This window comes from Rhinolophus ferrumequinum, chromosome 11, assembly GCF_004115265.2.
Source record: "Rhinolophus ferrumequinum isolate MPI-CBG mRhiFer1 chromosome 11, mRhiFer1_v1.p, whole genome shotgun sequence".
NCBI lineage: Eukaryota > Metazoa > Chordata > Mammalia > Chiroptera > Rhinolophidae > Rhinolophus > Rhinolophus ferrumequinum.
The window spans coordinates 65,894,164-66,038,342 of record NC_046294.1 but is presented as its reverse complement, the minus strand read 5'-3'; the positions used below and the strand labels follow the sequence as shown (position 1 = coordinate 66,038,342).

Here is a 144,179-nt window from a genome sequence, read left to right as displayed (position 1 = left end):
TGTCTCTTCCTGTTTTCCCTTTCTCAGAGCAGGAAACCCTCCCTGTAAGCCCTTGGCAAAGGTCCCCTCTCATCCCATTGGCCAGAAATCAGGGCTACATGCCCGTTACTAAACCATTCACTGCAAGCATAGTTTTACCATAATTGCCCGAGTTTAATTATTTGCGGATAATATAGCGTTCACTACGCATTGTAAATAGGACCATAAAAGAAACACAAGTATTATATCAAAAACTTGCCTCAGTACTTTTTAGAGCAGAACGACGACATTCCCTCTGACCCCTGTCACCCTCCACCTCCATCTCACCTCAGTTACAGTGCTATAAGTTCTCAGCATTAAAATCACTCGTCTGGGAGAGACGGGGAGAAGGATTTTGTGGTCAGGTATGAAGGGGAAATGTACGCTCACCGTCTCAGAGATTTGTGGCTTTCATTAGGACATTTATTAAAAGCTCTGTGGAGTCCTGCAGATTGCTTAATCTATCATTTCCCAAATTTATATGACCAGCTGTGCTTTTTTTCCCCCCAGTGATTTAAAATTAACATCCTACGGAATTAATGCACCTCGAACTTGAAGAAATCTCAATTAAGACCTGGTCTTTCTTGGAAACAGGTAATAATTTGTTCCTTTGTCCCTTAAATCTCAGTTGAAACAGCAACTCTTCCTGGAAGCCCTGTGCCCACCCAGCAGGAGGAACCAAAGCACTGATCCCACTGCACTGCAATGGCCTATTCTTTGAGTTTTCTCACCCACAGTCTGTGAGCTCTTTGCGGTCAAGCATCATGTCTTGTTCATGGCTATATATGTCCAACACCAAGCATGGTGGTTAGCACAGACAAGAAAGAGACTGAACATTCTTGAAAGAACCCAATGATCTACCTGTGGTTTTGCTCAAAGGTGAAGAAATAAACTAGAATGAGGTCGAGATAGACAACTGCTGACTTCAGCCTTTCTAATCCACTCTGCCTCTACATGATCACTGAGCACCTCTCCAACATTGCTGGGGCGCTACCTTTTCCCGGAAACTCCAGTCAGCACAAAGGAAGCCTTTGTTAATAAACCCCACCTCTGCCCCCAGAGCCTTTTGCAGAGAGTCTCAGCCCTTCCATACCTGTCACTCCTGTTGGAGAACCGAGGCTCTGCCTCCAGATCGAACTTTTTGGACTGCCTCATGATCTTCAAACCACCTCCATCAGTGGAAGATAATATTCTCTGGGCAGAGTCTGTAAAAGTGCCTGGAATGTGTTGAAATAAATGCCTTTCCTAAGTACAACTGAGGTTATAACCAGCATAAAAAAGAAAAAAATAAATAAAAACGGACCTCTAGCAGGCACATTCCAAATGTGTCAAATGTGGGGGCCTCAGGATATGGCTGAGTAAAGAAAGAAACATGGGTGAGTTGCTTCCCCTCTCTAGAGGTACAGATAACACTGAACCTGTGGGAGTTAGATGGAGAGCTGCTGAGGAGAACGTTCTTGGTTGCCTATCTGAGACCATTCCCACCCACCTGTCTTCTTCCTTCCAAATAAAAATGAGTTTGGGTTCAGGTATCCACCCTCTTTCACATCGCCATATGCTTCAGGGGTTGCTGTTGCCAATCCCAGCTCCAGGGGGTGACTCTGGTTTGTCCGTAAGGCAATAATGGTAGCCACCATGGTAACCCCACTCCATTTGGCAAGGCTTTGTTTAGGAATGGGTATGTGACTCAGTTGTAACCAATTGAAATAAGGGAGAAATCTGCTAGGAGGCTCCTGGAAAAGTTTCCTTGTTTCTACAAAACACAAAGGTAGAGGGAGGAAAGGAAAATCTTTCTTCTTCCGTTAGTCATTACTAGCCCAGGATTGATGGCTGGGACTGCAGTAGCCATTTTGTCAGCAGTCTAAGGACGAAGCCAACATCAAGGTGGCAGAATGGAAAAAAGGAAACATCCGAGGTCTTTGATGATGTTGTCAGGCCTGGGTCCTACTATAACTGTAGTCCACTCCAGAATTCTTATTGTGTGAGCAAACAGTTTATCATTGTTTCACTTGTGGTTTTCTATGTATTATGGCCAAAATCTCCCTAAGTTAAATGTGTAAGGCCTCAAGACCAGGTCTTGTGCATTCTATGTCCAAGTGGTTTGCCTTTGCTCCCCAGTGTTGGGCAGGGGACACCACCAACCAGTGTGAACTGAGTCTATCACTCTAGAAGACACTGGCTGCAATTTGTTATGTCACAGGTGAAACCCTCAGACCAGTTCCCTGAGGCCTGCACAGTGCACAGTGGTGCGTCTTCCTGCCCAAGAGACAAAAAGCTCATCTAGTCCCATTCTGCTCGAGAGAAGACAAAACTTCCACACAAATATGTGAAAACCGTTCTATTCTTCTCAGCTGACGTGAAGAAGGGGTGCGGGGAAGTGAAAAAAAAAAAAAATTTAAACAAATAAGCTAGACCAGAGCACAGAGGCTGGTCCCGGCTCAAGGGTGGGCAAGAATGATGCATTTGGACTTAGTTTACCGTTGATGTTATGTTGGTTAATTCCAAAGGCAGCTAGTTAGTGCAAAATATATAAACTACGCAGGTAAAGTTTGAGGTGGAAGGACATGGCTCTCCACTGATCTCCTTACTTCTTATAGACTCTTCAGTGAAATTTGGTTTCTTGTTAATTTGCTGCAATTAACCAGGAATGAGACGCATGCCTGACCAGAGCTTCGTGGAACTGTGAGTGCTCTGCTGATATCTCCCTGGTCATGGAAGCACCCAGAAACTACATGCACTCCAGATCATTCAATACTTCTGTCACTCAAGAAGCCGTCTATCCTGTCCTCATATCTCGGTTTTGGGTTTTAGAATTCTTATGTGCCAGCACGGGCAATCTTTCCTCTTCTGTGCCTGCCCCGCAAGGGAGTTTTCCACTGATATCTACTTGAGGGGACCCGTAGGCCTGACCACGGCCAACCACAGGAGGCCCAGCGCTGCCGGCCTCTCACACCCGTGCTCACAATCTATGTGAACAGGTAAGTTATCTCTTCTCACTAAGTTCTATTTTCCTCATTTTATTTTCCCCACTAAAGTGTGAAGTCCACACGGCAGGGTTTTTTTTTTTCTCCTGTTTTATTCACTGATACATGCTAGGGTCCTAAAATAGTGCCTGGCACATAGTAGTCAATAAATATGTGATGAATGAAATAATCTCTCAAGTCAGGATAAAAGTGGTATCTATCTCATATGATTGTTCAAATATTGAATGAGATAGTGTGTGAAATCTTGGCTCAGCGCTTGGCACATAGTAAGTGCTAAATAAATGGTGGTGGTTATTATTATTATTATTATTATTATTATTATTATTATTATAACCTTTGTCTTTATCTTACTGAATAGATGACTCATTCCACCTGAACCAATAACTGGTAATTCAAGATCCATAAAAAAAGAATTTATTGAGTCACTACTGTAGTCCAGTAGTCACACCATCAGATTTGCTCTTCCTCCTCCTCTTCCAAATCTCCTTATCTAAATCAATGCTATGCTTTTTACCCAATAATCTCCTCTCACCCATCTGATTCCTCTTGTGCCCTCACTGGTCACATCCTTGTTATCACCACATTTTAAATCTCCCTGAGTAATGTCTCCTCTCCATCCTCAGTCAGTTCAGACCCTATGTATCTCTCACCGGGGCTGGTACTACAGCCTCTGATCTTCTATCCTCACTCTCCTTTTCCATTCCAATCTCTATACTCCTACCAGGTTCTTCTTCATATCACTTTCCTCTTCCCAAGCTTCATGCTCTTCTGATTACCTGCAAAATCAAGTCCAATGTATTAGCAATGTTATTAGCAAGGTTTTTAACATGGCCCTGAACTATGTTTCTAGCCTCTTCTCCTACTTCCATCCCTCTTTTTAGCATATTGTGGCCACATTACCCAACATACTTAGGCAGAGTCACGCCTCTGTATATTCATTCAAAGGGATCCTTTCGCCTGAAGCGCACTGTCCACTAACCTCTAGCTGTGCCAGTGGTTGTCAACTGGGGGCAAGTTTGCTCCCAAGGGAACGTTTGGCAACGTCTGGAGACATTTTTGGTTACCACAACTGGGGTAAAGCATGCTATTGGCATCTAGTGGGTAGAGACCAGGGATGCTGCCAAACACCCTACCGTGCACAGGACAGCCACCCCACACACACAACAAAGAACTAACTGGCCCCAAAAGGCAATAGTGTTGAGGGTGAAAAAATCCTGGTCATGAGAATGTTACCCATGCTTCAGGACCTACCCAAATGCCAGGAAGCTTCTCTGTAAGAGTCAAAAGTGGGAGCGTAGGGCCTTCTCCTCTAACTTTATTCCAGCTTTGGCAACCCCATCAGTCCTCTCTTGTCTTTCCAAAAAAACCACAGGCCCATTCACTGGCTGTCAGAGTTTTTCTTCTGGCCTAGAGGAACTATCCCAAATTTACTCACTTCAAATCACAGCCAAATAGCAGTCACTATGGAAAACAGTAGAGAGTCCTCAAAAAATTCAAAATAGAACTACCATATGATCCAGGAATTCCACTTGTGGGTATTTATCTAAAGAAAATAAAACACTAACTCAAAAAGACATATGCACCCTCATGTTTATTGCAGCATTATTTATAATATCTAAGATATGGAAATAGCCTAAGTGTCTATTGATGGATGAGTGGATAAAGAAAATGTGATACACACACACACACACACACATACACACACACACAGTGGAATATTATTCAGTCATAAAAAGACTGAAATCTTGCCATTTGTAACATGCATGGACCGTGAGGGCATTATGCTAAGTGAAATAAATCAGAGAACAACAAATAATGTATCATCTCATTTATACATGGAATCTTTAAAAAAAAAAAAAAACCAAGGAGTTCATAGAGAAGAGATTGGTGGTTGCCAGAGGTAGGGTGTGGGGTGGGAAGTGGGCGAAATGGTGGTGGGGGTCAAAAGGTACAAACTTCCAGTTATAAAATATATGTTATGGGATATAATGTACAGAATGGTGACAATACTTAATAATACTGTGTTGCATGTTTGAAAGTTGCTAAGAGAGTAGACCTTAAAAGTTCTCATCACGAGAAAAAAAATTTTGTAACTACATATAATGGCAATGTTAACTATACTTATTGTGCATATTATTTTGGAATATATACAAATATCAAATCATTATGCTGTACACCAGAAACTAATCTAATGTTATATGTCAATTATACCTCAATTTTAAAAAAGGAACTCACAATATGGACACCTGTTAAAATATTTTGTGAGACCAGCCAGTAGCATACGAGAAGAAAGCTCTGTTAAAATTTTAAAAAAAGGAAAGAAAAATCTCAGTTAGATAAGACAGTCTCTGATTGCTAGGGGCCAAAATTCTTTGTAACTCCAGTTTTACTTCCCAAACCCATTATTACCATTTATTTGATTCTGCTTCATACTAGTGGTTAACAAGTTTGTCTCTACATAAGAAAGAAACTGTCTGTCCCTCACCCTATGTACCAAGCACAAGGACCAAAGTGGGTGTTTTATGGGTGTTTAGTGAATGTTAAGTGTCATTGAACAAATCATGACTGTATGGTCTGTACTTTTGCAGAAAAGGTTCTGACTGAGTAACTTTTGTTTATATCTTTTCTTTGTCTAAATCTGGCTGCCAGTCTTTCAGGATGTAGCATGAGGACAAATGAGTAATTTCTTGGGTGCTTTTCTTTATTTTCAAAAAGAGAATGTAGGACAATCCAGCCAATTCCACTCCTATTTCAGGTTAAGTCCTTCTTCAGAGTTATAACATTTACTTCCCTGACTCCCAATCTTTGCAAGACCAGATGGCTCGGATACCTTTGAGAAAAACACCCAAAATGGTAAAGAACAGAGTGTTTCTAAAAGAGCCACTTACCTTTATACTGATACAAAGCTGTAACCTCTAATTTGCTGTAAAGGCCACCTGACAGATATGAAGTTGAAATCTGACACTCCAGTAATTCCCTCTAGATGACATTGAACAGGACCAGCCTCAGTAAGACAACTTTAGACTCTGGGGACCAAATCCCTGAGCATGCCCTCAGCCTTCACTCCCCTCCTGACAGCTGGTACAATCTGCTTCTCTCTTTGGAGGTGTTGTGTAGGTGTGGGAGCTTGGCACCCTCCCTGCCCCTGTCCTCCTGCAGCTGTGAATCAGTGAGCAGAATGCTCTGGAGAAGCCATTAAGAGACGATTTACTTGACTACAAAATGGGCATTTCAGAATACATCATGTTCATTGATAAGCAAATTATAGTGTTCCCAGCTTAGTCACCAATTCCCACCTGGCTGGCTCCTGGCCCAGCCTGCTTCCCCAAGGCTGGCTGGCCCTCTCAGCCTTGGCTTTTGGGGCTTCAGGTTCTTTTTAACTGGGTTCTCATTGCACATGTCCCTTCCAAACCCACATTATAGACCCTGTAACAACAGTCCCTTGCTCAGCCAGATTTCATTCCATCTACCCTTAAACAGCCCCAATTTCTGCTGCTTCACTGACAGTCTGAGATTAATGATTCTTTAAGTCTTCTTTGCCTTCCCTCTAGGCCAAGAGAGCTTAACCTGGGTTTCAGGTTAGGAAAATGGTGGAGTGTGTATATTTAGTTATTGAGTCTCTTACTGTCATTGGACTCTCAAAGCCACTCTCTGCTCTAGGTCTCCTAGATTCTATCAAGTGCTATGCTTTTGACCATTCAACGTGTCTCCAATCCTTGCATTTAGTCAGCCCGTCTTCTTTCAAAAGTTTTTTTTTTTTCTTTATCAGACTTTCCAGCCTATTGGACTCCTCCCCACCTTACCCTGCCTTCTCCTAGTCCTTTTATTGTGTGATCTGACAACCCACTTCCAGTTCATTACAAAATCATCATCCCCCAAATCACGTTCACATGTCATGTCCATAAAGCAAACTCTGTCTGCAGTAGGAAGGGACACAATTACACCGCACAGAATTAAGGCAAAAGAGTATTCCTTACTATCTTACATCTCTACAGAAAAACAAACTCTGAACCTTATATCAGTTTCCTATTGTAGACCATCCACCCATCTAAGTCAGGATAGCAAAAGGATTTTTCTCTGTTTCCAGGTTGAGTCTCCCATATCCAGAAAGGTGGCATAGAAAGAGCCCTGGACCCCGGGCCAGGAGACTTGTATTCAGATGCAAACTCTGACACTTACCAGCTGTATGACCCTTGGGAAAGAGGTTTAAACCCTCTAAAGCTTAGTTTACCCATGTGTAAAATGTAAAATGGGGATGACAACACCTAATTGCTCAGTTACAGCGAGGTTTGGATGCCCTGCATTTCCTGCAAGTATCCAGCCCTGAGCTTACTCAGTAATAGCTTCATAAGTCTCCTTGAGCAAACTCAAATAAGGAAAAGCACTGGATCTGGAGATTTCCCCTCGCCACGGAGTAGCTGAGTAACCATGGACAAATAAATACCTTAATCTCTCAGGGATTTGATTTCTTCATTTATAAAATGAAGAGAATATCCCCTACTATGCTTACCTTATAGAGGACATTTTAATCTGAAATTGCTTTGTGAACTGAAACACATCATAAGGTGTTATGATGGTGCATTTCCTTCTCAGGAAACACTGAACTGGAGAATTTTAACCAGATTCTTCCATCTTCCCCACCCCCCTGGCCCCCAGCTTTCCTGTGGTTAGTATATTCCCCAGGAGAAGATCAAATAAGGAGATCTTTTCTGGCTCCTGTCCCTGAGAAAGTAGGGCAGATTCTAGCAGCCTAGAGGGAACTGAGCCTGAAATTAAGCCCTGAGGCAATCCTAGGACTTGGAAATGCCAAATCATCAACCTGCCATTGCTTGGCCTAAGTGACAACTAAGCTCCTTAAAATCTCCTAGAGAAATTCAGCAAGAATAAGGCTTATTCATATTATCATTTCAATCCAGCATTTGTGGAAAACTGGTGTGCTTAAGTTTATTCACTGATGTGTTTAAGCTTAGTCCCTCCATGCAAGTGTTTTGCATCAGTGCAGGGAGTGTTGGTCTGTTCCACCCCAATTAGACACTGGGGCTCTCAGGGAGTGTTTCACCCAAAAAGCTGAGGGGAGCACAATTAGTGTCAGCCCTGTCCCAAAAGACAAGCAACTAGGTTAAATAATAAGGTGTAATCACCACCTTCAGGAATGCTTTCTTCTGAGGAAGAAAACAAAAAGGCCTGTAACTCTCTAGGACTCCTCCCAGGCCCTGGACGCTGATCTGGCCCTGCAAATGTCCAATTCCCAAAAAGTTCCGGAACTGTCTATTGGCATGTTCTCTGAGGAAAACAGCCCGACTTCCTCCCTCCCTTTATTAGGTCCACATAGACAAAGCCTTAGATGTCACTGGAAAGTGCAGGAAGGGGTGGGAGAAGGAAGGGATCACGTTTTGTTTTCTGATAACTGTGAATTTTCCTTGTTTCATCTGGCTTTCAACTTTCATCAAAACAAGTTGTTTACCAAGATTCATGTCGGGTATAATAAAGGCCCCAGATAGTTCTACCTGTGGGTACTGAGACTCAATAACGCTGTGCTCAAATTACACTCTCTGCTTCTGTGGAGGCAGCTTCAGGGTGTTGTCGTGAGCAGCTTTCTGTTGACTTAAAGTGAGACGACACAGAGACAGATTAGTGCAAACCACAGACATTATAAATTGCAATTTGGCCTCAAAAGATGAATGAAGAAGAAATGCTTTGATCTGGGATTCAGTGCTGAGCTGCAGTGTTTACAGAAAAACATGTCGTCCGGGAAAGAGAAAGAGGAGGCGAGACAGAAAGACAGAGATTGAGGTGTAGAAAAGAGCTTTTGGGTATTGAAAAGAATATTTTCTCAAATTGCTGATGACTGAAATGAATAGAGGGTTCAGGCAGAGAGTGCAGGGTTTTCTTGTAATTTTGTTCATCCTGTAAGGGTTGATACTGAGAGGATTTATACAATAGGACATCTGGTCTGATACAAAAACATTGCAGCACCTAATCCAATTCATAGCTGACAATCCGGTAAAGCAGGGCTACAGAGAGACAAAAGGCTCCAAGGTGCCTGGATGTCCTCCTGCAGTTCTTTTTCCTTGCCCTGTTTCCGAGTGGATGTTTCACAGATGCTGGATGGCCTGGGCAGTTTCCCTCTGGGCCAACCACCTCTCTGCCCTGTTCCACGTGCAGGGTACGTAGCTGTCCTGGGGACTCTTGGAGACCCTGAGACTGAAGACCATGACTCACAGCTCCTCAACCTCAAACCATCAAAAGATAGGGGATGACCTCAGTCCATCAGCTTGGTCTTCTCCTCACACTCTGGTGTGCCCACCTCTTCCCCCACTCCCATCTCAGCCCGGGACGAATTTAGAATTAGCAGCATCATGGAACGTTAACGTTGGAAGGGCTATTAGAGATCAGAGAATCAATCCTTCCAAACTTACAGATGGGTAAACTGAGGCTCAGAGAGGGAACCTCACTCCAGGTTCACAGAGCTGGCTATTGTGCTGTCCTTTGGGGAACAATAAAACTGCCTAAAAGACTGGACATATGACAGGACATTCTAATGAGAAGACTGCTTAGGAAATGTCTAATTCTCCCCCATCCAACTTCTTGCTTTTGCGACCTATGGAGTAAGAAATGCTCAGAGGTCCTTTTAGCATTGCCCTCCCTTAGATGGAAGGATGCAGAAATACATGAAATCAGCTAGTAAAATGTTGAATTATGTATTGTATATAATTGTTATTGCTGATATTATTGAGTATTTACTGTGTGCCGGGCACTGCTTGTATACAATCAACTCACTGAAATCTCACCCCTCCCACCAAGAAGTAGGTATATTTATTATCGCCATTTTACATGTAAGGAAACTGGGTTTAGATCTGTCCCCAGGTCACACACCTAGTAAATGACAAGAGGCAGGACTTCACCCCAAACAGCCCTATGTGAGTGCAAGTTCCCCAGTTCTTGAACCATTACCAGCAGATTTCAAACCTTGGTGTGTATGCACCACCTGGGGTGTTTGTGAGCAATGCAAACAGCTGAGCCTCACCCCCTGGATTCCTGTCAGCACCTCTTGGTCCAGTCCTCCACCTCCCAGTTTCCTCCCCATTTTTCTCTCACCCTTAAAGCATTCCCTTGCCATTCATGGGGCTTATCTAACAGCTGATCTCGCTCCTCCCAAACCACGCCCTCTTGACTTCTCATTTCTTTTATGACCTCTCTTTGAAGGCTGCTATAGATCCTTTTCATCATCGTCTCCTCCACCTTCCCCTGAATTCTCACACCTGGGCCTCCGATCTCTTCCCTCCACCACCTCCAACAAGTCTCACTTGACCTTAAATCTGGTGAGCATTGCCTGCCCTGCCCATACTTTTACTAACATAGACATTGTTGTTTTATAAACACCAGTGTACACTAACACTTGTCCTCGCAATGTTCTTACTCTATTTATTTAGGGGTGGGGTGTTGGAATGAGGGGAATTCATGCCAAAGTGTATCTGCTTTCAATTGTCTCCTATCCACCTAGCAAATACTCAAGAAACAACTTCTGTCTGCGGAGCACCAAGCTGGGTGCTGCCAGCATGAAGCTAAGACATAGTAAGACCATAGTTCCCGGCCTCAAGAGCTCACAGTCAAGCTCTTCTATCCAGAGGAGGGGGATAATACCACCTCCTCTTCTTCACAGGACTATCTCTTGTTCATTTACTCACTTACTCAAGAGATACGTCTTCAGCACCTTCCATTCTGCAAGCAACTTTTAGGAGCTGAGAATAGGGACTTTGCTCTCCAGGACCTTGCAGGGGGAGAGATTCAGCAGAGGATGATCCTGCCATGTAACTGTGGGAGCCAGAGGAAGACTTACCACCTAAACGCGTCAGAAAAAGGCTCCGCGATGCATCTTGGACTGGGACCCTGAAGGACTAAATGGCTGGGTAAAGAATGGAGAAGGGAATGACAGGGCAAAGGTAGAGAGACATAAAAAGTAGACTGTGTGCAAAGAAGCATATTGACTTCTGTGGCTCTAGGTGGGGCATGTGAAGGGGAGGAGAGGAGATGAAAGTGGAGGGTAGGCTGGGGCCAAAAACACGGAGGCTCTCCCTCTCTGCTGGGCCTCAGAGGACTGCTTCTCGGCCTTCCCTCACTAATGCCGTATAGGAAGCTAATGCTGTCTGTTATATGCTTGGGGTGGGGGAGGTCTGGGGCTTTCTCCCTATTCATCTCTTCCCCTGTTTGTCGCTCTCCTAGGCGTTGACCACATACCTAGCTGTCCCTTAAGAATTCTTCTGTTTAGACAGTGACCTTGGCACCACCTTGCCCCAGGACCTCTGTATGAGTCATCAGCCCACCACACAGACTGTCAACCATTACAAAAGAAAGAAATCTCAGGGCCCAAATGTTCTACAAGTATTTAATTATGGGTGCATAGCTTAATTACTTAGTCCTGCTTTATATGCTTAATTTATAAATATAATTTACAGTTCCCTGGTTTCTTTCTCAAGCCACTTAGCTCATTAATAGTGCTGACTATAAGAGCTCTTCGGTTCTTTCTTGCTGAGCTCCAGGCCAGTGGTATACTAAGATAAGGGAGGCAGGTAACAGTGGTAGGAGACATCCACCTGTGCCAGAAGCATTGTATCACTCGTGTTGTTAAGTTCCAGTGTGTGGTCATAATAAACAAAACAAAAAAAAGAGCCACTTATAGTTGGGTTTATTATTGCTTTTAAATCCTGTAAAGCCAGTGCCCTCCTGCCCTCCTCCCCCACTGCCTGCACCCAGGACAGACCACAAACCCCTCTGCCTTCTCTATGCCTCTACTACAGGGACAGCCTTCAGTTCCACACTGAAACCAGCACTCTGCAACAAGCTGCTGGAAATTTCCCCTATGCCACCCCAAGTGGCATTTACTCATTCAACCAGCATTTATTCAGTACCTACTATGTGCAAGACATTGTTGGCAATGAAGTGAAAAGCCAGGGTAAAAGTATAATACAATAATTAACAGTTACTGCATACTCAAGATGAACCAGGCACGGTGCCAAGCTTTCAAAAACATTGCATTTACTGTTCAGCACAGCCCTATAAATAAGGCTCAGTTTGTTTAAAATGGTGGTCCTGGACTCTGACGGCATGTTGGAGTTACCTGGGGAGCTCTGATGCTGGATCCCACTCTCTACTTTCTGGTTTCACTGATTGGTGGTATGGACTGGGCATTAGGATATTAAATAAAACAAACAAAGCAAAACAAAAAAACTTTTCAGACAATCATAATGTGCAGCCATGTTTAAGAACCACTCATTTAACCAATTTTCCCAAGAGTCTACAAATAGAGCAGGGAAGGCAGGCAGGCTGAGCCCTACTATGTGCCAGACCAGCACGAGGTCCTTTCACTACTAAGGACGTAATAGATGGCGTGTGCCATAAAAAAGATAAAACACTATTACAGTTCAAAGGACAATGAATGCAGGGAATTCTTCATGAAAGGGATAGCTTATGGGTTATTCTTTTAAAGAATTTGTAGACTATGCAGAAGTGGTCAAAACAGTAGGGCAGGACTTCCATGCAGAAAGCACCACATGAGCAAATGTGTAGGTTGGAAAACGTGGTGGATGTGTAAGGAACAGGGAGCAGACACAGTGTGTGTTGGAACAGTTGAGGGAAATTAGTCAGGAAAGGTAAGTCAGGGACAGGTTGTAAAGGACAATACTTCCAGCACCATTTCAGCTGAGGTACATGTAGAATACTGATCATATGTATAGATGTAACAGAGGAAATGGACAAGGCTGCTTATGGCAGGATCACCATCTGCCTTAGTCTGTTCGAGCTGCTGTAACAAAATACCATAGACTGGGTGGCGTATAAACAACAGAAATTTAATTCTCGCAGTTCTGGAGGCTGGAAGTCCAAGATCATGGCTCTGGTAAGTTCAGTATCTGGAGAGGTCCTTCCTCATTAAACAGCCATCTTCTCACTATAACGTCACATGGCTGAATGGGCCAGCGATCTTACGAGGGTCTTTTTTATAAGGGCACTAACCCCACTTAGGAGGGCTCCACCCTCGTGACCTAATCGCTTCTTAAAGGCCCCACGTCCAAACACCATCACACTGAGGATTAGGTTTCCCATATGAATTTGACGGGGTTCCAAACATTCAGTCCATGGCAATATCTCAGCGTATGTGGCACACCCACTGGGGAGCTGTAACATAAGGCCTTGAATATGTATGGTTCAAAAAGTTTGAACTTCTGTCATTAATAGGAAGCCAATGAAGATTTTATACTGGAGATGGGAGATTGTGATAGGATCGAGGTTGTGCTTTTAAAACAAATCTAGGCATGGTCACAATGACGTCCTAAAGACAAAGCCTTGACTTAAGGAGTTTTCCACCAAGCACCACTAATAGAATACTTTCATAGTATATTATGATAACTACGTTGGTGGTGTCTTTCCTACTAAGCTCTTCCATAAGAGGAAGTATGTCAGCCTCTTTTTTTTGGAATTCCAATGTCTAGCACAGGGCTTGGCACATAGTAGGTGTACGATAAGGAACAGTCTTTGAATCACTCATTCCATTCCATTCAGCAGGTAGCCATCTCTTTTGGGGTCAAGGGGCAAAAAATGATGCAAATGCATGTACATTAGAAAAAGAATGGATGTCAGAGTTAGAAGCCCATGAATGTAGCCAAGAAGCCCGCACAACATGGAGGCCCTGGCAGACACAGCTGGTTTCCAGGGGTAGTTCCCTTCCCCTGGACTCTGCTGCTCTTCTGTAACAGGAACAATTTCCTACCTAACAGGAGTGTTGTGAAATCACACCTCAGCAGTACATGGCAAGTTCTGGCATGCAGCTGGCACGCAGAAACATCCATTGGCCCCAGTTCCCTTGACCACATTTAATTTTCAAATGTTTCCAATCAAATAATGAGGGTCACATTAATAGTTCCAATTTGTATGAGGCATATTATCCTTCTATCTGTTCTATTGGATGCGTGTGTGGCAGGGGAGCTGGCATATTATTGCCAGCTGAAGCTTCTGCTATTATTTGCCTTTAATTAGCCTTCTACACAATCACCAGGTGGGAATCATCATACCTACTGTTTATTGAGAATTGACTATGTTGTTGGTCCAATGCAAACCATTTTATATATGTTACCTCATTTAATCTTCATAATAAACCTAACTACCGTAAGCCAAATCTGGCCCTGGGTCTGTTTTTCTATAGCCCTCAAGCTAAGAATAGTTTGTACATTTTTAAAGGTTTGTAAGAAATAAAAAAGAATATGCAAGAAAGACTGTGCTACAAAGCTGAAAGTATTTACTACCTGGTCCTTTACAGAAAAAGTTTGTCCATCCCCGGTCTATTACATAGGTATTATCATGATGCCCACTTTATAGATGAGAAAACTGAGTTTTCAAAAGGTGAGGTAATTACCCAAAGCCACACAGATAGTAGCAAGTGGCAAGTCTTGGCTCCAGGCCTAATTCCATACCCATGGTTTTAAAACCAGCTTTATTGTTTTGAATTATATTTAAAAGTGTACTTTCCCTTTAACTTAGACACAAACTTGGTCTATCCATAGCTTATTCCTAAAGGTTCTGTGACATGCCTTCTCTGTTGTCTACATCCCTGTACATGCTCAATCTCACCTCCCCTTATGTTTCAAAAGGAGGGGGGCGGGCAGGCAAACTCTCTATCAGGTTCCTCTCTCACACTCCCCACAGAGTTTTCAAAGTAGCAGAGGGTTACCGGCTGTAAGGAGAGTTACAATCCACAGGAGAGCCTGCTGAGAAGGAAACACAGTTCTTTGTCTTTAGGGAGTCTGGTTTCCAGCTGTGGGGGAAGGGAGAGAACTAGTGCTTTCCTTCCAAAGGAAAGCATGGCCAGAGGTTTCCGCGTAAGCACACATCTGAGCAGCCTCATTGTTGCTCTGTCTGGACTTTGGGGGGAAAGACACCTGAAAACCACCCTGCTTCAAGCTCTAGCAGCTCACCAGCTGAGAAGAGCAGCTGCTCCCGTTTCATCTGTTCCATATTCAGCAGGGGGATTTGTTTAAGGTTCTGACCCCGAGAGAATAGTGCCTACAGTAAACGCTCTGTTATCCTGTCCAGCTGGGGAGTGAGGTGTCCTGCTTTGTCAAATACGCTGGTTCATGGACAGTTAGTTGCCATCTACACCATCAGCGGGTGACTGGTATTCAAAGACCCAGGATGCATAAAATACACTTTGCGCTAAAACTATCCCGAACATAATTTCATCTTTCTTAGATGTTTCAGCAGGCATGGTGCCTCAGGGACACTGTCATAGAAGGAAGAGTGTGAAGGAAATGAAATTCACATGTATTGAATTCTATGCTGCTAACAGTGAGCTGGATGCCACAAATAAATATGGCATTGGATGCTGATCATTGTCCAATGTCTATGAGTATCTCCATTTCACAGAAGAAACAACTGAGGCTCCAGATGGGTTCATTCATTGACTATGTATTGAGTGCCTTCTATTACCCTCAGCACTGGGCCTACCTGTCCCTGCCCTATTCTTGTAGGCGAGTGTCAATGAAAGAACTATAAGTAATGAATCAATTATGATGGGGATAAGAGCCACGAAGGGCAAGTGAGGCTGTCATGAGAACATATCACAGAGGGAGCTGACTCAGTCCGAGCGTCCAAAAAGACTTGCCGGAGGAAGCAAAATCGAAGCTGAGACCTGAATGGTTGCCTAGGAGAGGAGCATGCGAGCTTTCCCAGCACCATGGAGCCCCCACAGTGGAAAGAAGCATGGCTCTTCCAAGACATGCAAACACCCAGGGGTGTCTAGAGCAGAGAGCGGGGACTGAGGATGAGCAGAAGGGGAAGCTGGTTACATTAGTACAGCCAGGCCACTGGGACCAGCCTCTCAGACCAAGCAAAGATGTTGGACTTTATTCCAGGAAATCACAGAGGGATGCAAACCAAGGGGAGAGATGGCAGTGCTGCAGAAGATCAAACTCTTAGAAGTAAGAAGCAAGAAGTAAGTAAGCAAGTAAGAAGCAAGTAAGAAGTCAGAAGCAAGTAAGAAGTAAGAAGCACTTGAACTCTTAGAAGCAAGAGTTCAAGTGCAGGTTCACCTCTAAAGTTCATGCTTTTCCCACTATCCCCAGCACTTAAAAAAAAAAAAAATTTTTTTTTAAAGCCTTCAAGTATGATCAAGTGATAGTATCTTCCAGTTGAGAGAAAAGAAGTCTGACAAAGGAAAGTCCTGTATTAGGCGTCAGAAGACATGGGTTCTGCTTCTGCCTTTCCCCTTTCCTAGTCATGCAGTTGGACCAAGTCTTCTAAACCCACAAGCCTCAGTTTCCTCATCTCTAAGAGAGAGGGTGAGACTGGGTGCTCAATGGGTCACCCCGTGTAAAACACTTACAGCCATGCACAACCCATGATAAATGCTCAGGAAGTCTTAGCTGTGGTTTTCATCAGCCTCTTTGAGCTCTAATATTTTACAACTCTTGAATAAATTCTGTGACAATGAATGCACTTTCTCAGAGCTCTCCCTGCTCTGGCACAATAACCAATCTTGGGTATTTCTAGAGAAAGTTTGTAAAATTATTCTTTTGACATAATTCTAGAATTCTCCAATAACACGTAGGAACTCTTGTCTTCCTGGGTTTTACAGCTCACTTAAATGTTCGTATAAATGACTCTCCCCCTCACAGGATTTACCCACATAAGCCACAGGCAGAAATTTAATTACAGTTCTGAAGGGACTTACTGTTATAATACTGGCAGAGCTTTCATAGGTTAAGTGATAATTAAAGTTTAAATTCCACTGGGGTCAAGCAACTTTTAAATGGGTCCTGCCCCACTCCCATCCCATATTGCAACAAAGGTAATTTGGCTTTTGAAATACAGGATGGTCCTAAGCAAGAAATTATTGTGTGCACCATATATAAAGTGGTACCTGCTTTTATTCGGTTCCTTGATGTCGTGATAATAAATTTTCACATGCATGTTTTGTCCCAACAGCAAATTTATGACAGTAGGGAGGAGACAGGGTGGAGGCTATTCTTCATTATTATAGAAAATATTGAGTCCTGGGCTACTTCCCTTACAACTGCCCTTGCCCCTTCACTCAGCAAGATTTTGGTCCTCTGCTTTCTTTGCCAGCTAGTGTGTGCTTTGTCTGGGAAACTCATTTGAATATTAGCTTATGTAAGGCATGATTAGGAACGCAAATCTGCCACAAGAAAACAATGCCATTCATTCAAAAGCCAAGATTCGATGACTTTTGAATTATTTGTTGTGAGACTTTTTTTTTTAACATCCTCATTGCACCCCATTCCAATAATTGAATGCTGTCTGTATATTAAGTATGCGGCTGTAGTTGGCCTGCTAATATACTCTCCCCAGGCAAGCTCTGTTGTTTTGCAAGAACAAGAAATAGGATAGCTCAGTTCCCCTCTGCAAACTTAGTAGAGGAGGAGGAGGTTCTTTCTAGATTCCTCCTGTGACAGATGCAAAAAGAGAACTCACTCTACACTGGAGTTGAGTGACACAGCAAGGGTATTTTTTACACTAGGTACTGTTTCTTCTTTTCCTCAATAATCTTTTCTGCAGCTTTGTCTTCATGCTTAACCATCTGCCCTATCCTTCAATAGATTCATTTTGTCTTGAGACCAGGTTGCTTTACCCTTTGTCAGCATTGCAATGCTAAAATAAAAATAACCACCCACCCGTGAATTGTCAACTTTTTGTCATTGGAAGAGTGCATAACCTACACAACAGGAATCATGTCAAGTGCTCTTTTATATAACTGAATGTGTGTTTGTGTGGGTGTGTGTAAATGTGTATGTTAGCAAAACCTAAAATCAAAAATGAGTTTATGACATATCACAGTCAGAGAGTCACCACGTGACCAGGCATTATTTCAGACCCACTCCTCATTGTATAACAGTATCATGGTAGGAAGGTTCACAAAATCCTGCGTGATTTAGCGCCTCTCTTTCCGGCCTCACCTCACACCACTCCCCACTGCGTTCTCTATGCTCCCGCCATACTAGCAGCATAAGTGCCTTGAAATTCATGCGCCTTGCCTCTTTCAACTTCCACATGTGTTTTCCCTCTACCTGGCATCTTCTTCTTCCCCATCACTGAACTATTTATTCCTTATCCTTCAGGTCTCAAGTTTGTTGTCACTTCCTGTTAAATTTGGCTGTGGATCTGGATCAACATACAGTTGCCTAGATTTTCAACAACAGCAAACATTTTTTGAAACTATTTCTTCCCGAATCTGTATATTAGACACTGGGGGAAGAGGGAGAAGAGGAAGAGAGCTTTAAGGGATCATCCGAACACTCCAATGTCCCCATCTCTGGCACTTGCAAACAAACTGATCCCTAAGACTCTGGACTACTAATATTCTTGTATTGTGAAATACCTAATTTGCTGACTCTATGCCATTTTATACAGGACTCTAATAATTTTAAGTTCTAAATTCCTTACGGACAAAGTCTATCTTATTTTTAAACTACCTCCAAAGCCTAATACTTGAGTGAATGCATAAGAAATACCCAACAAATACCATTAATTAATTACCTGTTGACATGCCCTTGGAGTGACTTCCATGAGTCTTTTTGCAACATGGTTATATGCCCAGGAGATTGTCAGCTGCATGAGGACAAGGATCCTGTGTATCCTATTCAGCATTTTCCCAAGTCCTTACACAACGTCTGACAAACCATAGGCACTCAAAAATATTTATGGAGTAAATAGATGAATGAATGATGATACAAAGGCGTAGGAACACAAGTCTTGCCCTAAAGGAACTTCTAGACAATGGAAAGAGAACTGTACTTACATTCTCCTCTTCCCACCCCAACTCTTGTCTCCATCAAACATTACATTCTCTTGCTCATTTGTGCTAAGAGTTCTCTTGAATTGGAGACTTTTTTCTTAAGTGGACCTTGTAGGGAAAAATAATAATCCTAGCAGAAACACATACACAGGCCCCTTCTTCTAAATAGCTGTAAAAAACAACAAGAACGGTGATTGAGATGATTGGTCTACTCCATAAGGCTTCACAAAGCTAAGGTTAAAGACAATCCTTTCAGTTTACAACCTCCTTTTCATCACATGCAGTCAATGACAATCATTACAAATCATCAGAGCAAATACAATTCAATATAAGTCAACAAGCACTCATTCTGTGTTGAGTATTTGAGATAAAAAATAAAAAGATAGATAAGACTAAAGTTGAGTGAGAGGGAATGTAAACACCTACCATACAATGTGGTAATTGCTATGTTAGAGGGATAACCAGAGTGCTCAGGAAATAATGAAGATGGAGCGATTAAACCTGTCTCAAGCATAGAGAAATTTATCATTTGGTCCTTCAAGAAGGTAGGATTTTGCAGGTAGAAGAAATAAGATGAGCATTCCAAGTAGAGAGAGCAATGTGATGGCATCAAGTATGCATCATGTCCCAGCTGATTAAGACAGCTTGACTGAGATAGAGGCTCCCAACAATTTTATTACCAAAGAGCTTCATTCACCCCTACGTGGAAATGGTTGTAGCTTTAGCATCAACTGATTGAGAAAGCACATCCCACAAAATCTACCATGCATTAAATAACGCTCTTGAACAGTGTTTTATTAATCTCTACAACATCTGGATACAGTCCAAAAATACTAGCACATGATACCAAATTTCAAGTTCACATTTACCTTCCCTTTCTCCAAATGTCCCATTGAAACTAAGACAGATGATTGCTGTCTAAGGAAAACATGTGATCTTTCTAAAAAATGTCCCTGGTGAGGGTATCAGAGCTTGAGAGAGAAGAAGATTAAGGCTTTATGTAGTTCTTGAACCCCACACAGACATGCAATAATGTGTCTGGGGTGGGGGTAAGGGGGCAAGTTGAGAAGGAATGGCACCTCGGCCCAGGAGTGAAATGCTGTCTGCCCAAGTTTTCTATTACCAAAATAAAGCCATCCTCCTTTGCAAGTATAGGGGTCCCCAAGCTGCCTTCTGGAGGAAATCCTACTTACAAAGAGCTCACAGGCAGCTTTTTATCCAGGGATCTCTACAGCTACAGAAAAAATTATATCCAACACCTAACCCTCACTCACAAATATACACCGGAAATTATCATCAGACAGTGGAAAAAAACCAACTGACCACAGAGGATAATCCAGGGAACAGAAAAGAGCTTTAAAAACCTTTTTAAAATTAGAATCCTCAGAGCTTCAAGATTTTGTATCAGTTAAACAAGAACAGGATGCTATATAAAAAGGGATAATCGGCACAAAACAGGAAATAGTTCTTAGGAATTAAAAATGACAAGAAATTCAACAAGTGTACTGAATAAAATCCTAAATACAGTACATGATCAAATTAGATACTTAGAAAATGAAGTCAAGGAAAGCTCCCAAAATTTATATCAAAAAAGTAAAATATATACAAAACATGAAAGAAAAAGTAGGAGACAATGAGAAAGGCGAGTATGAGTGGGCAGTAGTACAGTGTTCATTTCCTGATCTTTCATAACAAAAGGTCAACAATTCTCTCCCGCTGGTAATAACAAGAAATAGAAGCTTAAGTCTCTTACTTAATAAGGTCATATGGTTACCAGAAGAATTAAATACACAGACCCTAGGACGTGAAACTGGGCTGAGGAAACTGCCTCTGGAATGAGAGGGTTCCTTTTATGGACTCCTGTTTTCTTTGGGGGAAAAAATTACTATATAGGGATAACATTTCTTTTACTATTTTTCATAAAGTTATCCTTAAAATGTATGACCCATTGGCAGAACTGAGATACCATTCCCATTTCTTCCAAATCTATTCTCCACCAATGTAGGGGTCCTTTGTAACAAAAGGAAGCCCCAGAAAGAAAAGCATTTTCCATTTATTTATTCATTCAATCATTCAACAAACATGATGTGATTGCCTGCTATGTGTCAGGGACTGTTCCAGTGCTCCACATAAAGCAGTTAACAAACAACACTCTTGCTCTCACAGAGCTTACGTTCTTCTCTTGGCAGAATAATGCCAGGGTTATTACTTTACAATTAATAGGCTCAGTGTTATTCTCAACCAAGAACGCATTCTTGGTAGAGAGACACCATATTATCTTCAGAAGAAAAAAAATTAAGTCTTTCACAAGGATGAGGTGTGTTTTCTGTTAGATAAATTCAGGTGGAAACCACTGTCCATTCAACTCCACCCCAAGAAGAGATTTTCCCAAGGGAGAGTGAGGTGGGCCACCAGATGTGAAAGATTTAAAGAGGGGAGATTCAGGAAATGGACAAGATAAAGAAGACCAAGGCATAGAATGAGGGAGCTACCCTGTGGACTAGAAAGAGAGGCACCTTTGTGTTGTGCATGGGAACAAGTTAGCGAAAAAATCCCAACTCCCAGTCATCAGGCTCTGTGCTATTTGAGGATGCTTAATTGAATCCTTGAATAAAAGAAATGTTTGCCCCTCCCTCAGATTTCACTGAGGATTTGTTCTGGGGAAGATTGACAGGGGGATACTTAAAAGCAAGCATGTTCCCAGATCAGAGGCCACTTGGTAGGTTAACAGAAAGAACAATAGCCCAAGCTTGAGACTTAAGAGCATGTCAGTGACAGGACAACTCCCTGATCTGTCCCTCAGTGGGTCTCCCAGGACTGACCACCCCCAGCTCCCCCCACCCCCGAAACATGACCATGAAAGGAAGGGCACTTCCTACATGACCTAATAGTTATGCCTGCTACCATCAAGTGAGGAAGACAGTAGAGGGAATGATCATAAAAGAAACTAGATTAGATCTAGACAAAATTAAGAAATTCCATTTTCTCTACAGATCCAAGGGGAAGTGTGAGTTAAGTTTTGCAAACCTACAACATATGTTTAAGTCACATTACTTATTCAAGCTACAGATTTCTTGATGAACATATGGTTTTTCTGATCTTTTGAAATAATTCCAGAGGACACAAGTTGGAAACATCAGGGCCAGCGCGAAGGGTGCTCGTTGGGAGGAAGTGAGAAATGAGGCCAGAGAGGCAAATTCGGAACACTACTTCTTGTGCCATACCAAAAATTCAGGGGACAGCCAAGAAGTATACAAAGGAATGAAATGTGCATAGAAGAAAGGAGTAAAAGAAGAGAAGGTTTCTAAGGAAGAGAAGGGAGTGATATAATCAGATCTGGGTTTTGGAAAGATGATTCTGGCAGTATCTGAATAGTGAATTTGAAGAGAGACATTCGCAGACAGGGAGCTCAGTTAGGAAGCTACTGTAATTATTCAAGCAAGAGATGTCCTAAACCAGGCAGTGGCAGTGGGGAAAAGTTATCTTTTGTGCACTACTTCACGTCTTTCTGACCCTACCCATTAGCCCAACCACTGCTGTGGTCACCATTTCTGCACACTTCGTCTAGCTCTGGGCAGGTATGAACTGAGAGTGTATTCTCCCAGTCGCAGGTCATGGACTCCATGCTTCTCAACCAGAGTCTTCTCTGATGTTGCAGCATAGAATGCCCCAAGAACCCACATTGCAGTCTTACGTGCACAACCCAAAAGCACGAGGGTGTTGACACCCATGGGGCCCTGCTTGAATGATGGTGGATGGAGTCTTCTAGGTGTACAGTTCTGAGATGCATTTCAAAAGGCTCCTCAAAAGATCCTGCAAGATCAAGGATTGGCAGCAGTGGTCAACTCAGTAACGCAACCTTGATTTGGCTCCCACGCCTTCCCTTTTCACTCCGCCATTCCTCTTGCTACTCCTTGTATCATCAGAGGCCTTGCTCCCCGTGCAGTATTGTATTGGGGTGGGGGCAGGGGCTGCGGCAGTGTGCGATTCTGTCAGTTAGTGAGTCATGTTGCAATGAAGCTCTATTTCACATTATAAAGTCACAGTGAAAAAATGTGAGTATGGACACGTGATCTTTCAACAAATATTTACGGAACAACACTTCCTTACAATACCTAACTAGACTCATTGGAATAAAATCCTAGGCATTCTTGGTTATGTGGAGAACCTGTTTCTTTACAACTCATACCCCAGAGCTTGAAGTAAGACAATGAAAATAGAAGCCAGTGTCCTCTGTCTGTCTGCCTTTACAAATGGCAACTCACCTCCACCACCCCTCCCTCCCAGCCTCCCTGCCACAAACCCACACCTTACCCTCTCTTGTTCTGGTTACAGAAATCCAGTTCCTTTTTTATAATCTACAAAGTACATACCCAAAGAAATGACTATGTTAAGAATCATACTTTAAAAAAAAAAGAAAAGTGTTTTGTCTTTGTAGCAAACTCTTATTTTTCATTTACTTCTAAGTCAGACACCAGCTCTGCAATGTGCCCCTTTTCGTTGATGTCAGCAGGAACTGATCTCCTGTGGAACTGTCCCGAATCCCTACCGTCAGTTCATCTTTGACTACATGTATCTCTACAAGCAGAGAGGGAATGAGGGCATTTATCACTTTTAACCATTCCATGTTCTGTGTTCAAGGTCAGTTTCCCAAAGATCCACTTGGGGAGTGGAGGGGGTGGGTGTTGGGGCAACCTGCCAAATGGAGCTGGGGAGAAAGCAGCCCGATGAGATGCCACTTTTTCACATGAGAACAGTGGCAAAGAGGTTTGTTTATGCCTTGTCATGACTAGACAGCCCAAATACCATTAAGCCTGCATCAGCAACCGGGCCTGGGTTTTGTCATTGTCAGTCCCTCTGGTATTCAGAAGAGATGCTGGCTCAGGAGGGCCAGCAGAATTTCATTGCTAAACGCATCTGAAACCCCTTAAGCCCTTTGTTGGAGCCATTGCAAAATCACAGTGGGCATAAGCCTTTCTTTCCTTCAGTGGTTGCATCACGGTCACTAAGACAAGCAGTACTGACTCCTTCTCCAGACTGACGTTGGCACCCGTGGTCCAAAGGTTAAGCATGGGCCTGGTTGGTGGAATTGCATTTCATCTGAGAGCCCACGTGAGTGCAGGCTAAGAATAGCGCCCGCTGGGGAGTGGGAAGCAATTGCTGGCTGTTCTCTCCCCAGGGCAGACAAGCGGCGTATGGTGTTCTGCCTGTGACACAAATGGTTAATTTCCACCAGCTTTTCTGTAGTGTCAGCAACTCTGGGATTAGAAAGGACAGGTTCTTTACAATTCCTTCCAGTATCTCTCCAACTTGCTTTCCAAGTCTCTGCTTTTGTTCTGCTGATTCTCTTTCAGCGGCTTGGTTTTGCTGAGGAGGTAAATACTGGGCTTGGGACTGAGCACGTTTTAGTTGCTTTCATTCTGCTGCCTTTACCCAGGATTTCCGGAACCGTTATTTCAAATCTTGAGATACTCTTAAGTGTTTCTTCCCTATATGCATATGAAAACTCTCTCTCTCTCTTTCTCTTTCTCTCATAGCATTTATTAATTATTGTGGTTTTGGAACTATATTGGTCCATACGGAATAATGATCAGCTGGAGCAAAGACAAAATATTTGCTGTATTTGATGGTGGTGGTGGTAGAGGAGCGTGTGTGTGTGTGTGTGTGTGTGTGTGTGTGTGTGTCTGAGAGAGAGAGAAAGAGAGGGAAATAATAATAAGAAACTTCTACAATTATAGAAATTTCTATGCACTGGGCACACTGCTGAGTACCTTACATCCATTCTTTCATTTAGTTCTCTCTAAACCTCACAGATTCAAGGGTTATTATTATCCCCATTTGACAGATGAGAAAATTGAGGCCTAACTTGCTTAGGACATGATTCTAAATCCAAGCCAGATTTTTCTGACACAAAAACTATGTAATCATGAGGTTATCACACCTGTCAGTAGCACACTCCCACCTAATTTTCTCAGGACTCTGTTTTATGAGAAGATAATTATATCTTGCTTTTTCATGATAAAAAAATCCTGAGAGCCACAATAATGAGAATAGCTATAATCATTGGTACATTATGTATCACATAACACTTGGAGCTTTACAACAGTATTTCACTTAATGTTCACACAAACTTGCCTGAATGTAAGTAATGATACATATCATCCCCACTTTACCAATGACAGAACAGAAGGGGAGAATTTTTAAGTAAGTGACTTGCCCCAGGTCACACAACCAGTAAATGGTAAATTGGATTTCAAACCCAAATCGGTTGATTCCAAAGTCCTAAAACTTCCCAGAGTCTGTTCCCTTTTTCTTATTGTTTTCTTAGGCAAAGAGCCCAAGAAGAGCATAATTGTTTGATGATTTTCCAATTTATCAGTGTGTGAGTACTCATTACCTCATTTCTAATGTGTGTGTGTGTGTGTGTGTGTGTGTGTGTGTGTATATATATATATATATACATATACAAATTCAATCATCCAACACACAGTACAAGTAAATTTGGAGACATAAATGCTTTAGAAAATGAGAAACAAGCATTTATTGAACTTCTATACTACTATATACCAGGCATGAGGTTGGGCTCTAGGAAAAGTAACATTCAGAGGAACCCACCAGTATCACAGAGAGAGAGAGACGCTGAGACAAACATATCCAATAGAATACAGTGAGTAGAGCGAGGGGCTATAGAACACACTTCCAGTGGAGGGGCCTTTAACGCAATCAAGGCTCTGAGAGACCCTGGTACTGTACACTCATTGCTTTCAGAGGCTCAAGTTTGTATAGTGAACACAATGTTAAAGAGTAACTGTGTTGTCAGCAGTTCATGAAACTGAGGAACAAAGCAACTGTAGCGAAAAAATAAGTGAACTATAACTTCCTACTCAGAAAGTTACCCTGCCCCCCCACTGCCTCCTGAAAAGCGGAGTTCCTCAGCCAGCTATCTCATTCTGAGTCCCCCGCCCTGCCTGCCCCATCAGGATTCCTTCCAAGGACACCTGGCCCAGAGCTCACTGAGCAGGCAGGCAGTCACCTTGTGGCTCCTCTCTCCCTGTCCCAGGTGACCTGACCAGGATGAACAATTCCCTGAAGTCATCCATTTAGAGTCTCTCCCTCAAACTTTGTACCGGGAAGCCTGAAGATGATTGTCTTTGCTCATCACCAGATTTGAGAGACGCATGGCTATATTGGGCTGGGCCATGAGACAAATAGAGGAAACCAGTGAGGGAAAGAGAAGGGTGAAGCAGATAAATAACGAGAAGTAGAGACAAGACCTAACTGCCCCTGGGAGATGCAAGGACAGCCCTTCGAACTTCCTGATTTCCCACAACATGTTTCAGTGGGGCCCAGCTTCTTGAATTATGAGCAATGTCCCTATTTTGTTTTAATATTTTTAAATGTGTTTCAGCTGGAGTGGGTTTCTGTTTCTTTCTAACAAAAGACCTTTGACAAGAATACCTTCAAATCCTTCTCTAATCAAGTCATAAATGTATCTTTTTAATCAACTATTTTGCCTCGGGAATCAGACCCCACCAGAGCTACTCACCATCCCACAAATGCATTTAGCTTTTTGCTGCATTTATAGCTTAGCTTATAGGTTCAGCTCTGTTTGGAACGCCTATTACCTCCATGTCCAAGGGTTCACATCCCATCAGCCTTTGAGCCCCAGCTGGAATCTTCCTCCATATAGCTTCTTGAAACTTCCTACTTATAAGTAATCTCACACTCCTTCACAGGATCTTGTATGTAGGTTTCCTGCCTCTGGTGCTTTCTTCCTTATGATAGAGCTGTTAGTATACCCAGTTTATGTTTCCTAGTAGATTGTAAGCTCCTGGAGGCAGAGACTTTTGTATTGTTCTTTGCAAATTTCATCAGTGCTTAGCACACAGTAGACACTCAGTGCCATTTATAGAATTGTTGAATAAATGAATGAATTCAAATTACCAGGAAGCACAATTAACTGAAAAGTATCAATAATTCAATGTTAGAGGGGAAAAAAGATAAATAGAGAACTTAGATTATATTAAACATATAGTCAAAATACAAACTACAGGATGTCCGAGATCAGTACAAATTCAAATTTTGATCTTAATCTCTATGGTTTCTTCCACTTAAAAAAATCCATGCCAATGGGATGCTATGCTATGTATATCTGCAGTACTCCAGAAAGAGACCTGGGTTAGGAATTGAGCCTTGTGATGCTGTACATTTTTTTTTTTTTGGAGGAGTGCTTATTTTTTTTATTATGTGAAGAACTCTTTTTTTTTTCCTTTATTTATTTATTTAATTTATCGGGGTGACAATTGTTAGTAAAATTACATAGATTTCAGGTGTACAATTCTGTATCACATCATCTATAAATCACTTTGTGTGTTCATCACCCAGAGTCAGTTCTCCTTCCATCACCTCATATTTGATCCCCCTTACCCTCATCTACCACTCCCCTCCCCCCTTACCCTTTGGTAACCACTAAACTATTGTCTGTATCTATGAGTGTTTTTTTGGTTTGTTTGTTTGTGGGGTTTTTTTGTTTGTTTTGTTTCTTTTTTTTTCTTAGATGTTTATCATTTATATCCCTCACACTGTGGACCCCCCTCCCCCCATCCACTATCTCTCTGACATCGCACCGAGCCATCCCATTTCCACTATCTCCACTCCCAATGCTGTACTCTGCCTCTTGTAAATGTATGATGCTATACATTTTTGGTGACCAAAAGACAATCTTGTTAAGAAATATTGGAACCAAAGAATTAAATTTTACCTGACCAAAAAAAAAAAAATCTTGTTATCCATGCACTATAATATTTGCCAGCATATAACATATTGTGTTTCCCCGAAAATAAGACCTAGCCAGGCAATCAGCTCTAATGCATCTTTTGGAGCAAAAATTAATATAAGACCCGGTCTTATTTTACTATAAGATAAGCCCAGGTCTATAATATAATATAATATAATATAATATAATATAATATAATATAATATAATATATAATGCTGGGTCTTATATTAATTTTTTGCTCCAAAAGACGCATTAGAGCTGATTGTCTGGCTAGGTCTTATTTTGGGGGAAATACGGTACATAATTATTTTTTATATCTATTTGCTTATTATCTCTCTCCCAGTGGAACACAAGTGTCATGAGGCAATGATCTTCGTTTCACTCACTGATGTTTCCTGTGTGCCTGTAGTAGTACTTGGCAGAAAGATGGCACACAGTAAATAATTCTTGAATGGATGATTGAATGATGAAGGAATAGGAAATATAAAAACAGATAAAATGTAGCCTCTGCCCTCAATAAGCATGCAATTATCTTTACTGCAGAAGACACTTCTGGTGCCTTGCCCAGATCCTCTTCACCAACCAGTGCCCCTCATCCCCCAGCTGTTGTAAGTGGCTGCAAACCGCTGACAGCTGCCCCCTTCTCCCGAGAATTGGCCTTCGTGGATGGGAACATCTCTCTCAGAAAGGCCTGAGAGGTTGCACACTAACTCCAGAGGTGGCCTGTAGCCACTGACTGATAAAGAGATCCAAAAAGTATCTCCCCTTGCCTCAGTGTGGGAAAGTTCTGTGCTGTCATTCTCCATCTAGAGTCACCCATGGTATAAGCTAAAGCTAGCCTTAGCGGAATACAAATCTTATCTGCCTCCTCCTTATTCTGCTTCTCTCACTTACTCCCTTACAGGCCTTACCTGGGAGCACTCCCTCAATAAATCACTGCCATAAAAATCCTTGTCTCAGGCTCTGCGTCTCGAGAACTAAAGGGATTATTTATTATGTGCCATGCACTACTTTTGAGACTTTATCTCCATTTGGAAATTTAATTTAATTTCATCTTAGCTTCACAACCAATTTTCAAGACAGTGATTATCATATGTAAATAATTCAGCATGATATATGAATGCTTAATATAGTCTATGTGGTCAAGGTAGGATTTGAACGCTGATCTCCCTACCCGCAGAATCTCTGTGCTTCATGTTATACTACATTAGTGCAGGAGTTTATTGATACATTCAGAAACATTTTTAAAGGCAAAAAGAGAAACAAAGGAGATTTTGTGGCTGATCTTAGTTAATCAGAATACGCAATTAATCACAACTGCCCAATCCCTAAAATTCAATGTAATCAAGTAGTCTCTCCTTCCCAAACTGGCTTTCCCTTCACATTCTGATGAGAGTCTGACTTAGGAGTTCACATATTAAGGAGTCGTTCGGTACTTTTCAATGCATCAGACTTTGAAGTAAATTCTCTGTACCATGGGAAAGCAGATATCTGTTGACCTATTCTGTTGATTAATGAAGACATCCAGGCAGTTGAGTGATATCCCCCAAGGCCACATAACATATCTTCATCAGAGCCAAGCATTTAAAATTCCTTACCCATGCCTCAGACTTTCAAATTTTTATCTTGCACAAATCCACCATTTGTGCTTTCACCATTACTGAGAGAGATGAGTCCCTGATAGAAACCTGTTTTGATTCCTGTCTGCACGAATGGAGCAGAAATATGTATACGTCAAGAGTGATCATCTTTCCAGATCAGAGCGTGCAGCCTCATCGACCAAATTCAAATGGAATTTGGGTGGATAATATGTAGAATTAAAATCTTTAAAATATTTAAAATTAAGAGAAATGGACAATGTGGACATTTCTAGCTGAGATACTTGGACTGCTTTTCTTCCAGAACCCATCTCTTTTCAAGGGATATCTTATTTTTATAAAGGACATTTTGAAGTTCTAAACATTAAAAAAAAAAATGTCTGCTGGTCTGAGAAATGACAGATAGTAGTAGGTGTGTTCTAAGCTGACTATGGGTCAGAATGATATAACACAAACATAATACCCATAGAATGGGAAATTGGATTGAAATTGTGGCTCATAGATGCTTCTCGTGTTTTCAATAAAATTAATAAAAAGAAATGTAAGTTAGATGATGGATTTATGTATTCTTTCTATCATTGGTATTTCTTTTATTTCTATCAAAACAATAATCTAGACTTTCAGACCCCACTTAGATTTGACTTGTACTTGACAACACTAGACTTTGGTATCAAAGAAGAAAATACTTAAAGGAGATTTCAAATAGGTACATAGTATAAAAAAGGCGAACTGCAATGTGTAAAAAACAGTGAGTAGAAAAACAAAATTTGTAACTGTGTTCTACTGTGGGTATGACATTTTTCTTTATTTTGAATAACTCCATTCTGTAAAGCTGAATCTCCCAAAACAAAGATTCTCAAACACATATTTTCACTGTAATAATGAACATTTGGATATCAACAACTCAAATAATGATTATAATCTGAACCTAAAGACAGTGTAGTAGAGTGGAAAGGCTGGTGCCTTGGGTGTGGGGGCGAGGTCTAGATTCCAGCCCAATGCAAACTAACTTTGTGATATTGGGCTTTTTACTAATTCTTTCTTGGTTTCTGTTCCCTTAATTACATATTGAGAGTATTAAACTAGACAATCCTTAGGGTTTCTTCCAGCTTTATCTTTCTGTGAATTCACATGTATGAAATTAATTTAAGTGCTTTGGAGAAAGATCTCAGAACCTCTATAATAATTTTTCCAAATCAAGTGAATTATATTTCTCAGAGCATTTCTCTTTAGGCTATGGTGATGTGAGAAAATATAGCTTTCTCCCCCAGAAACAAATGTCATGTTGAGACCTGCTCGTATGAAATATTGTGGTATTGTTATTGAAAGCATGCTGAGGCCAGATTCGTGAACAAGGAAAATATGATGGACATGATTAAAGGAAATTATATAAGAGCAAAGATCGGAGTAGTGACTCTGAAGAAGTAGTCAAGACTAAAAACGTTGGACAGACAACATAAATCTAGGTAAGTAAGTCAAGTCCAAACAAATCAGCCAATCAGAAAGGGTAGAACAAGTGCTGTAGGTCAGAGCAAACAGAGTCTGGGGTCAGAGAAGGGATATTAATAGTACTGAAAAATAGAAAACATTGAGGAGAGATCAGATTTTAGGGCATAGCTTATTTCCTCTCTATGCAGTGTCCATAGGTGCTCACTGTAGTCAGAATAACGTGAGAAGTAATACTGATGAAGCCAGATACTGACAAAGATTTGGGAGGATTGCTTTCCATCAAAGAACATCAGAAGTTTCCGATAATTTAGAGATACCAGTGGCAGGAGAAGAGATGAGATAAGAAAAGAAAATCTTTCTTAGACACTTATTTTGTTCTGGCCCTGTATGGAAAGAAAACAAGCCACTCCCTACTTCGCTTTCACTCTCATACCAAGCAGAACCAGTAGAACTAGCACCGGGAACATGATCTGGGCAATGAAGGCAGGGCCACAATCCCTACCCCTGTGGAGGCCTCCGCACAAGAGCATAAACTTCACTTCTTTCACAGCAGCCCCTCTTGAGCTGTCCATGAGAGAACCGTGTAGAAGGACTCTCTCTTCTCCATTTCCATCTGGCTCTGTGTGAAAATGCTCTGACCCAATCCTCATTTAAAAAAAAAAAAAAAAAAAGATTTACCAGAACGGTTGTAGTAGAAATACATGGCAACACAGAAGGTGCTGTGGACAAAATAGAAGTTCCTTTTCCAAAAAAGAATTCTTCTGCTGTACCAGCTGATCAGTTGGAGAGGGATATTCTGATTTATATTTTGAATAAAGCTTCGAGTTGCCTTCTAAAGAGTGTACCTCAGGGGGTGAGGATGGAAGCAGAGAAATTAGGATATTTTTTTAGGAATCCAAGAGAGAGATGGGAGTGATTTAGAATTCTAATGTTCACCTGTATCTGTTTTCCTCACCTGTCATGTACACAGAAAAATTATACCTCCTTACCCCTTTGTAGCTGGGTGATGTCCTGTGACTAGTTCTGGCCAATGGATTGGACTGGAGCACTTGATTGCAGGTTGAGACCTTCCTGTTGTCCCCTGCCACTGTGGCTGGTAATATTCCAGATTGTAGAGCCTTTTCAATGAGGGAATGGGAGTGAGGAAGAACTGGAGTAGATCTCTCTGCTGATATTAACAAACATATAGCCTGAGTGAGAAATAGGCATTTGTTGTTTAAACCACAGAGATTTGGGGATTATCTGTTACCATAGGATAACTAGCATATCCTAAGCAATAAAGATACTAATCACAGGAAATGGTGAAAAGTAATCAGATTTGGGATCTAGTTTACAGGTGTGACTGATAGGACTTTGTGACAGATTGGAGATAAGTGACACAAGAAAAAGGAATCAAGGGTGACCACAGCACGACCACGAGCCCGTGGCTGGCATTGCTCATCAATTATCGCGCTTGTCCCCACTAAGCTCCACAGCCCCTCACAATCCTTGCTAACACAATGCTATAGAAAAGTACTAGAGTAAGCAGGAGAGATGAATGATGACTTGCAGCATCTGGGATTGTATGGTCTCTTGCAGCTTCTACTTCTAACAGTCTTTAACTCTAAGAAGCACATGGAGACAGATGGTTAGAATTTTTTTTATCATTGGGTTGAGATGGAGCAAACATGACCAAATTCATTTCAACCTCCCCAAACAGCAAAACTGAAGGCATTTCAAAATCATCACTATCTACAGAGAGAGTGAAGAAATAACTGAAGCATTATTCGGTAGAAGAAACCGACTTCAATAAATATTTTATGATAACCAGAAATTAGAAAGAAAGAACTACCTATTCTTGCATAATAGCCATTGGTAGATTTAGGTGTTCAAAATATTTTACCATAAAGCTACTATTTGATTGGACCAGATTTAAAGGGCATTTCAAAAGCCCTTTGTTGAAAAATCTTGTTTTCAAACAGGACTGTGGTTCTAACAGCAATTGTGTGACTTTGGACAAGTCACTCTAATCTCTCTAAGTTTTAACTTAGTCATCTATAAATCGAGAGTAATCATAAGGTTTGAGATTTAAATTAGATAATGTGTATAAAACTCTGTAAACTATGCAGTGCTGGTCTGATATGCATAATTATCAATATTTTTAAAGACTGAACCACAGGGGTTTCTCTTTCCCTTATTTTTAAGCCCACATTTAATCCTGATGAGGCTACAGAAGAGGAAATTTGATATCGAAAACTAGGACTCAATGAGCTTTTAATGAAAACTAATGACTTATAGAATAGACATCTTATCTAAGTTATTGAATAGCCTAAAGGGAAGGAAATCAAGATGTGGTCAAATTTGTTTAGAATCTAATTACAGAAACGCTTTAAAACTGTACACACCCATTATTGGATTTAATCACATTCCTAAACTGTTGCCAGGACTAGCTTATTTTGCTTTTCATGGCAACCGTGTAATAGAGCTACGGTATGTCTGTCTGTCTAATCTTATGATTAAATGCTATTGTGTACTTGCATTAAATTGAAAGGTCACTCAGAAATTCTTCTTGGCGGGCTCTCCTTCTCCCTTCCTCTTTACATCTATCTCCAGGTCTATACAGCACAAAGCAATTAAAAAGCAGAACAGTAAATCTGGGAAAGCTAACTAAGAGGGTACCTCAGAATCTGGATCTGCCTAGAGTAGACTATTTCATTCAAAATTACCCATTTCTGGTATGAATTCACATAATAGTTTCTGGTTCTCCACACTGAAAACAGTTTTAAGAAATATTTATTGAGCACTAATAGTGGTCCAGACACTTGTTTTAGACACTAGGATTTAAACTTGCCTGCCCTTAAGGTACTTAGGTTCTAATGGGGAAGACAGACACACAAACCATATTGACACAATGTGGTAAATGTTTAGAGAGAGCTACAGGTGACGTGGAACTTTCAGTATCACCTTGGCTTCCTCACAGACACCTGAGCTGAATTTTAAAGCCATGTAAGAGTTAGCCAGGTGAATAAAGCAGGGTGGGGCATTTCAGACACAGGGAACAGCACAATCAAATAAAAATGTAGGAACTACAGATTTGGAGGCAATGGTGAGCTCAGCTTTGGGTGTATTGTGGGAGAATGAAGTAAACCTAGCAGGCATATTTATGTCAAAAAAACAATCCTCAGAGGAGAGTTATGGACTGGGCATATAGCTTTGGGAGTCATCAACTGATGGGGAGGAGAGGAAGACAGGAAAATATACAATGGGAAAAGATCAGAAGGTGAATTGGACTCTGAGGAACACTCAGGCTTAAGGGCAGGAAAATGAGAAGAATTCTTTTTTTTTTTTTTTTTTAAGATTTTATTGGGGAAAGGGAACAGGACTTTATTGGGGAACAGTGTGTACTTCCAGGACTTATTCCGAGTCAAGCTATTTCTCTTTCAGTCTTAGTTGTGGAGGGCGCAGCTCAGCTCCAGGTCCAGTTGCCGTTGTCAGTTGCAGGGGGCGCAGCCCACCATCCCTTGCGGGAGTCGAACCGGCAACCTTGTGGTTGAGAACCCACTGGCCCATGTGGGAATCGAACCGGCAGCCTTCAGTGTTAGGAGCACAGAGCTCCAACCGCCTGAGCCACCGGGCCAGCCCGAGAAAGAATTTTTGAAGGGGCAGCAGAGAAGTGATCAGAATGGCAGAAAAAGAACCAGGGAAAAAATTTAGAATGTTGAAAGTTTCAAGCAGATGGTCAACAATGACAAATATTCAACTAATATCAATACGCATTGGCTTATGCATCAATATGCATCAACATGCAACCTAAACCAACATGCATTTCATTAGCGACACGAAGAGCATTGGCTTAAAAAGATGTTTCAGTGGTGTGAGTGTTGGAGGAGTGAGGAAGAGGAGCTAGAGTTTAGATTGTGCTTCTTGACTAAGAAGAAGGAAATCTAGGTCAAGGGAGGATAATTTTTAGTAGAAGAAATTAGAGGGCATTATAAGCTAAGGGAAAGAATCACTAGAATGCAACAAAATGAACATGTAGAGAAGATAAAAGATAGTGGAAGGAGTGGGAATGTTGTGGAAATGTGAAGGGGTGGGGAGTTGGTCTTGAATAGAATGATGTTCTTAATATTTTTGATCACGACCTACTATAAGATACACATCTCACTCAAATCCCAGCACACACACAAAGATATTCACATAATCATAGATGTAAAACAGTTTATGAAACAATATTTGCCCTTATTATATATTATATACCCTGACATTTTCTTTCTTTCGTTTTTTGTTTTGTTTTTTTCTTCTTTTCTGTTCCATTTTATTTCATTTAAAAAAATGCTGGTCACAACCCACTGCGTTGATCTCATGCCCTACTAACCGATTAAGGACCTAACGTTGAAAACAAACAAACAAGCAAACAAACAAAAAACAACACTGGAATGAGAGAAAGACTGTTCAGTCTCTCAAACTTCAATCTTTAAATCTTCCCAAATCAGAAGAAAATTAAGTTGGGTAGAGATGAGGATAAATATATAGTGAAATTGAGGAAATTGAGGCATTTCAGGCCTTCTGGCCTGACATTTCTTCAAGTAAAAGTTGAAGTCATCTGTTGAGTAGAATGGAATCACAGTAGAGGGTACAATGAAAATGGTAAAGATTTGGAAAAGTCACTGAGGAGAATGAAAGGGAAGGAAAAATCTGTCCAGCAGCACTGGGGGCCCATTTAAGCCAAAAACCAAGCATTTATTGTAGCACCAGCTTCAATGGTTCTGTAGATCAGACTCTCAGTTCAACCAGGCTTGTCATTTTATTTTCTATTCTTCAACAGAGAGTCTAGTAAATTCTCAATAAATAGTTACTAAATAGTTACTAAACGAATACGGAAGCAAAGATACTCTAGATGAGTTAATTCACTGTCTGAGTCAAAACTATCACATGGATCACTCCAATTTTTGTCTCTCTTGGGCAGAAAAGATACAGGGCACTTTCCTTAGATTCTCCTCCCTCCCACCACCCCTATTAAAGCTTTCTTTGGATGCTTTTGTGCTCAGAGAGTTGTTCAACTGTCAAGTTGACAGCCCTAAACATGACCCTTGGCACCCTGTAGGTGCAAGTTGTTTATTGATTGGCATCTAGTTTGCAATATATTGTGGAAATATGCTATACAACCAGCCTTTGTGTTTATGCTGTTTGTCCAACAGAACGACACTATGTGATAAAACTGTGAGTGTTTGAAATAATCTGGCTCATTCATTCATTCAACAAATATTTATTGAGCACTGACTACATGCCAGGCACTATTCTAGGCATGGGGACAGAGTATGAATGAGAACAACATGGTCCCTACAGTCAAGGAGCTACCATTCTCTTTTTGGGAGGAATGGAGATGACTTTGTTTCACTTTTTGCTGGGGTGGCAGGGAGCTGGGGGGACAGTAAGCATGCAAGGAGAGAGAGCAGCTTAAGGTTAGATAGAACATGGAACATGGCGATGGCATGTTCCAGAAACTGAGATAAAGCCAGTGCAGCTACAGACTGGGGATGGAGAAGACAGGGTCAAGATTGGGCCTTGTGGGCACGTTAAAGATCTTCTCTGTCCTGAGAGCAAAGGGAAGCCATTGTAGACAGGAGAAAGATGGAGCAGAGGGCCATTCCTGCATGTATCTCGGATTCTGAATACTTACCCAATTGTTTGTCCTAGTGAAGCATCTCTCAGCTGGCAAATTATTTCAGAGATCTAGTTTCCACTTCGCTTTGTTGTGCCCTTACCTCAAATGCAAGTATTGCTGAGCAGGGCCTGCATTTTGAGCCACTTCCCTTATACCCTCACATTTCACTTTAATGTCGGAGGCTGTTTCTGCTTCTAGCCACTCCAACTTTCAGGCCAACTGTCAGCAGTTTTTTGAAGAAATTTACGTGACTAAGAGCCGAGGGTTTGCAGAGCAGATACCAATGAGCACTCGGGAAGAGTTTTAGAGGACTGCTGAAGTTTCGATATCACAACAGAAAACAGTGTGGGTACATTTCTCTTTGTCAGGGTGGAGGGTTTAGCCTCCTCTCCGCTCTGCAATACTGACAATTCCAAAGGGGGAAATCTTGGAACTGCTAACTCCATTTTTCCTTCTCAGTTTCCCTCTGGATTTCCTGTTGCCTGGGAGCCTCAGAAAGGAGTAGCTCCCTTCCCTTCCCTCAGCTCCAGCGGTGACTGCAGATCTGGGCTGGTCTGCAGCACTGACTCTGGAAAGGGTACCAGGCCGAGTGTGGCAAAAGAAACACAAGCTCCTACGTCCTGCCCAGGGCTTATGTCTGGTAACTGTAAATCCGCAGGCTTCATGATTAATTAGAACGAAAACAGAACCCTAATCAAGGTGGGTGCCCAGGATTCAAGCACAGCTGCACCTCAGAGATGCCTGGCAGCCTTGCTGCCGTGACCATGGACATGGAACTCATACACTACTTGGATTTTATTTAAAGTATCTGTTCCTCGCCAGGGAGACCATGAAGCCAATCTGAAGCCACCGCCTCCACCTGACTATGGGGGGAAAGAAGGTATTGTCACCTTAGGAGAAAACGCCAGAGATGTTAGTTTTGTAATTATCTCTACTCCATTTGCTGAACTTTGACTTCTGTCCCTTATGCATTCTGAGACCTTCCCTCCCACTCCACTAAATTTTAGGAAGTTTTGCCTTTCTCCTCAGTTTTTTGTACCTATGAAATAAAATTTTCTATGGTTGTAATGAAATGCAATTAACTTAACAGACCTGGCTTTCTGTCCAAGCTTTCTGGTTTACTAATTTAGCACTCTAACCTCACAGAACCTAATTTTCTCAATTATACAATAGTAGGGATAATAGAAGCCACTTCACTGGCTTGTTATGAAGATTAAATTAAATAAGATAATGTGGTGTCTGGCACATAGAATGTAGTCAATAAAGGTTAACTGTTGTTATTGTTCTCCACTAATCCAGGCAGAAGGGAACCTTCTGGGGGTTGATCTTACATAGAAATCTCAGACATTTGAAGAAGAGCCAAAGTTTGTCCACTGCAGCTCAATTCTGTGTATTCGTTGTGGCACAGACTTGAGGCAGGATTTCTGTCACCTCTAACCACCAAAGTTAGGAGATACAGATGGGGCCGTATGCCCCTTGTTAAACACAGTGCTGTGCTACGCAGATGTTCTTCGGGATTGTGTGCTCTTCCAAACAAATAAATTCATGTAATGGAAGCACCAATATTCTTTATTTAGAGTCAAAATGCAGAGACGAGCTAGTTCCAAGCCAATAAACCCAGGCTTCCAAAGCTCTAATTTCCTAGAATTTAGTAAAATGCTCCCAGATACTGCTGGTGGGTGAGATTGGCAACCACACACTGATCAATTTTATGCTTCATGCCTTGTCTGTAGCTAATTCTACAGCTGAGTCCTATCTCCTTCCGGTGGCTAAGCAGTCTTCTCACTGGGCCTTCTGGATCCTCATTTCATGGCCCTCCATTGCCGTAACTCATAGCTTGTTTACTGGACCTTGGATGGGCTTCTGGATTTCTGTGCGGAGTGTTCTAGAAACACAGTCCTTACCCTTAAGTTCCCTTCAAGTCTTCTATTTGTTGGTATCATTGTACTGCTCCTTGTCCCCACACATCGCTGATGCTTTCCTGCCTCTAAAATTTGCTCATACGCTTTCACTTCCAGGAATACCATCCCCATTCCCTACTCTCCCTCCCTATCCCCACAATCTTCACTTGTCAATATTCTTTCTATGGATTTCAGCTCAATTTAAATACTACTCCTCCTTGAAGCTTTTCTCTTGTCCTCCCATACCCTTGTTTCTCCTCTGAATTCTCAACTTAGAGTCTTTATCATATTCAGAGGATTACTTGGAGTATCATTTTCTATGTACACATTTCTCTCCCCTAATTCAGTATAATATGCGAGGGAGAGAAGTCTATGTTATTCATCATTGCACTTACAAAACTTAACAGTAGACACGAAAGGTTGAGTGATCGGTCAAGTGAATTTATTCATCCAACAAACATTTATTGACTGCCCTCTGTGGACCAGGCCGTGTTCTAGGTGTAGGGCCTACAGTGGTGATTAGATGAAGTCCCTGTCCTTGGGGAGCTCACATTCTATATGAATAACTTATGAATAAATGAATAAATTATTTATTTTTCTGAATCATGCTGAAAATCATTCTAGACGAGATGATAAGAGGATAAGAGTGGCCAAAAGAAAGAAAATAATTTTAGATGAGATGTAGAGTGTGACCTTGTAGGTTTAAAAAAAAATTTTTTTTTAAGAGTTTGATTAGGCCACTAAAGACCTGTGTTATGTGTGGCATCATACAAGTAAATAAACTGCTTTGTAGACACTGTAAAATGGGGATACCATTATTTGGCTTAACTGTTGAAAAGAAAAAATAGGACAACACGGTAGAGCACCCAACATAGTGTCGGTGCATGGTATGAGGTCTGACAATTAAGTACGCAAATTTGTGGCAGTGATGTTGCTAACCTTTTTTTGATATCAGAGGGATTATTTATTATGAATTTGTACCAACTGGACAAATAGTTAACCAAGTTTACTATTTGGAAGTGCTGAAAAGGCTGCGTGAAAAAGTTAGATGACCTGAATTTTTCAACAACCATTCATGGCTCTTGCATCACCACAATGCACCAGCTCACACGGCACTGTCTGTGAGGGAGTTTTTAGCCAGTAAACAAATAACTATACTGGAACACCCTCCCTACTCACCTGACCTGGCCCCCAATGACTTCTTTCTTTACCTGAAGATAAAGGAAGACATTTTGATGACATTCAGGACATCAAGGGTAATATGATGACAGCTTTGATGGCCATTCCAGAAAAAGATTTCCAAAGTTGCACTGAAGGGTGGACTAGGCACTGTCCTCGGTGCACAGCTTCCCACGGGGAGTACTTTGAAGGTGAGCATAGTGATGTTCAGCAATGAGGTATATGCAGCACTTTTCCTAGGATGAGTTCGCGAACTTAATTGTCTGACCTCGTACATCCTCACTAATGTTTCTTTCCTGAAAAACAACAGCAATAACAACAACAAAACACTTGGTTAGGTTACACTTTTTGTAAAACATAAATCAAAGGAATTAGATTAGGTCTGGGGTGCACTCTTATTATCCTTGCTTGAAAATTCTTGTCATTTGGAGGTAGGGTTTCTTTATAATTGTAAAAAGCTATATTGAGAGGCCAGTGGCGAGTACTGAGTTATTCTACTTCCCGAGAAGTTTGCCTGTGGTACATTATCTCTCGCACTGGCCAGGTAATTGTGCTGCTTGAACTATCCGTAGGATTCACAGGAAGACTGTGAGTAAGTCAGTTAGGCCTTTAGCTCTAAAAGCTTCATAATGGAGGGAGTTTCGAATAACCAGAAGTTCCAGTTATCCCGCATAGGTGAGTGTTACTCTCATTTCCCAGAGGTTTTCAGTCCGGTGATCTGATCCACTATCTCCAGGTATCTTGGACTCTGAATAAAGGGGAATAAAGTGAGCAAGATCTCAAGAAAACCCTCAAGGATGTTTGAAACATGAGAATGTAAGTTAGTTCATTTGATTTTTTCCCCACCCATTTCCATAGGTTTTCCCATCAACAGTAGCTTTAAAAACTATAGTGAAAGTTGCAGGCACAGTTGCCAGGATTCTTAACAAATGTTACTTCCTCTTCTCACTCTTTCTCACTCTCTTCCTAGAAGAGAGTCTCATATCACACCCACAGTATTTGGGCAAAACCTAACAGCTGATCAAAGAAAGAGAAATGAGAGTACAATGCAGTGGCTTTAGCAGCTGCCAAGCTATGTGACCTTGAGCAACGATTTTCACTTTAGTCATTAAGTGACAAACACTTGCAAGTCAATTATCTCTTTCTATCCTCTTATCAGTTCTTTGAGATAGGTATTGTTATCCTCATGGTTACAAACAAGAACAATGATTAGCAGACAGGATAGAAAGTTCCCCAAGATCACACAGCTTGTGAGTACTAAAGACTAATTAAAACCTGAGATCTCTTTGACCACCGATTATGGTTCTTCTCTCGATATCTCCAGATCTTCAGCTCTAAAAAAATCTTTAAGATTTTTTTCTCAGCTGTGAATATCTACGGGATTTATTGTTTAATTGATTCAAGAAATTGAGATTCTATTTGACAAGTTCTACTATGCCAGGTATAGTTAGTTGAATGCTATCAGGAAGAATAAAATATGAACTTTAAGATCTTTGTTTGACACACACAATAGTCATAATACAAGACAGAAGGAGAAAGGGTGACCAAGGAGCTCTAGCAAAAGGGCTCAGCGACTCTAGAAGAGAGAAGAATTGATCTTGTGGAGCAGTTCGAGAGACTTCCTGGGGGAGAAAGAACATAATCTAGACTTCAAATAGCCACTCAGTGTTCAAAGCAGGAGACCCTTTTATTTCCCAAGGGCCAAAACTCCCAAGCTTTTTCTTCTTGTCCATTTAGGTTGAGAGAAGCCCTCTGTGAGTTGAGCGCTTGATATTATTGTGGACAATTCAAAGGCAAGAGAACGCCAAGTGCCATAACAAAGTACATTTCAAAGTGCTTGCTTTGAAAGGCCATGAGATTTAAGGTTCAGTTCATCTTTCAATTTATCATCTTTGTCATTTCTTCTATAAATCACGCATACATGAACATCCAAATAATACAGAAAGCTTACTGTCAAGCTTCTTTTAGTTCGTGGAGGCCAGGAGGACGGCTTGGATTTCAAACCTTTGACACTAAACAGAGCTCTACTTGGTTAGAAATCATACTATGGCAACAACAAACACAAGTACCACTCACCATGTGCCAGGCACAGCTCTCAGTGCTTTACACATATTATTCTTACTTAATACATGCAATTATCCTACGAAACAGATACTATTAATAGTCACATTTTACAGACAAAGAAACTAGGACTCCAAGAAGTTAAACAATTTGCCAAAGGTGTCCCCCACTAGTAAGTGTCTGAGCTCAGATATAAACTAACAAATCCTGGTTCCAGACAATATGCTCATCACCAGTATTCAATGTGGCTTCCTTTTATGCTTTACCTGGTTTAAAAACAATTAAAAAAGAAAAAGTAGCATGATTCCAATATTGATTTAGCTGGTTTAAATCAATATTGATTTAGTTGGTTTAAACTAAATTGATTTACCTGGTTTCAAAACAATTTAAAAAGAAAAAGTAGTATGATTCTAATATTTGGGGAAAGCCAAAAGTGTTTTTTGTTTGTTTGACTATAAACTTTTGGTTCAATACATAGTCATAGTTTATTGTTCTAAATTTTGTAGGCTCAGATTTGAAAACTTATTCTTAAAATATCTGTATTGCTATTTTTCTAACTATAATTGTAAATGAAGGTCATTGTAGAAAGCCATTAAAATACAGGATGAAAAACAAGTCACTTAGGAGAAAACCACTATTTATATTTTGAAGTATTTCCTTATCAGTATTTTTTCTATGTATATCTATGTATTTGCCTTCTAGATATGAATATTGGAGATCACTGGGATACCCTGTTTAGTATGTTGATCTCTGTCCATGTTGTGCCTTATTAAAAATTCTTCTAAAGCCTCATTTTCAGGGCAGAAAAATATTCCACCAAATGAATATTCTATAATTTATTTAACCAGATCTCTATTTTAGAGATTGGGTTCAGATGGTTTGGGGGCATTCAGGTTGTTTTTATTTTCCTTATTAAAATAAAATTTTCAACAAACATTTTTGGACGTTTTTGTAACCGATATTACTTTCTTAGGCTTTGTTAGGATTATCGGCTTTAATTAATCAATTAATTGATTGATTAATTTTACTTACTTACTTAATTCATTCTACAAATGTTTAGCAAATGTCTATGATGTTGTACCAGCTACAGTTAAGGGGCTAAGGATTCTGTGGTGTTACTGAGTCAAAAGGAAGGAGTATAGTTAAGCATCTTGACAGATTTGGCCAACTGCTTCACTTGAAAGGTTGTTCCACTAATTTATCCTACACGAGCTGTTTGAGACTTAGCATTTCAGTAAGTCTTATATAGATTAAGAATCATGGTTCCCAATTTGAAAGGTGAAAAATTATATTTCATCGTTTCCTTTGCATTTCTTTGATATCGATCTAGTGAGGTTATACCTTTTTGTATATTTATAACTCATAAATGTTTAATTTTTAAACTCTTGTTCAGGCCTAGTCTAATTGAAGAAATTTCTCATTTCCTATTTCTTCATAGCTTGAGAAAATGCAAAAATACTCCCTGAACACCTTCATGTTGCCTTTTAGTACCCATAAAAATCAAGGTCAGGCTTTTAATACACTCAGCTCTCAGAAATCTGGGTTATTGGAGAACATCAAAATGGGCCCATTGTATGAAATGAGGGCTTAGAATGACCAGGGCAGGGACATTAAACAAAATTGGGCAAAAGGTGTAAAATTTGTTGGTCTCCTGGCTCAAGGAAGTTAAACGTGCTGTATCACAGTTGGAGTTTTACAAAATATTTTTTTAAATCCCAGGTTTATCTCTAGGGTTTATTATAGGTTAATGTAGCTTCATGTAAAGTAATGTCCTTACTCAATGTCACATGTGCATCTCATTGATTCCTACGTGCATTTTTGAAAAGCATTTTTGCAACCTATTCTCAGAAATGACATCCCTTCACTTTTGCTGTACTCTATTAGAAATGAGTCACTAGGTCCAGTTCACACTCAGGTGATCACACAAAGGCATAAAGGCAGAGATTATGGGCATCTTCTCAGAGGCTGCGAATCATGCCATCTTTCCCCATATTTTCTTCATGGCACTTACCATTAGCCATTCTTATTTTCCTATGTTTTCATTGTCTATCTCCCTTCTCTAGAACATAAGCTCCATGAGGGCAGGGACTTTATCCATCTTATTTGCCACATTACCCCCAGACTGTCATCTGTAACTGGCATATCGTAGGTTTTAAATAACTATTGTTTAGTTAATTCATTTATTTATTCATCTGGTAGACTACAATGGACTGGGAAAGCAGTATGTTTCAGAGTCAAGAGTAAAGTCTGTTAAGTCAAACAGATCTGAGTAAAATTCCTATCTTTGCCACTAACTAGTAGCTATGTGACCTTGGGCACATCACCTCATTGTCCACATCTGGATAAGGGGGATAATAATATCTACTTTGCAGAATTATTAGAATTCACTTTAATCGTATACATATGATTGCACTGGGAGCCATTTACTATAAAGACCAGCTTGGAGAGGAATGTATGCGTGACTTCCCAGGAGGCTTCACTTCCTCTCCACCTATAGGGCTTTGTTTGGCCAAACTTAGCCATGAAGAAGGAGAAAAAGGGCAAACCAAAGGAGAGACTCACATTGTGTGGAGCTCATTTCTAGATATCCCCCAGCTCCTGACCACTGCCCTCAGGCCTAGCTGCTGACCCTTATGATGAGTGTGTACTGACCCCTTTGAACTTTTCCACTCTGTCTCCCTAGTAACCCAGGGGGAGGCCCTGCCTTGCAGAGTTCCCCAATGCTATCTGGAGTCTGACAGCTAGCTGTGCCTTGCCCCAAATAAAGGTAGGACTCGACAGGAAGCCAACTCTTGGCACACATTCTGACCAACTAAACTGCTATGGCCACAACCTGTTGAAACAAGAAAAGTCAGTCAAATCAGGGTTAAACTTTTCCACTTATTTCAGACAATTCAGTTTCACACTAAATGAACAAAAATGCACAGAAACACTTATAATAATAATAATATGCCCATTATTTATCTGTCCATATACCCCACTAGCATTTATTTAGTACTTATGCGCACAGCACTGTGCACGGAGCTAGAGGATACATGGATGGGAGAATTGATATAATAAAATTGTAACAGTGGAATAGAAGCTGTGAGTGAACACCTAATTCAGGTATTCATTTAGGGGGGAAAAAAACCTTTGAAATAGCTTTTGAAGAATAAAAGACTCCTTCCTTCAATTCATACTAATCAAACTCTTACTCTATGCTAAGGAAAGTGCTAGGTGGTGGAGAAAAAAGTGATTAAGACACAGTTCCTGTCTTCAAATTGCTCATGGTCTTGTGGAGAATAAAAGAGTAGACGGAAAGTCTCTGGGGAGTAGACTAGAGTAGGATTTTAGAAAAGGGAAGTAAGTTCATGGCTTGTTTAGCAGACAGTATTTTTAGTGTGGCTAGAATATATAAAATGCGGGGGGTGAGGGGAAGTCGGAGGGGATTGGAGGGAGACAAACCTGAAGGAAGAGGTTTGGTCTGGACATAAAGAGCCTCATGCCAACTTAACAAGTTTTGACAATATTCTGTAGGCAATGTCAGGCTGCAGAAGGGCTGTATAGGGGAATGTTATCAGATCTGTGTCTACAGAAATTCCTCAGGCACTTGTGTTATATGTAGGTTGGAGGAGGAAAGACTTTTGCAATATTCCAGACAAGAAATAACTGGGCCCTGGACCTTATCAGCAAGTGCAGATGGAGAGATGGGGAAGGATTCAATAACTAGATCAGAGGAAGAAAGCTATAAAATACTGGGAGATAAATGCATTCACTCAAAGGATTTTAAAAGTCTTTTTGAGTCACCTACCCCAGCTCTATTACATAGATAAGAAAAAGTTCTCCCAGAGAGGTCAAGTGATCTGCCCAAGATCACACAGCTGCCAGCTTTACCTACGCTGGAGTGACATCAGTAATTTTGGTTATTGCCATACATATTAGTTTCTTAGGGCTGCAAAGTATCACAAATCTGATGGCTTCAAACAACATAAATTTATTGCCTCACAATTCTGGAGGCTAAAGCCTGAAATCAAGGTGTCAGCAGGGCCATGCTCCCTCTGAAATCTTCAGGAGAATCCTACCTTGCCTCCTCCTAGCTCCTTGCTGGCAATCTTAATGTTCCTTGGCTTATGGATGCATCACTCCAATTCTCCATCTTCACATGGCATGTCTGTCCTCACACTGTCATCTTCTTATAAGGACATCAGTTATATTTGAAAAGGAACCCACATTACTGCAGTATAATCTCATTTTAACTTAATTAATTACAGTTGCAATGAACTTATTCCCAAATAAGGTCACATTCTGAGGCACTGGGGGTTAAGATTTCAACATATCTATCATCTATCTATCTATCTATCTATCTATCTATCTATCTATTTTTATTTATTTATAATGGTTGGGGGCAGGGGAAGGGGACCAGACACAATTCAACCCTTAATACCATGTCAAGTTGTTCTGACACAAAATGGCACTTTTGAAACAAATTGTCTTCCCCTTGCCCAAATACTGGTAAAGATCTGTTAGGATCTATATACAGAGGTCCGGTCATTCAAAAATAGGTAGTTCTTGACTCTTCGTTAAAGCTGCAGTTACAAGTTTACCCATTTCTAACATCTCTTCTTGGACCTGAAGTGATTGAAATAATGGAGCTACTGTCGGTAGATCTCAACTTTCTGTTTCATTGTTTCCCTACTCAGCCTCTCCATCCTGCTGTCCTAATGTGGCGTGATCTTTCACAAATCCCTGAGCTTGCCCACAGCTATCAGTTTATCTCTCTGTTAAGTGGAAAGTAAGTGGCTTGTCAATCCCTTCTTTGTGGTGCAGTGAGCTTTGAGTGAACACAGACTCTAAGACATTTCATCTTACACAACAAATGCATTTCTCAGGAGAAAGGAAATAACAGAATGTTACCATTTCTGTAATCTTCTTGACTGCAGACTAATGAGAAACCAGACTCTAAAATAGCTGATTGGGTCTCGCCCAGGAAGTGCATCCCCAACCGGACTTCCTCTTGCCCTCTCCTCTTGGCCATCACAGCTGCTCTGACCTCTAACCTGCCCTGGGGCTTTCACATCTTCACAGACTTCTGCCCCAGTCTGCACAAAGCTTTCTAAACCCCTTTGGGCACCAGGAGCACAACCCTTGAAGGGTGTTCAGATGACCGAGGGGGAATGGTGATAACAGGATGAGTCAGATACTTCACAGTTACGTCTTTCTTGTAAAAGCCGCTCTATAGAAGTAATAGAAGGCCCACTGCATTTATCTCAAAGCTCCCAGAAAAGTGAAACTCAGATCACACTAGAGCCATCTTCATTTGGAGTTTGAGGTCATTCAAACAGAGCCTGAATTGAAATTTAATTTTGCCCTAGCAGTGAGGATTTGCTGAGCAAATTAATGTTCAAGTGTAAACAAGGCTTCCTATGCCTACAAGCCTGGAAAGAACAATCTGCTTTCAAGGCTGGGACGCAATCCTTTTACATGCTAATTACAAACCCTTTGGTATTTGTGAAAACAGGTTCCTCTGGGATTTCTATTTGCCAACAAATTGTTTATTCCCAGTTTAAAAGGGTGGAGGGTCTATGAATTATTGAGTAGCTACAGGGTGTTTTGCCTGTGCTGGGTGGGAGATTATTTATCTTCACAGCCATCGTTGGAGCAACCTTGGCCCCAGTTTGCACCTGTGGAACTGAGATTTGGCCTGAGGTGCAAAAACTGGTAAATCATGGAGCTGGAATTCAAACCCAGTTGAGTTTAAACTCCAGAACCTGTGCACACTCCTCTAGCACATTATCAACCTTTGAATGTATTAAGTCTGCTGTTCTCTAAAGTATATTACCAAATTCAGTCTTCTCAATTTTTCAAAATGACCTGTCCCTATATAAACCACCTAGATTTTGTAAACTCTGTTTTCATTTCAGTAATGAGGAAAATGAGGCACTCGGCCAAGAAGCAAGCTGCTGAAGGAGGGAGAGGTTGCGGCAGGCATGAGCTAATAAATCGTAATCTATGGTGCTCCCTGACACCAGCCAACGACTTTGAAAGACGACAGGATGGAAAATCACTTTCTTTCTGTTATATATATTTTTTTTCTTTTGGAGAGAGTTGTTTTCACCACTCACAGGAGAGACTGCCTTCGGCCTTAGTGCAGAAATTGTCCTGTCATGGTCAGGCTGGATAGGTAAGGAACCTGCCTGGAAAGGGTAATAGACCGGGATGCGGGGTGGGTAGTTTAACCCTTTGCACCTTTTCCCAATACTGTTGTCACTACCTACTAATTAGGTCAGAAAAACTGACAATATGTCAGGGCATAACTGCAGGTTCTCAGAAGTATTACAAAGCTCTACCCTCCCCCTTTTCGACTTCATAACCTTCCCACTTAAACTTATTTTTAAAGCATACACAAAACACATTTTAGTGGAATTAGAGAATTGGAGCTTTTGTCTCAGAAATGAAACAGCTGTTGGCGTCCAGACTGTTCATCTTTAGAGAGAAGATGGGAAACATCAGAAGCAAGTTCAAATTCTATAAGGTACAGTATTGAACTTTATATACAGCTCATGTGCCAAGCACTGCCCAGTCGCACATAATTCCTGAAACAAAACAGGTTGCAAACAATTATAAGGCACAATATATAAATCAAACCTTTAAAATATTTACTAATGCTAAATTTTTTATTGCAAAATAACACTTGCAGAAAATCACCAGATATGGCTCTTATTACCCATAGGACTGGCTGTTTGGATGCAAATAATCTTAACCGCTTGCATGCCCATTCGTACTGAAAGCCCAGCCATTCAGTCTCAGCTTTAAGAGCAGAGGAAGTGCAAATAGCTCGGGCACTTCAGAGCTAAGCTTGCTTTGCTAGGAGACCGTTGAGCAAAATCCCAGCACGCTCTGATTCATTCTGCCTGCTGATTGGTTGTCCTACTGGCCGCTGACGTCATCCTGTTGCTGGGTGGAAAACTTCTGCACAGCCCTCGGTGCTGACTTTAGATTCTTGTGAAGGGGACATTGTCCTCAACAGCGAAATCAGATTATAGCTCGAATGGAATGAAAAGGTCTCCTTTTTGTGTGATAGTTTCAGTCATCTTAAATCTCTTAAATTATAGTGTGCCTCCCCCCAACCCAGTAATCTAGCCAATGCCTTGCTTTGGTACTCTCTCCTCGCAGCCACCCAACCCCCAACAGCCTCTAGAATACCGTTTTCCTTTGAGTGTAGATGGGAAGATGTTTTCTACATCTTCCAGGTGAGGCTGGCTTTCTGCTTAGTTTATGTTTGCCTTTATCAACAGAATCAAAATGTGTCCTTAGTTGCTATAGTGAATTGTGAATTTTCGTAATAAATGCCTGTCCAGCTCTCGTCTATTCTCCCACTATTGTGAAAGGCATAGATAAATGGAGGCACCAATGGCAAAACCCAACTCATCAATTGATCTTTACAGTTTGCAAAGCACTTTTTTATGTACATTGTCCTACTTATCCCTCATAACAATTCTATGAACTAAGTATATCACTTCCTCTGTTTTATAGATAAGGAAACAAGCCCCCAAATATTAACTCTTTGCCAGGCAGGTAGTTCATAGATGATAAGGCTGGTACTCAAACCCAGGCTTTTTGACCCCTTGTTTCTGAACTCTTCCCACTCAGACACAGCATTTCTCAGCCCTGGGAGGTTAATTGGCTTGGAAGGTGCCAGTCCAAAGTAAGCAGCTAAACCTGTACCAGGACCCAGCAATCTTCAGTCTCCATACAGCACCTTTTCTGCTAAATCTCTTGCTAGCTCTCAAGACACCATTCTTCAAGTTTTCTTTAGAGATGTTCTTAGATACACTTTTTTCCCCCCAGAAACCTCTAGGCTTTCACAAGCTTTTATTCATTAAGTGCATCCTTGAGGGGAAAAAAATAGATGCCTAAGAGTTCAAATGCACATTTGCACATATTACATAAGGCTTCTATAAGGGGTAAGATTCTCTAGTCGCAGGCTTATTTTAAGGTTTAATGGAATGACTTTGACAAAGCAGAAACAGCAGGCTTAGCACCCAGCTCAGTAACTTAGAATCAAAGACTTTTCTGTGGTGGAAAGTGGGGCTCTATCTCACCTCTGAGGAGACACTGAATTTCTCTTGTTGATCTCCCGGTGGTGTGATTAATGCCCTTTGTTTGACTTTCATCTTGCTTGGCACAGCTTTTTCTTTCATCTCATTCATTGCTCTCTTCAACTTCTAATACACATTTGAAATACTTCAGCTTCCCTAAGTTATTTTTACGGAAGTGAAGCAAAAACCCATGGAGTTACTTCAAGAAGCCCACCATATCTGGTTTGCTCAAGCAAAAACAATACTCCCTCACCCATCCTTATTTTTCAATGAGACAGACAATCCTTCAACAAAGGCTTAGGAGACTGAAATGGTGGAGGAGGGAATGAGGGGCACAGACGTCTCAGACATGAAAATGCAGGTTTTTATTTTCTACCTTGGTCTTTGTGACTGCATCCCCCAAACACATAGCACTGTGACTTATGTCTCACAGTCTACATAGCTGATTTCATGTGCTTTTCATGCTTCTATCATTTTCCCAGAAGTTGCCTTCACTCCCTTTGGGGACGTTGAAGGGTTTTGTGTCCCCCTTAGTCTTTGTGTCTTATGCTTCGTGTGTACGACTATGTACACACAGGTCACTCTCGATTTCAGCAGTTACTCTCGATTTCAGCAGTTTCTCTCTGAAACTGCCTTCATTTCACACTGCACAGCTGCTCATGTTTTCACTGCTTGTGGAGTTACAAACTTACTGAGTCTGTCTTTCTGTGTTATTTTAAGGTAACAAATGATTTTTCATATTGAAAACTAAAATCTTGGTCTCATGGACTCTCCAGTGTGAACCTAGGCAGTTCCCACATCCAACTCCCCCCTCTCTGTTCAGTGGACTCACCACACCTTGGCTCCTACTGTCCCGTTGCCTGGAATGTTTGTCTTTAAAAAGGCACAGAGTTAGCACTCAGTAAATGTTCAAGGAAAAATAAAAATCCTATGGACACATAGCTAGTTGATGGCAGTGAAAAGTAAAATTAGATCCCAACCTCATTTAATTGTTAAACAGATATTTTATTGATGAATAAACACATGAGTGCAGGTTAAGAAATTTGTACAATATCCATCCAATTTCAAAGCTTCAAACATGGTAGTTCTCTTCTGGGATTACGATCACTCCCCCGCTTCTCCCACTCCACCCCTCTGCCTTTAGCTCTTCACTGGGAGACTCATTTTGCCCAGAAAGTGACAAGTATGCATCATGGTCTGAGCTAGATAATCTTGAAGGATACTTCCAGCATGGCATTCTAAGTCTTCAGGCCCTTTGCAAAATTGTGTGTGCTGGGTTAAGAGTTCAGGCTCTGGAATCAGGCTTCATTCAAACCCTCAACACACCAGCAGACTGGGAGAAGAGACAGAAATCGGTACAAAGGTGTGGATAATTTAACCTCCCCCACCTATATCTCTTTTTAAAAAAAATAAATCAAGGCTAGTCATATATGCACTTCTTATAGATGAGGAATTAAATAAGATAATGCCTGTGAAATCCCTATCACAGATGTGGGATGTGTGTTGTAGAAAATTCCCAGTAAGTGTTACCCAGTATTTTTGCCAAACTGATAGAAATTCAGATGCAATAAAGAAAAAAAACAAGGCAGTGGGAATTAATGAAAGCAAATTTCAAAAATGAGTGGTACCCATAGGAAAAGTGAAACATTCAGAGGTAGTATGAAAAACTACAAATATGTCTAGATGATCAACATCAAAAAGGAAGATTTTTGGTGGTTGTTATTAATGAGCTTTGCCACATTAAAGTGTGGCATTTATTGCATGTGGTATACCTATTAACTAGAGTTCTATTGAAAGAATCCAGCCCTTTTGACACATCCTGTCAATGAAATTAGGGATCAGTGATATATAGAAGGATGTACAGATATCTTTTCTCCTGATTTCACTGCATCATTTGCAGAATCTCGAGGATAAACTAAAGGGACTGAAAACTTCATAGAATATCAGGAACTGTTACAGGGAGCAAAGCATATGATACGGCGCAGCCAACTCTGGGGGGTGAACATGAGCCCTGGTTACAAGCTCATGTAGAGCTAAACTGGCCGCAGACCCAGGAAACGCCTGAAGGGCTAAACTTTATATTTCAATCCTTGAAATATATCAAATAGCCTGGCTGTTTTGTACAATTTCTGCAAGTCCATTAAAAAAATACACAGGCTAGGATGCTGAACAAATGTCTATTGAGTGTCCACCATATGCAATACACCGTGCTTGGTATTGGGAATACCAAGTAAGACGAGTAAAATGGTGGCCCTGTACCGATGGTCAGATACATAACAAAATTAAAATACAAGATCACAAGTACTGTGACACGGGTATTCACAAGTGCTGTGGGTTCCCATTAATAGTGTACTTACCTCTAGCTACAAGATAGGGAGGTGCTTCCCAGGAAAAAAATACTATATGGGGCCAAAGGTGTATTGATTAATCAATCAATAATCACCCAGAAGGAAATCTCTACTACTGCCAGATTACTACTTCCAAGGATTACTGGAAGTTCTTGGTTTGTCTATAAGCTTCTGTAATGAAGCAAAATGTCATTATTAAACTGTAATATCCTTCAGGGCAGGGATCACATCTTAAATATTTTAATATTCCTCCTTTGCCTAGCATGGAGCCTAAGACAGAGTATGAGTTCAACAAAACTTTCTTCAATGGAGTCAAAACTAAGAAAAGCCCAGAGTAATAAACTCCAGTAATGTATGGGCTGTGGTCAGAACCACCAGGGAAGGCTGCCAGCTCTCCTCTTATATACAACCTTTCTGATACTACTCTGGGCTTTCTCCTGTCATTTTCTTCTTAAGATAAAAACCAGAATTGTCCTCATGATGTAGAAGGCTGACCCGATGCCCCACCTGACCTCCAGCCCCTCTTGATGGGGTTCTTTTGATCGCACACAGTTCCAGCTCTTTCTTTCAGTTCCTCCAAGGCCCTGGTTCCCTTTCAGCTGGGAACAAGTCCTGGTCGCTGTGCATGGATGACTCCTACACACACACACACACACACACACACACATTTGCCACCTGCTTCTCTCCTAGTTAACTCAGCATGTTGTTATAACTTACTCAGGAAACCCTCCCCTGAAACCACAGTCCAGTCCCTCTATTGCATACTCTCCCGGTCCCCGATGTATCCTCTTCCTAGCACTTATTACAATGACCGTTCAATGTTAGGCATGAGATCATTGTTTGAAATCTGCCTCTCCCACTAGAGTGTGAACTCCACGAGGGCAGGGACCTCAACTGTCCTGTGTCTTCACCACTGAAGCCCAAGTGCCCAGGCCAGTGTTCCTCTAACTTTAATGTTGCCTGTGAATGACCTGAGGGATCTTGTTAACCTGCAGATTCTGATTCACTAGATCTGGGGTAGTGCCTGAGATCCTGCATTTTTCCAGGTGATGCTGATGCTACTGGTTCTCTGACCCACTTTGAGTAGTCAGATCCTGCAGCACAGCCTATCCGTGTGTCCTCACTGCCCTGAACCCATCCCCTTCTTTCCAGCCTCACAGCTATCAGCTTAATGGAATCTCTGTACATCTGTCACCCAGATGGCCTGTCTCCCAGCTGGTCTTCCTGCCCCAGCTTCCCAGAGGTCCAGTCCTTGGGCCACAAACCTGTAAGGTGATTTTCTACAGTGTAAACCTAATGATGTTGTCTCCCTTCTTTAAAGACTTTAGAGACTCCTTGTTACCTTGTAGGAAGAAAATCCAAGCTTCTCAGAATGGCATTCAGGCTCTACCAGGCCTGCTTTTCTGGTCCTGCCTCTTCTGTACCCTCGTCTCACATCCTACACTTCAGCCTTATCAAAGGCTCTGCAGTTCCTTGAGCTCACTAAGCTATTTCATTCCCCACTACTTTTGCTCAGGCTGCTGACTCTCCCCGGAATATCCTCTCCCAGCTCCATCTGCCTGTCAGAAGTCCACACTCTTATCCTGATTCACTTCCTTGTGTGGGAAGCATTTCTAGGATTCCCCTCTCCCAGGAGAACTGGTCACTCCCTCATTTGGGTTCCACTATAGCTCCCTGTGCTGGACTAACTTATTTACAAGGCAGCTTCCTCCGTCTGGGCAGTGAGTCCTCTGAGCACAAAACTGTGTCTCATTCATCCCTGTTACTTTCCTGCTTGGCATGTGGTTGGCACTTAAGGAAAGTGTAACACGAATGAATGGATGTTATAGTGCTCTGCCCCAGATGCCATATTTTCAGGGGGCTGCTTTGATACAGTGGAGACGTTCTAAAGAAGGGACACCAGCGTGGTTCCAGAATCCCCATGATATGTGAAATTGTTCAAAAAATGGTCTAAACATGAAGCCTGGAGAAAAGATGTGCCTGCACACAGTAGGTACTCAATAAATATTTATTGAATGAATGAATAAATAAGTTCTATTAGCTCTCTTCATATGGAGCTGTCAGGTAGAAGAGAGATTACATGCATTCTGAGTTATCTGTAGCTCCAGAAGCTCCAACATTATATTTAGGGCAGAGATCTCAGTTCAGTAAAATAATGAATGTCCTAACAAGACCAAGATGTACCAGACTTCACTTCCTCTAGGGGCCATCTAAATGATCTCTTTCTCTTACAAATACAAAAACTGAGTAACACAACATAGTCTCTGGACCAGTTGGAGTTATTTCTGTGGCTAATGACAGAAAAAAATTAAGTTGTGGTGACTTATTATTTCCTCTAATGGTGTGAACAGGACCCTCTTTCTTTCACTTTCCCTTTTTCTCCCCAACCCTCACCTTCCCTTGTTGGCACCTCCCCAGCCTGAGTTCACTTCTCCTCGCTTCATTCCAAAGCACAGAAAAAGGACCTCCTCCCTCTCTAGTGCTCCTCTGACAGGAAGTGTGGCTGAAGAAAGCCCCCTGGCCCCAGGAAGGCAGTTCTCGGCTGGAACAGAGAATCAAATACCACCAATGCACCTACTGCACGTGGCAGAGGAGGGCAAGGACGGGACTAAGACTGAAGGAGAGGACAATTCCCAGACTAAAACTGGCTAAGAGTTCCCAAAGGAGAAATAAGAGCTGGAGGACAAAAACAGTCACCATGACCTGAACCCTTGTTCTTATTTCACAATGTATAACTCCATTCAATATTACATTTGCATGTAATATAAATTCAGTTGAAACTCCTGAGCAATTCAACCCACATTTTACTAACCTGATAAGAATTCACTCTTCCTATAACATAGACCAGAAGACTTTCCTGTATGGGCATTCTTTGTTAATTTCTTTAAAAAAAAAAAAAAAAATATATATATATATATATATATATATATATATATATATATATATATATATATATATATAGTATTGAGGATGCAACGGTGAGAAAAACTGTCCTCATGAAGCCTATCATCTCATGGAGACGGTAGCCAAGTCAAAAAAAAAAAAAAAAGCAGTCACAAAGCAGGTGACAAGTTCTGAAAGAAAATAACCTATCTCCATATTGTTGTATCAAGATTTAAAAAGAGTCAGTGAAAGTTTAATGGAGCGCCTTCCTGACTCTCAGTTTTCTTTGTTCACTTGACCAGCTGCCTCTCTGAGTTACGATACAGATTGGCAGAAAGATTATTTTTGCTCCAGTAACCTGCATGTTTATTTGGCATACCAGAAGTAGAAAAGGTATCTACTTGCCTGAGCACTCAGTTTCAAGCCTAGCAAAGACTCATGGATGTAACATCCCAGACACTGAAAGCAGCACTTCAGAGCACAGAAAACAACAGATTAATTCAGGTGAAATGAGTGGCTTCTATCAGGGGCCAGGTCTATAAACAATAACAAACGAGAAAGTGAAGAGACTGGCAATGCCTCAATTCCCACACCATTTAATCCCTTTTGTCACCCAAACTAACCGACTTTAGTCCTCAGTTTCACTTATTTTTCTCAGGTTCATGTTTTAAACTTCTGTCACAACCCCACAAAGCATATGACCTCTCAGATGTCATCTTTGCTGGGGACATTCTTTTCTTCATCTGCAGGGACATGGCATACTACTCATCCTTCAGAATCTGCAGTAGGTGACAAGGTTTGGATGATACTCTTCTCAGGCAGAGAACAACAGTGCTTTATGTTACTTGTCTCTCCAGCCTGGATCATATATTTCAGGTTATTTAGGTCCTGAATGATGGCAGTGGTAGCTGACTTACAAAGCTTCCCAGAATTCTGATCTCTGCTTTTCACCTGATTTTTAAAATTTTCCCTGTTGCTTATTAAAAGCTCAGTTGCTATTGTTAACAGCACACTGCATTTATGCTGAGTTAAGGAACATGTAGAAAACTGGTCTGGATTATTTTATTATCCCTTTTGCAAAAAGCACAGATGTGCTGCACTCAGGTGATCTAAGAGGCAATGAGCTCCATTGTAGTTCCTGGCCCACATTGTGGACCCAGCTGGGCTGACATTTTAATTTCTGTCTCTTTTGTGGTTTCTATTATCCAAGGGGCCAAGGTATAAACGTCTCTGGAATCACAATTTGTGGAAGGTTAGTAAAATTTTGGAACAGGGCCAGGACCATTCAGTGCTTGGGATGGATTTCTTGGAGTCTCTCCAAACGTATGGGTTGTCCATTTGTGCCATGTGGCCAAACTCGAGTCTAGAATAGACAGTTAAAACCAAATTATGCTTACTGCAGTCTAGTTGTACAAAGGGATAAAACCGAGGTGAGTGGTCTGCCCTTTAGAAGGCTGGTTCCATAAAGGAATGCTGCTTGGGTGTGGTAAGGCTTGAGGATGCTTAGGAAGCAGTTACTATATAAATATAAAAGATGATTTAATGGGAAAATGATTGCTGAGACTGAAATGGCTCTGGCTTTGGGCAAATGTTCTGTCTCCTGAAAATGAAGGTAGTTCTACATGATGAATGAAAGCTTGGCATTCCTGTTCAGCCTAGGTTGGTATCCCAGCTCCACCACTGATCAGGTGTAAGAATCTGAGGAAGTTAACTTACTTTTCAGAAAAGCAGCAGCATTGTGAAGTTAGGGTTAAATGAGGTAATACATATAAAATGTTTAGCATAATGCCTGACACTAGAAAGTATTCTGTCAAGCCTTATAAGAAGACAATCACAAACATTATCATCCAGTGGCTTATAAGGTTTTTGAGGTCTCAGACTCCCTTGGGAATTTGATGAAAACAATGAGTCCTTGTTCCTCAGGGAAAAAATGCCCATATACAAAATTTTGCACGCAGTTTTTTTTTTTGTTTTTTTCAATAGGTTTACTTTTTAAAAAAATTTTTGTTGGGGAATATTGGGGAACATGTGTTTCTCCAGGGCCTATCAGCTCCAAGTCATTGTCTTTCAATCTAGTTGTGGAGGGCGCAGCTTAGCTCCAAGTCCAGTCACCGTTTTCAATCTCAGTTGCAGGGGGCACAGCCCACCATCCCATGTGGGAATTGAACTGGCAACCTTGTTGTTGAGAGCTCACGCTTGCTCTAACCAACTGAGCCATGCAGCCACCTCTCTGGCAGCTCAGCGGCAGCTGGTTATCTTCAATCTAGTTGTGGAGGGCACAGCTCACTGGCCCATGTGGGAATCGAACTGGCAACCCTGGTGTTAAGAGCTCGCGCTCTAACCAACTGAGCCATCCGGTACCTCCTGCACACAGTTTTAAGAAATTGAAAGATACAAGGCTGTACAGCCATAGACTTTAGCTTAATATCCTTTGTTCTAGGGCTAGACCCATTCCCAAAAGAAAGAATAAAATCTTCCGTTTTATTTATTTATTTATTTATTTTACAGTTTTTGATCATTTATAATCAGTCTTATAACTTTTTAGATTTGGGAGAGATTTTTTTTTTTTTTTTTATCTAGTCTGAATCTCCCTCCCTCCCCTACTCCTGACCTCCTTTTTAGGAATAACGTATAAAGAGCCTAAGAAAACACTTGGTGTTTCAGATAAACAGGAGACTATCAATAGAACATTTCTGTAATGAAAAAAACAAATTTTCTCTTTATCAACCACCCTTCATGTTTGTGATATTCCTTAAAACTTACTATATTTCTACTTTGACTAATCCTGTTCTCTAAGATACACTTAAGGTCTCAGAAGCTCATGTTCACTCAAAGACCCGGGATGACTAGAGGGATCATCTTTTCTGTGTATTTTAATTAGCATATCATATCAAAATCTACTCTGCTGTACCTGTTTGATATTGTGCTATTGAATGGAGAAGAGCCTTGTCGAAATACAGTACTAGAGTAATAACTTCCTCAGGTCAGGATTGAAATTAATAGACTTATTGAGCACCTACAATAGCACAGGCTCCAGTCTAGGCACTAAACGAACAGATTCCAGACGGAGATGTGCGCCCTGACAAAGCTTAGAATCAAACAATGAAAATGACCTTTTTTTGGAAGACAATGACTAGGGTTGAGATTCTATTCATGGACAGGGGCCAGAGGTAACCTGCAAGTTTTCCACCAAGTGAATGCCTTTGTTACAATTTCTCAAGGACACTTGCCTTCATTTGCTTAAACAATAGCTGACTAGCATGGGCACCACTAAACACAGAATAGCCGAAGTGTGTCCGGGCAAAATCCCACCCATACCTTCCCCCTGGCAGGAGCAAGAACTACATCAAGTACATGGCAAACAGGCCATGTTATAAGTAAATCACCTCTGGGCACTTCTAAAACCTTACCCTGCAAAAACATTAAACACTGCTACTTTGCTTCCAGGATATTTTGGGTGACTTTTGAGGAGAATATGAACAGAAGAGCAAGGCACTAGCGGTTAGCTGTTTGCTATAGTTAGGAGGTAGCCGAGAGTAGGGCTGATAATGTGGAAAAGAAGATTAATAAAAGGGATGGGAGCCTGGAACATGGAAAATTGCAAGTAGGTCAGATAAGTAACAGAGACAAAGACAAGAGACAATAAAAGTCTTTGAAATCATGTAATCTGGTTGAATCTGCTTGGGAGCCCCCAGAAGCAGTGGTGGCACCAAGTCAGTGTAGCTAACATATCATTGGAATCCATGGGCTTTGAGAAATTCACATGCTCTCGTTCTGGAATAGGGATAGAATGATGTTGCTAAAGCCCTGAAGTCAAAAGGCAAAGAGAACAGACGTGAGGTGGTGCTGAGCTGGCTCAGGAGATGGCAGGGTGGGGTTACAGCTTCTATTCACCCCCAGTTGTTGTCCTATCTAGGGGAGCAGACTGCTGGCCTTCATTCGGAAGCTACTTTGGGCTGCCTTGGGCTACAGAAACTGTGGCATCAACACAATCAAGCATCTACCTTACCTTCTTTGTTTTGTTTTGTTTGTCTACCTAGAAAAATCTTACCCCTTCTCCATGCCCTTCACATCTAGAACCTTATCCTTGTTTGGCTAAATATACTCTTTGTTCTTTGAAAAGGGCTCCCCCTTCTTGGTGTTCTCAGGAGGGTCTAATTAAGACTTTGCTTTAGCCCCTTCTGCCTGAGATGTCACTGCACAATGGGCTAAGAACGATAGTGAAAAAGCAAAAATTATGTTCATGACATCTGAGGAAGGTGAAATCAACCGAAATGAGTTGTGTCAGGTGCTCAGGGTTATCGTTCACTTATGACCTGTCAATGCAGTGATCTTTTTCATGCACACTCATACTTTACAAGCCACAATATATTTTGGCGGATGAATTGCTTCTCTTCTCTCCCAGTGAATGCTTTGATAGACAACAGTATAAATATCCTGTATCCTAGTTCCTTGGTTTTGTAAACAACCAGGAAACAAATAAGGCATTTTGCCTGTGACCAGGGCAGATTTACAAATAAACTCCTATACACACAGGGCAATTGGAATAGGCCAAGATGACAGAACCTGTGGCTTGCTCCATGCTTCATATATCCTGCCCATTACACTACCCAGAGGACCCTCTCAACCCACATCTATACTTTGAAAAAACCAGACCTACTTATAATGTGGTTAAGTTCTTGCTTGTGTCATACAGAATACAGTAGTACCTCAGTTTTTGAACGTATCCGTTGACGAACATTTCGGTTTATGAACACCGTAAATTTTATGGATCTATGGTATCATTAGATAGCAAAAGTCATGCTAAATTTACAGTTTTAGGGGTTGATTTTAAAGGTCTGGAAAGGATTCATCCATTTTGCATTACTTTCTATGGGGAAACCACACCTCAGTATTTGAATGTTTCAGAACTCGAATGGTCTTCCAGAACAACTTGAGGTACCACTGTACTTCAGGTATATTATCTTTCATGATTTTGTTAGTATCAAAAAAGGCAGTCACCTTTAGCAGAGTAAAACTGGGAATCATCAGCTATTGGCTAGTAGGCAAAGCTCTGGAACAATTCCAAGGCTCTCTATCTCAGAATTCCTGCTCTCAAATGGGAATACTATTTCTTTTTCATTAACTGGAAAACTGTAATTCTTCAGTTAAAAGCTTAAAAAATGATCATGACATGCTATCTCTAACATAGAAAAAATAATTTGTTGAGAGCAGGACACATAAGTGTATATATATACATGTGTGTGTGCACGCACACGTGGGCAAACACTCACCTATATACAAGAACAAGGTCAAGTTCTAGAGAAGATTGTCGGTTTTCATCTTGAGAGAGGTTAGAATGAGGGATACACTGTTGCCATTTAATTTCTCCAACCACTTAGGTCCTTCATTATTCAACAGTATGTTTGACACAGAGTTCTCTCTCTTGGGATGTGATTGAATAGATTAATAGAAGACAAAACTACTTTGCAAACACAAGTGCAAAAAAGATGGTTGATGATAAACCTTGCATGTTATCAAGTACTTGAGGCCCTTTTAAATCAAACAAACAGTGGTAAATGGTATCAGGGAACCCAAAACATTATAACTGAAGTAAATTTTGATTGCTATTTACAAAGGTATATCATTGTTGTGTGAAAACTTTTAGAAATATTAGCTAACATTTACTGAGTTCTCATAATAGGAGAGACACTGTTGTAAGCACTTTACATTTAACTTTTTCATTTAATTCTCAAAAAACCCTATGAAATAAGTACTAAAAAATGAAATTTAAAGACTCTTTGAACACTGACTAGATTATACAATATTGAAATAGAAAAAAAGTTTTCCATTTCACCCTTACCTAGCTCTTAGGTAACACATTTCAGGTCACAACTAATATTACAACTTGTATAATATGTTTCCATTTGCTTCTATCCCTTACCATTCCAGTTCCCCATAGACATGTGAATTCTCTAGATGCTCATGTCTTCTCAGAGAAATAGAAAATGCAAGTGACAGAACTTGTATATACAGCAATAGTAGTAGAATTATCTCATCAACAGCAAGTCCAACACAACCACAACCGTTATAGTATTGCCCAGGGAGAAGCACCATTTCCTTTTCTTCCCCAACTACAAAGTTTTCAAAAGCATGGCAAAGATGATCCTCATTGGTAAGGTGAAAGACCCCCTTTATTTTCCAAGTTCTTAGCAAATCCTAAGAACCATTTTGTCTATGAGAGAGAGAGAGAGAGAGAGAGAGAGAGACTACTTTAATAAGGGAAGAAATAACATTGGCTCCTGCAGAGATGTGAGGCACAGAAATGGAACCCAAGAAAAGTCCAGATCTATTACGGTTAGCTGAGATGAGCTCCTCTAAGGCTAGTGATTGGTGCTTCAGAAACAGATCAGCTGTTCAGTCACATTCCACATCTGGCAAATTTGAGTCAAATTAAAACATTTATACATGTTAATACATCTAAAACAAAATGGCCTCCTAGTAGATCCCTGGTCCTCTTTATACTCCATAATAACCACCACAGTGATCTTTAACTTGCAAACTGACACAGAATCACCCTTGTTGACTTTATCTTTTGCTTGCCTACTGAGTTCTTGGAAACTTTTGAGGAAGTTTAATTTTTTATTTGTTTGTCTTTTTAAAAATATATATTTTGGGTTCAAAAACTCTAGAAAATCATTAAACTGGGCCAGCAGGTATTAAGTTGGAAGGAAGGATAAAAAATAGAAAGGGAGAGAGTTTTTGTCTCTCCGAGTTTTTCTCACAGGCAGTTGCTAGCATAGACACATTAGAATCACTCTGACACTAAACGTGGAGAGGAAGAAGCAGTTTGGGTAGTAGATTACTGATCTCCATTCTCGAACTAGGAACACAAAAAAGATTCTAAAAAGTTTGAGCCTTTTGCAAAGGCAGAGTTTCCTAATGAAACTTAGGCTTTACAATTTTGTTATGTACAAAAACTAACAGGGGGGTTTCTAGCTCAGTGAGTTCTAGTTCTTTCTTTTAGACTGTCTGTCTTTCATATCCATTTATTAATGAGAACTAAGAGTAATACTTTATATTTGTAAGTGCTTGCTATGGAAATGAAGATTGTATCAGTCTGTCTCTTTTGCTTGAAAGACACAGAGGCACATTCAAGTTACTTCACAAAATTAGCAGAGAGAAGATTAGATGGGGCGGCAGGGAATTGTTACAAGAATATACCGCAGGGGCTGGAACTGGAAAAGTACCAGGATTGAAGGCAGCTCTAAATACTACTGTCGTAGTGTCTTTGATTTCTTTCTGTGCATTGCCCCCATCTCCTTTCCCAACCAGCTTCCCCAACCTTTACTCTCTCTATATCTGTTCTGTTCAATCATAGTTTTAGCTTGCATATGGTACATGGCATCCTCTCACAATCTGACTTTGCTGCCAACTGGCTTAGTGTCTTAGTTTCCCACTGCCAAGTTTCCAGGAAAGGCATCTGATTGGCCCAGATTATCATTTTAAGTTAGTCCTTACAGATGGCAGGCCAGGTTCCAGAATGGCTATCTTAGAAGTCAAGTGTCTACCCCTTGGTCCACTCATCTGAGACAAGGGGCAAACACATAGTATAGAGTCTGACTAGTTAGAATGAGGCCACAAGTAGAAAGATTTCTTTAGAGGAGAATATGGATAGAACAGATTGAAATAAATACCTCTAATTTGCTGGCAGATTATGTGGAAATGGGTTTATTCATCTTCTTTCTTAAAGGAGTGCATCTCAGCCAATCACTATAGATCTGGACAATCCTGATACAGCGTGTGAGATTCGCAACAGCACCTCTTTTCCTCTCCACTTTTCCTCAATTTTATCAAGTTTATCTCCACTGCATCCATCACTTGATCTTTATGACTAACCAAGTGCCTGGGAATCTTCAGATTCATATATCAACACAACAAGAATTTCAACTTAGAAGACCACCAAAAGTATTTTTTCCATTCCAGGATCACTCAATTGTTGTATTTTAGAGTAACATGCCAGTGAGCAATAAAATATTAGAATAGGGAATAATGGATACTTCTTCGCCTACTCCCATAGCAAATATTTCAATGAAAATCAAATTAATAGACGTGCCCAAACTGTATTTGGTGCATGTTTGGGAGATCTAAGTCAATGGACCTCAGTTTGGTAAACCGAATACAGAGGATGAGTTCAAACAATATTTGCAATAATGATTGATTCTATAACGCCAAGGCAAGATTGCAGAACATTATAAGCACTGGCATCAAGCAAATCTGGGTTCAAAACACAGCTCTGTTTTGAAATAACTGCAAGACTTTGACCAAACTTTTTTATAAATTATTTGTAAAATGGACATAATAATAACCACTTCATAGGGTTTTGTAAATATTAGGCAAGATAATGTACGTAGATTATTGCAAACTGACTGGTACATAGCAAGCACTCAGTAAATGGTAGTATTATAGTTGCTTCTATTACTATATTATGATTATAATATCATTACCATGGGTGTTATGGGGATTAGAGAATATAGATTAGAGATATGAGGGTTATCTCCAAATACTTTACAGTCTTAAGAGAGATAATATAGATGTATGTACATATCAGAAATAATACATACGTGTATCTTGCACATACACAAGTGGAACTCAGCAGAATGGTGAACCAAGTGAGAAATGTTAAGGGTGAAATGATAAGTAATATTCTTTAATCAGGAAATATTCTTTAAAAATTCTGGTGGATAGTACCTCTTAGAAAAGAAAGGAAGGACTGCTCCCTGCACAAAAGTGTCTATTGTAATATAAACCGCCAGGATTCCTAAGAGTTTCTTAACTGGAGCATGAACTATATTAAAAGGGGGAATTGAAACATTAAGAGTTGCAAATGGAAAGGACCTACTGGATGGAATACATGGAAGTCACTGTCAGAAACTAGGGGACAGCCTATTCTTGGGTTTACATTTCACTTCCTTAGAGAAGCCCAGACTAGATTAGATTTCCCTGCTGTACTTTCCCTGCTGTGTTTTCCCTGTGAGAATGCTCACTATATACTGGCATTACTTGTTTAAAGTCCATCTTATATGCTAGGTTATAAGTTCTGTAAGACCCTGACTTTTCAATCCATCACTATATCTCAGTCCCTGGCACTGCAGTAGGTACTCCATAAAGACATGCTGAGGAGAATGAACGCGTGAATGCAACAATGAATTAAGTATTGAACATGAGATCAGGAGGTGATTTCATCACACACTGTTCCGTATTGTTTTCTAACATTTACAGGCATTATTCCTATCTTCCTGTTGACTTGTAAATTGCATTGAGACAAAGCAAAAATTCTGCATATGTCTTCATCACGACTACTAAAAGGCATCTGGGTACAGGCATAAATGCTCAAAAGATCCTTCCGAGTTCTTTGCAAATAATCCTTTTTGCCCTTTTTCCCATTTTCTATTTATCTCCTATACCAGTGCAGAGATTATACCTCAGCTCACTATTAGATTCTAACACTGTCTTTCATTATTTTTATCAACAGGACTTACTACTTGGTAAGGATCCAATAAATAAATGAATAAATAAAGGAATATTTGGACAGCATATATTTCAAAGCATACTCTTCCAAACTTGCAACCTTCTAGAATCTCACAAATTGCTGTTGTGATTCCAAACTTTCGGTTCACATAGGAATGCATTATCTCAAGCCAATATTTTATCTTTGAAATTGCTGTCTTTGTTCTTACCATTCATGTAAATGCTGAAAGTTTCTTCTTGCTAACCAGGTACATTTGACTTTTGCATGAAAATATTTTTACAACTTTAAAATAATCTGGGAACTTTTGTTGGTAAAAATAGTAGGTTCACTTGATTTCTAGTTAACAAACTCCAATACATCCTACCATTTCATCCAACAAGCTTTTTAAAGCACCTCTTAGGTTCCAAGTACTTGAAATACTCAGATGATAAAGACTCATCCCTGAAGATGCTCAACACCAACATGTACCATAGTCACTACCAGGGGTTTGAAAGTAGAGACTGTAAGGGCTCCTGCAAGCTCACGTCAGTCCTACATGTTGATTCCCGGAAAATCCCTCCCAATAACTACCATTGCATCTCATTTCGGAGTCTACACATTATAATCCCTGTATATTCCCATTAACTAGATACTACTCCCAAGCTCCCTTTCTCCCATGGGGATTTTTTAAATTTTATTTATCCATTTTCCTTTTTAACACCTAGAGAGCCAACATATTCCACAATGACCTTTCTTTAACATATGTAAAATATTTCTCTGTCTCAGTTTCCTAATCTCCAAAAGAAGGATATTGGAATTTGAGATAGTGAATTTGGAACATCAAGGAGACAAACAGACTAACAGGAAAAATGATTCCCGAGGGAAGAAAGGAAACCCAACACAAACTCCAGGGATTTTTGAGAAAAAGGAGCTTTTTCTTTCTCCCTGCCTACTTGAAAAAATTTTCCTACTTCTCTTACATCCTGCTTACACTAAATTCTCGTGGAAATACTAAGATAAAACAAATTCACAAAATTTCAGAGCTTGAAAAGATCTTTGCAATTCTTTAGTTAGACATGGGTTAACCACAAATACAATGAAGTGTAAACTTTAGGGTCCATCACTAAAGAGAGAGGCCTAAGCAATGTGTTCACATGGTCAGATTTTTAATTACATTTCAAAAGTAAGATAGGGGTATTTCAACTATTATTGATAAAGACCACAGTCTCTTTGCCCTCCAACTCACCTCTTCCAAATTATTCCCTCATGCTGGAAAAATTGGGGAAGCCATGGTTATTTTGATTGATCTGGCTAAGGGGAAGTTGAGGTGGAGATACTTTTAGCTTGGGTTTAGTAAGTTATATTACTAGTAAGTTAGATATACACCTGTATGTAGATCAGACATTTCAGTGTGTGGCTTTTATTGAGTTGTCCCAATTTAAGGATGAGTTCTAGGAATATTTCTACTGCCCAATGAGCCAATTCACCAGCATCATGTGACAAAGATGTAGGGTTAGATGCTCTTTCATGATACATATGTGTCCTGGGTCACTCAGCACTGCAAATGTATACTAACAGAAAGATAGAATAATCTTTTTGTTCTCTCCAGAGAAGATAATATTGCAAAAATCATTGTCAGATGAAGAGGAAATCAGAATATACAACCCCAAAAATGTAGGGGGAAAAGTAATATAAGATCGTCTCAGATAATTAATCAACATTTATTTGAATTTTGTGATATTTATGGTATTTTCAGCTTTTTAAAATTTATTGTGATTTTGTTGCTGAATTTAAATAAGTATGCACTTTCATAATTAATTTTGCATCTCTAGTTTTATAATTTTTTTCTTAAAGAAGGTTCCAATATTATATAAGCTTTAGTACCCCTTAAACCTGGATCTGGTCCTAACCCTTGACTTAATCACCTCTCCATATTTAACAGATGAGGAAACTGAGGCCCAATATCACATAGTTCACAGCAGTACTGAACTAAACCCTAGGTCTCCTGACTTTCTGTCCATTGCTAATTCTACTGCCACTTATTATCTTACTTTTGAGAAGAACCTCAAAAATTTAAGCTTTTCACTGAGAAATAAAAAGGAAGCAAAAAAAAAAAAATCTCCTGACCACAGTATATAATAATAATAGCAAACCCTTATATAGCATTTCTTATATGCTCGGCATTATTATAAACTGCTTTACACATAACTCAAGTGCTTTACATATAACTACCATCACCTTCGAAGTACTCCCCTCGAGAGGCTACCGCCTAGTGCACTGATGCCAGCACCTAGTCCACCCTTCAAAGCAATTTTGGAACTCTTTTTCTGGAATGGCCCTCAGAGCTATCGTCCTATTACGCTTTATGTCCTGAATGTCATCAAAATGTCTTCCTTTCAATATTTCCTTTATTTTCGGGTAAAGAAAGAAGTCACTGGGGGCCAGATCAGGTGAGTAGGGAGGGTGTTCCAATACAGTGATTTGTTTACTGGCTAAAAACTCCCTCATAGACAGTGCTGTGTGAGCTGGTGCATTGTTGTGATGCAAGAGCCATGAATTGTTGGCAAAAAGTTCAGGTCATTTTCATCTAACTTTTTCATGCAGCCTTTTCAGCACTTCCAAATAGTAAATTTGGTTAACTGTCCAGTTGGTACAAATTTATAATGAATAATCCTCCTGATATAAAAAAAATTAGCAACATCATGGCAACAAGTTTGCAAACTTAATTGTTAGACCTGTAAAGAGCTACTATAAACAGCCTCAGTTTTCATATGATGAAAATTGATACATAGAAAGGTTAAGTAAGTAGACCAAGGTCACACAGCATGTGGAGAGCATAACATCCTTTGTATTGTGGCAGCTAGCAGCAAACATTTTTTGAGGACTTAGAATGTTCTAGTCACTTTGTGAGAACTATAGTATACTATCTTATTCAATATTTACAATCACCCTTTAAGATAAGCAGCATCATTACTCCATTTTACAGATGAGGAAATTGAAGTGCAAAAAAATTAACTTGCCAAAGGTCATTTATCTAGTAAGTCAGCACTCAAATCAACGTCTGACTCCAGAGCCAGGGCTCTTAGTCTCCACATGATAATACCAATCAAGGAAAACACCCTTAATGTCCTTCCATGAATGCCACATTCCCTGTGGTACCTTTCTCTTAAAGACACAATTAGAATGAGGATATGGACAGAGTTAAAATAAGGAGTGGGGTTAGCAGCATAAATAACATACAAGTCCCTTCTTACACAACTGTCATGTGTACATATACACAAATACACACAAATATATATGTGTCAGGGTATCTCGTCATACATCATGATATTCCTTATGTCTGACCCCTGTCCTCAACTTTTGCAGTAGCCTAGAGATGGCAAGTTTATTTTTAATTCATATTCTACGATCAAGTTAAGTGACAATCAGCAGATCAGTAATTTAGATAATGGAGAAAGTTTATAGAGGTGGTAAATTCCTACAAATGTCAAGAAGATAATGTAAATAAAGTGGCAAAATGGAACCCCCAGAGAGAGAGAGACCTTGGTAAACTAGAAAGTACTTGTCCAAACCCGCATAGCAGGTACTGGGCTCCAATAGATGGTTGCCATGTGACAGAATGAACCCAATGTGACCAGATCTTACAAGTTTTCAAGAGAAACTAGAAATCTAGATTTTTGCTCTACAATCTCCTAAACTGTAAATATTTTAAATTCAATTTTTTAAAGTGCTTTGCTGGCTAACATTGTGCAGGCCAAATAAACAACAAACCCCATGTCTGTAGTACTCTCATTCATAGTCTGCTTTATATGGGGTTAAATGCAGGGAGCTTTGAAATGGGAAGTTAGAAGAAAAGACTGACAGAAATTTGGATCTTGGTGGAATATTTGTTCTTTGAAAAATAATCTTTGGTAAGAATAATTTTCTTGGTGGAAGTGGGTGATTGAGGGGGTGAGATGGGACTGGGCGTTAGAGCAGTAGCCTTTTTGTATCAGATCCTCCTACGTAATTTGTCCTTTGGAGTAGTATTGGTCTTGGGCCCTAGGAAAAAACTAGCAGGAATCTAATTAACAGCTCAAAGGGAGCAATCAATTTACAATTGTGTGCAGCGCAAATTCCTTTGTTCTGAAAACAAATTACAGTATTTGCAAATTTGTAAATAATGCAGCACTTTCCCTGTAGTCCAAATGCTCTGGGTGCCCTGGAAGACATAAAAAGAAGCCCGAGGGAGTAAAATGTTAGAAAATGACTTAACAAATGGAATTTTAAAAATATCTTTAGTAATTAATTTTTTTCAATTGAATCCTTATTTAGGAACTATGAAGGAGCCCAGTTCTTAGGTTAGTAAAAAGCAGATATCTAGAGAAATAAACAATTTCAAGTCCAAAAGTCACAGCATGTTATTAACAGGTTAACTTAGAAAGTGCTGATCATAAAAACTTGCCTCCCACCCTCACTACATCCGGGGTTTGTGGCAAGAACTTTTATTTTATAACGAAAGATAACAAGCCACAGCCATAATAATTGTTATGTTCAATGTCAGAGAAGGAACTGATGATAGAAAAGGACATAAATCTAATCTCTCCATTCCACAGCAATAGTTTTTCTATTTTCTTTTCTTTTTTTTTTTTTTTGAATCATTCAATTCACAAATATTGGGGCCCTTTTAGAAGCTCCTGTAGCTATTATTAGAGATTCAAAAGAGGGGCCCCAGAAAAATGTATGGTGTATTTAGGAAAGTAAGAGCAAAAACATTATTTTCTCCAAGATTTTTAAAGAACAGTTCTCTGTGGGTTGAGCTAAGAGTTGAGCATACAAAGCGAATGTAACTATCTCTGCCCTCAAGGGGTTCAGTCTAATGAGAAAACTAGAACTTAAACCAATCATTTCAAAACTGAGCTTGCTAATAAAGAAGTGGTATGAGAGAGGCACCATGGACAGTTTGACAAGTGCTTGACTCTACCAGGAGATTCTTCAACAGAAGAAAATCACCGGGCAGAAGGCATTAGGAGTAGAGGTAAGTGGACTATTGACAGGTCTTCTGTAGGAGAATGACGGATCAGATTTATTCTTTCAAATGCTCCCCTGTGCTCTAATTCACTATGAGATGAGTGCAAATTGGCTAAACCTTTCCACAAAATATTTTAGCAAATTACCTCAAGAGCCTTAAAACAGACTCATATCCTTTTAGTTAGAAATACCATATCTAGGAATCAGAGATGCTGCCAGAAACTTATGTATGAGAAAACTTATCAAAGCATTATTTATAAAGATGAAAAACTGGAAACAATCTACATGTTCAATAATGGATTAATGGTTAAACAAGTTATCGTATACCCAATGTGATTTTATGCATGTCTATGTGATTTAATGGACTACTTGTAAAAACAAAACATTTAAAAAGCACATTTCAAGATGAGCAAAACTGATTTCTAAAAATGATGTAAAATGTTTAATAAAATATTATGGTAACTTTGTAATAAAAAAATTAAAAAGTAGTTCTCAACATTGGTTGTAATTTATACCCATATTTATACCCATATCCTACATTTGTAAAGTTCTTTTTTGTTTTCGACATACCAGACAACTAAAGGGGTGAAGTTTGTCCTTGCTCTGTGTGAAATAAAAAGAATTGATTTTTTGTTTCCATCTCCCTTAACAGTGTGAGGAATAGCATAAAGAAATAAAATGGAGTCACTATAGCCAAGCTGTTGAATTACTAAAATCAACTAAGTTGAGGTATGAGGAAACAATTCTATTCTTGTTTAAGTAGCCTTAAACTTTTGAATTTTCCAGTCCTGGGTCAATGCCTGGATATATATCAAACCTCCAGATAATCCTCTGATTACCTATGGAATGACTAAGGAAAGAATGTTTATATATCCAGACTATCTGACATCCAGTATCCAGACCATTGGTCATCTAGAGAATTACCATCTTGCAGCAATCCAGAAGCTAAGATTGCAGGACTAATTCTCCTTAAAAATGTACATTTTACTATAAGAACCCTCAGCTTTTCTTTCTTCTTCAGAAAACTCTGATTATTGCCTGGTTGTGTTTCCAGTTTGCAAACCCTAAGATCCTTGAATAAATTTTTATCCTTTATTTCTAGCAAAGCCTCCAGGCTCTTTTTGAGTTTGTTAGATAGATATGGTGTCAGCATCACGAGATCTGAAGAACGCTCCACTTCAGTTCCAGTGCTGCCTTTGGATTGGTACAAGGTAACTGCTTGAGCCCTTTGTGCTCTGTTGTCTCCCCAGTGGCTCCAGGATTTCAGTGGTGAGTCTCTGGATTCCAAACGTCCATCCTACAATTGAGGTTTGGAGCTTTTATTCTTGGGTCCTCTGATACTAGTTTTCATGATGGGATACCCTACTTCTCATTCTGTTATGGTGACCCATTCTGGAATGCCCCCTGGATTTATGGTCCACCCTTTGCTAAGTATTTGTCTAGATGGACTTCTGATATGAAGGACAATTTGGAATTACAATGGTCACTCGGGGGATCTTTTGAAATTCCAAAATGTGCACAATTAGAGAATTTTAGAAATGTTAAACAAGCTGAATGAGAAGCATTTTTCAACTGGCATTTAGAGGCCTCAAAGAAATTCAAAAATAATGATTCAAAAATAGCCTTAACATTTCTTTTGTCTAATTGTCTGCTCATGACAGCTTTCAGGGGAAATTTATCTTTAGCATGGGATCTTCACCCTTTAAAAGTTCCTTCCTTGGGAACTATGGCTAGTTATATATACAAACATTTTGGTCTCTTCTCTTGTGTCTTTTTAATTAAATGGACCAACTTAGCCAAAATAATTGAAAACTGTAATGGCCATTCAGGAAAACCTTTATTTTGAGTCCACCTCCAGGGCCCTCCCTTAAAAAGAAAATTCCAAACCTCTTGGGGACAATAGAATGCATTCTTTCATTGACACGAAGAGCTTCTAAAAGACAAATTTACTTTAAAAAACAATTCTAAAAGGACCCTTCAAAAAACTTTGGTCATCTAAGCAGGTGCTTTAAAATTTCTTAGTGTTTCTCCCTCCTGAAACCTGAAAAGATATTTCAAAGAATTGAATAACTCTATGATCAGAAATTTAGCAAAATTGGAAGATAAAATTTAAAGCCTAATAGGAATAATTTTAAAAGCCTCCTCCCTTAAGCTAAAATAAAGCTATGTACCCAGAGAGAAAGAAGCACATTAGGAAGATGTAGTTGAATAGATAAATACAACAACTACATGGTTGTTAAGTTACAACCCAATTCTTTGGGTGAATTGAGAGCAACTGATGTTTGCAAAACCAGAAATGCAACTCTAGAAGCAGTTCAAAGCTCATCTACCTTCACCACCCTCAATTCCTCAGACTGAAGGAAAAAAAAAAGGAAACAAAAGTTTTTCAAAGCACTAACTATTACTCTGGCTCCAAGACTCCTCGCCAAGGACAAATACAAATCTTAATTGTCTTCTTCAAAATATTAATAAGAAAAATCTTTAATCATCTGAATGAATAAACTTACCTGATATAAATTAGTGGGATTTCGCCTTATAGTGCCTGTCTCATGGTTGAAATTTTAAAAACAAAATTATCAGGTACCTGTTTGCATCTGTCTGTATGTTCATGTGTGTTCGTGTGTTATTTTCTACTTTCAGATAGTATTGCTAATTTGTAAAACAGCTCTGTTAAATTGGTTTAAAGGAATTAAGTGCTTATATAAAAATTCTCAAAAATATAATAGAAACTAACTCACATGCTTTTCAGGATCAAGTGATCTAAGAAAATATTTGATATTAAAGCTGGTTTGAGTTTGGTTTGGTTTGGTTAAATAAGCATGTCTTGGGGTTATCAGAATTAAGTATAATACTTTTACTTTACCTGGGATTACAAAAAAAATTCATGTTATCTCTGTTACAAAATTTGTCAGCAGAAAAAATAGCTTGGGATAATAATTAGTCTATTACTATTATTGCCTGGTATCTCGTGGAGTTTTCATGAATAATCTAAACATAATTATGAATAGCAAATAAACTAAATAGATGTTAAGAATGATTTAAAAAAAATTAGGTAAAACTTTTTAGCAATCATTATGTGGAATATGTACTTATAAAGAGTTTCCCAAAATCTTTTGGTAACTTAAAACTTTAGAGTTTTGCCAAGTTAAATAAGTCAAATTCATTGAATATCAAGATCATTTCCAAATAAGATAAAATACTGAAACATTGTTATGTTAAATAAGTCTATCTACTATTGACCTACTACAGAGAAGCAAAAAGATAGATTTGAATCTGTTCATGAAAATGTTTTGTGTTTTGTTGAGGAAGCATGTTTCTAAAAATTAAGAAATATATTTGCCAGTGAAAAAAAATAAAACCTTTGTTTCTAGAGGTTATGAAATGTATTGATACATTTGCCATTCTAAAGAATTGCCAATCTAAAGTAAGCTAATTGCTTACTTTTCAGTTGTCATTAGAAATTAAGCTTCCTAAGGGTTGAGACTTCTAATTAATATAGAGGAAAATAATGTGTTTTCAGTAAAAGGAGGTATAAAGTATACAATGTATTTCTGAGGAAATTAAAAGAAAATGGTTTGTTCTAAAATAAATTGATTATTGAGGCGGACGGGTGGCTCAGCTGGTTAGAGCGCGAGCTCTGGGCAGCGGGGCTGCACGTTCAATTCCCACATGGGCCAGTGTGCTGCACCCTGGCAACTAGAGTGAGGTCAATGAGCTGCCACTGAGCTCCTGGATGGCTCAGTTGGTTGGAGTGCGGACTCTCAACCACAAAGTTGCCAGCTGGACTCCTCGACTCCCGCAATGGATGGTGGGCTGCACCCCCTGCAACTAACAACGGCAACTGGACCTGGAGCTGAGCTGTGGCTTCCACAACTAAGATTGAAAGGACAACAACTTGACTTGGAAAAGTCCCGGAAGTACACACTGTTCCCCAATACAGTCCTGTTTAAAAAAAAAAAAAAAAAATGATTATTTCTGAATAAGAAGAGACAATCTCAGAAGGGCAAGAAAAGTTGTAAAAAAGTTTTGAAATGTTGGGAAAGAAATTTAATGTGTGATTAAGTTGGATAAGATTGAATGAATTTGTTAGAAGTGTTTTTGAAAATAAGCTTCAATATCAATAGTATACTAAGACAATAGTCTTTCGTCTGCTAAAAGGATAAAGTTTTCTTGAATTATTGGTCTGCTCCTAATAAGATATTGTGAAAAGTTTTCTGCTGAGAAAGCAAAGATTCTGTGTTTTATCAAAATTTTTTTCTGTGTTTTATGTTGTTTTAGTCAGGTCTTTGATTACTTAAGAAAACTGAATCTTCTCAATGGTAAGAGCTAAGACATTATTTGTCTTTGAAACCTTTTATTGTTACTTTGCTCAAGTAGATAATTAAGCATTATTTCATAACAATCTGTGATCCTATTTAGTCACGTATCCAAAAGTTAAGCCTTCTTTATGTTTTGTCTATATAGTGTATAAGTGTTCCAGAAATTGTGTGAAATTCCTGGAAGTCTGGTATATCCTAACATTAGATGTTGTCTATCATTAAAAGTGAGGCTCACACTAAAAAAACCCAACCTGAGTAACAAGGATATATCCTAGCTGACTTTCGTGCAAAGGCAGCAGCAACAAAATCTATAAAGATTGTGGTACATGTGGATGAAGTCCATTCTGCTTCTGCAAAAATGACCCCTCAGTGCCGGTCTTTTGCAATCTTGATGCCCTTGTAACATGGCAACAGTCTGCTCCTAAATTAGAGAAACTATAATGGTGGAAAATAGCTGCAAATTAAATGAATAGTCAGAGCTGTGGGAAAACCCAAGACAACTGGTTTTTCACCGCTCTCTGGCGTACCCCATTTTTGGTTTTTGCTTTCCTTCATCTGCCATAGTTGCATTTCAGTTGGACTTCATTCTACTTGATGACTCAGTATGGGTCATCAATATATTCTTGTTGTTGTATGTATGTTTTTCAGATAGTTTGAAGCCTTCCTCTGCTGCAAGGCTGATGCCCTCAATAGCAAAGAAACTGTTTGAAAATGTGTTTCCCCCTTGGGATATACCTTTCACAATTTCTAATGTTTGTGGGATCCACTTCACTAAACAAGTTCTACAAGCCTTGATGGAAAACCTTGCAGAAACTTCTTGGAATTACCACTGACCCTATCACCCTCAATCATCAGGCAAAGTCAAGAGAAGTAATGTAAAAATTGGATTCACAAAACTATTAACAACAAAAAAAATCAAGATCAAAAAGAATTAACAGGGGACTGAATGAACTCATACAAATGATTATAATTTTTATGACTTTTTGTTTGAAATATTACTGGTTCTTTAATCTTCTGTTTTCCACATACAAGGAAAGCTTTTCTCTTCAGGTACCTATGACTTAGAGCAATTTGGTAAATTTCACCTTTGTGAGCAGAATTGAAATATTTATTTTTTCTCCTTATTTAATATTTCCAGAATCCAGAAATCAGTATTGTTATTTTTATGACAATATTTTTATTTGCATAAATTCAATAAGAATCTGTTCTTGTAATAAGACATAATTGGAAACTGGTTACATTACCAAGGCTTTGACCGGAATGTCAAATTTGAAAAAAGACACACATAGACTCAGATATGACCAGACAGCTTTAAGGAACTAAAATTGTCCTATGGAAGCCAATATGATACTTGGAAATATCAGCCTGGTACCTTGCTTACAGGTTCCCAGCATCCTTACCAGGTGAGCACCTGTCACTTCCTGGCAGGTGCAGGAGCCTCAAGATATTTTGGGGACCTCAAGAAGAGAGGAACTCACCTAAATCTATAGGTATTACAGGGTAAGTGTGATGGCAAATCCTTGCCTTGGCTTTTCTGGCCTCAAGAGGCCTTTTAAAATTCAATCTGAAGATCCCTTATGAAAAATTCCAGCAAAGCAAATTTAATAGAGCCATAAGGTTAATTACTATTTTTGCTGCTCCTATGTAAATAACAGGCTAAGTTTATTGAAACTAGACCTACTTTGCAAACAAATTAGTCTTCATTTGGCTATCTTTGGTAAAAATGAGGGTAATTTTAGAGAGAAAAATTATGATTCAGTAATATACCTTTGTGGATATTACAGTCTAGGGCTGTCCATTATCTCTTTAGGTTTTGCTCCTACCTATGAACTAGACTGGATCCTGAATTATTCTAGTTTCCCCCAATATCTGGCTGATGCTCCAAACTAATGTTTCCAATTTTTCTCTTACCCGTCTGACTTGTAACCATTGAGAACTGAATCTGCCCTTTTCCCAAAGCTATGCAAGCTAAACTGGGACAACTTGATATAAATTTCGGAGAAACCACAAAAGCTCACATATGGACAATATATGTGACTGTTGCAGAAAAATCACCAGGGATTGTAAACCAGGAGAATCTGTCAGATTCTCTCCATTTGCCTACTTCACTCCATTTGAAGATGCTTCAAGCCAGACATCTAGAAATCTCAACTGGCTGCCTTCAGAACACAGAAACTGAAATTAAGTCTGATTCGATCATTAAGCATTGTGTGGTTTTGTTGTTATTGTTGTTGTTGTTGTTCCCATAGAGATGCCTCTTATTAAACACCTGATTGCTTGAACCACAGGCCTAACTTTGGAAGCCACCTGAATATCAACTCTTGAGATGAGAGACAACCATTTAATTGAACTGACCTATTCTCAAGACAGACACTGGTTTCTAAAACTGATATATGACAATAATGTTTTAATTGGTCTTTTCCTAATGTTTTAGCCTAAAAATTGTCACAAAACTTGAACTGACTAAAAATTCATATATAGTAAGCCTGTCTCTAATCCACTTCCCCTCTCTAGGGTACATGATGGACATAAGGAAGGCATTGCCACTTTGACATCAAGGGACTTTAAACTATTTTGTTTGATCTATGATATTTTCTGAGAGAAAAATCCTGATCAAAAAGGGGAAATGAGGAATAGAGTGAAGAAATAAAATGGAGTCGCTGTAGTAAAGTGGTAAATTAGTAAAATCAAGTAGGTTGAGGTATGAAGAAACAATTCTATTCTAACTAGCCTGGGAATTTAAACTTTTTTGAACTTTCCAGCCCTGCATCAATGCCTGGATATACATCAAACCTCCAGGTAATCCTCTAATTATCTTCTGCAGGTCTAAGGAATAAAATGTTCATGTATCCAGATCACGTGACACCCAGTATCTAAAACACTGATCATCCAGAACACTGGTCATCTAGAGCACTGCCATCTTGCACCAATCCAGAGGCTAAGATTGCAGGATTGATTCTTCTCAGGAATGTAAGGAGGTTATAAGAACCCTCAGCTTTTCTTTCTTCTTTGGAAAACTCTGGGTATTGCCTGGTTGTGTTTCCAGTTTGCAAACCCTAAGACCTTTGAATAAATCTTTATTATTTATTTCTAGCAAAGCCTCTAGGCTCATTTTGAGTTTGTTCAAGAAGTGTGATCTATGATTTGCAAGTCACTTATTCTCTGAGTCCCATTCTCTTGATGATATCCAGGCTGGCCAGGTGAGGAATGGAAGACCACAGAAGGGTCCAGACTCTAAAATTACCTTGAGAGTAAAGAAAAAGTATGATAGAAGTGAGGGTGTAAGAGCCCGAAGAAAGAGTGGTTGCTGTGTATTGAGACCGAGTTACTGGATTGAAGACATAAGGGGTGGATCATAAAAACATATGTAACTGTTCAATATAAGAAATGTCTCAATGCAATAATACATGGTTAACTGCCAAATAAATGACATTATAGACAACATTACAAAACTTGGAGGAGCTTGGTGGAGAGAGCCATCATTAGGTTCCATACATGTATTTGATCACGTATCAGTGAAAATATTCCTCTAGAATCTCCCTTGAGCAATCTTTGTTAGAGGGTATAATTGCGTAGGGTAGATTCTCTTGGCGATTCTTTGTGGGAAATTTAGTTATTGAAAACTTTTAGGGCCTTTCTTAGGGCCTCATTGCTAAAGAATTTTAGCTATTAAGTAAAAGGAAAGGTTATAAAAAGAATATAATAGAAAATAATTTGAGGTTAAAATGCTATTTGAGAAAATTCAATCTCTGCACAAAAATTCACTTCATTCCTCAACTTCTTCTTTTCTTTAAAATGAAGTCACATAAAATCTGCTTTACAAGACAGAACCAGCAAGGAATATAGCCCAAGAAATTTACCACGAAATGGAGACACATATGTGTTTCAGTTCTAGGAAAGCTGTGTCTTGCTAACTTTCTTCCTGAATTTCTTGGTTCCTTACATTGAAAAGCATATGGGAATCTCTCCCTTTGCTGAACTTTCTTTTTGCTGTTACAGTTTTGCAGTTTCTCCTAACTGAATGTTAAGCACCTTCCCCACACCATTGCTAGTATTCGAGGCTATATATGTCCACACAGCATTAAGCGACCTTGACCTATCGCTACTTCAGTCGATCAACACATTTACCCAACCACATAACTTAGACCCTTTGGGGGTTTTCCAGTCTATTTTAATCTATTTAAACCCGACACTGGCAGATTTCCATTTCCTTTGTTCCTTGTGTAGACTTGGTTTATGCCTTTTGGTCTCTAAAAAGGACAGAGAAGAGGCAGCAGTTGAAAAATGAGATTGGCAGTTTTAACCAAACAATTTGGTCAAAGAGCTTTGATATGCTAAACTTGCTAGCTCCTCCCAGTGTACCTTTCTGATTTTGCATCACACCACCACACTGAATCCCAAAGGAAACCAGGGTAGTTTTTCAAATTAAAAAGAAAAGAAAGATGGGCAAAGCAGTGTAACCGTCCTTTTAAATCATCTCCACGGATTCATTCTGCGAAATGCAGGCCTTCATAAATCTCCGTACACCAGAGACCTTTTAAAAACGAGAAGCCGAGAATACTGATCGTGTTCTAAAGAGCGAAAACAGGTGATGTCATAACGCACAGCCCAGTGTGGTCACAGCCAAGGCCGGGCGGGGAGCTGGGGCTCCAGTAAGCACAGAGCTCTGCGTCAGTGGGTGAATCAAGTTATCTCCGGGGCCCCGAGGACACCGGTGAGGACCCGGCACCAATCAGGTTCTCGCTCGGCGCCTGCCTTTGTTCTCACTAGGGAGCAGGTTCAGCGGCGTCTGGCGCCGGGAACCTGCACTCTACCCGCACGCGCGTTGCTGGGCCCTTTGGGAGACCTGGCTCCCCCTCTGGCCTTGTCCCCCTCACGTCCTGCCAGCCAGAGCTTTTCCCAATTAGATCTGCCTTCTCTTCCCAGAGCGTGAACAAAAAATCCTGACTCACCATTTTTTAGCTTTGGAAGAGGCCGGTCCAGCCCAACAGTTTTAAAAGGCAGTTATGTTCTCTAAACCTTCCCCCAAAGCACGGTTGTGTGTTCTGCGTGCGTCTGACGAGCTGCCTCAGAAAGGATTTTTGGGTGAGAAAGCAAACCTGTCTCTTTGGTCCCTTAGTGCTGGACAAATAAAGGAACTTTCATTACTGAGAGGACTGCGAAAACGGGTTTCACATGGAGAGCAAACCGCGAAACCAGAGATTTTATGTCTTTTCCCCACTAACTCCATTAATGGTGTAAATGTACCTCAAACATTTATCCTCTACTCTCCACCCAAGCCTTAGGTAACTGGTCTTTTGCAAAAAGAGTTTCACGATAAATGATGCAAAGTTCTTAAAGACCTCCTGGATGCAAAGTGTTACGTGACTGCGGTCTTCTTTACAGCTAAGCTAAGAACTGGGCAGAGAAAACCTGACCACTGCCGTGAGGGTCAGAACGTTTTAGCTCCTCACCCCACCCGCTGCCACCTCCCCAACCTTTCACAAGAAATCAGGAAATATTCAGCCCAATCTTAGAACCACTAGCGAGCTCCAGCTCCCAGCTATTTATTGCACTCCCTCACCAGTTCTGCAGGGACCTAGAGAAGGGGGCGTGGCTTGCCTTAGCGGAGGGGCTGGGCTTCCCGGGAAGATTTGTATATGACACGACCGCTTCCTTCTATTGGCGGAGCTGCACAAACTGTATTCCCTCCCACCCTACTAACTAACTAACCCGCCATCTCCCTTCAGTTATGAGCCTCGGAGATAAACTTAACTTGCCCGGAGATTCAAGGCATACTCGGCCTCTCTGATTGGCCGACGCGGCTCCCAGCCGAGCTCTAGTTACTCATTGGCGGCGAGCTAGCGACCCGGGGGCGTGGCCGGAGCTGTCCGATTGGCGGGAGGGGGCGGTCCCGGAGCGTGAAGGTGGTGAAGGTGGTGGAGAGGCGGGGGCGGGGCCGCACTGAGGCGCTGCGGCGGCGGCGGCGGCGGAGGCAGCGGTGGCGGCTGCTCGTCCTAGCCTGGCGGGGGCGGGGGTCTGGAGAATGGGGGCGGGTGGAACAACGGGCCGGTGAGGAGCAGCCGCCACCGTCTCCGCCGTCGCTTCGGCAGCCGCCGCGGTGGTCGCCTCGGACAGCGTCGCTTGCTCTCGGACCGTCGCCTCCTATCCTGACATCCCGCCGGGAGGAGGCTGAAGCGCAGCCGGCGGCGCAGGGACGGTCCGGCTCCGCAGCGGCGCGGGCGGCCGCAGTGACAGCCCGGCCCCGGCCCGCCGCCCGCCCTCGGTGCCCGCAGCCACGATGAATCGGGGCGGCAGCAGCCCGTCGGCCGCCGCCAACTACCTGCTCTGTACCAACTGCCGGAAAGTGTTGCGGAAGGTACGGGCTCGGCCTGGGGTCCGGCTGGCGAGGGGCGCTTCCTGCGGGTCGGCGCTCAAGCTGCTCGGCCCTGGGGCGCATTCTTGGGGCGAGGCTCGAAGGGACCCCGGGGCGCCTTCCCTACGCCGAGACCGAAAAAGGGGGCGTGGGTTGAGGGTGGAAGGTTTAGACTGCTGCTGCTTTTTATCTCTGCCAGGACCGACGCTAGTCCCGAGGGGTTGGAGATTTTGGGGGATCGGGGGGAATGGTGCTTGTGTTTTGTTTTTCGGCTCATCTTCTTCCCTTGAAACCCCGGCCTGGTCCTCGGGCTGAGGAAGCGAGGGACCTGTTCGATCCTTCTCCCAGTGCTGTTGATGGAGGTCGATGTGAAATCAGAACGGCCAGGTCTGGTCTTGAGGAACCTGGCTCCTTCGCTGTGGCTAACTCCTGCGGGTGTTGTTTTTGTTTACTCGCTTGTTTCTTCTTTCTGCCTTCCTTGCTCTCTCCCCTAACACCCCCTTTTTACATTCTTTTGATAGTCCTCTTGTGTCTATAACTCAGTCATGAAAGGAACTGGTAAAACAGCTTGAACTTTATGCCCATGGGAAATGCTATTCGACCTTACAGTTCCTCGGGCTGGGGTTGGGGGAGGAGACTGAGATGGAAGTGAGTTATCCCTCCCTAGCAACCCCCTCTTCTCCCCGGTGTAGGTCCAGAAAAATCAGACGCACAATCAGCTTATTGCTTCCTAGAGTGACTGATAAAAGTTTACTCCAGTATTGTTTAGCTCACTTGGCTTAATCGCTCCGTTAAAGGAGGGGGAGGGGGTGAGAAGATGTCGCTTTAGACCGAGGAAAGCTTTTAATCAGACTCGTATAGCGGCCACTGGATAATATTTTAATCGTTTATTCTTATCCAAACTCTATTTTTACATTTCGTTAAGTGGAAACATTAGTTGAGGTGTTTCTGTTTGTCCAATACAAATGAATTAAAATTGCTGAGCTGTGCAAATGCATAGGGACTAAGGTGAATACGGCACCGTTTTTAGTCAATTTCCCTAACTACAGTTCCGTTGGGGTTGTTCTTTATATACGTATTAAAAAAAGAAAGAAAGCATGTAAGTAAGCAAGCTCAAATATTTGCGCTCTTTGTCCTAAAACTGTTTTTCTTCCTCTGTGGGTCAGGCCAAGTGCCAATCAAAGTTGTTTTTCAAGCCTCTTTTCCCTGCAGTAGGGCTGCTGCTTTCTTTCTTTTTTTTTTTTTTTTCTGTTTTACTTGAGAGCATGAAGAAAGCAAAGGGATTGCAGATTTGAAGTTAATCGAACAATTAAATATGCCTTAAATTGTGTTTATTGCGTATGTTTTTCTTGAAACAGATTTTTATTAAATGTGCATGTTGAGTATGTGCAGTTATTTTTTTCCCCATAAACTCTGGGATCAAATTACAGTTGATACTTGTTCAGCTCATTGTAGGGCAGCTTGTGAGAAATGCAATGGATCAGAAGTGCAGATCAGCTTAGTTGAATGTTAACGCTTTCACTTCAGGGCCAGATGTCATCTGAACTAAGCTTTTTAAAAAATGGTTATTATTATTTCCTAACTTTAAAAGTTTCAAGTTATGTCTTTATCATGAAAAAAGTGTTGTTTGAGACACGTTTGATTAAACTCAAGCCTGGTTAAAATAACAGCTAGTTGGTTTTTTTGTGTTTTGTTTTAACTGAATGGGGAGGGGAGAGCTATATTGATTTTCATTTTTTTAAAGGCTCTGGCAATTTGGTAGGCTAATAAAATGTTTGGAGGTGATATTAGGCTTCAAAATCTACTTTATTATTTTTTTGAGAGAACCATGGCTATGGATTCATCACACTTTGCTATCATTCTTTATATCTTTACCTTAACTTTTAAGAAATTATTTCTATTTATCTAGAGAGAGCATCCTCATCTCTAGCCATTATTAAAAGAGAGAGATATATAGAAAATGGGGATTCACTGTTTTCATATTTTATAATTGCTATGCACACCTCTGCCAATGTTACAATTTTTAGTAACTCCAAGGGGTATTTAATATTGATTCATGCAGTAGCATGCATTGACTTTAGATGGAAATGGGACTGTTTGAGCCAGTTAGGACATGACTTGGCAATATTTCTAGCTTTTTTAAAAGTACTATTCTTAAGTGCTCTTAAAAAATATCAAGTGTTTAGTGTTTTAAATTTTCAGCATTTAAAAATAGAATGTGAGAGTTTATTTCTAATAAAGAGATGGTTTTCTTTTTAACTGAACATTATACTCTAAGTAAAATTCATCAACAACTCTGTGTGATTTTCTGAATTTATCTTGTGTTTTCCAATTAATAAAGTGTTCAGTAATAACCAAGTGAGTCACAGAATTTTGAATTTTTGTTCAGTGTAGTTCATAATGGAAGAATAAAATTCATGCATACCCAGTGTGAATTACTCTTTGCTGTTATAATCCTCATTAATGACAGGGGAAGAGTCACCTTTATATGTGGCATGATGCCTTTTTCTGTAAGTGGCTTAATTTGTTGCAGTGTGTTGAATTTGGGGCATCTTCAAAAGGAACTGGATTCACCTTCACATGAAATTATTTGGTTTAACCCCGTATCTGAAAACTGAGTTGTATATTGTATGAGAATCATATTTATTCTTAGAAGTTCCTTTACAATTTTGATTGTGTCCTCCATAATAAAGAATATAATATGGAATAAAATATTCAAAATATTTTATTGAACATACCTAATATGAATATACCTAAAATAATTAATATACCTAATTTGGTAATCATAGGTCAGTAAAAAGAATGGAAAGGTAAGCCATAGAGGGTAACAAACAAACTGTCCTCAAGTCTAAAACTCCTACTAAGCCTAACTTCATCTCTTATCAATGAAATAATTCAATAAAGTTTGAAATAAAAGAAAATGCTTCTATTTACTTTGGGAAAGATAATGAATTTTGAAGTGTAATACATTTTACATGAATAAATTCCAGGGACAACTAGATAAATTTTAAAGTGGAGTGCCAAACTGCATTAAAAAAGGTAGGTAACAGTCCACTCATTTTCCAATAAATAAAAGGTGTCATATTACAATGTACCTTGAGTATTAAGCAGTTAGTGCTACTGAAGTGACTAAAGCTCTGCGCTATAAGTTAAAGGATTTAATATTTAAAATTCTTCATGTGTTTGGTTAGTTCCAGTGATAGATGTTTGTTGGTTATTGCAGTTTTCCACTTTGCTTATATAATCACTTATTTTGACAACTTTTTGATGGTTTTATAAATGAAGAGACTGCGAAAATAAAATGGGAAATATTAGATTGAACCATATGAATCTCATTTTTTATCGTCAAAATTGTCAGTTAGTAACAATTTTATATGGTTCAACCAATAGCATGGAATTGCTTTGACTATGGATTAGTGGCTATTCTGCCTTGGTTAATCAGGTTTCTTATGTACATAATTTTGATTGTTAAAAGGTTTTTACTTCATTTTTATCTTAAATGAGTTAAGCAGATATTAAGCAGTGAATTTATAAGAGCAAATCATTATGCAGTGGTTTTCAAACTGCTTTTTATGTAGCCCTAAATGCTTTAGTGTTCAAAAATGCTTGAGTTGGATTAAATTTTTAAGTACATTTAAAATTATAGCTACCCAAAAATATGTTTTACCAAATTTTAACATTATTTAAAAAATTATTTTTTGTTACAAGATAATTCTTGTGCAGGCCTTGAATTAAAAAATACATATATATGTGTGTGTATATATATGTATATATATATATATACACACACATATATATATACACATATATATATTTAAACTTTTTTGTTAATATGACATTGATGAGAAAGATTGTCATTGATTATGAGGGCACTGGCTGTTTTTAAAAAATTTCTAACTATACATAACTACTAATGCTAAATTTTTACTTGTGAGAACACCAACTCATTATTAGAAACGTATTTTATCACTAAAACTTATAAAAATTATTGTTTTGTATACTTATATATTTCGTAGTTAAGGTTCAATATAAGATTTTATTTGTAAAAGGGATTCTGCTGCTTCTCCCACCTCCCAACCATCAAATAATTAAATTGCTAAAATATAACTGGTAATGTAGTGATACTGGAAGCCACAGGATGTCCTCATAGTAAGGTCTTTGACAGGTCCTTTAATTTTGGGCAGGTTAGTTAACTTCCTTGAAGCCTAGTTTTCTCTGTAAAATTTAGATAATTCCTACTTGCCTTACAGGTTACTGTAAGCATAGCTTGAGAGAGGTAATGTGTGTTAAAATACTTTGTAAACCATAAAGTACAACTATAAATATAAGGAAGAACAAGACAAGCCTATTTATTTTCCCCTTTCCCAGTATACCTTAGTTCTTTATGTGTTGTGGCAATGTATTTCAATACATACTGAGTAATTTCATTAGTCTTCACTTTTCTGTCCTATTTAATTATTGCCTGTAAATGCAAGGTAAGGATATTAATGCTTTTAGTTAGAATGATCAACATTTTTTGTTTGCATATTTCTATTTGTATCCTACTCCACCCTCCCCCAAATAGTAATCCAATGTATAGATTTTGGTTTTTCAAATAATAAAATAAAATTGCTTTTTGGACTCTTCAGCAGATGAGGGAAATTGACACTTAATTTGAAAAGACTAAGAATTAAAGATCATTCTGTTTAATAGAAGTTGGGGCAAACCTAGGAAAAAGCAAAGACTTTTTAATTATTTTAATTTAGGAGAAGAGATATGGAAGTTAAAGTCTCTCAGCCTTTTCTCCCCGTCTCTTCATCCCTTTCTTGTTTCCCTTTTGAAGTAATTGGGTTATAACTTATATATGTCTAGACCATCACAATTTTTAATGTTTTCACATTATCTCAGTTGATTCTCACAAACTCCAAAAATTTAAGTGGCATGGCCTCTCTCATACAACTAGTAAGATGTCCATTTAATTCTTAATACTGCCTCTAGAATAAACTAAACTGTATTCTAATTGTCCCCTGCATTATTGAGGTTGCCAGGGATTATCCTCACTCCCAACTTCAGCATCTATGGAATGCCTGTAGATACTTAAAACTCTCCAGGTACTCTTGGTTGGAAGTATGAATTTTAGCCACTCTTTGACATATTATTGCAGATCAACTGAAGGGAAAGGAGAAGAGTTAGCTGCCTATTTTTATGTAACAGTCGTTTGATTAATTCCTTAATAAGATAAAGCAGCAATTATCAAATATGATCTTAAGACCCTGGGGGTGTTCAGGACCCTTTTGGAAGTCCAGGGGTCAAAACTATTTTTGTAATCATACTAAGACTTTATTACCTTTTTCACGGTGCAAAAGCACTGGAGGTAAAACTGTGCTGGCTCCTTAGTATAAATCAAGGAGTGACACCAAACAGTAAACACTCTTCTTCACTGTCATATACTCATAGTGGAAAAAAAATGCCAGTATTTAAGAGAGTCCTTGAAGAAGCAGTAAAAATTTAAATTTTGTTAAATCTTAACCTTTGAGTTTCCATCTTTTCAATATCCTGTGTGACAAAATAAGAAGTGCATAAAGCACTTCTGCATAGCAAATTGGTTGTCTCTAGGGAAAGAACTTGTGCAGTTATTTTAGTTGCAAGCTAAACTAGCCACTTTTTAAATGTAACCCCATTTTTATTTAAAAGAACACCTGTCAGAAAAACTTTGGTTATTCACATGTGGATATCTGATAAAAATTTTCTTAAAAATGAGTAATGTGATCCTAAAAATTCAAGGAAAAAAACTGGCAATATTTATTGCCAGTAAAATTTAAACTTTCAAGGAAATAATGGAGTTTTGGAAAATGTGTATCTGCCATCATTAGCTTGAAAGCTTTCCAATTCTTCAAGGTTCTCCTCTTAAGTGATATCAATGGATGTGATTTTTTTTTATGTTGTATAACAAAATGTGTCAGCATTGGGAATATCTGCATAATTCAATGAACCAATATCTTCAAAATGACTAGTGCATAAAGACATTGCTACTGAGGACCTTTCTTTCCTTTTCACCTAAGACCCAACCAGTTAGAGCACAATGGATATAATCTTTGCTCTCTGACCATTATTTTTATCACTGATAATGTTGTCTGTTCTTGAATTTTCAGGATCGCTTTATTCAGTTTTGAGAAAATGCTTATCAGAATCATACAAGGGTAAAAGATCCATTCAAAGTATAAGATAGACAAATGAATTTTAATATAGAGGATAGAAAGTTAAGTTTACTGATAGAGTTTCAGGTTCCACATTGCACCTCACCTTTAAAAAGCTCTACTTGTCAATTTTTGGTGTGGTATCGAAGAATACTCACAATTATCTTTTTCGTTTTCCAGCTACATATCTGTGTAAGGCCATATTTTCCTTACATACTTCAATCAAAGCAAGAGATTGAATGCAGAAGCAGATATGAAATTCAGTTGTCTTATATTAAACATTAAAGAAATTTGCAAAAACATAAATGTTATTCTCACTGTTTTTGTTCTGGAAAATTAAATGATTTTTATGAAAACATGACTTATGTTAACATGTAATAGATTTATTTTAAATGAATTAATAAACATTTAGAATGTTCTCAATTTTAATTTCTAATACAGTAAATGTTGGAAGTTATAACGTACACATAAACAAAAGCTCTTTGCGGTCTTCAATAATTTTTAAGATTGAAGGTTTTTCAAGACGAAAATATTTGAGAACTGTTGAGCCAAATTTCCTTGCAGTAGTGTGTGGTACATATAAAGGTAATTCTCAGGAGTGTCTGTGGGGAAAATTAAAGGTTAATATCACTGACAGAAAAATGTGGTTAAGACTAACCCAGTCACCTCTATTCTGTGGGAGGATCAGGTAGATACTGCCTAGCACCTTTTCAATGACATCCTAGAAGCTTCTCTGCTGCCATAGTAAGATTTAGGCTAACTAGAAATGATCTTCATCTAATTTTTGTGAGCATATCTTTACCTGATAGAAACCAGGGAGAAAAAAATACAAACCTCTTTGGCTCTAAAGGAATATTCTCCTTAGTACTATGTAATGGCTAAAGAATGGTCAGATCCAAAGATTATGTCCATTGTGCTCTAATTGGTTGGTTCTTGGCTGAAAAGGAAAGAAAGGCCTTGAGTAGCAAGGTTAGCCTTTTTCTTTTTCTTGAAAGCTGAGAAGTGTGGGAGAAGCAACAGAAGAAGAAGGGACAGGAAAGAATCAGAAGAAAGAGAAGTATCAATGTAGACTACTGATAAGAAGCATTGTTACAATAAAGAAAAACCACCTCTGTAGGCAGGAGATGGAGGACAGCCCTGAATGTGGGAGTCCCTAAATATTGCAGTCCTCAAAGGTATAGGGCATTTTCCACTTTGTGTGTGTGTGTGTGTGTGTGTGTGTGGCGGGGTGAGGGGTTACACTGTACACTACCATGGCAGCCAGCAGTTCAGTGTGGTTTTGAAGACAGAGGCATAAGGATCTATTTACTCTATCTGATTAGATCTGGTGAGACCTGCAAATGACTACCAACCAGTATCTAAACTGTCCCTTAGACATCACTAATGGGGATGGGGATGGTGGGAGGAGGTGGAATTCACTATGTACAGTAAATACATTGCCAAGCTAAAACATTTAGTCTCGTGTCTCATAAGTCACCTTAAACCTATAAGTAGATGTGGTATAAACTATTTAAAAATATGTACATATCCTATATCATCTAAACAGTTAACATGTAGAATTCCTATTTGTCTTTCAAAAATTTTCTCCAAAAACTGTGACATCTTCAAAAAAACCTTTCCTAATCTTCAAACTCTTTGCCTTCTCCCTCTATTCCCAGGACTGCCATGCTATGCAAGTATACTGCATTTATTGCACTTAGTATAAGACATTGAATTAGAATTAATAATTTATATCTTTCCCCTACCATGTTGCCTCTTATATTTGGAATCTGGTTAATGGAAATTTTATTTTTAGCAAAATGGGATTTTGATTTAAAGATGTATTCACTTATAAAGATTGGCAGTGTCTTTATGTTGGATACAATATAATCTAATAAAATAAAAACTTCTCATTTTCCAAAATATGTCTATTTGTTTGCTATATCTGTTCTTCACAGCCATATTTTGTTCTCCTTACCTATAAGGAACACTTTCAGAAGTTCAATAGCAAGGATTATTTTATCTTTGTGACCATGGGAATGTTTCAATTAAATATTGTATGACTTTTTGGAGAGAGTTCTGTTGGGAGAAAGTATGTTAGCCAACTAAGAGGATCAGGACACTGGCCTTAGTTGTTGGTCCTTCTCAGAATTTTAAAATGGCCATTGCTTTGATATGGACACATGCTCCACCTCCTGGAGTCTGCTAGTGTTCTATAAGGGATGGCTGAATCTGCTAGTGTTCTATAAGGGATGGATAGTTTAAAGGCATATTTTCAAACCTGCAAGATTCTCTATAGGCCATCTCCTAAGGTTCATTTCCCCATAGAATTCTGGCTAAGCCATTCCTTCTTCCAACACCCCGCAACTCTTTTTCTTTGGAAATCTCCCAAGCCAGCTGTGATATCCTTGGCTAGCAGGCACTCCCTTGGTAACTGTGAACCAGAGAATTGATCATAGGCCTGGACTACCGCTTAGCTAGCTAGCCTTTACTTTTTTTTAGATCCACCCACAAATGAGTCATTCATTGGTCTATGGGCCAGGATATTGACCACCTCCTGAGGGACACATGAATATTACAGGATATTCAATGATGTATTGAAATGCCTTGCGTTTTGCTGCTCAAATCTAATAAGGAATGACAGGCATTTAGCCTTATGTTTCATAAAGAATGTATTGAACATATCATATAGGAATAAGGATAACCAAGTATAAAAATGGCTGATTTAGGGCTATATTATTTATTGCACCAAAGATTTCTCAAGTATAAAAATATATATTTGAGTAAGACTTATTTGCCTACTAATTAATAGCTACTTGTAATGGAAGTATACATTCTCATTTTTAGATACATATTTTTATATCTTTATTGCAAAGATGGAACTAGTCAGTTGAAGAAATGAAATTTGTCTTTCCAAATATGCATATATGTGAAATTTACCTCATGGGTACCTAAAGCTAGATTTTTGTGAAAGATTATTATAATTATCTGAAACTATAACTCTTAGTTTTGAAATGCATTTTATTATATCAATAACAATGGTAGCTTCTATTGAATACTGCCTATGTGCCACACGTAGACTTTGCTAAGTATTTAAGCTCTACATATATATCACATTTAATCGTCATGATGAACCTATGAAGAATTACTACATTTTATGGATGAAGAAACTAGGGCTCAGGGAGCTTTAGTTACTTGCTTAGGTCATAGTACTAATAAGTGGCAGACTCAGGATTTGACATCAGGTTTAACTTCAAAGCCTGGCTCATTTTATGGGTGTAAACATTGTGTTACCTTACATCCTACATATTTTTCTTTATGGAAAAGACTCTTGCCAAATGTAAAATGAATGAAACTTAATAGGACCTGATTATTTGAGAGATTAATAGGAGTGGTTTCAAATTCAGATATTTTATACTCTATTTTTTATATTAGAAATGCAAATTTTTTTACTTGTAATACTAAATCAATTGCAAACAAATTGAAGTTCTCACTGAACAGTTTTGACCTATTGAGCTAGCTTAACTAGCTCTTTTATCTGTTGCTAATTAAATGGCCATTCTTTTCTAATCCCAGAATATATTTTTGCTAATTTCTCAGCAAATTTTGACTTCCTCCTCTTGCCAACCATCATGAACATTCTTTTGATTTTTTTTTTTTCCAATCATTTTAAAAACATGAAACCCATTCTTAATTCCCAGGCAGTACAAAAAAACGGCAGTGGGCTGGATTTGGCCAGCAGTCTAGTCTGCCAGCCTCCTGGTATAGCAGAAAATACAATGAATTTGGCATCAGAGGCTTTGGTCAGATGATTTTTCTGAATTCTGATTTGCTCATTATTAAAATACAGATAGTTATAGTACCTATTAAAAAAACATTTCTATGTCATTCTAACTCATTGGTGTACAAAATTAATCAGAGCTGATCGTAATAAAACTGCTATTTAGAAGGACTTGGATGGATACCATATAATTTGGGTGGATCCAAAGTAAAACTTTAAAATTTAATCTGAATATACTTGAAAGCACATTTGTCCGGTCATTTAGCACTATAAACAGAGTGCTTTTTACTTCTTGAAATTGTCACACCTTGTTTGATTTCAGTAGGAGTGCCATTACGTATTACGGAACCTTAGATTTTAATTAAAGTTATACTTTGATAGTTTTCCAAAACATAATTTATATGAATAGTTTGGATTGATATATCATAATGCAAAATTAATCACTCAAGAATTTGAACGTATTTTGTGCTTGTCAGAGTCTCCATTGTTGGGATTTCAGAGCTCTGTCTTTGATGTCTCTAGTGAAGCGAATATATGGTAGTTCCGTAGATATTCTTTGTCCCTACAGATAGGCAGTGCAACAGGCATAGTCGTTTTTCTTTAGTAAGTAATTTTAAAGTGTTGAACTCATTGTCTTGTTCCATTAATGGCCTAATTCACTAACTACCTTCCTCAACCAGCATTAACATAGTGTCACTCAAGAAATGTGTCATATAATAAGTGAAATAAACACATACTGCAGAGCTGTCCCAGGTAGGACATACCCAAATGCAGATACATGAATGCTGGTGCTGGGGAGTGTGCATGAGGGGTGGGTAATTCAGTGGAAACAAACACTTCCTCTGCTGAGTAGGAGTGGTGGCTGTCAATAATTGGAAAAGGAAAAATTATTCAAAATACATTTTATGGAGATGAGCTTTGAAAATTTCACAGTGAGCATTTAATCAGTGGATATAATAATGGCACCATTTATCCGGGTTGCACATTTAATGTTGTAAACATCAATTTACATCCGTATATGATGATGTTTCACATGGTTGAGATCTAATGATACCCAGAGCGATGACAACCAGTGCAACGTGCAAGATTCAAACCCTATTCAGTCAACCAGATTTTTCATTGAAATGAAGATGGACAACTGTGCATTTTAATGTGTGCTTCAAATTAGATCTGCTGGGAGTTCTTTGGACCAACTTTTGTTACGATTGCCTATTGTGATTGTATAGGGGGGAATTAAACATACATAACCTAGGTATTGCTATGGACAATCATTCTTATCTTGTTCTCTTTTATGAAGTAATTACTAATCTGATGCACTTGGTTTTAAAAAACAAATTCCCACGACATATAAGCAGCCATTAATGGAAAATATTTTACTTTTCATTGATGTTAAACTTGTAAATGTAAGTACACAACATCTATGTATTTTTTTTTTTTTTTTGCGTCCTTTACTATGGTCTTTATTAAAGCTATTGAAGAGAACATATAAGTCATAATGGCAAATGGAAAGAATTGATAATGAGTATCTTTATGATAACTTCATTTAACTCGAGATATTTATAGAAACAATTGGATTTTTAAAACTACTGAGTGGAAATTAATTTACGATCCTGCCATCAACGTGCTGCAGAGTGTTGCCTCTCTTATTTTAGAGTGTCACTAAAATTTGAACCTATGTGGCTGGCAGTGTGTGTTTATAAATTTTAGCTTTTAATAAAACACTGTATTACCATTCATGAGAGGTATTCTGATGTCATAAAAATGAAGTAATTTGTCCTCTAGAACTCCTAACTCGTTCATCACTTTTTCAGTGACAGGTAAGCATTTCATGACCATAAAAGAGAAGAGGAGTGCATTGTTATTATAAAAGGCCATTTCCTTTTATTCTATCTTTATAATCATTTTAATGCATTTTAGTGTTTATGGATAATTAACTATTTGACAGGACTTTAGAGCACTTGAACACTAAAATATAATGTGCTATCAGCTGTAAATCAATTCAAGATAAAGGATTTCTAAAATGAAAATACAAGTCAGTTGGAAAGCTAGATTAGATTCACAGAAACTTGATACATGCCCTTTCTGGAACATATGTAATGAATGCATAATTGCTTTACAGGTATTTCTAAGAAAAATTTACATTCAAATACTAAGTTCCTCTTCACAGTATTATAATACATACTTGCTTTTCATACTTGCTTGCCAGTTGAATTCACAGGGGACACAAGCCATTTACTGCTGGTCAGGGGTTTATTTTCCTGAATGTCATTGTAAGTCACAGTTGCCATCCAACCACTGGATAGCAATTTTTAGGAGTTAACTTGGTTTTGATTGAATTAATATCCTTTCCAAATTGCTATGATTGACTCCCCCAGAGACTGGAGCTATTGTGTTATTTAAAATGGTTCATTTTGGGAAAGACTGAAGTAATTTATTAACAGGGAATAACAATTCTATAGGCTAATAAGTTTGTTTAACGTGTAGGACAATGATTCTTGAAGTGAGGTCCTGGAACCAGCAGCATCAGCATCACCGGGGAGTTTGTTAGAAATACAATTTTGGGGGCCCCACCCCAGACCTGCTGAAATCAGAAATTCTGGAGGTGGGCCCATCTGTCTGTATTTTAACCAACCCTCCAGGTGAGCCTGATGTACTGTAAGAATTGAAAACCACTGATCTGGGATTATTAACCAAATGCTTCCACAAATCAGAATTGTGTATGTCCATTTGATTTTCAGTATGCACTATGAATTGTTTGAGAAATGGTAAAAAGAGGAAATTGTTTCAAATTAAATCAATAATAAATCCCTACTCTTATAGACATTAATGACAGTACCAGCTCTAGGTCAGGAAGATTCAAAATTCCTTTTGTCTGTCTTTAAAATATAGTTACAGATTTGAGACCTTCAGGTACAATATGCTCTAACCTTAAGAAAAATATGTCTTATTTTATTGTTCTTAGATTCTGAACTTTAGCTTAAGGAGAAAAAGAGAGTTGGGTTTTGGAAGCTTGTTGATGACTGAAGTCAAGTGAAAATATCTCTTGGAATTGCTTGTTTACATAAAAACAAGTGTTTTGGCACTGACATTGGTAGATTCTGATGGGTCTCTCCATCTTAGATTATTTTTATTTCAAGGAAGATTGATGTTTTAGGCTTTTATGGAGAAAAAATTTGTCTTGGACTTTTTTGTTTGTTTCTGTTTTTCCATGTTTTTAAAGATTTATTTTTCAGTTGTAGTTGACATATATTATTAGTTTCAGATGTACAACATAGTGATTAGACATTTATATATCTTAAGTAATCAGAGTAAGTCTAGTACCCATCTGACACTAAACATAGTTATAATATTATTGACTCTGTCCCCTCTGCTGTTCTTTACATCCCTGTGACTATTTATATAACTGGAATTTGTACTTCCTAAGGACATTTTTTTCCCCTTAAACAGGAGAAATAATAATGTTTGTCCTAAAGATAGATTTAAGATTGATAACATTGGTTTTTAAAATTGTTTGAAGTCTCTTAGACAAGATTAAATATGCATGTAAATTATGGATATTCTTTTTCACCTGTAAACTGGTAGCTTACTCTTCAGCTACAAATGGGATGTCAGAAAGGCACATCAGGAAGCCTAAAAAGTGAAACAAAACAAACATAAGGAATGTATATTATACATGGGCCTTAGATAAATCAGAAGTATAAAAGATTGCTCTTTGAAAAGGAGAGGTTTCAGTTAGTTGCAGTTTTAGCTAGGATAGTGAATACAAGTAATTTTATTTTGATATTTGGTTGCATCTAATTTTGAGATAATAGTAGTTTCCCTTATATTATCTCTTGTTTAATGCTAAAATTTAACCTCGGTTGATCTTAACTCAGGAAAGATAATGGACTGTATTAAATTATTACCCCCCCACCCCGACCCCACTCCCCAAATCCCTTATGTGTCAGCTGCCCCAGAAGCTTATGTAGTTTCTTCATTCTAAACCATGGAGAGTGATGTTTTTCTATTGACCACTTTTCTATCCCTCTTCTGTGAGGAAAGGACTAATATAGTACTTTAAATAGAACTGTCTCCATGGCAATGGGCAGTCAGCTTTTGACTCTGAGACTCATAAAAAGGAAATTTAAAAAAGCATTTTCATGGTTTAAAATAGCAGTATGGCAAATGTAAGGTATGAGAATATTTCCTGTCAGTTATTGCATGACTGATTAAGCTAGCATAATAAAGGTTTTTTTTTCTACATAACACTTTTTATCTGAGTATTTCAAAAGGCTATACAATTCCTTCCCTTAATTAATGAGTGTTAATTATTATCTTCAGACTAATAGAAAACTTGAGAAGTTCAAGTTTAGGATTGGGGTCCATGCCTGAGAAAAAAAGGTTGCCTAGGTCTGGTTGTAATTTTATTCTCATAAAGATTAAAAATCCTGACAAAATGATGGGTCATTCTTGCTTATATTTAAACAGAATTATCTCTGGAACACTGGAAGCAATGACAAGATTAAAAATAAAAGCTTAACAATTTATGCCATTTTTTTCTAACTGGTTCCTACAATTTGGGGTCGACGGATCACTTAAAAGATTCTGCTGGCAACCTGCCTCCTTGCTCCCTCTTTCATCCACACCCACTTAAGAGGCAAAGCCCTTTGCTTCTTACTCCTGGGCCACCAAGCCTTCTGTAAAGGTCAGTGCCAGTGCTGTATATTGGGAGCTAAAAAATAAGAACACATTGTTATCCTTTGTAATCTTCTTTTGTCCTTTTCTACATTTATTTCCTCCTGGATTAAGCCTTATCTCAGTATACGGTTAATTTCTAGTTGAATCAGCTCTCACCCTTAAAGCATCATCAGTAAATGCTTCATACTCTGAGATTGCTGTTAACAAAGGAATTGGTGAAACAAGTGATGTGTGACATAAATACATTGGACCACTGGACAATGCTTAGGATGTAGATCTATGTGTTGAAGGGAATACATGCCATAATAGGTTTGAGTGGAAAAGGCTCTTCTTCCTAAAGGATAGGAAGTTTTTTTCATTTTAATTTTAAAAATGTAAAAAGATACATGCAAAAGGATGGACTCCAAAATTAATAGTGTTAATTTCTGAGTGGTGGGATTACTGGAAATTATTTTACCTTCTACTTCTTCATTGTCTTTTGTTTGTTTTAACAATAAAAATGTTTTATAAAAATTTAAGAGCTATTACTGTTTAGAAATAATAAAGTGAAGCAAATAATTTAAGCGAAGGATAGTGCAGAGAACAAATCCAAATGAAATGGTAAATTAAATGAGATGCAAAATTAAAGACACATTGAGATAAAAACAAAAGCTCATAGATTTAATAGCTATCTATAGAAGCTGCAGGTCAACTATCAAGAGAGTAACAACATCTGTGTAGGTGGCTAATGAAGACTCGGGTATGTAGACATAGATATATTAATTTTTTAGATTAATAACAGTCTGGAGGCAAATGAAGATATCATGGCTGTCTCTGTAACATATTCCTCTATGTTATTATATCAATCATTCCAGGATTTCTTTTTAGGAACCTGATGGACTTACTAATACTTAGTCAGAAAATTACCTTTCTCTCTCTAATTTTGAATTCAAAAGATAGCTACAATTGTATTGCTCTGCTTTTATACTCTCTGGTAATTAAAACTTGTATAAATTTCAGGAATTTGTCAAATATGTAAGTTAGGCATTGTATATTAATCTAGAGATGTAATCGATTAGGATCTAAAGATCGAAAAAGATAGTTATATTACGAAATAATTTAATTTTACAGTTAGTTAATATTTACATTCTAGGGTTTTTGAAGACCGGAAAGGTATACCTGAAGACCAGAAAATATGACCTAGGTTTTAGAGACCTGACTGTGTGGTTGGAAAGATATTTTCTAAATAATTATGACGGGAGGTAAAAATGGAAAACATACCCTTTTGGCTTTTTGTAGATACTTATTATTTATCTTTAACAATTGTGAAGACATGAATAAAATTTCAATCATCTAAAATAAGTTACTACATGGAAAAAAAGGGTATTTAAATATTATATACTTGTTTTTATGTTTAAGGCAGCATGGTGTAATCTTGACTTTCTGCATTTTTAATGATTTTTTCAATCTAAATTTTAATTGTTGAAAATGATCATGTACTCATTATAGAGTGTAACAAATTATTTTGTAAATGAGTGTTTCTCATTTAAGTGGCTTTACTTTCCAATTTTAGTTTTTCTTTTAAATTGTCTGGGTCATGAAACATTTTTCTCAGTCTGTTAAGATCTTGCTTCCAGGCATATCCCCTGTTTGACTCAAACAAATTTTCATAAAAATTCAATCAATAAATAAAATTGTCTGGGTCATTTGTTGAGCGAAATATTAAATTAAGGGACTACTGTGAGCCAACTAATAGTTTTCTAAATGCAGTCTACGCTATAAATTTTGTCTTTAACTTGTTAAATAATGTTTAAACAGTTTACATTGTACTTTATGAACTCAGTGTTACATAATTCTAATAATACGTAGGAAATACTTATGTAGTAGGTAATATGCCACTGTTTTAAGAGCTTTACAGGTATTAACTCCTATAATATTCTCAGTACCTTTTTTAATTGCCTCCTATTCACTCTGTTGGTGAGGGAGGGATTCCCAACTTTGGGTCATGGGGACGGATGGCCAAACACGTAACACCCAACACTGGACAGATGAGATCAACAGTTGATTGGTTACACGTACTCACAGCCCAGGAGAAGAAAACACTGCATGCCACGCAGGGCTATACGGAGACTGCACTCAGGAGAGAACAAATGGAGGCTGTGGAAGGGATGCCTTGTCTGTAGTATCAAGAGGGCGAGGTACCTGTGGTTCCTGTGGGAAGCTGTGATTGGTTTGTTTGAATAATGCCATGGCTAGTAGGGAACTGAAACCTGCTACTCAGGAATAAACAGGAATTGTACTCGTCTTTTTGATAAGAAGGGGTGGTTTGGCCAGGAGGCCTTATCCACGTGAGTAGAGTAGGGAAGTGAACTTGCAGTTAAGTCATCTGAGATCCTCCCAATTTTATCAGCTCTCATGGCAGCACATGATATTGAGCCTTAATTTTAGGCTTTATGCCACACTACGTGTGGGGCTGGTACTATTATTATCCCCATTTCACAGATGAAGATATAAGGTACACAAGGTAACTTGCTTAAAACTATGACCACCGCCCCCAAACTATTTTCTTACACGTTTGCTTTCCCTCAAGCTGACAGAAAGTCAATGTCTTACTCCCATTTCTGTCTCATTAATAGAAATAAACTATCTTGGTGTTTTTATTACTAATTGCAAGGAGTTTTCATCCAAGTGCCCTCATGATTTTATTTCATTTCCTTTTATAAGTCTATAAACTCTAATATAGGTAAATACATTTGCATTTCTTGACTGAGAGCTGCAAGACATAGTCATTATCAAGAGAGGTGATAGATTCCGTTTTTCTCTTCTAAGAGCCTTTAAAAGCTGAATTAATATTAAGATCATTTGGATTTTATTCTGTCTAGCATGGAAGGAATGGTCTACTGGGCTTCCTTTTTAAAGTTTCTACGAGTAACTTAGCTATATTTCTTATAAATATATAAAATACCTTTGGTTAATAAAAATTTTGCTTGCTTTATTACAGCTTTGGAATTTGCAAACTTGATCTGTCATTATGGTTTTAAAAACATACTTCATATTCTAGGAAGTAATTGACAATTATCTGAGATATGCTATTTTTTCATTCTAATGATATCAGAACATCTCATTTTTCTTGATAAAATTGGATATCTTTTCCTTTTCAAATAATGCAAATCTAATTATAAACTGCTTAATTAACTTTGTTTTTGTTTTTGCCTTTTTTTTTAGTATGGCCAAATCTTAAATATAAGGAAGATAAGAATTTATGTATAGAGTATTACTTATCATAAATTATATGACAATTAAAAACATTTTCCAGTGGAGAGGGCAATTTCTTTTTCTTATCTCTGGGAGACCTCCTGGGAGTAAATATAAAAATCTGATGGAGAAAATATTTTACAGTAAACATGGATTATTTTATTACCAGGAATAACACTTATTTTTCAAAAAACATGGTGAAATGAAAAGGATGCAGTGTAGACTGAAAAAAATCAAGTCTGTTATCCCAATATGGTAAATATGTATGTAAAGAAAAAACACTGAAAGGAAATATACCAGTAATAATTGAAAAAAAGCGCAGATTTTCCACAATTTTTTCTCATTCCCATCACCTTGCAAGTGAACTTTGTCAAATTAACTTTTTAAAATAAGAACAATTTAACCTCTGTGTATTAAAGTTTTGAGTCTGGTATTTTGGGATAATTTCTTTAGTCTTCCTTTTGTCTTAATAAGAGCTATGGTTAAGTGATGTAATGTTAGAATGCAACATGCCGTCAGTTCTGTTATTAACACTTATGCAAATTTGTTTCAGTTGATGTATTGGAATAATTTGAGCATAATTGTGAATTTTACATTTTCTTATGCATAATTTCATCCACGAGAAATACTAGGTGAATTCAGAAAACTAAACCCTGCTGATTTGAGCTGCCTAGGAATACCTAAACACACGCATGTCCCCCAAACATCTACCCTTTACCACAGTTCACCAGTGTGTTATGAGCGCCATCCATCCACATCTGGTGTTACAACTTTCCATCCAATTTCAGATCATCCTCCTTCCACTGCTTCATAACTCACAAGCTGCAGCCCTTTCAACACCCACTTCCACAAGCAACCTTCAGGTCTTTTGCAAGGTAATGTGCTATTTATTGTAATATATATGTATTTTTTAACCATTTAACATGTAAAACTGTGGTATTGTTTTTTTCTTAGGTTCCTTTTTTTAAATGGAAAACTGATGCAGTTTTTAAAGTGTTGTATGTAACCTTAGCCTCATTTTCCCCATAAGCCCTGTGGTTGTATTGCATGATTTTGCATAGTACAATGCTTTTTTTTTTTTTAGGGGCACATATGTTGTGTTATAGCAGAATGGCTGTGATTGAAAAGGTTATCTTTTTTTAATTAACAGTATATTTTAGTTAATTCATTGTAATAGTGTGATTACTTTAGTAAATGGGCTAATTATAGATGTGGTAAATTGGGTACAGAAATTCAGTGTTTTTTATTTTTTAATAATTAGATTATTACAGATCACAGATGTCTTTGATGTGCATCACCTGTGAGAACACTATAGAACTGTCATAAACCTATCATCTAAATTCATAATTAAAATCATTTATTATCATGAAGTTTTAAAAATATATATTTGGGGGAAATTATGGGGAAAAGGAAATTACAAAAATGTAATAAAATTATGACCTTCAGTAAATTTGTATTTATGCATATACATATATATGCTTAGAAAAAATATATTGGAAGGATAGAAACCACCGTGTTACCAATGGGGTTTTCTGTACGATAAAACTATAAAGAATTTTTGTTTGTTTATTTGTACTTTATTTTCCACCTTTAGTATATGTGACTTTTATAATCGGATAGAAAAAGAGAAACTATAGAGAGAGAATGGGGAGGATCTAGTACTACCAATGATTTAATTCATTTTTTAATGAAGCTCTTTGGAAAACATAATCCAGAATAGAGGTAATTCATAAATCTTGCCAGAAATTCTATCTAAAATTTGAAGATAGGCCTACTTTTCATTTTGTGTGCACTATATTCTTGACACAGTACTAGGTTTTTTCTTCATATCTTATTTAATGCTCATATTCTATGAAGTTGAGATGTCATCCCCACTTTATGAAAGAATAAATTGAGGCTTAAAGAAACTAAATATTTACCTGCTGCTTAGATGCTACGCGGTTACCCTTTTAATACATTACTTTTTTCCCTGGGAATATATTTATTTTTGAAACAGTTTTATGTTTCATTTGTATTAAGAAAAACACTATTATCTTGTTCTCCAAATTAGAAAAAATACACATTTTCTGGGGGGAAAAAGTCAGCTTTTGTGGAGAAGGACCCCATTGCCTTATAACATTGTAGAATATGACCATTCAAGACTTATGACCCTATATGTCATGTTTTGCTTCTATTAGAATAAATGTTTCTTCCGTCCTTACCGGTGAAATTGAGCTGGGGCCTCTGTCCCATATAGTATCCTTATTTGACAGGTTCATGTTTCCTCTAAGGAAACAAATATTAGCATTAACAAAATACAAAACAAATTGGCTATCTGAAATGCAGAAGCCTGTTGTTACATCAAAGTATTTAAAAATATTTGCCAACAATTCTGCTGATGAAATAATCACGTCAATTCAAACTTACTAAAAATAATTTTATTCACATTATGGGTAACAGTGACAACTTTGGTAAGTTCACTTCTGCTCTTGATTGCAATGTAAAATCACCATTGAATTAGTCTTTAAATCCTCTAAGAACTACCACTGGGCTAGTTTTATTGGTTTGGAAATGTACCTTGTCATGTGACCTTAATCCTTGGGTCTTGTTGCCACTCATATAATTTTGCTGAAAGAACTCAAGTTGTTCCCACTATAATACACTCATCTTGGAAAAAAAGATAGTTTGGGGTGCAACTAGGGAAACTAAAATTCTTTGCTTTAGAAAGTAAAATTAGGCTTTGAAGAGCTAATGATAAAAACTCATGGGGAGGATCTAACAGCTTCCGCATTTGCCATCGGGATGCTTCCTTTGGGAACCCAGCTGCCATACATGGAGGAAGCAAAGGCAGCCCGCTTGGAGAAGCCAGGCGCCCCAGCCAACAGCCAGCACCAAGTGCCAGCATTTGAGTTAACACATCCTGACCTAGCAGCCAACCCCTATACTCTGATGGTTATGTCCATGTTCCGCATCCTGATGGTCACTTGGCTGTTCTTTACGAAGTGGAAAATGTGTTTTTTGGAGATTGCATTCTAGTGAAGAAACAGCTGTATTTGAAGACCTGTTAAGATTATATGAACCCCCTAAAAATAAGTTACGGAAATTAAAACTCACTAATATGTATAGGCCTAGTACTCTTTAATGCTGACACTAATATTCGATAATACATTTTTAATAGAACTATCTGAGAACAAGCCCATACACTATTTTGTGAGGACTTTGAAAATCATAGACTATAAAGATTTTTAATCTTGTAAAGATTATTTACAAGACTACTCTCATCATTTACATAAAATAGTTTATCATAATCCCTTGATGTATTTGGGGCAAAAAAGAAAAAAACTGGAGAAAGAAGAAAAACATTGAGCAACATAGATTCTGTCAAGAAATGTGTGGGTTTTTAAAAATGTTTAGAATATGGTATGTTTTCTTAACTGGATCATTTATAGAGAACACAAGAGTGTAACACATTGAAAAGAATCTTAGATATCTTCAAAATCTGTTTTTTTATCAGTTTATTAGACTAAAATGGTTATTTAAAAAATAATATTTTTTTAAACTAGTAAAAATAATGAGAAGGTAATTTTAAAGCATTTTGGTCATTTTGCTTCTGAAAACTTTCCACCAGCGTTTAGAAACAGCATTTCACATCAACCAGAGAATGTTAATGCAAAAAGGCCCTTAGAGATCATCTTCTCATTTTTCAAATGAGAAAATTGATACCCTGATCAAGGTCTCTCAGTGTTTGAGAAGGGAAAAGAATTCAGGTTTTTAGTACCCTTTCCATTATATCACTATGCCTGTAGCCTTCAGTTACATTCCTTCTGTTTATTGTCATTTGAGGTATCTATGTCTAATTTCACCATTTAGTTTGTAAGCTCTGTTACGTAACTTTTATACTTTCTATATCGTTCCTACAGGAGTTGTTTAATAATACAGAATTCAGATATGAATGTGTATTTTTAACTTAGAATGTCTAGTGCAAAGCTCTGGTTCCCATTTTAATGCTTAAAATTTAGTAATGCTTAGATCATATGAATGATCTTGTTTATTCTGAGTTAACTAGAAAACTATGGATTTAGTATACTAACATTGAAGCCAAAAGTACAGGCTATCCTTAGTTAAAATAAGTCAGTTAAAATAGAATAATAAAGAATAGATATGTGTATGAATAGCATCTGCATGCAAGCTAATCTGGAAAATGGGAGGAGCTATCAGGAAAATGACAAACTAAAGAAAGTCTTTGTAATTATTGGAAGATCATTACTGTCACAGATCTTAACTGTAATGTAATTATAGATCTTTCTTTCCATCAAAAACTGTGCTTTGAGAATTTTGTTGCCAAAACAAATTAATTCAAAACCTTTAATGTTGTAAAACAGTTGTATTCAGTTTTAATTGTGTGTATGTATGTGTGTGTGTAATTTAGGACTAGCATGAGTCCAGGATGCCAAGAAACGATTTTTAAGGTGGTTATTGCCCAAAAGTACTTAATATCAGTAAATGTGTAATAAGCTCAGTAACATATAGAAATATTATGTGATCAGTCAATATTTATTGAGCACCTGCTTTGAATTAAGTCAGATGAAACACTTCTTTTATAATCAAATTAGTGAAAGATAAAGACTTATAAAGATATGACCAAGTGTCATATAAGTAAGTGAGAACCCAGAAGAGGAGACAATTCACTGTGGGTTTGAATGACCCAATATAGAGAATATAGGAAATGAGTGTGGCCTTAGGGACTGAGTTAGCAACATTGTAATAAATATAAAGTGGCATTTCACATGGAGGTTCCGGGGCAAAGGAACAAAGGCACAGAAACATGCAAAGGAGTGTTTGGGAGTCAGCAGATCAGTGTAGCTAAACTAAAGTAAGTGTTCATGTCAGGAACACTTGGAAAGCAAAAACTGGAAAGCTAGGTAAGGACCAGAATGTTGAAAACCCCTCCTTCTTGTTTCTACTGTCCTTCCCCCACCCCATAGCTGGAGATAATGTGATATACTAAAATGGGGTAGTGGTGGTGGAAATGGAAATATTAGAGTCACTGAAAGAAACGTGAACAAGTGGTGAGGGAACCTACTATGAAGTTGTTATTAAATGTTAGAGTGTTATGCATAATTGGAAGTTTGGGTCTTTAAATGCAAATGAAAATGATGAAACACTTGACTCTTGCTAGCACCTCTATCTCCCTGAAACCTTATATACCTATATTCTATATACCTGCTTTATAAACTTACATCCCTGGAATCAACCTAAATCCAAGCTGCCTCGTTCTCTTGCTTTCTTTCATATCAGTTGGTGTCACCATTATTTATCCATCCAGTCCCGCAATTCAGAATTCTGTGAGGCATCGTAGCCTTCTTTCACTGCCTTACTGTTATATCCAGTCAGTCACCAATTCTATTTATTCTATCTCCTAAACAACTCTCAACACAATTCCTGTTCTTAATCCATACTGTTTAGTTAACCCAAACCTTCTTTTTCCTATAAATTGTAGAAGCCTTTGAACAGGTCTTACTTCTTCCAGCCTCCCCATCCCCATTCATTTTCTAACTGATGTTAGAAATGTTTTCTTAAAAGACAGATATAATCCTTTTAATATTTTCTATTTTATATATATGAAGCCCAAGCCCTTTAGTATGGCATTCATGATATAACTCTTGCCTATGTCTCTAATCTTATTCCCAGAAAGAGATTCAGGGAATAATTAAAAATGTTAAGCTATACAAAAGTAGAAAGAATAGTTTAATGAACTTCCAAAACCAACCACCAAATTCAATGTTGGCAAGATTGTGCTACTCTTACTTTGTCAATGCTGTGTTGTTGTTATTGCTAAAGTAATTTAAATTAAATCTCAAACTCATTTCCTTTTACCCCAGCATACGGTAGTACAAATTTCTAAATATACAAACATGTTTTTGTATAACTACAGTGCCAGTGTCATACCTAGCAAAATTAGCAATAATTGCTTGATATCATCGAATATCCCACCTTACTCGATTTCTTGCCACTTGTTTAATGTCTTATAGAGTTGATATTTTCTGATTTGGGTCCACCTTTACATTTGGTAGCTATGTCTTTTAAGTCCCTCCTTTTTTTTTTTTTTGGTTTGTTGTTATTGTTTTTCATGCCTGTACTTGGTTGGGTCAGTTGTCAGTTGTCCTATAGAAATATTTCATAATTTGGATATTTTTCTGTGCTTCCTCATGTTGTTATTTAACTTGTTTTTTTAATTCTTTATTTACTGTTAATTTGAAGTTTGGGTTTATGGCTTGATTAGATTTAGGCTCAAGTTTGTTGGTACATAGACATTTTGGTGCATAGACATTTTGGTACATAGACATTTTCTTCATCCTTTTTAATGGCTATATTGTTGGGTTAGGTTAGGTTCTTAGAAGTGGGATTGCTAGGTCAAAGGGTAAATGTACATGTAATTTTCTAGACATTGTCAAATTCCTATCCATGAGGGTTGTTTAATTTTGCATCTCTACAATTTTTTAGAGTGTTTGTTTCCTATAGTATTGTCAATAAATATGTTGCCTAACTTGGATTTTTGCCCATCTTATGTATAAAATATAATATTTGCTTTTATTATGAGTAATTTCTTCTGTTAATTGTTCATTCTTTTTTCATTTTTCAGTTTGGTTGTTGTTTTCCTCTTGATTTTCAGGTGCTCTTTATATAATTGGGGTAATAGCCATTGTCTGTGTTAAATTGCACAGAAAATGCAATTTGCTGTTTTGCACAGATTTTGCTTATGGTGTATTTGTGCCATACAGAAGTTTTTGTTTGTTTGTTTGTTTTTGTTTTTAATGTGTGTGTGTGTGTGTGTGTGTGTGTGTGTTTGAATTACCAATTTTTTATTGTTTCTGGTTTTTGTGTTTTAATTAAGCTTAATTGGTTTACGAGTCTATTCGTTGTGAGTGAAAACAAGTCTTAATTATAGAAATATTATGTTTTACTATATGATAGGGCTAGCACCGTTTCTACTTTTCACTTCTTTTACAGGGTTTTCTTGGTGATTCATGCTTGCTTATTCTTATTGATCGATAGTTTATTTTATAAATAAGGAAATAAATACTTCCATAGAAGTTCTATGACCATAGAGTAATGAGAAAAGTAAGAAATAATTGTTCTTAAAGGTTTCTTAATACTTTGTCTTAATATGAAGATTAAATGTAGCAAGATTTTTACAGACTACAACCATTTATAAGGATACATAGTTAAAAGGAAGAGAGACAAGAGTGTATTGGAAACATTTATTTCAATCAGTGGTTCCCAAAGTGTGCTCTCTGGACCTCTGGCATCTTAGCACAAATCAAAGCAGTGGCATCACATTGTGATATAGTAATCAGTTTCCCTCACCATCCTGTAGTCATAGTAAAAAATGTCACTGTCACTCAAGAATATCCTTGAAACAGTAAACATTATATATTTTATTAAATCTTGACCATTTAATATGTGTCTTTTTAATAGTCTCTGTTTCAAAATGGAGAATATGCACACACTCTTTGGCATGCCAAAGTATGATGGTTGTCTCAAGGAAAAGCCACCATGCGATTAAGTTGTGAGCCAAACTAGTCACTTTTTATTGAACACGATTTTCACATGTAAGAATAACTGACTAAGAACTGTGGCTATTCAAACTTGGGTATTTGGCAGACACTTTCACAAAAAATGAACCAAAGTAAGCCTGTCACTTAAAGGAAAACAACCGACAGGATTCATTGCTAATGATAAAATTTGAGCTTTCAGGAGAAAAGAATCTTGGAAACCTGGAATTCTCCACCGTGAGCTTGACCACTTCTCAGTACTTAACATATTTTTCTGATGTGATCGGTGGTGGTATTAATACATTTTATTTTTAATATTATGTTAAATGTGTCAATATTCCAAAAACCTGCAAAGTTCAGTGAGCCAATATTTTCAAAATGACCGATGGTTAGTTAACATTACAAAATCATGCATGGGTGAATGATCCATTCAAAGTACAAGATAAGCCAATGGATTGTTATGTAACAGAGTAAGAAATTTACTGATGTGGCTTCAGATTCCACATCGTAACAAACTTTAAAAGCTACCACTTCTCAAGTTTCAGTGTACTATCACAGAATGTCCAAAATTATCTGAAAAATTTAAAGTACTCTTCCTTTTTCCAACTCCATATCTTTGTGAGTCCACATTTTCCTCATGTTGTCCAATGGCCACAATATATACTAACAGATTGAATGCAGAAATAGATAAAAGACTCTAGATCTCTGTTTTAAGCCTGATATTTGAACAAATGTAAAACAATGCTGCTTTTCTCAGTAAACTTTTTGTTGTCTTGGAAATTACAGTTTCCAAAAAATTTAGTTGTGTAAACATGTAATGTTTTTATTACTTTTATTTTTAAATGAATAAATAAATATTAAATGTTTTTCTTTGATTTACTTTCTGATATGGTAATTATTGATAGATAGTACTCACATAAGAGACTTTGAGGGTCAACAATTTTTAACAATATAAAAAGGGCCTAAGTACAGCATGGGGAATATAGTCAATAATATTGTAATAACTATGTATGGTGCCAGGTGGGTAATAGATTTATCTAACAGATGGGTAACTAAACTTATCAGGGTGATCACTTTGAAGTTATATGAAAGTCTAACCACTATGTTGTACACCTGAAACTAATCTAATACTGAATGTCAACTCTAAAATTTAAAATTGTTTTTAAAAAATAAAGAGGCCCTAATACCTAGAAGTTTGTGAACCATCTGCTTAAATGACTGTAACAATTCATGGTTTGAATTCTGATTACAACAAATTTTAAGTTTACCTGTATACATTAAAGCACAATTTTGTAGTCCTCTGTTTATAGACTTGGGGGTTGACAAAATAAAGCAGAGATGAAGTTAATGAAAATTCATTATACAGATCAGGTCTATTTTCTATTCTAGGCAAAAATTAAAACACAACTGTTCTTTTCAAAACTAGAAACAAAAACTTATGTTTTTCATTTAAATTTCATTAAAACTGAAGTTTAATATAATTCAATGGAAAATCAAAAAATACTTTAATTTGCTCAGTTGTTGTGTTCCCGGGAGGCTGTATAAAAGGTATTTTCTCAATTTAAATAAGATCATGAGTTCCTGTAATTTCTGACTACTCAGTGTGTAAAGAAGTATTGTTTCTCAGATGGCTAATATGCTTATGTCTTTAAACCTCTCGAAGTTAAGTCTATTTCATGTTTTTCCCCTAATTCCTCTGAGCTGAGCAAGTGACCTGTATTTTGTTAATCATTGTGTTTTGAAAGACCTGAAACTATCCTGTCACTCTGTGTTCCATTAGAATAACCTCAAGGCCTTCTGATGTTATTAAAATCTAGCGGGTAGATGCTGAGCATAAAGGTTTCATTTAAAACTACTTTCCCATCATGTCCCAAGAGAACTACACTCACAGCATGTTTTTTGTTTCTCCAAAAGATTAGTAGCTATCAACCATATACTGAACTTTAGAATGTTGTGTAACTGGATTTGTCTTCATGGGAGTCTTACTTTCTAAAACTCCCAATTTTAATTCATTTTAATCTAATTGGGACAACATTTTAACAGGTAAAGCTTTCTAAAATTCACGGTGAGTTTTTATTGTTCCATAACATAGAAGAACTTTAAAAATTGTTTGTATAGAAGTAAAGCCCTTCTTAATACTTCTGTGGGACCTGGGCAGAGATCTTGTAATTAGTGGTAGGAAAGTATATTGTCTGTATGTTAATAGGGAAGCCCTGCGGTAGGTAGTTATTACGGACTTGCATTATCTCAGGTACAAAGACTTATGCATAGCTCTCTCCTTATTTTCTTGGGCGTTAGCCCCAAAATTTAATAGCATAGTCAACAAGTATATTTTGTAGTTGTGCGTCTCTTAAGATTTCAACTCTGAAAAGCTTATGTAGGAGGCTTTGTTGCTCCAGATTAGTGTCACAGCGTGCAATATTATTTCTGATTTCTAAGAAAATAGTACAATTATAGGACATTGCAGGTATTACTTGTTTTAACAGCACACGAAAATAAACAAATGGGAAAAGTGAGTATTTGCCAAAAAGGGAACCCAGAGGGCACAGGGAAGGTAAGTGGATTGATATCCAGGACTGTGTTTAGTAGTTTAATTTATTGGTATTTTGTAATAAGAATGCAGAGAACTACCTCAAGGCAACAGGATGCTCTTGCCTTATTGAAGGAAAAGGGATGGAAAAGCCTGTACCGGACTCCTGTCTCCTTAATACAATTCACCAAATATATGAGTATCTATTATTTTCATGTTGCTGTGCTATAATGCCACAGCTGCTGAGTTAGAAATTGTTCCTGCCCTTTAAGGAGATTGTTTATGGTCCAAAAGAAGTGAGAAGATAATGATACATGTAGATAGCTGTGTGAGAGAGAAAATACAGAGGGTGCCTAAAAATGTATACACATTTTAAGAAAGGAAAAAATTGTATTAAAATTGTAATACTCAATATATACCAATAACAAAAGATGATTACAAGTCATGTGTGTACACTTTGTTGGTACCCCCGGTATAATGGTGAATCTTAAGAAGAATAGGTTTAAATTTGCAGAAGCGTTTGGGAGTTGGTGGAAGTGGATGGAGACCAAAGGAGTTGGTATTTGAGCTGGATCTTAAAAGAAAGATGGGTGAATTTCAATAGATATAAAAAGAGAAGGCAGAGACTCAGGAAATGCTGGTTCAAATGTATCTAAATTCCATAGAACACAGAAAAGGTCTGCCATATTAGAACTATCCATTTATAATTACAGTGAATCTAACTTGATTGACTTAGGCTTCTCTGACATTACCTGGAAAGTGGAAAATGAGGTGTGTTCTTTGCTGCTTGCCTCCGGATGGCACTGGACATGAACATGACTTTAGATTTACTCCAGTTTAAAGGATTAGCTAGCAATATGGTTATTGTGTCCTTTAGAAAGTATCCTAGCGCCATATTTGTTTTTGATATTGTCATCTTTGTAGGTTTGCGTCACTCTGTGGTTATACAGGGTACTAGTGGTCCTTTTGTTTTTAGACGTTTGCTAAGCCATAGTCAGGGTATAAATATAAAAAAATACTTGCTGTACTTTGAACAGGTTCACCATGTGTTGTAATGAGCAAAAGGGATTTTGTTACTAACCAAGGGGAAGTTCATTTAGAAACTCAGCTATACTGCAGTGCAGATTTAACTCATTAGCTACTCTTTACAATATGGATATATATATATTTAATTCTTTTAGTGCTGGAATCAGGTCCATTCATCTTTGCATACTTGACTGCATCTACTACAACAACTACTACTGATTTCTATGAGTAATAGTAGTGCTCATGGTACCATTTCTAGAGTACTCGGTAGGGGAGTTTGTCTATTTTTAGGCCCACAGTTGGTGAAACAAAATTTACCTAGTGGTTCCTACCAAATGGCACAGGAAGCTTTTTTGTTTTTTTTAATGAGAGTTGCTTAATCATGACATCTTTATTTCTTGGAACTCATTTTTTGAAAAGTGAAATTGAAAAAAAAAATCAAAACTGTTATTCAAATGACCATTATGTACTTTCAAAAAAGTGGGCCAGAAGTTTACCTCACACCATACAACGTACTAAAATTGAAACACTCAAAGATGAACAAGGCAGTGTCCTGGCCACCTGGAGCTAACAGCCCAATAAGGGAAAGAGGAGGTAAAGAAATCGCTAAAATGCAATTGAAAAATGCAGTGCTTTTAGTGGAAGTGTTTTGAGACTTCAAATTAAAAATTGTAATCAGTATGTGTTCTTGAAGAAGGCTGAAATTCACACTGTTAGTAAGGATCTTTGCAGTGTTCCTCTGGTGACGTCACCCAAAATTGTTGGAGCTGGAAGGACTTGATATCCTTGGTTTTAACAGCTTAGTGGAAAGGAGTCTACTTCTGAAGTCTCAGGCCCTTGGCATGAGGCGGGATTCCCCACTGAGGAAGGGGGATTTTGAGTGCTCTGGGATGTCAGTAAATTTCTGCCACACCCTATGGTGCCTGGCTGGGCTCCTGATTTCAGTGGTTCCTTGCACCACCCTAGCTAGCTCCAAGTAATAGATGTTGGTGTGATTTGAAAGATTCTCACCTTTGCTGCTATTGCCATTTTATGCTTCCAGATCTTTTCTCACTAAATGACCTTAGATCTCAGTTAGTTATTATATTACCACGAAGGTCAATGCACATTTTAATCTAGTGTAGGAGAAGTCACAATTTTGTTAAATAGTCTTTCAGGCTATTTTGGGATGGTAAGAACATAACATATATTCCAGGTAATCACAGACATTTAAGTGTGAGTTTACTGTAAAATTACCAATCTGTTACAATTAATCTAATTTACAACCTATTCTTTTCTCATTTAGGGATAGAGAGTTTTTATCTCCATGTTCCTTTCCATTTGCCCTTTCCCTCTAAAATATGTAATGTCATGAAATTCTATAAACCCAGTCATTTTTCCTGAAATTGTCTGCCAAGGAATAAAGAGAAGGCATCAGTATTATTTCATAGCATAGAGCCACCTGTGCATCTCTGCCCTCTTTGCAGTGGTTTCTGCCAAAATGGAATATCTATAAGGAATAGAAGGAGAGTCAACAACTGAAATTTATTATTTGTATTGATAATTGCAGTTGGCTTAATTATAGTTATGCTTCAAAACTTTGGGGCTTTGTTTCATATTTAAGATATTTTGTCATTGCATTGTGTTAAAAAATATTAAAGCTATTAAACTATCTTCTAAGGATATCTTTAAAAATGGTGGGATTAGTATGCTCAGTGGAGTCAAATTTCTGTTTTGCTAGATTTTTTTAAGTATGTTGAACAGATTTTTTTATAACCTTCTTAAGTGTCTATGTAAAATTAATTACACATATTACTCTCAATATTCTTCTTTCCTATAGAGATAAAGTCATAAGCACCTTTTATATTTTAATGCATAGAAGGTATGTTTTTTTCTTTTCCCTTTTTAATGAGATAAACTGAAGAAGAGATAAGTGAAAAATTAAATAACTTATTTAAAGGTATTTAGTAGCTTAAAATGCAGCAATTATTTCTCTTAGGCATTCAGCTTTTGGGGGGGAAGTAATTTGCTGATTACATCTAATCACTCAAATAATTTTAAGAATACCTTACTTCTAAGTATCTTAATTTTCTATTGGGATTAATTTATATAAAGTGATCTAGTGAGTTGCTTAGCTGTTAAGTGTCAACATAAGCAATTTTCTAAATATGATTCATCTTTATCCTTTCAGTGTTTTGTTTTCCAGCAGTTAATTACTTAATAGGCATAATCTCAACCAATGTAGTTCAAGCATAACTTATTTCAGCTATAACATATCTGAAGAAAGGAACTTTCCTTATGGTAGCATTTTTGAGATCATAACTTTTGTAAAATAATCTCTTAGAACACATAGAACTGACACATAGAAAGTACAAGTTCGTATTTTATAACTAATTTTTTTCTTGGTTGAAATTATGGGATTTTATGGAAAACAATGTAAGCAAATTCTTTGACTGTTATCTAAAATATTTAAAAACAAATCAATTAAATTTACTACTGTTTAAAATTTTGTAAATTTTTTACACTCCTTGTTATTTTTTCACACTGAAGTTAATCTTTTAGAAAATGTCTCTTTAGTTAGTGATTTGTCATCAAATTAAGACTGAAGGATGGTATCTTCTCTAGCTTGCCATTATAGTTAATTTGTTCGTTTCCCAGTTTTAACATCCACATCAATTTTTATTTCTATAAAGTTACCTTAATACATGTTTATTATGTATATGTTCACTCCTGAACTTTTAACCATTTTGTATCTTTGTATCATCCCAGTAGCTGGAATCTGGTCCAATCAATGCTATGGAGCAATGCTGTTCTATAGAACTTTTGGGGATGATAGAAAAATCCTAGATTTGCATTGTCTATCATGATACTCACTTGCCACATGTGGCTGTTATACACTTGAAATGTGACTAGTACAATTGGGGCACTAAATTTTTAAATTTAATGTTAAATAGCCACATTTAACATTAGTGTCTAGTGGCTACTTTAATGGACTGTGTAGCTAAAAAACCTCAAGGGTTTGTTTGTTGGTGTTGGATTTTCATAGAAACAAAACAAGGCTTATGATTTAAAAGCCATTGTACAGGATTCACTAGTATGATCAAAGTCGTTTGTTCCCCAGAATAAGGTATCAGCTTTATACCTAAAGAGAGGAAACTGGCAATATTATTCTTCAAAGTCGGTGCAGCTGCAGGTTATTTTCACTTACAGGATGAACCCTTGCATTCTTGTGTTAGAGTAGCATCTGTTGAGAAAATATAGCTATTCTAGTTTGAGGTGTTTTCTTTTGTTTTACATTAGGGAAATTGGCAGAAGAAAAATGAAAATAAGACCTTATTTTGTGTTATGCTTTACAATTTAAAATTTTTAATGTTTTGTCTACTCAAAGCCTTCCAACAAGAGGGAAAGCCAAGACCTAGATTTGACATTATTCTCAGTTGTGAGGGGAAAATATTTCTCAGCCTGAGAGAAACTCTTATGGTTGAGAAGAGTCTTTTGAAAGGATGACTTAAAGATTTAGTTGGGGGGAGCTGACTCTGGGTGGTGAACACACAGTGTGATTTATGGATGATGTGATACAGAATTGCACAACTGAAATCTATGTAATTCTACTAACAATTGTCACCCCAATAAATTAAAAATAAAAAAAATAAAAAAAAAAGATTTAGTTGGGAAAAGGCAATGATAGGATTTGGCGACTGTTTGAATGCAGTCTCCTAGGACAGAGTCAAAAATAACTGAATCAGAGCTAGGGGTACTGGTGTATAGTGTGTGGTGATTTTATTATAGAGGAAAGTGAGGAGGAACCACTGGTTTGGGCTAGAAGATTTGTTTTAAACATGTTGATTTGAAGGTGCTAATAGTACAAAGAGATGATGTCATAGTTAATTCAAAATGCCCCAAAGACAGACTGAAGGGCTGAGAAGAGCTAGCTCCTGGCTAGATGTAAAAGATTCGGGAGTTAATTGCAGGCCTGCTCATGTTCATATCACATGGCCTTTTTTCTCCTTGACCTACTTCACCCTCTTCCCCCAATACAGTAACTGTCATACAATTCAGTAGAATTTTGTTTGTGTAAAGATGTAAGCCATGGAAGAAACACTTGAGAGAATGAATACTGATGAAAGAAATGCAGGGAGCATCTAGGAAAAGTGTAAAAAGTGGTCAAAGAAGTGGATTGGGTGATTCAGTGTTTCAGAACCCTAGCAAGGGGAGAGCTGCAGGTCTGAATTGTGCAAGGAGGTGAAGAAGGCTGGTGATTACACAGGGAGCGTCTCAGCTGGGGTCTGAAGAGTATCTGACAGAAAAAGCAGAAAGTAGTGGTTGCCAGGGGCTGGGGCACGGGGGGAAATGGGGACATTTAAGTGTGAGTTTACTGTAAAATTACCAATCTGTTACAATTAATCTAATTTACAACCTATTCTTTTCTCATTTAGGGATAGAGAGTTTTTATCTCCATGTTCCTTTCCATTTGCCCTTTCGCTCTAAAATATGTAATGTCATGAAATTCTATAAACCCAGTCATTTTTCCTGAAATTGTTGTTACATGGGTATAAAGTTGCAGTTATGCAGGATGAAAAAGTCCTAAACCTCTGTTGTGCAACATTGTGCTTACAGTTAACAATACTGTACTACACACTAAATTGTTGAAAGGGTAGATCTTATGTGTTTTTACCATAATTTTTTAAAAGGGGGGAAATTAGAAAACAAAAGTCCTTGGTATTTTTCTGGAGACTGTAATGTGAGGAGACATTGAGACAAGGATTCTTGGAACTGGCTGACTTTTTCTTTTTTTAAATTGCTCCTATCTGGATTCACTTTTAATTTGGTTGAGAGGATTTCTGCAATTACATTAAAATGCTTGGTTATGAGATTGAGTAGGTGTGCCCATCAAAGCAATAATTGCAGAGCAGTCGTTTAACATTCAAAAAAGCATCAAAGGGGTGGCCGGTTAGCTCAGTTGGGTAGAGCGTGGTTCTGGTAACACGAAGGTTGCCGGTTCGATCCCCGCATGGGCCACTGAGCTGCGCCCTCCTTAAAAAAAAAAAAAAAAAAGCATCAAAATGCCTGAATATGTGATTTTCAAAAAAGAGTCTAGAGCAGCACTACCTGGGAGAACCTTCTGCGATGGCAGATGGAAATGTCTGCACTGTCCTGTTCAGTAGCTATGGCCACATGTGTCTGTGACTTGACATGTGACTAGTGTGACTGAGGAACTGCATTTTTAACTTTATTTAATTTTAATGCATTTAAATTTAGTCACACGTGGCTGATGGCTACCGTACAAGGCAACACATGTTTAGAGACTTCAAAAAGTTAATCAGGGCATGAATGGAAGTAGGAACTCAGTCCTGAGCTATTTGGACTTGAAGTAAAAGCTGAGGAAAGGTGTCACAAGGTATTAATAGGACACCAGAACTCCAGCTGATGTTGTAAAGTGAGTCTTTGGATGTGAGGTGATCCTGTTTCTTTTGTATTCGATCTTAGCCACCAACTGAAAAAACATACAGAGATAGAAAAGAAGTAGAGAAAAAAAACAAATCCCAGTAAAGTGAGTTTACAGTAGAATTTATGAGTTACTTTGATCAATTTTAAAATTTCGTTTTCCACCTTCATATAAATAAGCAAAGCAGCCCACTGGGACAATGGCAGAGTCCTCACGAGGAAAGGTGTTCCTTACACAGAAACAGGAACTGGGCTGATCATTTCAGCAGTGATGCCATTTTAAACACAACTGATGAAGGATGCATGCTGGTAAAACTTAAAAATGACATTAGTTTTTCCTTCTCTGCAGGGTCTGAATAGCTCTCTTAGATCAGTCCACATCATCTCTCCTATGGGACTTTTTTGTGCAGTTTTTTTGTTTTTTGTTTGGTTTCGTTTTTGTCTCAGGCCCAGGGGCTACATCACCCCAGAATTGTGTTATTGAAAACACAGATCTGATCCGCAGATCCTCTTAGGAAATTTTACCTCAAATAAGTATCTAATTAAAATTTTCAAGCACATTTTTGGATGCTGTTTTTCACTTTTGAAGTTGATGGGTTAACTGGACATTTTCTCAGCTGATGAAAATAAAATTGGTAAAACATTTTTGTTAGCATATTGGCAACAAGAACTTTAAAGATACTTAAAACTTAAACCCCAATACATTCTTATCTGGCAATCTTCCTCAAGAAACTATCCTAAATACCACAAAATATACCCCCGAATCTCTTTGTACAAAGGTACTCAGCATTATGTATAATGGGGAAAACTGTACATAGCTTTAATGTTCAACAATAGGGAAATTATGAAGTAAACTAATTGCTACAACGTCTTCCCACTTTGTGTATGGAACTACTATGGAATATTTCATATGCTACGTATAATTAATTGCATGCAGTTCTGCCAATTTAATCCTTCTTTGTGTCCCCATTGTACCTAAAACAACTGCTCAATGAATGTTTGCTGAATAAATGAACAAACGAATGTTGACACAAATGAAGTTGAGTTTCAGTTGCTTATCAATTGGTTAAAACTAAGAGATGTTGTATTTTTTTAAGTACATGTAGTTCCATTTGTAATGAAAATGTGTTTCAGATTTAAACATCTATTCTGGAAAATATTTTTGTAAGCAAAATAACAATTTCAAACATTTAAAGGTAAATTCAGTTGATAAATGTATCAAAAAGTGATTTCTTTCATAAACAAATCATATTAGTAATAAATACTTCTGTCTCCAAAGTCCCTTTGTACACTTTTGGTTTATTTTTCCCTCCCTATATTTTCTCTGAATTTTATGTACTTCTTATAATTAAAAGCCTTGTCTCCCCCTATTGACCTTTTTCTCCTCAAGCCTATGATTTGTCTTCACAATCAGGCTCGCTAACAGCTTTGTTCATTTGAAATGATCAGTCTTAATATGCTAGTGCATTAGGCTACGTTATATAGAGAGTATTTGAAATTTTACTTTCTATAATTTACAGAGGCCAGCAAAGGGAAAAAATATGTTTTTTTCTTTTAAATAATTTTTTTCTGGGTAAATCTAGATTATGGTTGATGTAGGCAAGAAATACAAATATTTGATATTCTAAACTACCTCTTTTTACATGGAGTCAGTCCTCTATTGTACTTGAACAGTAAATCGAGATATACTTGTCATCACTTTATAACTAGGTGCTTAGTTCTTTCTGAAACTTTATCAGTTTAAGATTGTCATTATTCAATATATTTATTTTGATAGGACCCTGAAAATTGTTGCTGATTGTGTGCCAAGCTCATGAGGGCAGGAACCATATCTATTTTGTTCACCCTGTATCCTCAGTATCTAAGCTCTCAAAAAATTGTTGAATGCCTGACTGCCTTCTTTGGCCAATTTGTTTCGTGACTGCTTCCTAATAAAGAATTAAAGTAACTATTTTGTGTTTGGTAGGCTCTTTGATTTTAAGGAACAAAAAAGACTCAGATTACTTTATGGAGAGAGAAGGAAGAGGAAAGCAGGGAGGAAGAAGAGAGAGCCCATGAATAGGTTCTACTTTTTCTAGTGAATCCATAGAAACTAGTGGTTTTCCCCTTAGAAGCAGGCCTCTGTCCATGCTTATTCTGGTGCTTCTTTGTTGCTTTTTCTTTGCCTCTGCTTCTGAGTGCTATTTTGTTTCTCTTCTCTCTGTCAGGTTGTATTACTTTCATATAACTCTGGTACTCTAGAGTTACTTGTAGTACTCTAATCTCTTACTGATGCAGCTAATTACCCTCAACTCTATTTGGGCAGAACTTTTTCATCAGGGTACCCATGGGCTAGAGATCAGCTTCTGTGTTTATTGGTCTAATCAGTTGTGGTCAGGAGATAAGGTCATGTGAAATGAATATTGCCATCCTCAGATAAGGAAACACATGAGCTACTTTCTCAGGTTAGAAGCTTCCTGAGGAGGGCTTCGTGGCACCTAAAACTTAAAATACTCTTTTCCAGTAGACGTCTGTTCCCATGTTCTTTCATTTCCCACTCAGTCTTTATAATATTTATAAACCATGGCATGGCCCCTATTTTTATGTTACAGTTTTGGAGGGCTTCTTTTTCAGAACTTTAGAACATTACTTTTATTGTAGAACATTAAGTGGCCATGTCTCCTATCTTCTTCTCCCGGCTAAGAAGGACTGCAAAGCCTGAGAGCCTTCCTCTGACTATTCCTGCTTCTCCACGTGGCTACAGGGAAGGGAGTTATTCCGATTGGAATTTATGTGGTTTATAGATATTCACACTTAAATGGGACCACCGAAATATTTTTCAATTTAGAAAAATTTAAAAAAAGATCAAAAACTTAAAAAGAAAAATTGAACAGACATACCACTGGCAATTTGCCAGTTAATAGTAAGTAGAATACTAAGCGGGACAATAAGCATTGTTGAATTCTCCCATTTCTTAGATTAAATTAACCCCTACCTCTCCAAGTTTTATATTTTTTTTATTTTAAGCTTCACAACTTTATATTAAATCTGATTATTCCTATTTTATTCAGAAAAACCCGTCCGGTCATTGCTTTGGGAGTTGCATGTAATCCTCTTTGAATTTAACCTTCCTTTCAGCTTTCAAATTGAGGCCTAACAGTGTACTAGTATACTATAGATACAATTTTATTATGAAGGTTGATGGTTTTAAGTCATGTCGACAGTGGGCTGAAAAAAAATCTATGATGCTTTAGAATATGACAGGGAAATGACATTTTGGGAGCTTACTGGGCACCCAGCTGGTAGGAGCTTGCCCTGTTACCTTATTCGCACAGCGGCCCTATGGGTTTCTTTTGATCTGAGACCTAACATTTACCCTGATTTTATATAATTCTATTTATTTCAGTACCTTAGCAATAAATTTGCACCAATTTAACTTTTCTTAGAAAACCATCATTAATACTTAAAACTTTTCTTTTAAAAACAGGATAAAAGAATCAGAGTATCTCAACCCTTGACAAGAGGACCAAGTGCCTTTATTCCAGAGAAGGAAGTAAGTTTATCTGTCTTAAAATACATAAAGTGTGATAAAAAAAAATAATTGTACCAAAGTATATCTCCATTTTTAATATGGAAGTAAACATGTGTTTTGCTCTTGTTCCTTATTTATGTCAGAAAACCACAAAGATACATTCTTTTCAATTTCACTCAAAAGTTTGTGTGTATAATAATCTGCTTCTTATTTTAGAGTTAGGTAGCACTGCAAGATTAGGAACATACATTTTAGCATATTTGATTTCAAATATAACTTCTGAGCAAAGCTACTAACTAATAAAATTTAATATTAACGTGAAGGTTTTATGTTTTAAAATGGCCACTGTTTCACAGTGATTGTAAGTTACGTAAATGTTAAGATATTTTGAAATGAAAAAGTAAGTTTCCCAACTAAACCTGTTAAGTTTCCCAATTAAACCTGTTCTTAAATAAAACATGATATTACATCACTAGTAGTTATTTTTTTCATTTGGTTCTAAGTCTTCGTGGCACAGACTGTTACAGAATCTCCTATACAATCTGTACCTTTGGTGAGTGTGGGGAGGAGTCAAGATGGTAAATGCAAGGAAGAGAGTTTATAAAATGAAAACGACACAAAGGAGATTATAATCAGTACAAGGTTTATCCTGTTATATAAAGGTCACAGCAACATGCAGCACCTTCTAGATTCCTAGATGCCTCTCAGATATACTTGGGGTAAGAAAAGCTTAGGACCCACTAATTGAGTTTTTTTCTCTGCTTCAAGGTGTTATAACTCATATTGAATATGGTTATATATACTGATGCACTATTGCAAAGATGTCATTTCTCTTAAAGCACCAACATTATTCCCATATAGTTCTGAAATTAGTCAACAAATAGTATTTATAGAGCATCTATTATGTGCCGGGCATTGTCTTAAAGGAAGTGATGAGTAGAATTTGAATAATACATGTTAGGTCATTGCCAGACTCAGCAGTTCCTTCATTTTCATTTCACTTTTTAAATAACCTTACCATTTAAATGAAAATATTAAATGAAAATTAACAGTAATGCTTTGGAGCTCGGTGACTATAGCTAATCTAGGTGGTGATCATGCATTAGAGTAACTGCTGTGTGTGTGCCCATTTCCCTCACATGGTGGAGAAACTGGTCTTAGCAGAGTGATTGCCTTGTATATATAAAGACTTCCTGAAACAGTCATTTTCCCAGCATATGTTTGAGGATAATCTGGTTTGTAGAAGACACCGCTGTTTTCAGGATAGACTCACTATATGAATCTATTAATGTTTGTCAGCCATCAGTTAAACAGAAGAGACTTCTAGGGAAAATACAAGAGCTATTTTATACTATTTATATGTAGTTTATCTGGATCCTATTATGTTTTCAACAATCATCTTGGTCCCTGTAGTTGACAAAATGGGGGGGATGGGCAAATGAAAGTATATTTGGCTTTATAATGAGCTGGACTGCAATTGCTCCTTTTTTACACCACTGTCATTAACGCTCCCTCGCAATTGTCCCTTTTCAGACATTGTATTTTCTTCAGAATTACGTTTTTCTCAGGCAGTAGTGCCTTTTATATAAATTGTAGTTATTTTTCAGAAGAGACTGTACAGCCAGCCCTGAAGAGTTAACAGAGTTTGCTTAATAACTGTGTGAACCTTTCCAAAGAAAGTCCTTTAGTCTGGACTTCAGGAGATCTGGATTCTAGATCAGGCTCTGCTATTAACTAGGTGCGTGAGCTTCGATTTAAACTCGAATCTGTTTCTTATCCAAAATAAGGAATACATTCTTTTTAAGTCTAGAACTTGAATTCTAAAATATCAATAAATAATGAACCAATCCTAGAAATATGCATCTCATGTGTATTAATTCCCACAGAGCTGGGTCCTTCTACAAGGTGCTAACAAGCTCTTAACACCTTCTGAGCCAACTCTTGGTGTGATGCCCAAGCTGTCATTGTGTATAAAGCTATATATAAATAACCTATTTTTGAGTTAGCTCTTTTGATTCCCTAAGATGGAGGATGTCCGTTTTAATAACTTACCTTGTTTTTAGTAATTAACATGATAGGCTCAAAACAAGAATGACAGTATTCTGGTGTCCTTATTAATTTTTCAATTAACACTTTCCTACAAATTATCATATTTTCCTTTGTCCCTAAAGACTTCAGAAGGCCTTTTTAAATGTTGAATAACAAGAACAAGCAAAGGATCAGATTGAAAATATTTGTCTACATATAATGTGATTGAGTATCTTTATAAGCTATTGAGAGAAAATTGTAAATGTATGTAATCAAATGCCACAGCTTTTGCCTCACCACAAATTGGTGTGGCTATAGCCATGCAAGCGAGCCCTGAAATTTTTTGCCTTATGTTCTTGGCAAAGCAGATGGAAGCTTCTTTTCTCCAATTTCATGGCTGTGTGTGTAATGTTTGATAATTTGACATTTGTTGTTTAATAAATTGTGGTACCAGAGCCAAAAATGAGTGGTGCTTTCTTTCTTCTTTCTGTTCCTCATCTGAGCAACTGCATAATTTCAGTGTCTGTTAATATCAAAAGAACAGTCCTTTGCTCCAACAGTGGCATGATTTATGAACACCAAGGATGTGTTTACTTCTCAATAATGATTTTGTTTTGGGTTTCTTGGTTGTTAAGGTTGTCCAAGCCAACACGGTGGATGAACGTACTAACTTTCTTGTGGAAGAATACTCGACATCCGGGCGCCTGGACAACATCACCCAGGTCATGAGTCTGCACGCTCAGTACCTGGAGTCTTTCCTGCGGAGCCAGTTCTACATGCTGCGCATGGACGGCCCCCTTCCTCTACCGCACAGGCACTACATAGCAATCATGGTGCGCTCTTCCCCTGCTTCCGGGCTGCCGGGCACACCGCCCTCACCTATTCCTTCCCCTTCTAATATTCTGTGTGTAGGTGTGGAGAGCTAATTGTAATTTTATGGAACTACGAATTGGAAGTCTGTGGCCTTTCAGATACCAAGTTCCTTGGGGACATTTTGAATCCTTAAACCACTCGATGTACTGAAAGTTTCTCCTTTAATTTTCACTAAAATCATTTTCCACATTTAATTCCTTGTGATTAAAGATGCTTGTAGGAGTCAAAGTAATATCCCACAAGTTTTGTTTTTGTACTTGATATCTTGTTTTTATTAATATGAAACGGTGGTTTGTGACATTTTATTTAGTCATTTTATTACATGAAAATATCGCTATTTTGGCTAAGAGGAAAGTGTCAGTTTGTACCACTGGAGACTGGATAAGAGATGAAGTCTTAAATGAATTATTGTGCTCTTAAGTATAGTATTTGGTACTGGTTAACCATAATGTTCTGGGCCAGAGAGAATTATAAATTGGGAGGCTAGGCAGCGGGAGTGAGCAAGGTAGAAAGAAGCAGTACTTCTTGGCTACAGCCGAACTACTGTGTTTCTCAGAAAATAAGACAGGGTCTTATATTCTTCTTTGCTCCAAAAGTCGCATTAGGGCTTATGTTTAGAGGATGTCATCCTGAAAAATCACGCTAGGGCTTATTTTCCGGTTAGGTCTTATTTTCGGGGAAACGGTATTCTGGAGAAAAAGAGGAATTGAGAACATGATTCAAGTGCCGTATGTTTGGAGATTTAGAGCAGCTGGGCTGGCAGCACGAGGGGAGCCAGCCGGGAGTTAGCAGATTCGTCATTACCAAGTTTAATTTGATTATCTTGTTTATGCTCTCACTGAAGTTTTAAACAACAACAAAAAAAAGGCAGCGGACTATGTTTTACTGAATGACGCACTTGACTAAGACTATAATTTTAGCTTAAGTTTTTGAGGACAGTAAGGGTAAAAGCAGACCTAGAGTGTCATAAACTAAGAAAGCAACAAGATACAGAGAATAGAAAGAATACAACAATACTATTTTACTGAGAAGGAGCCCTGAGGAAAGGAGTGGTGAAAAGTGTGCTTTGCATGGATTTACCAACTTGTCATTATAAAGGCTCATTTTGACTGCATAGGAAGGAAGGGGTCAGTGATCTTCTGTGTCTTCTCAATAGAGTGAAGTGCACAGATAACACTGATATCACAGTTATCTCAAAGGCAATAAGAGAATTACCCAAATGAGCATGCATTCCGAGTTACTAGAATACAAGTTAATGAGATTTTATTATGTTTTAAATAGAATACAGTTCATATGATTTGCCCTAATGAAGCAGACATGTACTTTCTTAACAAAACAAGAACGTGTCTTCTGGGTTGACCAGTCCAGTATCAACCTTCTAGATGAGGCAGGAATTGGCTTGATGTGACAATTTATTTGATTATACAACTGTCAGCTTCATGTTTTGATTCAAGAATCTATAGCAGCATTGTGATGGAAGTTTTAGAAGGAGGAGGATTCTGTAAGAAAAGAATATTGACTATAAAAATTAAGAATTCCACCTATATTTTTGTGTAGAAATAGCGTAAGACTCTACCACGACGGTTTTATCAGCTAACTCTTTGTGTTTTAGGCTGCCGCTCGACATCAGTGTTCTTACTTAATAAATATGCATGTGGATGAATTTCTAAAGACAGGAGGTATTGCTGAGTGGTTGAATGGTTTGGAATATGTACCACAAAGACTGAAAAATCTTAATGAGATAAATAAGCTACTAGCACACCGACCTTGGCTGATCACGAAAGAGCACATTCAGGTACTGAGTGTTTATCTGAAATAAAAAAGATGTTTACCAATGATTCTAATGAAGAGTTCATTTTTTCGTTAAGTATTTTGCTGAAGACTTAATTTTAAATATTTGCATGTTAGGAACTTGAAAAATAATGGTGTATTAATATGTGTAGAAAAGATAACTTCAGAAAGTCAGTGGGTTTAAGTATAAATGGATACTTCTCTTTAAATCATCAGTAATTAGCTTGTAGAAGTGCTTTAATGAGTGGCTACAAGAAAAATTGATTTCAATTTTCAAGCAGTAGGTAGAACAAAGAAAATACACTAGCTTGATAAGGTACCTGGGTTCCAGTCTCTACCGGTACTCACCAGTGTGTGACCTTTACTGAATTAACTTATGTGGGCCCAGTAGTTCCTCCTCCTATAGAATAAGAGGCCTAGAGTAAATGAGTTCTAAACTCTTTTCTAGTGCTAACATTTCATAATTTTAAGTTTTTCACAAAATGATTTTGCAGATAAAAAGTAATTTGCCAGCTGGTGTGTGAACGCTTAACTGCCTCTAGAAGCTAGGGCTCAGATGAGAAATAGAGTTGTGATTGACTAGAGCACTTGCACTTCAAAAGGAGCTTCCATCAAAGGCCTACAGGGTGAGGTCGTGATATAATATACTTAACACGGTGCTTGGTACTTGGTAACTATTTAATAAATAGGAGCAGTCATCTAAATGATCAGTAGAAGCCTTGGGTATTTAAAATCCCTGCTTCTAATGCATTGAAATGTCCTTTTTAAAAAATCCTCTTTTCAGCTACTTTTTTGTTAGTTGTTTGCCCAGTTAAGCCAAACTTAGCTTTTGTCAATCTGTATACTCTCAAATTTTGATGATCTATTTGGGAATCTGAGAAGCACAGTGTTGCCCTGAGGTTTATGTTCTAGTTCATCATAGTTCGATACAGGGATTGCTCATTATTTTTATGTCCCATGTTAATTACTTTGCATCAGAACATCGGTGGCTCTAAAAAGATAGACCCTGCCTTTGGACATGCTCGGAGTCTAGGGAAGAGCAATCTAGGGAGGTAATGACAATAGTCACAGCACAAGAGGGTATAAATGTGTGAGTAAAGAGAATGGGATCAGGAGCTTTCACGGAAGAGGTAACATTTGAGCCAGGTCTTGAAGACTAAGTAGGAGGAGTTTTCAGGTAGAGGATGGCATTCCAGAGTATGAAATATTATGATATGTTGGAAAAGTAGTTAATAGCTTCAGGTTACTGACTTGGAGAAATGGTTATATAAGGTGGAGGATAGGAAATGGAATGAATACTGTATTAAAGAATTTGTGTTTTATCCTCAGAAAGTTATGGTGTCCAGAGTTACATGATGGTACCTCATGGGTGCACAAGACAGTCCCTCAAAATGTTAGAAAATATGCGTGTGTGTGTGTTTGTTGTATGTGTATTCTTATACTCCTTTATGTTTTTTGTGTATTTCAGAATAGTATTACAGTACATGTATATAACTAGTCTATATGAAGTGTATTTTATAAGTATATATTAATTTATAAATAAATGTACATAATTATCAGGGCATGGGCCCCCAATTGTTACTGTCAGAAACATATATGCACAAAAGAGCTTAGAGATCACTGCGATAAAGAATCAAGAATCATTAAAGGTTTTTTTTTTGAGCTGAGTTAATAATATTTACCGATACAGAAGATACATTACAAATGGTGCAGACTGGAAGCAGGGAGGCCCACCATAAAACAGTTGCAGTAAATTTTCCATGAGAGGTGATTTTTTTTTAAAAGCCTTGGGGAGATGAAGAGGAGGGATCAGACTGCATATAATTATTCTACATGAGAACAAGCAGGACTTGGTGACTGGCAGAATGTGTCAGGATAGAGAAAGAGGGTGGGACAGGAGAATGACTCTGGGCAGAAGGCAATGCCATGAGCAGGATTCATACACAGCCCCGAGGACAGAAGACTCTGGCATCCATGTAGTGATGTCCAGTTACCGAAGGAAACACAAGTCTGTAGCTCAAGATAAAGGAAGAATAGAAATAAAAGTATTGGGTAGCTATTTATAGATAAGCAGAGGTCAAGTTGAAGGAATGTGATCCATCCGGGGAGATATTGTACAAGGAAAGATCATGCATAGAACAGAGCAAGCCAGCATTGTGGAGGCCAGCAGAAAAAGAAGGGGGGCTGTGAGCGAGATGAACAAGGATCCATCTCAGGTAGAAATTGCACCAAAAAAAAAAAAAAGTGGAATTGCTGAAGTCAAGGGAGATTAATTTCAAGAAGAAAGTGAGGACAATGTAAATTTTGCAGAGATCAAATGGGATAAAGGCTAAAAAGAAATAGTCAGATTTGGCCATTTGGAAGTCATATGTGACCTTAATGCAAGTAGCTTCAGGAGTTTGTTTGAAAAAGAAATGATAATAATAAATAAATAAAAGTAGAAGTGAATATGAGGTGAGAAATTTGAGATGATGAGTATTGGCTATCCTTTCAGGTTTAATGATAATCCTGCAAAGACTGGCAAAAGCATTGTAAATTTTACCAATCCCTTTAGAAATCTCTTTGGGTGGTATTATCAAAAGTCATAAAAATATTAATGCCCTTTATCTCAAAAAATCTTTAATATGTGAAAGATTTTTAAAACAGTTTTAAGTTTTATTACTAGAAACGGACGTATGAAACTTGGTAGATGTTCCGTACTTTCTAAAATTGCTTTATAGCATTCTATGATTTTCATTTTCACTCTGACTTGCTTCCTTATTCCAGAAACTTGTCAAAACTGGAGAAAATAATTGGTCTCTGCCCGAACTGGTACACGCTGTGGTCCTGCTGGCACATTATCATGCTTTGGCAAGCTTTGTCTTTGGCAGTGGCATCAACCCAGAGAGAGATCCAGAAATCTCCAATGGATTCAGGCTAATATCAGTTAACAATTTCTGCGTGTGTGACCTTGCTAATGACAACAACATAGAAAATGCATCTCTTACAGGCAACAGCTTTGGGGTCAGTTTTCTTAACTGTCTTTTCTGTTTTGCCTTTAAACTTCCTTAACATTAAAAATACCTAGAGAGAATTTATTCTCCGATTAAATAAGATATTATATACTTGAACTATTTTTGCATTATTTTTGTTACTATAAAAATTTAACCTATACGTGAAGTTCTGAAGTGTCTTAAAAAAGCTTTTAAGGCAGAAAGATGTGATTACAAATCATAAGGACTAAAATATTGATGCATTCTAGCGATCATAGGCTTTTTCTGTTAGATCCTTTGGACAGCAGAGCCCAGAATGATATATTTGTGTCTGTAATACGCTGGCATAACCAATAGAAAATATATCTCATGACAGCAAAAAGTAGGAAATTTGAAGCTGCCTCATTTTTTCAAATAAACCATCGTATAATTTAATATATACCAAATGGTAGCATTCTAGATTAAATATATCTATACTTACAAACTTTCTATATTTATATCTGAAGGGAAAACATCATACTTCTGAAAACATCATATGACTTTCTTTGGAGTTAGTAAAAAACCCACTTAGGAACTTAATAATGGTGCCCATGCTACTATATGTACATAATAAGGTGACATTGGGGGATAGAGACATTTACTCAAATGATTTTTAATATTAACACCAACATTTTATTGTCTGGCTCCAGATTGTAGGTTCTCTAAGTGAGCTAGAGGCCTTAATGGAAAGAATGAAAAGGCTTCAAGAAGAAAGGGAAGATGAAGAGGCATCTCAGGAAGAAATGACCACTCGTTTTGAGAAGGAGACGAAAGAAAGTCTGTTCGTGGTCTCTGGAGATACTTTTCATTCATTTCCTCATTCAGGTGCCTTTTTTTTTTTTTTTTTTTTTTTTTTTGCTGGCTTTGCCTTTTAGCTGTTCTTGGTACCCTGACAGTCCACCTTCAGTATTTTCCTCGTAGATATGTAAAAACTGATTCATTCTGCTACGTTGTTCCCTTTATTTATTTCTCCTTCTCTGCCTTGTAGATGGTATACCTGATGCTATTGATTCCTCAGTTATGTTGGTGCATCTTTGACTATGTTTCAGATCCAGTTGAGAGGAACTTGCAGCTTTGTAGTCCATCCTATATCCTGGATAAAATGCTATTCAAAGCAGACCAGTTGCTTATAAAGTTAGATAGGAATATTTAATTTATTCTACTTTTGTGGGGTTTTTTTTGATGATAAGTGAAATCCTGGTTCAATAGATAAATTTTTAAAAAATATCTTTGCCTTTTCTGTGGGTGGGGAGTATGTAGGAGGATTGTTCTCACACTGCTGCTTTTCTTTTCCAGATTAGTTCTAAAATTACATTGCACTTACATTTGCATTTCTTGGGAGAAATCTTTGGAATTTTATAAAAGTGTACTATTTAGGTCATTTTCTTAGCTTGCATTTGGAGGAATTTATTCTGTATTAAAAGCTAGGCTTCTTTGCTCTAGTCTTAATTAAAAACACATTTTTTAAATTTTCTAAGAGACTTTGAAACAGGAGGTAAACTTTTCAATTATGACTAAAAAAGACATTGAACACAACATAGTAAATGTTATTAAAATAGCATAGAGTCAATAGAAAGTTTAAACCCTTCAAAGTCATCAATCTACATGATATTTGTTTTTAAAATAGAGTTCCATTAGTTTAAAAAAGGGCTTCAAAATGACTAGTCTTAATGCAGATCAGTCTCATAAATTCTGAGGGTAATTGATTTGGCCATAACTTGTATAAACATACCTTTAAACATAGCATTGCTATTGACCAATAGCTCTTGGAAGTTTTACCAGGAAAAACAAGAACCCCTTTTATCATTTCCCCTGATGATCTTTTTTTATGAAAGATTTTATCTACCAAATTGAGTATAGTAAGTAACAGTTTCTCAGAACTTCTAACCAACAGGAAATCCCAAATAAGGAAACTCAGTGTTTCAGTTATTGGTTTAATATTCATTCTACAAACATTTATTGAGTGTCCCAGATAGTCTCAGCATTGTGGTAGGTACTCAGATTTTCAGGCTTAGATGTGGTTCCTGCCCCCTGGGAGCTGTTGTTGCTAATGGCAGAGAAATAAATGATTACAATATATAGCAGAATGTGAAAGGTATATGAATGAGCCTAGAAGAGGACCCGGAACCCATCTTGGTGGGTGAAGAGTGTAGATAGAAAGGGTCCTAGAAGATGACTTCCTCCAGCCATTTGGCTCTAAGCTAAGTCTTAGAATCTTGAGTGCAAAGGAATCAGGCAATGGCTGGAGGACAGGGGAGTTGGTAGTAAACAGCATCCAAGCCTGAGCCAAGGCACGAACGATGGTATGAAATAGGATGCTTGCTGCAGAAACAAGTGGCTCTGTGTTGTTAGGACATTAATCACGAAGTAGGGAATGTGACAAGGTCGCTGGTTAGGTTTACAGAGGCCTCCTCATCATGTTTTTTCTAACCTTAAGGACATGCAATCTGCCATAGTTTGGACATCTTGAGCTAAGATGTCTGTAAAACACCCAGTCTGGAGATGTCCAGCACAGTGCTTCTCAAACTTTCCTGTGCATGTGAGTCACTGGGGAATCTGGTTGTAATCCAGATTCTGATTCAGCCAGCCTGGGCTACGACCCCAGATGCCCCATTTCTGATGCTCCTCCAAGTGATACTAATGCTGCCTAGTCTGCAGACCACACTTAGAGTATCAAGGGTTTAGCAGAGAGTCCGAAGATCAAGACAGGGCTTTACACACAAGATAAAGTTTCAAAAATTATCAGCATATAATTAGGAGTTAAAATCAAAAGAGTTGATTAGAAAAACATCCAGGGAGAACAAATGGGACAAAGAAAACTAATGAGCCTGAGTAAATCAGTTAGGTAAACCAATATTTTAAAATGTAGACACATGTATTAGGTTCAGTAATACCTATTTGCTTTTAGACCTTACTTTATAGGAGCTTCTCTAAGATCACTAGAACTTGAAGGATATGAACATTTTATTTCTTTTAGATTATTTTTTAATAATGGAAATATATTTTGGGTCCCAGTCGCTACCTTCTTGGACCCTTGAGCAGGGACTGCTGTCTTCTAAAGTGAATTTTGACGAGCAAGTCTTAGACCCTAGCCAAAAATTATGTTGTGATTTTAATAGGAGAGTCTATATCATTTATAAATCATTCAAGGAAATAAATCATTTCATTACTTACTCTTAAACATTCTCAGTACTAAATTTACTGGTCACACAAAGATAACATAGGAAAATGACTCTGTATAGTGGTTAATTGAGTCATTTTTATAGACTTCACCATGTTTTAAAATGGAAATAGAAACTAATTTTTCCTATAAAAAAAATGTATTGGTTTGACCAGTGTGATAAAGCATTCCAGATAACCTGTGGAGATTCTAGAAATAGTTTTTCAAGACTTTGAGGAAAATAAATATTTAAAATATTTTATAAGGGTGTTTTTCTATAGCTTGGTGTAATGGTTAATTAGCTCTTATTATTTTTTGTTTTTCAAGGTAGAAAGGTGTTCTATTACTGTAACATAACTTTTTCTGTATTATGTTAGTAGCCACCTGTTAAGGGCAGAAGAATGCAGATAATGTGCAAAATACTATTTCCTTTGAGTCCAGACTTTAAAATATTTGTTTAGGTAGAATTAAAATGAGAGCTTTAGATTTGTTGATCAGAGTACTAATTTCAACTTTCTTAAAACTAACTTCTTAAGATAAATTTAGGGGGGCAAAAATTTGTGGTGTGAGAAACTTTCGTACATTTCTTTCTGTGGACAAAATTGTCTAGAGAACAGGTCTTAATTGACTCCTAATTTAAAAATGAATAAATGGATACTATTTGTAGGATAAATTTTATCCTATTTGCTTAGTTACTCTTTATTATTTACTTAAAAATGTTTAAAAGTCATGTGACAACTTGAAAATGTATATGAACAAAACAAAAACTAATATCAAAGTCAAACGAACTGGTTATATAATAATAGTCAACTCCAGTATCGATATTTGGCAAATGAAACCACCTGTTATACAGTATGGGAGGAAAGATCACTTCAAGAGAGAAACCGTTTTACAGAGTTTAGTTATCACTCACTGTTCTTGGTTTAATTTTACTTCACAACCCACAAAACCCATAGCTTTCATAGCAACCTCAGTGATCGCTGCTACATTTTACATGTTTTACTTCATTTCTCTTGATTAATATGTGATGGGCTGGATTAAGGAAAACATAACCTCGTTGGTAAATGTTAAGAGATAATATATTGAAAAACGCCATTTGTAAAGCATTTCTGTTGACCTGAATAGAGTGCTGGTGCACAAGGAGACAACACAGTAGCTGTGGGATGGGCTAGGGATAGCCTGAGATTGAAAGTTACTTCAAAGCTTCAAATCAATTTCAGTAGTTTAATGTTTACACGTTTTCCACATCACCTTAAACCAACCCACATTGCATTTCTTACTGACACTCAGTATTGACAATAGTATTAGTAACATACAGTTAGTTTACTTATTTCTTAAGTAGCTATTTCTTTTTGTGTTAGTGAAACAAAGAAAAATTAGATAGTAGGTACATATCACAGTACCTCATATATAGTAAGTACGCAATAATGCCAGTCTCAAGACTCCAGCTAAGAATTATAGTTTCTTTAAATATGCCATAAAATTGTTTTATTACTTATTATTTATTAAATAGTGAATGTATAAATATGAATTAAAATACTAAGAAAATACTGTTCTTTGCATGGAAGGAGCTAGTCTTTTTATTTTGAAAACTCTATGTTCATTTTCAAGAGTAGAAGGTAGTAAATAACGGTTGTTCCTTCCCTTTTAGTGGTTGCAATCAGGAAAAAAAAGGTAATTAAAAGGATTAACTTAAAAAAAGTGAGTTAGAAGAGAATTATTTACATCAGATTTGGATGCATTGGGCATTCACAATTTTTCAGTGGTGAATTTTTAATATTATCAAGTATGCAGAAGACAGCTGCTTTAAGATATTGTCTTCCTATATTCCTGAATGCCACTTTGATAATAATCCAATCATAGTCTCATTAGCACATTATTTACTCCATTTGTTGTATAACTTTTTATTTTCATGTACGGAGACAAGTGTATATATCTTAGGTGTAAAAGTCAATAAACTTTCACAAATGGAACCTTCCTGTTGAACTAACACTCAAGTCCACTAAGAATACCAGTGGCACCCAAAAGTCCACTTTCCTCCCTGTTGCGTTTCTTTCCCAGTCCTTCTCCCTAATGCTTCTTAGTAAGCTAAAAATGAACTAACTTTCACTGTGAGTACGTCCAGATGAAACCCCATCTAATTTTAACAAAACCTATCTTAATAGTAAACTCAACTAAAGTGGTCTTTACCTTCATCTCTTCTCTTTCCCCACATCTCACTTCATCCCCCAGAGAGATCAAAAGTTGAAGCTTTATACTCAAAGGCCTGTGCTATCTTCCTTTTCTCAATAAGTAAAACTCGTGTACTGATCTTTGCTACTCCTATTTAAATATTTCAATTTAGTCAATTTTTTGCCCAAGCAACTACAGTTAAATGTTAAGATTGCCAGTATTTGGTGATAAAATTGTTTTCAAAACTGCAGCAGTCAATGTTTTATCTGAATTTTAGCCCTGTAGTCAATATTGTCACTTTGGAAATTCATGGAAAAGCTAAAAAGTGGAGGAAAATGGTTTGTTTCATTGTTCTGTGTAGCTGCCTTAACACTAGATTGTTCGTTATTGTCCTTAGATTTTGAGGATGACATGATTATAACATCTGATGTCTCCCGGTACATTGAAGACCCTGGTTTTGGGTATGAAGACTTTGCCAGACGAGGAGAAGAGCATTTGCCAACATTCCGAGCTCAGGTATGAGATGTCTTTATTTCAGAGAAACTAGAGAATAAATACTGTCATTTTAATTGTGAAATGGTGTAATGTGCATAAATTGACTTCTAAAGGAATTAATAGGTCATTTTGATAGTATCTGTAAATCCTTTTATTTAATCTAGTTTTTTGGCCTAGTCTAATTGGATGTCCCAGTAGGTGAACTATTGTTTCAACATTTTCCCTACTAAGAAGGCAAAAGGAAACAGCTTTATTCAGTTACTTGCATTATTACATAGTAGTTGTATAATAATGTTCATACCATTTTTTTTGGAGAGGAGCAGGGAGGAAATCAAGTGATATGTGGCATTTATAATAAAAAGGCTTTTGTCCTAAGATCACAAACCAGTAGTTGCGGGCACACGGGCTGCCCCTTCCCCTTCATAGGAAAACATAGCCATAGTAATAATGATGTAGCTTCTAAAGAGAGTGTAATTTTTAATTAAGACAGACCCCCATTGTACCTGTTTCAGACGAACTGCTGTCCATGTCCCTGAGCAGGTTTAGTCACATAGGAATAGATCAAGATTTTCTGCGGTCCTTCCAGATTAGGGCATCATATGTATAGTGCTTGACCACAGGAAGTAGCCAGTGTATCACCAACATGCCAAACCCTGGACTCCACTGAGGAAACAACATGACATTCCAATCTACAAACTGGGGTGACAGCTTCGTAGTAAAGCTACAAACTTAGAATTAAATGTGAAATGTCTTCACTTAGTTGCATAAGTAGTTAGATTGAATAAAAACCTGGAGTTTATTTAAATAAGGAATGCCCATTTTGTAAGTGGATGCATTTTATTCTTTTAGGACTACACCTGGGAAAATCATGGGTTCTCCCTGGTGAACAGACTTTATTCTGACATTGGACATCTTCTGGATGAAAAGTTTCGCATGGTCTACAATCTCACCTATAACACTATGGCCACCCACGAGGATGTTGACACAACCATGCTGCGCAGAGCTTTATTTAACTACGTTCACTGTATGTTTGGAATCAGGTATGTTCAGTGTGGAGACAGTTTCATTTATAAATGAAAATTCTGACATGAGTCTTACTTCTATCCTGTTGAGCATCCAGTTCTGGGGAGAAAATGTTACATGTGGATTTCTGATTTTAAAACATTAATTCCATTTTATAGAAAAGCATTTTATTATAGTTAACTGTTGTGAATCTTAACATGCATATATAAATACAGTAGTAAGAATTTGCTAATGAGGGGGAAAATGTCAGTAATCCTTGGGGATAGGATAAAATCAGACTCAGTTTGAGAAGCCTTCCTAGAAGAATTAGGCAATTAAAAACCATGTATTGTGTCCCTTTCAATCACTAATAAATGCTGGCTTATTTAGTTTGTCATTTATTTCTTTATTTTTGAGGGAATGGTAATTAGGGTATAAATAAAACTAGGATAGATTCCACCCTCACAAAGCTTACATAGGTCACATAAGAACACTGAAACAAAAATATCAGTCAATATAAATCAATAGCCTCTAAATTCAAAAAGTAAGCATTGAGAGGACAGTGAGTAAATGAGTGAACGAGACTGAATGGTATAATCAGGAAAACTTTTTCTGGAGAATGTGCCTTTTCTAGCTGGTTTTTGAAAGCTTTTATGGAGACAGACTTGCAGAAAGAGAAAATTCCCAGTTATGAATACATTCAGTTTGACACTATACTATATCCTCTTTGATATAATTTCAGAAAGTCTTTGTGGAATGGAATTAGAATTCAATTTGTTAAGCAAAGCAGTTTTCTATAATTTTAGCTAAGAAAAACACAAATTTCCTGAAAAAATCAACTGTTAATGGAACATTCTACCTAGAAGACACAATTACGACAGTAAACAATAACTGCGCTTTTTACCCATTTACCATCCTAGACAATAAGTTAGCCCAGAATCGTCACATTTTCAAACACAGATATGATACCTACCTGTTTAAGAAAAATAAACACCAATATTATTTAATGTAATTGCAATAAATAATTATAGTCCAGACAAATAACCGATGTGATTATGATTATATTTGCCTGTGGGAGTCTACTAAATACAACTTATAAAAATCCTTCAGGTATTGTTTTTTAACTAAGTTTGGGTTAAAAATTAACTGCAAATATAGAAGAGAAATCCCACTAGCTCCCACGTCTGCACTTATCCTCCTACCTGTGTCTGTGCCCATTTATGCTGCTGGCTCTTCTCTCTCGGTATGGATAAGCCGTCTGTGCTTCCGTGTGCAGTGGGCACACTCCTACCTCCTCTCATCTAAAGATCCCCATTCGAGCAGTCTCCCTCTGTCTCCTACGGAATCACCTTCACTCTATTGGATCTTTCCCATCAGTATATAACAGGATCTTTCCCGTGACGTTATTTCTCTCATCTTTAAAAAAAGATCCTTTCTTCCGCCTGCTTTTCTCTCTGTCTATTGCCTCATTGCCCTGCTCCCATGCACAGCAAGTCTCTTGCAAAAAATGTTGTATGTTTAACTGTCACCATTTTCTCATCTCCCATTCTCTCGTGAACCCACTATCGTGGCAGGCTTTTACTCCCCCCACGCCAACAGAACTGCTCTTACTGAGGTTGCCAGTGACCTCTGGCTGGCTACTTCCGGGGTCAGTTCCCAGGGATCGTCTCATGTGAGTCACTGACACCGGACACAGTGGGTTACTCCTTCTTCCCTGAAACACTTGTCTCCTGCCTTAGAGCTTTATTCTTGCTCCTTCTCCTTCTGCTTCTCCTGATATTTGCTCAAATGTCAAGTTCTCATGAAGCCTTTCTGCTCATCCTATCTGAAAATCACAGCTCCCTTCCTCCCAGCCCAGTTTCATTTTATCTCCATAGAAGTTTTCACCATCTGACATATTATACGGTTATCTTTTTAATTTTTCTTTTTTCTTCAGTAGAATTCAAATTCCAGGAGACCAGGGATTTTTGTCTATTTTATTCGTTAATGTGTCACCGTGCCGAGGAGAGTACATGGAAACTACCTGGCACATATAGGCACTCAGTAAATGTTTGTTAGATGAACTAATTTATGAGCTTTTGGGATTTAATTACTGGACAATAAATGTCTCTTTAGAAATCAGAAACTGCCATTCTGTCCTTGTGAAGCTGTTGTCATATTGCTCACAGGTATGATGACTATGATTATGGAGAAGTTAATCAATTACTTGAACGAAGCCTGAAGGTTTACATTAAGACAGTGACCTGCTATCCTGAGAGAACTACCAAGCGCATGTACGATAGTTACTGGCATCAGTTCAAACACTCGGAAAAGGTACGTTTCATGACTAAGCATTATACCATAGATATAAGAAGTAATGATTATGAAAAATTATACATGAAACTATGAATAAATTAATGCCATTAAAGAAATGGAAGTGGCGTCATCTAGCTGTTTTTTGGTTTTTTGTTTTTAATGTTTTTAAGTTCCGGTTTATTGAATATTAACTGTATATTTTGACTGTGTGTTTTTCCCAATGTGGTGTATAAAGTAAAAGTTGAGCATTAGCCTTTGAAAAATAGGATCTAAATATGGATATTTTAAAAATACATGTGGGAAACTAAACTATCATTGTAACAATTAATAAAAATCAAACCTACTGGGATATTGTGTTGGGTATAATTGTATCTTGGCCCAGAAAGCATATCCATTTAGAAATTCTTAACTGCAGCCATTAGAGTTAACCTATTAGAACAACAGGTCCTCATTCCAATTTGGTAATTTAGTATTTTGACAATATAATGCAGGACCTTTGCACCAAACATATTATTATATAAGAAGATTTCTTTGGATACAGAGGAACCTTCATTTCCAAATGAGAGTAGCAAAATCCTTTTAGGGTCCTAATATTCACTAAATGACTGGATGACCTTGACAGAGAATATTATGGCCTCAATAACTGATAGATTTTTTTTTTTAAGTCTTAGAGCCAATCACACATCAAATAAATACCCATTTTACCTCCATCACCTCTCGTTGATGGACCTTTATGCCCTGTTTATATGATTGCAGTAGATTTTCTTCTTTTACTAAGTTACATATAGAAATTCTCTTTACTCATCAAGTGATTATATCCGACAATATATCCAACCTATAGAAAATTATCAAAATAATTTAAATATAATATCACAACATATTTCTTTGTAATAAATTTTGAAAATACATGGGTTATTCATTTTAACATATTAGCTGAGGAGTACCCCACCCTGAAAGTTAGGTGCTTGTTCACAGTTATATCTAAAAGACTCCAAGTAAGCTATGCATATCTACCGATTACCAGACACTAATTACAAACTGCCGTATGCTTCAAATTTTCACTTTAGTATCTTTCAAGTAAACAGTAAGAGATGTTTCCAAAAGCTTTCCAAGGAATAAGGGTAGGCTATAAGAAATGTAGGGATAATTTTACAGCCATAGAAAATTTTACAACTGGAAGAAAGTACTCATATAATTTGTAGGAAAGTTGTTCTTTATAAAAATTAGTTTTATTTCATAACCCAAGAGATTGATTGGCTTTCCATAGCATATATTTTCACCAAATCGTTGGAATTGTTAAGACTTTAGGGGTCATTCTTAGTGCTTACAAGAACCGTTTTTTATAAGCACAGTTTTCTTCGGGGTGTTACATCATCTGCATGCATAAATAGGCCCAAGCGTGTGAGTCTGTATGTACAAGCAAAGCCTTTATGAATGTTTGCTACATGAAAAAAAACTTCAAGTTTTTTCAGTTGTTTATGATGGTCATTAAATTGAAAACATTTTCATTTCTAGGTTCACGTAAATTTACTTTTAATGGAAGCACGGATGCAAGCTGAACTTCTTTATGCTCTTCGTGCCATAACTCGATATTTGACCTGAAGCATCTCCCAGGGAAAATGTCACATATGTGTAAAGACCTTTTCATATAAGATATACATCTGAAGCTGTTTGTGATGTAGCATCAAAAATTATTCAATTCTCTAGTGTCAAAGTTTAGCCGTTCTTTTGGGCGGCTGTCATGTGCAATGATGTGTTTTCTTTTTCTTGATGCTTAACATTACTAACAACTGCAAGAATAATACTGAGGAGCACTACTTTACATTGTTTCTAGTTGGGTTTTGGAAACTGATCATACATCATGAACCTGGTTTATTAATGCTTAACGTCAGCGCTTTTGGGTTTGTGTGTATTTTTTTCTCTTTCCCCTCCCCGCCCCCTTTTTTTGTTGTTGTTAAATAAGGAAAAGCGCTTACAATCTACTCAAGCAATTTTTTTTCAGATATTGGAATTCAGCAAAGAATGACTTCCTCTGGCCATTCTCCACTTTCCATGTTGTGTCCTAAATTTGGTAGAGGAAAAGCATGCGCTGTTGAACTAAGCTGCTCACAGGACACATGCCTGTGTCCCTAGGAGATTATTTGTCAGGCACTGTTTGGATTTGTTTGTTTGTTTGTTTGTTTTTGTTTTTCTTACTGCTATTGGCGATAACGTGAAATGTGATACAGCCATTGTCCATAATTTAATGTGAAGTTAATCATGATGAATTCTATAGCATGCTACTGAAATGCCAAATTCAGCTCTTCTCTTTCTCTCCTGAAACAGAAGTTTCAGTTTTCCATATCAGATGTACATATTAAAAGTGGAATTATGCACAATCCTTTCTATCACTGACAGCCATCCTCAGTCATCTTAAATACTCAGTGCTAACAGTGCTGCTCACAGCTCATTTCGTCGGCACATATACCTGTACCCACACAAGACTGACCAAAAAGTTTCTTTGCACATTTTTCTTTTCTCATAGTGTTTTCTATATGGCGGTAAACAGAGGAAGGTTAATATACCTATTTTTTTTTTCCCTTAGACTTTTAGAACTTATTTTCCATGATTTTTCTTATAGTAGGTTAAACAGTTTAGTATTCAAAGGTTAAAATTGTGTTTCTATGCATTAATGTGATTGGACAACAACAAAAGAAAGAGTGCAATATGTTAAAAACAAATACTCAACTAAACTTTCCATTATGTCACTGCAGAAGTGTCCTTTAAAACAGAGCCATAAAGAAATTTGGTTCAGATTTCTTTATTGCACAAGGCTTTTTGCCTTACTGGGGTTGAATAGTGTTCCTTTCATAATGCCAAAGCATCCCCTTCCCCAGAAAAATCTCTTTGGACGACTGGTTAAAAAAAGATATTAAGTCTTAGGGGAGGAATATAAGCATCCAAAAAGTCACATTTTTGCATTGATTTATGTTGCTTGATTAGACTATCTTCTCAGAGCACAACATTATGTTTATAGCTTTAATTTGTATTTTGTTAATGAACCAGTGAAGTGCCTAAAGAGATGCTTACAACTATCCAGTAGGACACGACTGCACGGCTAAACACTTTTTGGTTAATTAATGGTGACTTGAATTGTACACCAACATGCTAATTTTTTAAAACAGATCCATTTTTTCATAGAAAATACTATAGTTAATTTTTTTCGTTCGAGTTCCCACAGAGATATCATTTTAGACTGACTGACTTGTTATACAGGACTTAACTGATTTTTTTCCTCTCGTGAAAAAATTGTGGACTAGTTTTTTGTTAAATCATTTCCCCCTTCCATTTATCATCCTTTTCTGGTACATTAGGTTTTTTTCTTTTAGATTGTGTTCCAGATAAGAAAATAGAAAGATGACTGTAAACTTATTAGCATAAGGTAGTTCTGCATTTCTGGATTCCAGGATCTTGTTTGGAATCTTCCATGTGAGGAAAAAATTACTAATATTTTTAAGACAGGGTGGTTTATTTAAAGAGATTATTCAAAGAACTCGTGCCAGGTCTCTTCTGTTTTGTTTATTGATATATGTTGATTTTATTCAATATCACATTATATAGATATGTATTAACTACAAAGAAAGTATTTAGGAGAATGGCAAAACCCAGATGACGACACAAAATATCCATTTAACTTCCCTAACTTTAGAACTTGCAAGTTAAGGATATCTTTTATGCTTGACTTTTTTTTTTTTTTTACTAGAATTCTTTCAGTTATTAGACCTATATTTTTGTGCAGGTGACCTGTATTACAGGATGAAAATAATTTTTATGTATTGAAAAGGAGGAGAAATTCTCACAGAACACCATATGAGCTTTAGACCAAAAGGGGAAACAAGGTTTAAGTAACTGAAATGGCCACTTAGTTTTTGTTTTTTTGCCCCAGAAATATATGTAGTTGGAGTTTGGGTTATGGAAATATTAGTGCCTTTACTAGGTCTCTTTCCTAGCAAAGTTTCTTTTTAACTCAGCATTGATCTATCTCATGAATAATCAGGAAACTAAGTTGACTTGGAACTATAGACAAAAACAAAACAATATATTTATGAACCTCAGTGAACCAGTCTAGAAAAATTGACTTGTGGAGGTGCCAAAGCACCTACTCAGATGCAGCATGCACGGCATTCCAGGTTGTGAATACCATTTTACAACGAGTTTGCTGTGAACTTTATCTAATGCAAACTTGAAATTCTGATGCGGTTTTCCAGGGTGGTATTTTTTCAGAGTATTGAATTTACTATGTAGTAATTTATAGTATAGCTTTTTATATTAAAATGTGATATTTTTAAAAGAGCTATCTGGTTCAATTGGTGAAATGATGTGATTATGCGGTATGCTAACCTACACCTTGGGCTCACATTGTGCCAAACTTCGATGTGCAAGTGTACGTAGGAAAAAGCACATGTGAATGTGAATTCTCTAACTTCGTTGCTTCTTATGTTAAAATTAGTCTAGTCATCCACTGATGTGTATGCCTGATCTACGTCTATTTACTTTTGAATTTCAAGTTTTCCATCTTCAGATGTGATCCCTAACTTCTCAGATCACCTTAAGAAATATCAAAATACTCTCCCATCTGCAAGTGAATCTGTTCTTTAAACCGATCCCTTGACTTTGGGAGGGGCCAGGCAGCTGCCTCATTGGAGCCTTCAGGTTAGGCGTCCTCAGATGGATTCTTGATAATCAGAGGAAACCAGGCTTTGGAGACGGGACTACTTAAGACCTTCTTCACCTTTTTGAGCTAAGTATATTGTCTCAGTCTCAGGAAGAATCTTTGTCTCATTTGGGGCACTTCTTGAAATAAAAGATGGCGAATGTGGGATCTGGGGCGTGACCTTGGCCTTTAATTATGACTCGAAACCCAAATAATGGCCGAGCATCACAGGGCTGTTTCAGAACATAGAACTCCATGTGAGCTTAATATCAAAATCATATTTGAACCAGAACCCCTATTTTAAGTCTGTTATAAAGTCTCCTAAAGATTTTAAATGCTTTTAAAAAACAATTAATGTTATTCCAGAGCATCTTTTTCCTTTTCCACCTTACAGAGTTTTCATAGATTTTTGTGCTGCAGCAAAATGAAATTACCAGCAAACAATTAAAGATCTGTACTTAAAAATAGTTCACCACTTTAGTGCAGAGTGCACGCATGTATGATGGTAAGATTCTTTTAAACTCTAAGGACAATTCATCAGGGAAATAAAATAAATTTCAGTGCATGTTGTAAAAATGATTTGCACTGTGCTAGTCAAATGAGGTTTTTTGTTTTGTTTCATGTTGTATTTTAAGGACAATTTTAAATCATTGTCTGGTAAGCAGGACCTTAAACTCTTATCTAATAGGACTTTTTCTTTTATGCAAATAGATGGTCTTGCATGGAGTAAAATTATGCAACAATAATGTTATATAAATAGTACATGAATTTTTCTTAGTAGTATAATTCAACAGCATCCTGAAAGATGTGGCTCTTCTGTTCAGATCGAGTTTTAAGTTACCTAATTTGTATAATCAGAACCTATTCTGGATGGCCATCATCATAAACTGTGTTTCCCTATAATATTCCTCTGGAGACTGAGAATCAAACTAGTCTTTCCTCAAAGCTGTACTGTAACGTGAATGTATTCGTCTCAGTTAACAGAATTTAAATGCCCCCTGTATGCGGAGCTTACTTCCATGCTAATTTGGCTTAGTTAGCAGTGTCTGCTCAGGTGAGACCTCGAACAAAAATAGCTGGGGTGACATGGGTCTGAGAGGTAGAGGTATATGTCAAGGCAGCGCCCAGTGAGGAAGGAAAAGGTTTGCAAAGACCCCATGGAACATAATTCCGAGAGTGTGGCTGTCCTCAGCAATGTCCACCTAACATGAAGGAACATTTTCCATGTGGGAGCTCCTGTCTGCATTCAGTCCACCCTCCCCACTTGCTTTCTCTTCCTCCAAGTGCCTCGACCTCTCCGCTCGCTCTCTTCCCATCTCTTAGCCCATCTTGCTCTTAATGCCTTTTCACAATCCAAACCAAACATCACCAGCCACCTGCCGATAGTCACCAGCATTTACTTTTCTGAGTAACTTTTTCTCCATTCATTAAGAAGATGACTTTTTCCCAGCTCCCTCTCAATGCCTCTACCACCCAGCGATGTTTTGGCCAACCTTTGCCCAAGACACCCTACCAGATATTATGCAGCACCGATGTGATCCTGTCCATCCTAGACTGTTTGACCCTTTCCCAGCTGCCAAAATATCTTGCTCTCCTCTACCTCATCCCCAAAGAGCCTATAAATTCAGAGTATCCAACCTTTTCATGGATTCACTCTCTGTTGTTCAGTAATACTACTTCCATGTTTTAAATCATAGAAGATTTTTGCCTTCTATCAAAGTAGGAATATTTATATTTATACATGATACAGAAATTGAACTATTTCTACCATTGCAGAATTTAGCATTTAGCAGGATTTTACAGTGATTGAATTGCAATCCTAACCTGGATCTGTATTAGGTAATAAATACTGGTATTAGTCTAAGTTATTTGAATGTAAAGTTAAAAGTCTCTAGCAGTCCAGATTGATCTGTAACCCTTCAGTGGAACAGGAAATTTCTGGCATACAAATGAGTGGTGTTTCAGACATTTGTTTTATTGGTGGTATTTGGGCCTCGAAACACATTTCTAATAGAAGGTATAGAGACACAGGAAGGGTGTTTAGGTGGTCCTTTTGGATCACAGAAGCCCATTTGATTATAGTATAGTAAAAATATTACAAAATTGGCTACATAAGGGCTTGATCAAGATTTCCTGGGTTAGACGAAGGTTCTCACCCCCATGCCTACCCTGTTCTCATGGGGGGAAAAACGTACTGTGGGATCAAAAGGGAATGCATTGACTTTGTAGTCTTTATTTCCCTGGCTGCACTTCAGGTAGATCCAGACAGTATCATTGATGAACGGGAAAAGCACAGAGGAAACAGCAACTGTCTTCCTCTACAGCAGTGTGTACTCGGTGTCATTCATACATAAAAACTCTTGTCAGGGTTTTAACACGGGCTGTGTTTATCTATAGATGGTCTGACCTGAGGACGAACCACCGTGTTTGAAAGTATTGATTATTGTGATCCACTCCTGTGCATGAACAGCCCAACCTGACAGCAGAGTCTAGTAAATGCCTTGAAGGGCCCAGGAATGAATAGATGCCTAGTTAAGAAATGAGACAATAATGGAGACTGAAGGAATGGTTTTTATGAAATCATATGTCATGAAGTGTTCATTCTAGCTTTAAATTCATCATGGCTGCACCACCATGAAGTACAGAATTGAAAAAGGAGAAATATGGGGAGGGGAAAGAATGAATAGCTGATTCTTTTCAATGCTTGTGGAAATCTTTGAAATAATGAAATACATACTATCAAATAGCCTTGAGACCAAACACTCCATTTTACAGCTCATAGGACAACAGTAAACTGTCTAAATATGATAAATGCAATTTCTGGTATGTAAATTTGCTAAAACAGTTTATTTTCTTGCACCCCTCAATTTAACCTCTTAGACATGAATGTATAATTTTGACAGAATATAAAAGGGAGAGAAGCTCTCTGGTCTTTAATGCTAAAATAATCTTCCTGAATCCTACTTAGCTAAGTAGTTCATGAATTCTGACACCAAACGAAATGGATTATACATCTCATTCTTAATCAGTCTTTACAAATTTTCAACTGACTCCCAAATCTGATAAAGAAGGATCAAAATGTAGAATAAAGGAAACATATCAGGGTAACCAAGGAGTTTCCTTTGTAGTGTTGAGACTATTTTCTCCTTTCTGAATTTTCTCCTTTCTGAATTTCACTGGTTCTCTAAAATAAAAGGAAAGAGCTAAATGTTCATCAAGGAAAGTGACCCAAACTCTCTATCTAGTGCAGATATTTCCTTTGCATTCATGTATCTTCCCTGGAAAGAAAATACAACTTTTCTCTTCCTCTTTCTCTTCACATTTACTCTTTTCAACCTGAGATAAGATAAACAGAGAAAGCAAACCACAAGCCTGTCTGGCATCTTCTCCGTGCTAATAGAATAGTCATATCCACATGCACAGTGGGAGCAAGGTAAAAATGAACCCTGTCAGGTTGACTTGGAACATGGCCTTGCTACTTGGATTAGCTCCTTCAAACCTGAAAATCACTTTCCTGGTCATGGAAGAACTGGATGTATCCTTTAGCTTATGAAACAGGATTTGAACTTGAAATCTCTTTTTTAAAAAAAATCCTGATTTTGCAGGGCAGCTACATAATGAATGTATATATTAAGACTTTGTAGCTGCATTGCACATGAAATCAGATTGCCAACTTCTTGACTTTCAATTTTAGACTTCATTTTATCCTTAAGTTGTGAGCGATGTATGTAGCATGCTGTGAAATGTCTATTATAGTTCCTTAATTCGTCAGTATTAATACAGAATTATCTTTTGCGTTCCTTGGTACTTTTTATTCAATGTAATCAGAAGCTGTGATGTTTTGCCTTTGTAGTCCTGTGCTTTGTTACTGTAATTTTTTTTACGAAGCACGTGACTTTGGACTAATGTGAGGCGGATGACGTGATCTTTAAGACTGCTATATATATACATATATATATATATATATCAGTCTCTTACTATATAAGGTTTTCAATTAGAATAAGCTTTTATCAAATAGATAATTGATGCAATTTAGAATTACACAATTTTCATTGTCAAACGGCAGTCTTATATTTATAGTTTCAATTCTGAAAATAGCAAACTTGATAAACAGCCACTTTAAACTTGTTCTGGCAAACCAGACCCTGCTGTAGATGTAGTCTAAGGTAGTTAACCATATAAGCCTTTTCAACTAGTATGCCCTCTACATGAGTCAGCAGTTAAGGAGATTGTAGAACCCATGAAAGCTTTTTGTATGTATAACTAGGTTTTGTTTTTCTTATGTTGCTGATTTTACAATTCTGACTAAAGCTGACCTGAATGGATCAGTTTATGTGTAATATTCTAGTGTTCTAATGCCTCTTTTTTTTTTTTTTTTGGAGATGGGTAATATTTGAACAGATGCAGGAGGAACTGTTAGTGATTCAAGACACACATTTGAAATAAAGGAACTGTGTATTAACATGTTAACAATTCATAACTGCACTTTTTACGACATTTTGAAAATCTATTTATAGGTACAGAACAATGGGTTTTGTTAAAACTGTATCACATTTATACTTGCAGAAATTTATTTCATTGTTATTAGTAGGAATTTTATTGGTTCAATAAAAATGGCGAAACTGAACCCCGATTATTTGCCTTTGTATATATACATATATATATATACATATTTGTATTTACATTGGAGTAGCATTCTTGCCCAGGTTTTTTCTGCTTGATTACTGAGCCATGCTTTCTAGAAGACATCAGAATTGTAAGAGTCATTTTTTTCCCCTTATTTCTTCCTGATCCACAGTGTTCTCATGACATTTCTTACAATCACTCAATATTGTATTAGTAAAATATCACAAAATGTAAGTTGGGCAAAGTGTATATTGTTATCTTTT

General features: G+C 37.8%; 1 protein-coding gene across 2 annotated transcripts; it reads left to right on the top strand.

Moving 5' to 3' along the window:
• The first annotated feature begins 79,602 nt into the window (after nucleotides 1-79,602).
• SESN3 (sestrin 3) lies at nucleotides 79,603-143,923 on the top strand. 2 transcript variants are annotated; one of them, XM_033119424.1, is made up of 11 exons: nucleotides 79,603-79,900; nucleotides 98,533-98,619; nucleotides 117,726-117,791; nucleotides 120,434-120,631; nucleotides 122,284-122,466; nucleotides 125,229-125,465; nucleotides 126,124-126,298; nucleotides 131,203-131,321; nucleotides 132,150-132,340; nucleotides 134,471-134,615; nucleotides 136,113-143,923. In XM_033119424.1, the coding sequence occupies exons 1-11, from the start codon at nucleotides 79,823-79,825 to the stop codon at nucleotides 136,197-136,199; spliced, it is 1,566 nt and encodes a 521-aa protein (XP_032975315.1). In that variant the 5' UTR covers nucleotides 79,603-79,822; the 3' UTR covers nucleotides 136,200-143,923. The 2 variants fall into 2 exon arrangements, with proteins under 2 accessions (XP_032975315.1, XP_032975316.1); XM_033119425.1 differs by lacking the exon at nucleotides 98,533-98,619 and having other exon boundaries at nucleotides 79,605-79,900.
• The last annotated feature ends 256 nt before the right edge of the window (nucleotides 143,924-144,179 follow it).

Bases quoted from the DNA above. Each gene is read 5' to 3' on its own strand.
- SESN3 (XM_033119424.1), top strand. From the start codon at position 79,823: ATGAATCGGGGCGGCAGCAGCCCGTCGGCCGCCGCCAACTACCTGCTC. The intron at 125,466-126,123 runs GTCAGTTTTCTT...GTCTGGCTCCAG, and splicing joins TTACAGGCAACAGCTTTGGG to ATTGTAGGTTCTCTAAGTGA. The intron at 131,322-132,149 runs GTATGAGATGTC...TTATTCTTTTAG, and splicing joins TGCCAACATTCCGAGCTCAG to GACTACACCTGGGAAAATCA.